Genomic DNA, 144,179 nt, shown 5'->3' with positions numbered 1-144,179 from the left:
GCAATCCAACACATCTCAAGAAGGCACCAAGTTGAAGGCCGACTTACACTGCTTGGCAGGGTCTTTTCCATCCCTACCTGGAAATCAGGAACCTTTTGCATATCAAGCATGTGCTCACTTACTGAGCTACAGAGATGGAAGCACAGGTAACGCAGTTGTGGCGTTACTGTGCTTGCTCACTTTTTGCAATGATGAATACTATAGCTGCAAAAACGTAGATGGCTTTTTCATGTTACAAATATTATTTCACCCAGTCCCTCACAACCCTTAGAGAGATAATGTCTACATCTGGGAGCCCTTCTTTATTTGTAAAGGTTTCTTATACAAGACAAGCCCTATTCAGGCATTCACCTGCTCATGTGTAGGACTGAGGTATGTAGAAGACATGGGCGCACATGCAAGCCCCATCCCCAGCATCCCTGGCTTCCAATTAGACATTTATGCATTGTGTGAAGGTATGAAGAACGCACTTTGGCCTAATCTACACCAAGCAGGATACTGCACTGTGGCCCTTCCTACACCATCATTTTTGGGAGGGATCATCCTGGGATCATCCCTGTGTGTCCAAATGATGCACAGGGGATCCCAAGATCAGGGAGGGATAATACCTCCATTTCCCTGGGATAACAAGTCTCAGTTAACCCGGTTTTACATGTGGAGCCGGGATGATCCTGAGGACCGCAGGCAGTGTGGGCGCACCTCCGAGCTTCTTCCCTCTTCCGCGTGAGTAGCGGGAGTCATCAGAGGGAAGGAGCCAGGATGGGAGGAGTCCAGGGCCCACAGGGGTGAGGCTTTTAAAAAAACCTTTTCATTTTCACTGGAGCACGAGTGCGCTCCAGCTCTGGCCCTTTAAAAAAAAATGGCAGCTGCAACGGGCACAATGCCAGTGATGTCGCATGGCCCGTTTAGACTGATGGCAACAATCCTGGAAGCAGGTAAATCCAGGATCGCCCCCTCTCCCTCCCTCTACACCTGTAGGTGTAGAAAAGGCCTGTGAAAGTAGTACGAAAGCAGTATATAAAAGGCAGGAGCCACACTACTGCTTTATAGCAATATTGAAGTGCACTGACAACTGCTGAGGTCCATTGACACATACCATATACCGCTTTCATGCTGCTTTCATAATGTAATATCCTGCTTGGTGTAGATTAGGCCATAGAGCGTCATCAGACGAGTGTTTTATCACACGCTGTTACTGGCCACTCATGGTTTTTTGCAGGTCCTTTTGACAATGCCATCCGCCTCGCACGCATCTCCCACCCCTTCTGCTCATTTTCCTGTCACCAAAAAAAGACCCAGAAAATCTGACATTTTTGGCTGTAGCAAAATGTCCTGCCATTTCCTGCTGTGTGCAGGAGAAGCAGCAGGATACAAACACCCACTGAATGGGCCACGTGGTTATTGTTTACTTCCTTTTTCTTCCCTGTGTAAAGAAAGGGAAGTATTATGAGACAGAAGCTGGGAGAAATGCGACGATAACGAAACACGACTTCCCCCCATCTGATGATGCGCTTAGGGTTCCGCAATTGGAAACCTTAATAAGGCTGAATACACTTACAAAACCCTCTTCAGAACTTCACGTACAATGCGTGCAGGTCTAACTGGGTACTGGGTATGTGGGCATGCTGGGGCCAGGGCTTAAGTGCACACCCACATCCCCCTACACACTTTAGCCCCACAAGCAAGCTCACAAATGCCTGAACAGGGCTCTAGAACTCTGATTTTATTGCATGAGCTGCCCTGACAACCTTTTGTTTTAGGATGGCATATAAATATGCTAAATAAAGAAATAAAGAAATGCAAATTTGCTATTAAAACAGTTTCCCGTAATGTGATTTTTTTTTAATGAATAAGCTGGGTTCTAGCTGTTGGGAAATGGGAGTTGTCAGTGACCACTGGTTAGCCTGTTATCGTATTGGCTGGCACTGATTTACAGAAGATAGAATGGAAAAATCATTAATATATTAAGTAGCTTAGCAACCATTTTTGGTGGAAAGATTTGTTGCCTGTGAATGACCTGAAATGAACATAAAACTTGACAACACTTGAGTCGCCCCGCAAGGATCAAGTTGCCAGAAATTTCCTATCTTCTGCTACAGTCTGTTGGCTGCATTCTTTGGGTGCACAATGAAAGAAACTTTCTGTTCTACCAGAAGACGATACTGCACGAGATTCTTTTTATGCCCAGAGAATTCTAAGGTGGTTTGAGGAGCCACATTGCCTGCAAAAGATTACATGAAAGCAACATAAACCACATGTTTACATCTTAGCATCCATGACGACGTAAAGTAACATTGGGTGGGATCCAGACTAAAGCTCTATTCAAACATTCCCCCCCACACACACAATTAATAATGACCGATTAACCATTCATATTTTTAAAATATTAAAATAATATTAACCGCTTCTCTGCGTGAAGCATTTCTTGTGTGCTCATCATTCCCTTGCTCATGGTTGTTTATGGATTCTTTAGATGACCTTTTGGCCCTCCAGTTTTGCTTCTGTTTTTAAAAGAGCATTTTCAGTGAGATTTTTTAACAGCAGCAAAAATCGCTATTACTCGTGAAAGCGAAAGAAAACCTAAGCTTTTTCCACTTGTACTTGCGCTGTTACATTATACAACAGTGCCACATCAAACAGGGCCTCCTCCTCGCTGGTGGTGCCTGTTCACCTGCCCTCTCTGAGCATGCAAGGAATGACAAGAGTGAGGCATCCTAGCAGCTTTCTTCACTTGCCTTTGCACTCTCCCTCTGACTGGTTGTATGGACTGAGGCCAGAGGGAGACGGTAAAGGAAGAGGCAGCAAGGACAGAAATGAAATTAAGAACCCACTCGAGGAAGGGGCCCACTGAGGGCATCTTGCCCAAGGGAACTCAAAACGGGGAGCCAGCACTGGCTGTGGGGACAGTGAGCAGTGGGGGGAGATATATTTGGTGTGGGGGGCCTGTTGGCATTGCTACACCCAGAGGACAGGGAGTGTGGCCATGTGCCCTCTTTTACAGAAGATAGTCTTTTACTTGAATATCGGCCAGAGCACTGTTCTCTATTTTGAGGCCTTTCAGCAGTGCTATACCCAAAGATCACAGAGGGTTTACAGAGGTTAGTCCTTTATTTGAAGGGCTGCCAGAGGATTGTTCTGTATTTCGAATGCATTCTCTACTTGAAGAGCTGCCCAATTCAAGTCCAGTTGAAAGATGAAGAACCATAAGAAGGAAGAAGCCAAGGCCTTGAATCGGACCATCAGCAACGCCTGGACAGCAGACTGTGCAAGCGCCCAGGTCGCTTGGTTCACAGTTTCCACACTATTTATTTAATTACAATATTTATATATTGCTCCATATCCAAACTAGGTTCTCGAGTGGAGAAGATAGGAATAAAACAATAAAAACATTAAAACAGAAAATTAAAATTGATCAATTTAAAAGGAAGTAAGGATTAAAAAAAAATGGTGGCTGGTCAGTTGAGGAATGCTTCCTGGAAAAGATCTGTTTTCAGGAGGCACTGGAAGCAGCACAGTGTTGGCACCTGCCTGACCTCCAGGGGCAGGGAGTTCCAAAAAGAAGGGGCCACCACACTAAAGACCCTTCGCCTAGTGGACTACAATCGGGCATAGTTCCATGTGGAACCACCAGGAACATGCCCTATAATGATCTCATTGACCAGGCAGGTTGGTAAGGGACAAGGTGCACTCTCAGGTATCCTGGTCCCAAGTTGTTTAGCCTTTGTACACTAGTACCAAAATCTTAAACCTGGCCTAGCCAATGCAGTTCTCTCAGCAAAGGAGTTACATGCTGAAAGTGGCAGCTCCTGACAACTATGATGTGACATGCTACATTTCTATTGAAATTACAATAATTATTCCTAAATTTCCATCTATACTTATTTATTAGCATATGCAAATGTGACATGCTCTCTTATTTGGTGACATATGTCCTCCGTTTTGGGTGATTCACAAATGGCCACCCTATATCTGGTGCATTCTTCTTCTTGGACTTGAGCTCCAAGGTGCTTTCTCTGACAGGACCGCTGGGCTATGTTGACGAAAGCAAGAGGCCACACTTGGCACTGAAGTACAGAAAGCAGATGCCTAACAGAATGCCCCACTGAACAACTACTTCAGTAGCTAAGATACCGCTGAAAACGAACTGAGCGGAGCTGCTGATAAACCTCCAGTCTACGCGCTACAGACACCTTGTCTTGAGAACTTCTGGAAATAATCAAGAAGACCGAAGTCTACTCTCATTCCTTTCTATCGAATCGGTGAGGTTTAGCATGGCTGACAGCCATCTACCAGAGGTCCTTACATAAAGTTTGTGTCTTGAATGGCCTAGACAGGTCTGTCCAGGCAGGTCAGACTGAGGGTTGTGACTGCAAGGCACAGTTTATCTAATTATTTGTTGATTTCATTTCAGTACCATCCAATGGCAGAAGCTCTCATGCATATGGATGAGAGAGGAATCCAACATGAAGCCATTCCGATCAAAGGGAGTTTTCCTTCGAGGAAAGGTCAGCTGTTTTTTGTTTTTTTTCCCGTTTTCATGTGAAGATTGAAAACAGGCTCCTTTGCAGACATGAATTCCTTCATGCACCTCATTTCTCAGGAATAGCTAATCTACACACACCATGAAAAGAGTCTTGTTGGATCGGCTCCATATATAGTCTAGCGTTCTGTTTCCACTGGTGGCCAGCCAGGCGCTCCTGGGATGCTTGTAAACAGGGCATAAAGAAAGACCACCCTTCCTGATGTACCTTCCCAGCATCTGGTACTCGGAGGTATGCTGCATGTGAACATGAACATTTAGTTATACGGTGGCTTCGTTTGAGTATACATTGAGGAAAGGCTGTAGGTCAGTGGCAGTGCGCCTGTTCACGATTCAGGTCTATCAGCCATGCCTCTCTCCACAATATTCCATTCCATTCTTCGCTCTATTCCCAGACTCATTTTCCAGTCCCCCTCCTGTCAGCATTTCAAGGCCATTGAGCTTGCACAGACCTCACTGGGCTGTGCTTTTTTGAATGTGTCCCTCTAGCCTTTGAGTTTATTCATAAAAAAATCTTTTTGCATGTCTGCAAACCTTGTGGTTCCATTAAGCCTGGTGCAATGTCCATCTTGTGCATGGGCGGTATGTTTTCTCTTCATAAGCCACAGAACTCACTGCCTGAACGTTGGAAACAGAGTGATATACTTAGGCTGCCAGCCTATGCGTATTTACCTGGAAGTAAGTCTCATTGAACTCAATGGGACATTTCTCAACAGGCATGCATAGTATCGTTCAGTCAGCAGCAGTGCAGTGGTCAATTCTGTACAGTCGCTTAGCATGATGGTCCCCATAGCCACGCCCTCAAGGGAAATCCAAAAATTCAGGCAGTAGTATTATTCCATACTAACACAAACTAGTAGTTTTCATCCTAATCTACACCAAGCAGGATATTGCACTATGAAAGCGGTATGAAAGCAGTATATGGTATGTGTCCATGGGCCCCAACAGTTGTCAGTGCACTTCAATACTGCTATAAAGCAGTAGTGTGGCTCCAGCCTTTTATATACACTTCCATAGTGCAAGATCCTGCTTGGGGTAGATTAGGCCTTCATCTCCATCCAAAGCATGTAAGACAATGGGTCTTACCTGCCCATTCAAGACCACAAACACCATTGCAACAGGGAACATTATATCATTGCTGGGGGAAATCCATTGCATCCCAGCTACTGTGTGGCTTGCTATTAAACTCAGAGGGAACAGGGGATCCTGAAGGAGGTGGCAGACGATGCCAGCATCCCTGTTATTGAAAAAGTGCTAGCGCTGCATCCCTGCGAACCCTGGTTCCACTACACCACTGGTTGTCAATGTTAATTTTGGTAAGGAGATATTGACCATGATCAATATCAAACCAGCTCTATACTATCATGATCACTATCTCTTACTGAAATGAAGACTTAGGCCTTAGCTAGATCTACCTGTTAGCCCGCGACGAAGGAGGGACGATCTCGCATTGTGTTTAACGTGAGATCCCTCCTGTGTTTACACGCGACGACCTCAGAAGGAGAGGTGTTGTGCCCACCATTTTTTTTATTAAAGGGCCAGCAAGAGGTAAGTAATTTTTAAAATTTAAATTACTTTCCCCACTCGCGAGGAATCATGCGGAGCCGGGTCAACCTACGGCACCTAGCCACACATTCTGCGGTTTCGGGCTCAGCCCGGGACCATGGAAAAACCAGGGCCAAAGAGGAGGGCGAGATCCCGGGGCAAGGGAGGGATGGTCCCTCCCTGATCCCGGGATCCCCTGTGCATCATGTGGATGCACAGAGACGATCCCGGGGATCACCTCGGAATAAAGCCCAGTCTAGCCTTACACTGTGATCCTAGGCACGTCTAGCAGTGCAACTGCTCTGCTTTGTTTACAGATGGGACCATTCCAAAGCATAATGCACATTTTGTTCCATCATGAGAGCGAGATGCAGTTACTCGTGCTTCCTGGTGTTTCCTACAGCATTATGAGCTTTGCATGATTAGTGTAAGAAATGTCATGTTCCCAACATATACACAGCAGGCGAAGGAGAATTGCTGGGTGCCTTGCAGAAAGACAGCCATGAGCGGACATAGCTCGATAGGAAATGGGGCGTCCTTGAAACAGTTCATTTATATCCATCCATGCAAAAGGGAAGGGAAGGTGCGAGCTGCCCATGTCAGGAATCACTTGCCCACAGATGACAACCCAGATAAGGATGGCAGTGGCTATAAAAACACTAAAAGAGTTTACACAGACAAAGCCCATGGCCCAGACAGGGCACAGCTATGAAGCTGTAGTGGATTAGATAGTGAGGAACCTTTTAATGGCATTTTAAAAAGTGCACTAGATTTGAGAGAGAGAGAGAGAGAGAGAGAACCAAAGATTACAGAGTCGTAAGATTGATTTGAATACATGTTAACGGGCCTCAAGGCAGGAAACTATAAACTAGCAAATGTAACATTGTTTGCAAAGAAACCTGGAAACTATTTAAAGTGGTTTGTCTCAAGGAAGAACACCTGGAGAGTAAGCAGTTTAATATATATAACTTGTGGATTTTTCTTTTCTTTTTTTTAAACTCGTGGGTAAGATTAGATTCAAATCCTGATCTTACACGTTTCACGAGATCTGCAAGGCAATATGCTACAGTGCCTGGCAGATAGCGCCGATTATACCTGGTGCAAATAGGGGCCGCTTGCATTTGCAAATCTGTTCAAAATCTGTTTTCGTTGCCATGGAAACTGAGGAAATGCTTATTTGCGAATCTACTTCCCACCTGTACACAGAGGATTCCACATCCAGTCTGAAATAATGAGGCCCACAGCTCCTCCGTATCTCCCGTGAATCCCAGGACATGGACCAGTAAATAAGCATGGAAGGAGCATGAATTCATGAGTAATTCGCCCTTCCGGAATGGTAGGTTTGGGAGTTATACTCCCCCCTCTGCCCTTAATAAATGCAAGGTTTGCATCATTTCACTCTGGACCATATCCTGATGGTTTTAATACCATTTTCGCAAAACAAGGATGTGGGTAAAGGGAGTGTGAATTTTGAGATAGGCCAGAGAGACCACCAGAGTTTGGGAGTCACAAAATGGCAGACAAAATTAACAAGCTAGCTAAGTTTGTAGATGAAATTCCCCATCAAACAGTGAGCCAGAATTTACAGAGGAAAAGCGCTTGGATTAGCAAGGTCACTGACATCATCTGAGAGCCAGCGTAGTGTAGTGGTTAAAGTGTCTGACTGGAAGTCACATGAACAGGGATTCTAGTTCCCATTCGGCCATGGAAGCTCACTGGGTGACTTTTGGGCAAGTCATCTTTCAGCCCAACCTGTCTCAAAGTGTTGTTGATGTGAAGATACAGTGGAGAAGAAGAGGATTATGTACACCACCTTGGGTTTTTGGGGTAGAAAAGGTAGGATGTAAATGCAATAAGTAAATAAATCTGCCACCCCCTCAGACTTCTCTGTTCTCTCTAAGCTTAGCTGCAATTTTATTTTATTTTATTTATTAAAATATTTATATCCCGCCCTATGTCACAAGGATCTCAGGGTGGTGTACGGATAAAATCATACATATAAAATAGAACAATAAATGTACAATTCCAAAACAAATTAAACCATTAATATGTTAAAACCAATATGAAATTTTAAAACAGTAAAATCCAATTAAAACAAGACAGGCGGGGGGATTTAGCCATCAAAGGCTTTGTTAAAAAGCCATGTTATTACTTGGCGCTGGAATAAAGTCAGCATTGGTGCCCATCGGGCCTCCAAGGGGAGGGCATTGCACAACTGGGGTGCCACAACAGAGAAAGCCCTCTCCCATGTCCCACCATAGCGTATGTCTCACATTGGTGGGGCACGGAAGAGGGATCCTCTGACAGATCTCAGGTCTCAGGCAGGCAGATATAGGGAGAGGCGCTCCCTCAAGTAGCTGGGTGGGGTGGGGTGGAGCTTTGGATTTTTCCAGCAACAATTTATTGTTGTGAGCTATCCCAGCTTTAATGCAAAGTGTTTGGTGGGTGGTTTGGAGGCTGCCTCTTTTGTTGCTGCAGGGTGACGTCAGGTGACGATTTAGGAGGCAGCGTGGACTTTCTGGCATCCATTCAGTTTGTTGGGCCTGCACCTCCCCCTCCCTGTCTTCTGGTGACTAGTGAGAGGTCATCTACTGCAGAGCAAGGACAGACAGTGGAAGAGCTGTTCTGGCCTCACTCCGGTAGGAAAAGTCCCAGACTTTTTCAATGTGCATCTTCGGGCATGTCTACACCAGGCAATATCCTGGGGATCATCCCTATGCATCCACATGACACACAGGGGATCCCGGGAGCAGGGAGGGATGATCTCTCCATTTCCTCGTGATATTGCCATACCCGTTTTTGGCTGTGTTTCCCGTGGTCCTGGGACGATCCCAAGGGCTGCAGGTGGTGTGGGCGCCCATCCCGGCTTCTCTCCTCCCCGGGGGTAGACTTGCCCTTTGACTCTTTGCCCCACGGTGGCAGCGAATCAGCGGCTCTCCCTGATATGGGTCAACACCGCTGCCTGCATTTTGGAGTCTCCTTGTAGGCCTGGTTAGAGGGACAGTTGCGATGAGTACCTGTAATTCAAAATGTACCACTCTACCACTGCTGTTAAAAGAGAATAGAGGAGGAAGGGCTTCCTGTTTCTCCTGTTCTTTCTTATCAATAAAAAAAGTCGGCTAAATAAGACGGTCTCTGAGCCTATCCAGTTCATTTACCAGTGGTGGGTAGGTAAGGCAATGGAGAGGCTGTAGGACCCTACAGATCCTAGCTTCTCCCATCCCTGCTCACCAGAAGGCGCCCTTTCCACCCTCCCCAAGGTCTTCTGAGGTTGCTGTTGAGACCTCAGAAGAGCATCCCCCAAGGTACGCTCCGCAGTGGCTGCAAGGAGGTGGGCGAGACGGAACGATCCCCTGTCAGATTCCCTCTGCTGAGGTCATAGGAGTGTCTATTTATTTATTTATTACATTCATATACCGCCCCATAGCCGAAGCTCTCTGGGCGGTTTACAAAAGTTAAAAACAGTAAACATTTAAAAGGGATACAAAATTTAAAACCATCAAAAACATAAGAACAACAGTATAAAAACAAACAAATAAATACATAAATAGGAGTGTCTACGGCAGCCTTTCTCAACCTGGGGCGCTCCAGATGTGTTGGACTACAACTCCCAGAATGCCCCAGCCAGCTGGCTGGGGCATTCTGGGAGATGCAGTCCAACACATCTGGAGCGCCCCAGGTTGAGGAAGGCTGGTCTACGGCCTCAAGGGGGGATTCAAGCGGGGGAATCCAACATACCCTGTAGTCCCTGGGACGTTCTCACAGGGACCATAGATTGCATTGTAGAAATTAACCAATAGGTCCAATCTTTCAGAATCCACTGAGGAAGTACCCTCTTCTTTGTTGTACATGTTTCGTGTGCAAATGGCAAACACCCAAGAGGGTGCTCTGCAAGGGGACGCTGGGGGGGGGAGGGGAGGGACGCAGAGTCTCAGTCGTGATGAGAACAAGCCATTTGGAGAATATTCATTAATTTAAGAAAGGCCCATCTACCCTGCCTAATTAATTAAAAACACTCAAAGCAGCTTGCTGAGATGATTCAAATCACATTTTCACCCCAGTTAGAGCACAACAAACTGCAGAAATGTTTTTTTAAAAAATGGAGCAGTAGTAAGTAAGTAGTAAGTAAGTAGTAAGTAGCAGTTAAAATTATAAAAGAAAAAGAAATGCTGCTGCCTTTATTGTTTTCGTTTTTTTACTGTAAGTAAGCCTACAGTCAAAACCATCTGATGTGGATCAAGAACATCTCTATTGATGCAGATGGAGGCTTCCCCCACCCCTGTCTTTTACTGGTAACAAGGCAGGTCTAGTACATTTTGCAGCCTGAGGCAACGCAAAAGATGGTGTCCACTCCATTTCACATACAGAAGTGAACTGGAATGGCAATTGAATTTTACTTCAACACTGGTGACCGGACAGTGTCCACCACCATACCTGAGGGGTGCAAGCTAGCTTTAAGAGTGCAGGATAGTCCATATGGCACACACACTTCTATCCTCCAACAGAGGGAAATGGCCAGGGGTTTGCCACTGCTGTCCCCTATCATCTGCCGCCTGAGGCAGTTGCCTCATTCTGCCTAATAGTAGGGCTGGCCCTAATTGTGGGGCGGGGATGGATTTCATCAGAGAAGCAACTGGGCAAGAAAGCCTTAAAATCTGGCTCCCTATACGTGGTTATATTATGGTCGCTTTAGATGAGCACTAAATATATCTGCTTCATGATTCCCTGGAGGGAGAAACACCGGTTGGGTTCATAATTGCAAAGAGATTAGTTTCCGTGGCCATGTAAAGCAATTGTTTTGCTGTTGCATGAGGTAGGAGTCAAATGAGGGAATGGGAGCCAAAGCAGTTCCTTTGTCTTTAATTTCTTCTGTCTTTCTGTAGCTTTCCTGCGAATTCCTTCTCATTCTCCACATTTCCTGCCTGTGCTCTTTGGTGTCTAGGTGGAGATACTATTTCATTCGGATTCTCCTCTCCTGCAGGCCTTTTCTCTCTCTTGAGCCCCAAGGCTCCTACCCTACTCAAATTCTTCTTATTAAGGCCCTTTCTTATCATGAGGCAGTTTGCGCTGTCTTCTTTTCCAACAGAAGCCACTACCCTGTTACTTTGGTATCAGCAGGTGGTGGCTGAATGCCAAAATGCAAAGGAGCAAGATGAAAGGGAGGTCATTCCCTGGCAGGACATTACCGATAACATTAAAGTCAGCCACTCTGTCTCTGAAGGATGTTGTGATGGAAGAGCAAAGAGTGCCTACAAATTCTGGATGCTTCTCGCCTTTCACCAGGCCAGCCACTGGAGGCCAGCCGCCAACAAAGAACGAACACACCATTTTCTTATGGAAATATATTACCCACGAGTATTGGAAACCCAGCTGCTAAAATACTTTCAGTAGTATTACTAAAACATCACTGTGCATTTCTAGTAGGGCACCTTTAATGGAGGTGGAGAAATAAAACAGAGATAATGTCCTTTTGACTGGCATTTATGACGCAAAAAGGTCACTGCTCTCTTCTTCTTCTTCTTCTTCTTCTTCTTCTTCTTCTTCTTCTTCTTCTTCTTCTTCTTCTTCAAATTCTTCTTCTTCCTCCTCTTCCTCTTCTTCTTAATTTTCTAACCAAGTCAATGGACCATTGATCTAGTAAAGCCAACTCTAAATAAAAAACTGAAGTTTAGCGTTGAGGCAGCTACAACAGAATGGGTTCTCTATCCGGTGCACTGTTAGGGGTTGGAGTCAGTTTGAAATAAGGTCTTGGCTTGGCTGCCCAGCCAGGCAAGAATGGCACAAGGGAAAGATGAGATATACGCTTCCCATATGCCACTCCTGCATTCCCTCCGGATACAATTCCTTGAAATAACACATGAGAGACCTTGGCAGGCTCTACACTACTGCTTTATAACAGTATTGAAGTGCACTGATAACTGGTAGGGCCCAGGACACATTCCATATACCATTTTCAAACCGCTTTCAATGTGTTCTATCCTGCTTGGTGTACGAGCCTCATTACACGGGGGGAAATCGCGATTGCTTACCATTGCTTCTCCGCCCGCGTGTTTGTCCCTCATTACTTCCTATTTTGAAAGAGGGAGTAAACAACCTGCATGTTGCCCATTCAGGGATCATTTTGATCGCGCTGCTTCTCTTGCACACAGCAGGAGATAGCAGCAACTTCCATCTTTAAAAATAAGTCAGACTTACTGGGGTCTTTTTTTGTTGTTGTTCACATGAAGAAAGCTAGAAAGGGTGGGAGGCACATGGGAGGCAGAAGACGTCATGAGAGGGACCTGCGAAAATCCATAAGTGCCCAATAACATCTGTGCAATAAGATGCTCGTCTAATGAGTTCTAGATCTGGCCCAAGGCACAAGTGTAGTAAACAGTTATGTAGTTGTAGTAAACAATTCTGAGGGCAGTTTTCAGAGTATTTATTTAAAAATGGATTTTGTCAGTAATTATGCTGATTCTTCCAGTGCATTTCTGGGTCAGTGCAAGGAATGCTCAACCCTGACAAGTAAGAGAAGTATCAACTCTTCAACATTCAGGAGAGAAACTAAAACCTACTTGTTCAATATGGCTTAATGGATTGTAAAAGTTCTCAGAGCCGGTTCAAGACATTTTGCTGCCCCTTCCCATTCCACACACAGAAGCTGGTGGTACTAGTAGTTGAATCTTACTTCGGAACTGGTAATGGGAATAGGGCTTGAAGAGGTCATGTGCCATATACAGATCTGTTCCTCAATAAAGGAACAGATGGAGTTTAGGAGGAACAGCCAGAAGGCTGCCACCACTGTCCCCTAGCATCTGCCGCCTGAGGCAATTACCTCACTTTGCCTAATGGTAGGGCCTGCCCTGATGGCTCGTACATTTTGTAATGTTATACTTTCACTGCTTCTGTTATTTTGGATTTGAATGTTATTGTTTAAAATCATCTTCTAATTTTGATGTTGAAGTTAAATGGATTGTAAAAGTTCTCAGACACGTTAACCATAGTTTCCAAGTTTGGTTTAATTATGAAGGGAGGCATTAAGGGGCTACATGTGCAGGCTAAAGGGACATGCATATCTCAGGAACTTCAAGGGCCCTGAAATGGGACAGTGTAGTGACCAGGGGGGGATAGCTTTGTTGCTTTAGTGCACAGTGAGTGTTCCAGTGCCAAGGAAGGATATTAGGGAGTACACATCCAATACCTGGATGCTGGGTGTCCTAATGTTGAGCAGTGGCAGCCAACAGGCAGCAAAAAAAAACAGGGCTAGGTTATTTTAAATTCTAAAAAAGAACACCTAAAAAGCAGTGAATTGGATCCAGACTGTCTTGCTAAGAGTAGACCACTGAAAACAATGGGGCTTAAATTAGTCGTGACTAAATGAAGTATAATTACATTTAGTGGGGGCGTTACTAGACGAGGCTGTAGCGCGCGTTACCTTCCACAGTCATGTCGACACTTCCAGATGACGTTCACCAGGATCCGTCGTTATCCTGCGGTGAAGCCTCTTTATCCCATCTTTTTAAAAGTGAGTTTAAGCGCAGCTTTTCCTGCCGGCCCGCGCTAATTTGGAGTTAGGTGTGGGAGGATGTGAGGTCACTGCGGTCCGCACTGGGCAGGAAAAGGCGTGCTAAGGGGAGTGGCCAGCGGCTTCGGTGCAGCCGCCTCCGCCATTTGCACCCAGTCTGCAGCTGGGGCAGCGGAGCTGAGCGGCTTTTTTTTATTATTCCCACAGTGACAGTTTGCGCAGGAACGGAGGACCAGAAAAGTGGCTGGTGTCCTGCTGGGTGTGTGTGAGGGATGGGTGAGGGATGTGCGCCTGTTTTTTCTATTGCAACCTCTGCGTGGGTCACTTTTCGGAAAGGCGGGCATCCAACAGTAATGGGAAGTTGGTGACTCCTCGTGGTGGGCAGCCACAGCGGCTGCATAATGGCAGTGCTGTACGCTGCGTGGAAGATGTAAAGGCCAGCGGGGACTGAGGGGGACGGTACAGGCATGAAGGGCTGTGTGTTTCCGGGTTGCTGCCATGCCTACGCCCAGATGTGGGTTGGCTCCGTGTGATGGGGGGAGGGCACAGAGGCGGTCATCGCCACCGACACTTCAGAGGCATGATGGGAGATGTAGGCACAGAGTGCCCATGCAGACGACTGACCTCGGGTCATATTACACCCGCCACGACCACCATCAGGAAGTGACCGCATCAATGCTGACCCTCAACACTGGCACTTGCTGGCCGCGCCCCCTGTGAGCCATCCACCAATGCCAACTGGCTCCCCTCCGCCCAGCCTGAGGGGGCTGGTATGCAGCAGCAGCAGCAGCAGCACTTCAGCTGGCACTGCCAGTGCCGCCGCTGCCGCGGCAGCGGCGGCAGCGCTGACGGCTGCGCAAGCGATCTACGCTGGTTGCGGTCTTTCGGACTTGCGCAAACTGTGTGGCGAGCGAAAAAAAAACCCACGGAAATCAGGCTGGTGTGGCTGCGCAGCCGTGGTCAAGGCGGCAGCAGCACAACCGGCGCAAACTTCCGCCACAAATCTAAAGAAGGTGTGGATCATGAGGCGTCACGGCTGAACGGGAAAATCCGCTTTCACCGCTCCTCAACGATGGAACACCCGGTAGGTCTAGCAACGCCCTGGGTCTACTTGCAGCATGACTAAGTCAGGATCTCACCCGATACACACAGTGACAGCGTGGCCATGAGCTTGCATTAGCAAAGAACACATTATGGAGTCTTTGTTGCATGCTGATATCAGACTCCCAAAACATCACTTTGAGAATCTTTTGCTCTCAATAGAAGAAATGGCATACAGCTAAGTTGACTGATATAGAGCCCTACCTTTCACTATTATTTCCTTTTGTCTCTATTCTTGGACAGTAAAATTAATCTCTCTGGGAAGGTTTTTTAAGAAAGATAAAGAAAAGGAACACTCTATTGGAAAGATCACCTTCAACTACAGACAGCTGATCCTTATCAACTCTTCTCTTGAGCTTTGTAGAAAACATTGCATTGTTCATCCATTCTCAATAGCATCGTGCAACATTAGATGGGCAATTCTTCTCCAAAAGAACCAGAAACAAGTAAAAAGTCTCCATAGCTATTCTCTCCTCCCTCCCCCAACCCACCACGGTCTTCTGCTGGGCTTCACTTTCATCACAAGTTCAAATTCCATATAGGAGCTACAAGAGAAAGAAAGTACTAAAGAACTATAAACTGTAGTTAACTTTTTAAGATTTTGGTGCCATCTATGGGTAAATGAAGAAAAGACGACATCCACCCTAAGTCCATTGTGCCTATAATTGGTGTGAAAGGGTAACATTCTTATTTTTATTTTTATTTTTATGTTAAAGCAAAATGTTTTGGTGCTATATGATCTACTGTTACACATGCATTTTATGCGTATTTTCCTGCTGACTATGAAACCGATGATCAGAGAAATAGTATCTAGATACAACGCACAGAATGGTGTCCAATGTTCTAAAAAATCTAGCCCAATTTAAGACAATTTACATATATAGTTCTTCAGAGTATCTCAGTGCGCTGAGCACACAGCAGGCCTCATTCATACAACCTGTGTTTCAGGTCCAGTACCATTTAAGATTATTCAGGTATCAAGCAGGTGGAGATCTTGCTCTCAACTCACTTCAGTGTTCTGTTGACATTGTGCTACTTGTGTCTGCATGTTCTAGACTTCACCTAATTTTAGATTTGTGCCTGGATATGCTGTTATGGACCTTTGAATAGATATTCCATCAAGGCCGGCCCTGGCAATCACCTCAGGCAGCAGATACTGGGGGGGGGGGCATTAGTGGCAGCCAACTGACTGTTCCTCCTGGTCTCCCTGACTGTTCCTCTCTCTATTGGATATGACCAGTCCTGGATCTCTTAAACTAGCCTGTTGCCTCGGGTGTGATGGAGGACACTATTCCATCACAGGTATTGAAATAAGATTCAGTTGTCAGTCCAGCTTTCCATATGTGGAATGGGAAGGGGGAGCCATCTTGTCCTTTGACTCAGGCGGCAGAATGTTTGAGGACAGCCCTATATAGCATTATATATCAGCAGTGCCATCCTTCATCCTATGAAACTGGGCCTTATTTTCACCCTTGAAATGCAGTCTATTTTTTATTTTATTTTTATTTTGCCCAAATCCTTGACACGAAGTTTCATTCAAGGAGCTGTGCAGGAGGTTCCAAAGACCTTTATTTCAGGCTCCAAAGATCTGGTAAGTCCCTGAGCTAGTCTACAAGGGCTAGGCTCAGGGAAGGCCCAAGACATCGGGACAAGCCAGCTGTGCCATTCTTGGTCTAGGCCGCAAGGAGCAAATTTAGGGAAGCTTCTTGACCAAGCTGAGCAAAAGACTCAGGCGGCCTCCTGGCATCACCCTTTCCCCCTATGACAGCTCCTTCCCCCCACCAACAGTGAAAAAGATGAATATGACTCCATAAATTCTAGCAGTGGGAGCAGCAGCAATATCATCAATACCATCAAGTGTGCATGTGACTTCTTGTATGTTAAAAACACAAATAAGATCAGCTCTTGCCAATCTCGCTGCTTGTATATGAAAGTGGTTATCTGTCATACAGTATCTCTTTAAACGCAGGAATTTCATCAACTGATACGTTTTGTTGGAAGCTGACTACCTAGTATGTTTCATTTTTTAACCAGGGATCCCGGTTGTGAACTAACACATTTATAGTTCTGTAAATGCTGTATGTATATACGCAGTATTTTACAAGTGAATGTGTGCTGCTGCTGCTACTTTTGGTTCTGTGCACTTTCTCCTCCTCTCTAGGGTGACCATATGAAAAGGAGGACAGGGCTCCTGTATCTTTAACAGTAATATAGAAAAGGGAATTGCAGCAGGTGTCACTTGAAGTGGGTGAAATTCCCTCTTCATCACAACAGTTAAAGCTACACTAGCTATAGTAGAGTGGCCAGATACAAAAGAGGGCAGGGCTTCTGCAGCTTTAACTGTGTTGATGAAGAAAGAATTTCACCCTCTTCAATTGACACCTGCTGAAATTCCCTTTTCTACATTACAGTTAAAGATACAGGAGCCATGTCCTCCTTTTCATATGGTCACCCTACTCCTCTCCCATTTAAAAACTTTTTTTCAATATGCAGACTTCAACACAACTAATCCATAAACTCAAATCATACCTTGTAGTAATATGAAATAACATTTCAGTGGGGACAGCAGCAGTTTATTTATTGTAAAGTAGTACGACTTCACAATTTAACATAAAATATATTTTGCAATTAGTTGTTATGTAGGGTGTCCATATGGAATGGAGGACAGGGCTCCTTTATCTTGAACAATTGTATAGAAAGGGGAATTTCAAAAAGTGTTATTTCTATGCATGCTGCACCTGCTGAAATTCTCTCTTCATCACAACAGTTCAAGCTGCAGGAGCCCTGCCATCTTTTGTATCTGGTCAAATAGTGAGTATGATTGAGTGAGATAGAAATTTAAATAAACGAAGAAATGAGCTGTAGCTGAGTGCCCTGGACATTCGTAAACCAAGTCTCTATCAAATTAACATTTCATTTTACAACACCCACCTGACTTTTGAAATGGAAACAGAGTGAGGCATAGAATTTCTTCAAAGCCTAGGCAATGAAGAAAAAGGAATCTCCATCATAAAACTACACTTTATTATAGTGCATGAAATCATTTAAAAAGAATCTTGGGATCCTAAAGCTACAATTGTTTTTATTACTATAAAAAATGGTGATGGAATTCATAATTTAAAACACAATCAATGGTGGGATTGGGTTGAGTTTTCTTCTTAAAGGCAAATATAAGTGATTTAAAATCCTACTCCAGTATGCAGGTCAACTGCTCCAGCAAACTAGCATGGCACCATATATGGGCAGTGAGCAGCGATAAGTTCCAGATGTGCACAAGGGTCTAAGTGGACCTTTCTTACTCCACCCTTTCACCAGCTGTCTTAGCACCACCATCTCAAGGCCAGAGGAGACCATCCATATAGCTCCCTTGGAAGGAGGCCTGCAGATAGAAGACGTAGCCCTCAGTGGGGCAAGGGTTCAAAACCCGCTGAAGGAGAAAACGAAGCTTTGGGGAAAAACACTGGCTTCTGATTTGATTTGATTTGATTTGATTTGTAACATGCTTTTCTATCAAGAAAATGGCACTCAAGGCAGCTTACTCAAAGCATTCAAGAGAGCTTCGGCTATTGGGTGGTATAAAAATGTAATAAATAAATAAATAAAATAAATAATACAATCATAAATAAAACTTGATTAAAAATAATAAAAACAATGCATTAAAATACAATACAAGCACAGCAATAACAATCAAAATAACACACAATCCAACAGACCCACTTATATACCAAAGGCCTTGCTTGAATAAAACGGTCTCTGCTGGCTAGTTACAAGGACAGCAGCGAGGAGAAAAACTGCCCTACCTCGAGAAGGAGCTCCACAGTCAGGGAGCAGCCACCAAGAAGGTCATCTTTCACATCTCCATCAAATTCAACTCTGAAGTCAGAGCTCTCAAAAGAAGGGCCTCTCCTGTAGGTCTTGAGACCTGGGCAGGCTTGTATGGGATAACACAGTCTTTTAGGTAGCCATATAGGGCTAGATAGAGCACATGCATTCTGTGTAGCCCTGATGCTTCTGTGCTACCTCCAGTACCAGAGGCAGTTGGCCTATGTACCCCACTTGCTGTGGAACATGGGCAGGAGGATGCTGTTGCACTCGTACCCTGCTTGTGGGTTCTTGGGGCGGATCTACACTAGTGCTTATTATGTTTTTTTCTACCACTGCAAACATTTTAATTTGTGTCATTTTTAAAGTCACGGAGCACACTCCAGTAATGTTGCATTACTAACCTTTTGCTTTCCTGGTATTCAATGATTAGAGCAGTAAACACTGTTTGTTTTATTGCTGTAGCTTGTACTTCCTCTTTGTGGCTGGTCTCTTTGCTCCGCCCACTTCCTGATCTCCTGGCTTCGCCTTCCACCCCACCCCTGTTGATTTTTTATGATTTTTAATGCAAATTGAACAAATGCTTACATCTGCATAAGTTTTAAAGATAAAGCGTTCAAAATTGGCACAGTGACAAGTCTTAATGAGGGCTTTCAGCAAACCAAATTTTAATCAGATTGGGTCATCCGTTGATTTGTTATGATTTCTTAAATTTCCCCCCTCATGCCCTTTGGAGCTTATAGTGCATTTGTTTTAGGCGCCAAAAGGAAGCATCCATGCCCCCAGGAAAGCAATTGGCTGACAACTGATGATTCAAAAGTCAGTGAGATGCAGCTATTACAATGTAAGGGGGCACATACGAACACTTGCAACGCTATTTAAACATCACAACGGAAGAAATACAACGAAAGAAGGGAGAAAAATACAACGACAATAAAACGTAAGAACCATTGCGTCATGTGACCCAATAAGTTATCACAACCCTTCCTTAACGTTTTAAACCATTAGTGTAGATCCCACCCTGGTCAACAGCTAGTTGGCCATGCATGTACAGAATGCGGGACTAGATGGACTCTTGGTCTGATCCAGCATGGCTCTTCTTATGTTCTTATGACCTTGAATGGTTTTAAATGACCCTGAATTACTCAGACAAATTAGACTAATAACAAACTTCAAAGGCATTTCCTCTAATATGTCAATCTTTTATGATCATGAGATAACTGAAGAAGGCATGGAGATCCCTCCCTAGCCTGCCTTTGCCTTTCATTCCACAGGAAGGGTCATGTGAATATGAATTTCCTTGTGCATAAAGATTGGATCTTTCCACTGAAATGAGCAGGAGACTTTCCTCTGCATAGGAAATCTGCCTGTATATCAGAAAGCCACACGGCACTCTGTAATAATTTTGCATAAGTAATGTGAAATATATCCACATATATGTGTGTGGCAAATGTCAGGATTTCATCCAATTGACCTTTCTTGATTTCAAATAGTCCTCTTCTTAAGCACTCTGCTGTGCATAGACTCTAGGATTTTCTTCTTTCCATCCTGTGGTTTATTGCATTCTTCATATTAGTTACACCTACTTTATTAGAACACAAAGATCTCAGAAAAAATATCTCATTGACTCCCAAAATAAATATGAAAAACTTTAAGAACTCAGAGGACAAAAAAGACCATTTAATTCTTCGTACTCTCAAATACCACCTATGAATCAAAATTAAAGCAGCGTTGTGATTTCATATTGTCCTCCCTGCTGTCTCCTCCTCCCTCCACCTCTGTTGCGATTCCTTACTTTTAAAGCTCTTTACAATAGCCTCTGGCCAAATTTGGCAGGATCATGTATTCATGATGAGGCCCTGGAATCCACAAAGAAAGCCAGGATTTATTCCATTCTGTATTAGATTTCAATCTCAAGACCATTATTTCCTTTTCTGGGGTCTTGTTTTGTACTTAGTTTTACTGCACAGGTTTTTGTTCCCATTGACTTTTCATTAAATGTTGGCTTCAAAATGTGTATATTAGATGTCGCCCTTTAAAAAAAAAAATTCCAGCAAAGCACAAGATTACACAGGAGGTATCTGTAATAGCACTACAAGAGATAGCAACGTTCCATTTCTTTTGTTACTATCATAAACTCTGCACTAAGGAAAGGTCTTTGAGTAGACTCGGTAGAGCGCAAGTCTGAACACAATCCACTGGGATGGGTTCCTATGTAAGCTCCGTAGAAACCAACAGGACTTTTGAAACCTTGAATTCAGAAATCTGCAACAGGGAAAACGTATTATCTTGTGTTTTATCACTCTTTCCTTTGAAAGTAGTGTGGGCAGACTTCAGGCTTGTAGGACCTACTTTATTATATACAGAACCATGAGATCCGCCAACCGGAACCTGGTGCAAAAGACATCCACATAGAATGAAAGACTTGACCCATGAATTTGTTTTGATGACTAGAACTGAACAGAGCTTGTAGTCCTTCCACACAATAAACCATGCCTGGGCAGGATCTAAACTACTGGTTTATAACAGTGGGCTCATCTACACCAAAGCAGGATATTCCACTATGAAGGGGTATGAAAGGCAGGAGCCACACTACTGCTTTATAGCGGTATTGAAGTGCACTGCAAGATCTACACTACTGCTTTATAGTGGTACTGAAGTGTATTGACAATTGTTGGGGGGGGGCATGACACATCTACACCAAGCAGGATGAAAGTGGTATATGCTATGTGTCATGGGCCCCAACAGTTGTTAGTGCACTTCAATACCGCTATAAAGCAATAGTGGCTCCTGCGCTTTCATACTGCTTTCATAGTGGAATATCCTGCTTGGTGTAGATGAGCTCAGTATTGAAGTGCACTGACAACTGTTGGGGCCCATGACACATTCCATACACCGTTTTCAAACCACTTTCAAAGTGTTATATCCTGCTTAGTGTAGATCTGGCCAAGGTTACTACTCAACATTCTTCATTTCTTCAGTTTAATTTAGGATTTCGACAAGTGGGCATCATTTTGTTGCTACTGTTGCTAAACAATTAGGAGTCAAAAATCCTTGTTGATCTAGTGTGAATCACCCAGAGGCCAACCAGTAGTTCTAGAAACACAGTCTGTAGTCTCCATTTAGGGCCAAAACAGACATAACTTGAAATCCGTATCTAGCAGCTGCATCTTTTTTATTTTTAACACTAGAGTTTGTGCAGGGAGGCCTTATCCCTTAGCCTTAGGGATAAGGGGGCTTTTAAGATCCAGATCAGGCCATTAAGTTAATTGTGAAAATTCCACAGCTTTATATTAAGTCAGAACTGCATCTCAGGTGAGACACTTGTGCTAGCAAATTCTCATATCCTTTCTCTTTCTAACACACACACACACACACACACACACACACACACACGGATGCTGCAAGAAACTACAGTAGAATCATAGAATCATAGAATAGCAGAGTTGGAAGGGGCCTACAAGGCCATCGAGTCCAACCCCCTGCTCAATGCAGTAAGCTTCTTTGACTTCAATTCTCTTTTAAAATTATTTTGTCTTGATCTTCCTATGTCATTTATCTCCAGCTGGAGCACAACTCCATCTTCAGGTCTCTGCACTCTGTGCTCAGATTCAAGTGGCAGGTGTTCTTTTTCTTGATGATGGCATTTTAATGGAGATGATGGCCCCCAATAGAATTGGTAATGATGTTTCCTTTTAAATGAAGACTCTTTGTTGTTGGCAAGTGCCACAAGATAAACGATCTCTCTACAGGGTTACCCTGAGCCTGCAACCCACCGCAAACCTTTGGGAGTGTTTGGCAAAACATTCAGCACAGCTGTTGTTTGTGGTCCGATCAAAGAGAGGTAAATAGACTTGCAACTGCGTCTAGCCACTTCAGGCTTCTTTTCTATCATCCTGGAGGACCACTTAATAAACTCAGTAATACCTGACAAATCAAGTATGGGCAGCATAGTGTAATTATGAAAGGAAATCTCCTGGGCAATCATTGTGTGAGCCATGTACATTGGTGGTACTGTGTAAAAAATATGAATGAACCAAATGTTCAGTTGCAAGAATTTTTCGGTGTGAAAGGGGATTTGGGGAAGAGGGAATGTTCCCTGGATGCCCTCCCTCCAATGCTTGCTTCTTTCATGCTCCTTAAATCAACTGTTGCATTGGCAGATTATTTCCCCCTTCATATTAGCCATAGAAGCATAAAATTGTGGAGTGGAAGGGACCACAAAGATCATCTAGTCCAACCCTCTGCAATGTGCAGGAAAACCAATTATACCAACTTTCTCTTCCTTGAAGAAGATGCCACAAACCTGAAGATGTTTGACTACATGATGGGCTCATCTACACCAAGCAGGATATTCCACTATGAAAGCGGTATATAAAAGGCAGGAGCCACACCAAGCAGGATATAGCGGTATGAAAGCGGTGTATGGTATGTGTCAATGGGCCCCAACAGTTGTCAGTGCACTTCAATACCACTATAAAGTAGTAGTGTGGCTCCTGCCTTTTATATACCGCTTTCATAGTGGAATAACCTGCTTGGTGTAGATGAGCCTGATGTTTCACTGAAGGGAAATGAAGATAAAGCAGAATAAGGGAATTGCCATTACTCTGAAATAGCTTTGTTTGTCCTCTGTGGCATTATCACACAGGAAAATCGGATTGGCTATGTGCAGGGCCGGCACTACCATTAGGCCAACTAGGCAGCCACCTAAGGCGCAGTCCTCAGAGGGGCACAGTACTGCCCTTGAAGGGTCACAGTTTTATACAAATTAGCTGTTTTAAGAAAAGAAAAAAAGGAAAATATAATAGGGAAATATAATAGTTAAGAAACTCTTCTTGAACATCTGAATCGAAGTTGGCAATTTGAGGTGTGTGTGTGTGCAAGTAGCTTGCCCTGCCTAGGGCACAAAATAGTCTGGCATCGGCCCTGGCTATGTGATGATGGCATCCCTCTTTCCAGGAAATGCCTCCAATGCATCTGGCAATCAGAGCTGTGAAGTAGTTTTTTGTGGGACTGCCAAAACTAGAGGGAATGGGATTGCTCCCCAAATAATACTGAGGAGAGGCTGCTTTTGCGGGGGAGGGTATTGATTCTATGGAAGGGCACCTCTCTAAGGGAGGAGAGTGCAGCTGCCTAAATAAGTTGGGGTGGGGCAAACATTCTTGTCCCTTGTAAGCTGCTTTGATGATCAACAAAAAGGTGGGCAGAGCACTTTGCACTATTCAGCCACGCATCCTATCATCAACATTATTGTTTCCTAAAATTTGATCATAACTGCCTAGGGAATTTTAACTACCACTGAATACAAATCTGCAAGAAACTTTTTTGTTTTCTAAAGGGAGGCTAATTTTACTTCTAAACCCGAAACACGTTTTAAAATTCTTCAAAGAAACAAAGCAAGTTTACTGCACACCCATAGCACTGCTGAAGAGGAGCTCCAGAGGACTTTTGTCAGTGCTCCTGCTGGGATGTGTCCCTTGACAGCTCTCCAAGAAGTTTTACTGCCTGAAACAAAGGAGAAGATGGTGCCCCCTCCCCATCCCAGGTACAGAAGCTGGCTGGGCTGGCAGTGGGATTTTACTTCAACACTCGTGATGGAATGGTGTCTTCCACACCTGAGGCAGCAGGCTAGTTTAGGGGATCCAGGACAGGTTGTAAGGCATACACAGTTCTGTCCTCCAGCAGAAGGCAACAGCTGGGGAGTTCAAGAGGAACAGCTAGAAAACTGCTACTGCTGCTGCCTCCCTGTATCTGCTGCCTAAAGGTAGGGCTGGCACTGCTTGTAGGCATCTGGTTGGGCATGTTTTAGATGGGCCTATTTGATTGAGCAGGACTCTTCTTATGTTTTATCACAGGGTATATGGGCTAATTCAGGCCCAAAGTCCGAGTCGAGATTACAAAGCCCTTGTTTGATTGATTGATCAAGTGTGATTGACATGTGGATAAAGTCTTCTTGAAGCAAATTGACTTGTTAGGTGCACCCTGTGATGTGCTGGAGTGAAAACAATGTATTCAGCATTTGTGGCCTTGCTAAAATGAGCCTATAGAGGCCGTTTTGACCAGCTTCAACAGGAAGTAGGGCAAATGAATTGAGAATTCCACTTCTCATTTCAACAGGGCCCCAACCCCAAACAGGCAATTGGTAACTGCTCAAGCACAATCCAGACAATCTTTCATCAAATAGACCCATGGAGATCCTTGCACATATAGATAGAAGCACATGTGCAACTTTGTGTGAAGGTTTACAGATCTATGTATAGACCAAAAAGTTAGCTCTGTTTCTGATTGTGAAAGAGTGCTGTATGAAAGTTTTAAAAATCTAGCTACTGCTTTGGGACCATGTTGTGAAGTCAAAGATAGCCAAAAAGGCAAATCTGTAAAACGTATTATTCCTGGTCCCTAAAGGAGAACTACAGATCTGTCCCACTCCCAATATGGAAGTGTTTGAGCCAAGCATGGCTTAAGCGGAACATGCAGAATTCCCTTTTGTAATCAACTATTTAGAATTGCTCATGAATGTAGGATTGGGAAATATAAAAAGCAGAACAATTGAGCAATATCCCATTCTATAAATAGAATACCAATGTTTACTCCAGAAGTACAAGCCAAAGCTGCAGAAATAAATCTCAAAGCTCTAAATGCTGACTAGTTTTTCTGCAGAGAAGTTGCCCATCAGCAATTAGCTCCAGAGCACCAGACTGAGAAAGTACATAGGTCACTATGAGCTTCATCCCATGTACCTGTTTCCCTCGAATTATCCCTACAGCGCTAAACTGTCGCCGTTTTGTTGTTCTTGCTACCAGGCGGCAAGATTGCATACCAGGAAATGGGTTTAAGGGGGGAAATGTAAAAAAATAATTAAAAATCAATGGATGACCCAATCTGATTCAAATTTGGTATGCTTAAAGCTCTCCTTAATATCTATTACTGTGCCAATTTTGATGTCTTTAACTTTAAAGCTTATGCAGATGTAAACATTTGTTTAATTTTTCTTCAAATCCTGCTCCTGCACTCCAGTGGCCACTCGGATGATACGCTCGAAAATTAGTATCAAAATATGGCAAGTCTTTTGTTTTTATAGCACAATTAAAGCAGAATGCATGGGAGTACTTCACAATAAAAACAGATTATAAACTGGAAAACTTCGGAGTCCTTTGCATGCAATTTGCAGTGATTGCACAGTATAACGCTGGTGTGATAAAGTCCTTAGATCACAATCCTATGCATGTTTACTTGGAACTGAGTCCCACTGTGTTCAATGGGGCTTACTCTCAGGTAAGTGGGCATAGGATTGCAGCCTAAGGCCATAGCTAGACCTAAGGTTTATCCCTGGATTATCCAGGGGTCAAACCTGTTCATCTAGGTGACACACAGGGGATCCAGTGCTCAGGCAGGGGTGAACCCTGGATGATCCCAGGATAAACCTTAGGTCTAGCTGTGGCCTAAGTCAATCTTCTCCAGTGACAGGTATTGTATTTCCAAATTACAGTTATCATTTCTAAATTTGTACTTATACTTATAGATTTGCATATGCAAATGTTATGCAAATTGGTGGCCTCTTTTCTCCTCTTTGGCGATGTATCTCCTCTTTTTTTGGTAGCACATAAACGGCCACCCTGTTTTGTGTGTTTTCCTGTTCCTTGGAGAGATTCTTCCTGGATCAGCACTAAAGCCTTTCCTTGATGAAAACAAATACACATATGGACCAGCTGAAGCAAAAGCCAAGTGGAAAGGCCACATGAAAGAAAGTCTAGTAAAGCTTTCTAAACTTAATTATTTCTTTTTAATTACCAAATAATCTCATTTCTCCTTCAACTAGAAAACCTTGCAGGGCAAATCTTCAAGCTTTGGGACTTTGACAGACACACATACAAATATACAAGATTCATGTAAATATTTCACCAGAAGTAATGGTTTACATCAGGAATAGTTTGTCTGAGATGATACATTTCTACAAAGAGTTGAATTCCAACAGAAGTTAACCTACAGTTAGGGATGTCCGGATATTGTGAAATCTGTCCCGTGTGTTTTGTGGATTGTGCAGTATTATTTGTTTCAGCGTCTGTTCACAGACAGATTCAATTTTTTTCTCCGGTTATGGGAAAAATACGTAAATAACTCTGGAAGAAAGTTTTCAACAATCATTTATGTCAGTACGTAACATTTAGTGAATTTTCCTCCGTTCCATCCAACTTTTACCCATGTATATTTCCCAGCATGGCATATGTCTCAGGAGAAAATTGCGTATTTTCCTCTGAATGAATTTGTGCAAATTTCAGGAACTATATAGAAGTCTGCCAACTCTGTGATGCTTGGTCCACAGCGGATTCCACGACTTGGATTCTTAGACATCTGAACTCATTTTAGTCCATCTCGAATTTCTCCAGTGTCCTTAATACAGTGGAGTCCTTTGCTTGCCTACTTGGAAATAAATCACTTTGTGTTCAATGGGACTTACTCCCAAGTATGTCTGTATAGAATTGCAGCCTTGAGTTATGCTCATAGAAGGAAAGTTTCCTAGCCACCTGTGTTCCCCAGAAAGCCTCCTGAACAGTGTGTGATGGAGCACAGGGAGGCTGTTGGGGAAGGAGGGAATTGCCCAAAATTTGCTTCTTCTTTTTTTGTTAAAATAACTTTAGGAAGTTGCTGGAAGGCAGGCCACCTTTGTGCAACCCCTCCGCCACAAGCAAGAAAGCAGTCTGGATCCCACCTGTGCAACAGCAGTACAGGCGATTTTCAGGGCCACCTCATCCAGGATGCCTCACTCTGAGGAAGGACCCCTCAGAGAGAGGCAGAGTTGGGCAAGGCAGCCTTTCTCAAGAGCCACACCAATCGCTCTTCCCTTCATAGCAGGGAAGCAGCTGGCGGGGTTACCTAATGAGCCCTCCGACCTGATAGGTCACTATGAGGAATCAGAACAAGGCGCTGAATGGGCAGTGTTCCAGAGAACAGCCACCTTGGCTTTGTGGAGCCCCAGGCATCGCTCTGCTGCTCTGGAGAATCATGCCAGTGACTCTCTTGCTGTGGCATTTGCTGCAGCAGAAGAACAGGCAGTGTGGCTCTCTCGAGTGACCACCCCCCTAGACTGAATCATAGGGTAGTGTCATTGTATGTGGCCCTCCCAGCAATGAGGGGGCATACAATCTGCCACCCTTCTGGAATTGCTAGCAGAGGATTCACCCCACCTCAAGTCAGGGCCAGCCCTGATCATCATCATAAACATCAACATCATTATTGTCATGCACCACTTATATTGTGCTTTAAAGCAACCTCTTGCATTCTGGTGCACCTCGGATGTGTTGTACTAAAATTCCCATCATCCCCTATCACAATGGGAGTTGTAGTCCAACCGATCTGGAGGTCACCAAGTTGAGGAAGTTTGCTTTAGAGTATTCAAATGCTTCACATAATTATTGAAGTCATCCTTACAACAATCCTGAAGACCTGGCCTTCATAAGAGGATAACAAATTTATTTAAGAGGAAACCACATTGTGATGACTTTATTATCCCTGACAAAACAAATAACCTAAGTGCATAGTTTTAGAGGGCCATATACATGCACAAACTCTACTTGGAGTCGTAACATCTCATCTTTAAAATTTGAATTTTGTTCAGCCATAAAAATGTTCCCTTATTCATGACTTAACAGGACAAAATTGATTCCTTATGGCTGTCCAGAGCTCAAATGTGGTCTTCTCTTGTCTCTGCTGTGTCTTCATTAGTACATAATATCTGGGACCAAAAAGGGGTTGCTGGATTATTTTGACCTTCTCTTTTCATTTGTAAATTTTAATATGTATGATTTGTCACCCAGACATTCACCCTACTAACAACTCCTGTGATGCATCAGTTTCAAAGTGTAGTGCCTTTACTTTTGGGAGGGAAGAAAAGAGACATCATCGGATCATTCAAAAAATGTACAGGAGAAAGGAGGGGGAGGAGATGCTTGCAAGTCAGCCAAAACAAACACATCTCTGGTTTCTTCTGCTCTATTAAGTCCCTGAAAATATCAAATATTTTTTAACATTTCTGACTTGTCAGGAGTAAAAATGTCATATGTATTAACCAGTAGTAGCAATAAATAAATAAAAACTTCTGGTATAAACACTATTGCATTATTTCATTTGAAATCTGTTGGAAGTACACCATCACCATCTACTGCTTGGTCGGCTGAACTGCTAGCAAAGGCTAGACAGCTAATTTAGATTGCCGTGCAGGTCAGTCGATGTTCTCAACAGTTTGAATGATCAAAGACTGCAGTAACTAAGGGTCCCCCCCCCCTGTTTTTTGTGAGGAGGCTTGATTGGTATTCTTTCTAGTCATTCTGCTAGTGCACCAACAGAAACGTCCTCGATGTAAATTCATGACAGTTGCAACTGCCATCATTTCTTCAAGTTCCAGCATGTCCTAGAACCTAGTAGAGCTGAATATGAAGGGGTTCCATGAGTAGACCATCTATCAGATATATTGGGAGACCATGGTTGGATCCAGATTTATGCTGGGTCAACTGTGCTGATGGAAATGGACATCTCAGCCCGCTCCTTCTCACAGCAGCCAGTCCAGACCCCTGAAAATGCTACATAGAAAGTCAGGAAACCATGCTGAATGGGATGAGCTGTGGGATGGGAGTGGATCCAAAAAAATCAGATGGCGGCAAATGCGACTGTGAACTCCTCCGTGTCCACTCCCCCACCCTACCCCATCCATTTGTGACAGAGTAGTCTTCTCCTGTACTCCTCCCGCAATCCTTGCCCTGCCTTCCACCCCCACCAGCCCCAATGGGCACTAGCTGCCATTGAAGCTATATCATACCAGGTCAGACTATTCATCCATCTCACCACCTTCCCCAACCTGTTGCCTTCCAGAAGTTTTGGACTTCAGCTCTTATCAGCACCAGCTAGCATGGTTAGGAATTCTATTGTATGGCAGTATGTTGCATATTTTTTGTTGAAATAAATAAAGCATTAAAACCTAAGGGGGGGGAGGAATTGTGGGAGTTCTCATCCAAAACATCTGGAGGGCACCAGGTTGGGGAAGGCTGCTCTATGGTGATTGATAGCAGCTCCCCGAGGTGCCCAACAGAGATTTTTCTCATCACCTGATACCTGATTCTTTTTTTAAACTGGTGATACTGGGGATTGAAAGTGGGATCTTCTGCATTCAAAGCAGGAGCTATGGTCATCTGTAGGTGGCTTGGTTTTCCAAGATGGAAGAATATTATTAAGCATTTTCTCAGCAACATTGAAGACTGAAGAGGAAATTGAATAGCTGCATTAGAATTCAAAATCTTTACTCCAAAATTTCTAATGCTGGAAGATCTGTTTAAAAATGGCACACATGTGTAACATTCAAACTCCTCATTCCAAAATAACCCCACTAAACTAAAACTCAATTCTGTGTATGCCTACTTAATAGTAAGTCCTATTGATTTCAATGGTGCTTACTCCCAGGTAAACTTTAGGCCTCAATCCTATACTCATTCACCCAGGAGTTAACTCTATTGAGAACAATTGGAATTAGCTCTGAGTAGACACACAGAAGATTGCAGTATTAACCTTGATATCAAGACAGATTAATATCAGTTAACCTTTCATTTAAAGAGGCCATTTAAAATATTTTGAGAAACCATCAGTCATTTGCACCCTGTATCAAAAACTGGCATACAAAGGACACATTTGTCATTGTTGTTCCTGTTGTTTAAAAACTTTTAAAAGGGGGTTTGCATATAAAGTTGTTAGCAAGAAATATTATTCCAAGAGGGTGAAAATACTAACTCCAGTATTCGAGGCAGTAAGCCTGTATGCACCAGTTGCTGGGGAACATATGTGGGAGGGTGCTGTTGCACCATGTTCTGCTTGTTTATCCCTGGCCGATGGCTGGTTGGCCAATGTGTGAACAGAGTGCTGGACTAGATGGACCCTTGGTCTGATCCAGCAGGGCTCTTCTTATGTTCTTAAAATACAAAACGGGGTGGAAAACAAAAAGATCACAGTTTGAGGATGTAGTTCTCCCATCACCTGCCTCTGAGAATGACTCACTTGCAGCTTCTCCTGAACCTCTGCCATGAAGAAGCATGAAACTGCAGAAACACACACTGGCCCTTTAATAATTGCAGTCAGCATCCAGTAGGGGGTGGAGCCATGAAAAAACTAGGCTATGGCAGCCTTCTTAAGTTGTCCCAGATTTTTGCTGAGACAACAGCTTCTTATGGAAGAATACTCCAACCAGCACTTTCTGCAGTGCACTGTCCAAGGTCCTGAGGTGATTTCTGCCTTGCCTAACATGACCTGGTACAAGGAGTGAATATCATGTTGCAGTTCCCCTGGGCTTTGTGCCTAGCCAGGGCTCACAATGGGTTGGATCAAGACATGGCAGCCCCTCTACTCCCCCCCCCCAATGATACACAGGGTGTAGGCTGGAATGCAGGGGCATTCCAGGAAACCGGGCTGAGAAAATTGGGCTCATAGAATGTGTCCAATTTCCAGGGATCCCCCTTTTCTCCTTAGCTCCCCGCACCACAGCTTAACCTGTTCAGCAGGGGGCCCTGACCCTCTGTGTATCATTTTCAGGTGGGCTGGAGGGGCTCTTATGGGTTCGAAGGGTTAGCAAAATGTGCTCCCACTAGCCCAATTGCATGCGTCTAAATTTGGATCCAGCTCAGTACAAACTGAGAAAGAAAATTTAAAACATCCCTAAAGGAGCATATTAAATGGGTAGCTACATGTCATTAAAAAAATGACATCGTCCATGAGCACATTCCACTTAATTCAAAATTGGTAAGATTTTATTAGACCTTTGGGCAGACGTATCTGAAATGTGACTTTCGCCATTATGACTTTTCCAGCAAAACAGTTGATCGCATTTAATCTGGGGTGTGGATGGATGATTTTTTTCTTGTATGTTGGATTATTTTAAAATAACTATTCCAAAGGTTGAAGGTAATATCATGTGACCACCACATATGGTAAAGAGTGTCAAAAGGGTCATGTCTCCCTCAGCATTTAGGGAACATGGGAGTGAATGTACCTCTAATCATCGAGGGTGTGAGGTACCATTGGTATACAACTTCTTGCAGAAACAATACAAGAAACAATACAACTTCTTGCAGAAACAAGGATTTAGCATTCTAGTCCATACTGCCAGTCCCTTTTGAGGTGAGATTGACATTCCCTGGTCCTTCAATATTTCCACAAGTAATTTTAATTAAAAAGCTTAAAATGGAAAAAAAAACAAGCTTTGTGAACTATGCAGATTGAAATGGATTGGGCTAAAAAAAAAATCAATGAGTGCTTAACATACTTCAGAGTTTGTATTGGGTTTAGTGATATGTTGCTCTTGTGCATCTGAAGCCATCAGAGATTAATGTAGAAAGCTGTTCTCCGGAAAAGGCTTGGTTTATTAGGGAGTTGGTCTCTGAATCTGTATAATTCCTTGCTTTCTCAGGCTGCCAACTGGTTTTCCATCCTAGAAATGTGGGTGCTCTAGAAAGTAAATTAAAGAGAGATACAGAAAGGGCTAATTTTCTGGGGGCCCATTCTAGATATTTTCAAAGCCGCCTAAGGGATATTGTGAAACCATTGTCTATATTGCATAACAACAAAAGAATGGAAGGAATACCTCTCAAGGAAAGGAGCTTATATACAAAAGATACCAGGGCTCCTGCAGCTTTAACTGTTGTGACAAAGAGGGAGTTTCACCAGATGCATACAAATGACACCTTCTGAAATTCCCTTTTCAATACAACTGTTAAAGATACAGGAGCCCTGTCCTCCTTTTCATATGGTCACCCGAGGTGAAGTAACTGCCTGAGCTGGTAGGCTTCATAGTAGGTTTATCAGCTAAGAATTCCTAAACCACCATTTGTATGTCTATTTTGTATCTTTTGTATTGGTAGAAGTTCTATCCATAGTTTAAACTTTATATAATCCTAAAGTGTGTGTCATTTTAAACATCAAAACGGTGGGACAGTTTGGAAGAGAAAATGGAACTTACAAAGGACACATTTTTTAAGTTATTATGGAAACATATTTTTATCCCAGCTTTTGCCCATCTACCTTATGGTGGCTTAGATAGAATTATTCTACTTCCTCTCATAAAAAACATATAAGACTAAGAGATTGTGAGTGGTTTACAGTCACTCAGTAAATGTTGCACCTGAGCATCTACGTTCTCACCATCAAAATGTCCCCTACCCCTATTAGTTTTTCCCCCTCCCTCCCCTGTCTGTTATGGTGATTTTAGATTGTAAGCCATATGGCAGATTGTCTTGTTTTGTTTTATTCTGTACAGCGCCATGAAAATTGATGGCGCTTTATAAATAAATAATAATAATAATAATAATCAATCAATCAATCAATTTGTTGTCCAGAAGTCATAACAGAAATAAAACTGTCAAGAACACATCTGAAGCACTACAGTATCCAAATGTATTCATATTTTAGGGGGGGGAAACTTATAAAATAATACCATACTGCGAAGTTCTCCATCATCATTATAATATTGCATACATACCCAAGAAAGACTAATGTTATTTTGCTGCCAACAGAGTTCATAAAATTGCAGTGGTTATACTGATTACAATTGGCAAGTTCATGCCCGGTTTCTGTAGAATGCATCAAGTGGGAGGAGCAATGTATTGTTTGACCATATGGCCTAACAGTAAACAGCAGAAAAGGTTTTTTTTTAAAAAAAAAAAAAAAATGGGTTAAATCAACCGTAAAAAAACAATCATGTTGATCCTTGGCCAAATAAGTTCGTCTGAGTTTTTGGGTGTCTCAAGATTAGGCTTTTAGGATGCATCCTCTGTATCTTTAAGCAAAAAAGAAGCCCTACAGATCCCAGCATAGTTGTAGGGCTTTTTCCTGTCTAAACATGCATGGGATTATGCCCTTTATTGCACCATTACCCTGTCTCATTCACATAATTTTACAGAGGGTCCAAATGCTGTTGCCATCTCCCATAGTCAAAAGGCCACCCGTGTCTTCAAACACATTATTGATCCTGTTCAGACAACATGCTAAGCCATGGTGGCTTAGCATTTTGAGCTCAACATTATGGTTTAGCATGTCATGATGTGAACCATTCTTAACTATGGTGGCTACAAAACTGCTGTTTAAACACGCTCACTAACCATTTGCTGCAAAAGAATTAGCAGCCTAACCACAGCTTAGTGTGTCGTCTGAACAGGCCCTTTCTTTTTACTACAGAAAATCCGCTAAGGAATAGCCATGCCATGCCTTCTCACTGCTAGCAGCTGTCTTTCCGGAAGCACCCTTACTTCTACAGGAGTAAAAAAGGGCTGCCTTCTCAAACAGACCAAAACCACAGCCCACTTTTCCAATATTTATAAGACACATAATTGTAAATTCAGTTGCTAAATATGGTTCCTTGAGGAACTGTTCTGGATTTCAAATTATAATTACAAATAATTTATCCAGGCAAACATTAAGCCAAATCTACAGCATGCTTGCTAAACAATTGGTTTTAGATGGAAAAAAAGTTAGCCCACCTTCAGTTAAAGATTGGTGACTCAGGGTGTGGGATATGGCCACTATGGTTAAACCTGGAGGCTGCCGAGTAGCCAATGTAAGGCAGCTGCAGTGTGGAGGAAATTTGTGCCTCCACTCTCCAGCTGCCCTGCATTTCTGCTAGATGGGTGATTTTGCCTGTCTAGCGGAGGCCTTGGGGATGGGAGGGAAGAAGGCTGGAGTTAGCTCGTAGCCCCACATCCCCAGTCTCGTCCCCTCCCTGCCCCTGGGAATGCTTCCTTTTCCCCATCTCCATGCTCCATTGTGTAAGCACACAGAGGTGTGTTTACAAAATGGAGTTCTCCACACCCCAGCTATGAGGGGGAGGGGAAGGAGAGCATGGTATCCTGACTCTAGCTCAGAGCCCTGTCTTCCAGGTCAGAACCAAGAAACTGAACAATCCTATGTCCCCCACAGACTAGGGGACATAGGAATGCTTCCTAACATGATAAAAGCTAGAGAAGGAAGATGAATAGGGGTTCAATTTATAGAAAAGTGGATTATTATTATTATTATTATTATTATTATCTATTGGAATAAAAAGCTCAGGAATCATTTAAACCCTTTTCTTCACTGGGGATGATTTAATGTCAGTATTGGTATAAAAACTGGTTGTATTTAAATTCTTAAGGCCACTTTTATTTTATGACCATCTTTGAAATTCAAATGTGATCATTGTGAGCCGTATTTGGTATTATTACATAGCATATATTATGATATCACTATGTATTATGTAAATAGCAAAATAGTAATTATTTTAAAAAAGTGCTGCCTTCTCAATCAACCTATCCATGTTTGGTGATACTTTAAAAAAAATAAAATTCTTTAAAAAAAAACGTTTTTAGATATTCAGTAAAAGTGAAAATGACAAGGAACCCATGAGGGGGAAATTACTCATCACTTTATGCAGCCAGTGTGACCAAAGACATTGTATTTGCGGCATTTGTATTATTTACTTTAATGTTCTATTTATAAAGCTGAGTTCCATGCTGAGCTTTATAAATAGAACATTTAAATAAATAACGATGTATGTCCCCTACAACACCTGTGCCAGAAATAAAATGACTTTGATCATCCAGGATGTTTCTGTAATGACCATTCAAAACAGCTGAAGGGATTTGATGGAACCATAAATGATTAAAGGGCCCTCCTTTACTGAGACTGTTCAAAGGTCGGACAAGTAGCTTTCATAGTCATGGTAATCATGCTGTATCAAGTGAAGAGCAGATTTTCTACTGGCCAGGGCTGAGGGGGAAATAGCAAGGCAAAGGGGTAGAGGGTTAGGGTTAGAGTAATAGGAAGGAAAGGGGTTGCAGGGAGAGAAATAGTGAGGTTAAAGATGGGCGAAATCCTGGGGTGATCCCCGGGATCATCCCTGTGTGTCCACATGATGCACAGGATCCCAGGATCAGGGAGGGATGATCCATCCGGGATCTCACCCTCCCCTTTAGGCCTGATTTTTCCACAGCCTCGGACTGATCCTGAGACCACAGAACATGTGGCTGGGCATCACGGTTTGTCCTGGCTCCTCGCGGTTCCTCGTGAGGAGCTGGGACCCACGCACAGAGCTCTGCGCCCATCGGGGGTGGGGTGGGGGAGCGGGAATATTTTTTTTTTAAAAAAAACTTACCTTTTGCACACGAGCGCTGCTGCCTCTTTTAAAAGAAACAAAATGGCGGGCGCAACGCCTTTCCCTCTGAGCTTGTCGCGCTGCATGTGAACAGAGGGGGAGATCTCACAATAAAAATATCATGGGATCTTCACCCTTCCATCCCGCTAGACTGCTAGTTGAGGCCTAGGGGCTCATCTACACCAAGCAGTGTATTCCACTATGAAAGTGGTATGAAAGCAGTACATAAAAGGCAGGCGCTACGCTACTGCTTTATAGCAGTTTTGAAGTGCACTGACAACTGTTGGAGCCAATAACACATCTACACCAATCAGGATACAGCACTATGAAAGTGGTATGAAAGCAGTCTATGGTATGTGTCCATGGGCCCCAACAGTTGCCAGTGCACTTCAGTACCGCTATAAAGCAGTAGTGTGGCTTCTGCCTTTTATATACTGCTTTCATGGTGCTATATCCTGCTTGGTGTTGATGAGTCTCAGAAGTGCAGAAGAGAGAGAGAGAGTAAAGGGGAAAGGTCTATGTGGACGAAAGAAGATTGGGTGGAGAAGGGAAGAAGGCTGAAAGAGGGTCAGGATAGCTCATTTCCTGGCTTTTCTAGTCTCCTCCCCTACCTGCTCACTGGCACACCCTGCTTTCTCCCTCCGCAAGGCTGCTTTTCTGTCCTCGGAGGGCAGCCGACAGTTATTTCTGCACCAGCGCTGAAGGGGCAGGGGAGGCAGATCTCCGACTCTCGCTTCCGACCTCAGAGGGGGAGTCGCCACTATCCTACCGCCCGCCCCCCAAACGATGTCTAAGGGCCATAGGATCACTCCATTAGACTCTCACTAGAATGGGGGGCACTTTCAGTAATATAGCAGACCTATTTTAACAATGCTTTGTCAACTCCTGACCTTCGCCTTCATCCCATTTTGACCAGTTTGTTGCTAAAGCGACCTGAGAATACTCTAGGTGCTAAAGATGTTAGTTTCAGGCATTGGGTTTCCTAGCACCTGCTGTCTATTCAGCATTGTACCCACCACCTCGCTGGAGCTCAAACACTGGGCAGCCTTCCCAGGCACCTGCTTTTCCATCAACACATACAAAGAAAAGTTGAAGCAGTTTCACTCCAATTAGTACTTAGCTTGTTTCAATAACTTGGGCCACAATAACAGTCATTTTAAAGCTGGGCTTGAAATGAAGATCTTTCACTCTCTGCTTTTTTAACCATTATTTTGGGAGACCAATGGCATTCTTCAACACTTTCACAAAAACAGCCAGACATGACACATTTGCAGCCAAAGAATGCAAGAACATTTAAATGTGCTAACAAGGATCAGTAGTTAAGCTGGCTCTTACTGTGTATTATTAACAGACCCACTCATTTGTAATTTTGGTGTCAAGATCACATTGAACAGCTTTATTCTCCTATGATGCAATGCAACTGGCATTTTCTGTTAGGTCATCTCGTTTTTCTCCTTGCAAATGCAAAACTCCCTCCCACCTCATTCCTTACTGTTTTTGTCCCTGCAAGGAGGAAAAAGAAAAGAAATATCTGGTGCCATCCAGATGTTTGGGACTACAGTCCTAGCAGCTCTGACTATTGACCATGCAGCTGAAGCTGATTGGAACTGAAGTCTAAAACATCTGTAAGGTACCAGGCTAGAGCGGGAAATGAAGGCCATATTAGGATTGGCTGTTTAAACAGTGAGAGTTGAGGCTTCTTGATTGACATTTTTGCTGTATGACAAGAGTCAGAGTATTCATTTATGAATGAGTAGAAAGGGTCACATGGTGCCTGTCCTTACTACGGATTTATGAATATTACCCTGACGAGCAAAGAAAGGAAAATGGTCACAAAATCAATTAATCACTGTGGCAAGTTATCCTGCATCTCTCCACATTCGTAGTGGCTGCTGGTTGACCCATAGACTCACAACATGGAGCCCATAAAGTAAACCATTTAACCACAAATTCTACTACATGTTGGCAGATGATGGGTAAAATTCTGTTTCCAAGCAGGATGTTAGACAACCAAGCTCAATCCAAAGCACATAGGCCATCTCTATGGGCTCGTGGTGGTAGCAACCTATGTGGTGAGTAGTTCTAAATGTTTTGTTGCCAGAGGGAAAACTTTTGATTGCATCCCTCATGGTGAATATAAAATCCATGTAAAGTCTGGCTTGCAATAGCAGTGATCTACATAGTATTTATTTATTTATTACATTTATATACCACCCCACAGCCGTAGCTCTCTGGGCGGTTCACAAAAGTTAAAACAGTAAATATTAAAAAGTATACAAAATTTAAAAACCATCAGAAACATAAAAACAACAGTATAAAAACAATACTATCCATTTAAAAACAACAGTTCTGGGGTCTGTTAGAAAACAAACTTAGCGTTTTAAATGCTGTTAAATGCCTGGGAGAAGAGAAAAGTCTTGACCTGGTGCCTGAAAGATAACAGTGTTGGTGCCAGGCGAGCCTCATCTAGTTAGAAATGTTTACTGAAATAATTTTCACACCCTATTGACTACCCCCAGCTGCTTACAACAAATAATTTAAAGGACGTAGCAATATAAAAGCAATAACAATTAAATATCTGGAGTTGTAGCCACGTTAGTATTTATTTTATTTTATTTATTTATTTAATTTATATACCGCCCCATAGCCAAAGCTCTCTGGGCAGTTTACAAGAGTTAAAAACAGTGAACATTAAAAAAAAGTATACAAAATTTAAAACCATCAAAAACATTAAAACAACAGTATCCATTTAAAAACAACAGCAAAAACAGCCCAAAGTCTTGCGGCACCTTAGAGACTGACATAAGTTCTGGGATAAGTTTTCATGGATACTGTCCATTTTATCAAACCCATGAGATCCTACTCTATTTCCTGTGGTTTGAATAGGGCAAAGGGTTTCTCTTTAAAATAAATAAATAAATCACAGTATATGTTAATCGGCTCACCATTGCAATGATGTCTGTGTTATTACTCAACAACATTTTGCGAATGGCAACTGTTAAGGTAATTATTATCACTGTTTGTACTTTGTACCTTTCAATTCCCTCTGACAACACAGTGTACATCCCCACCCCACCCGTGTATATGAATCTGACAATTTTAGGTTAACATTTCATGCATCCAATGAAGTAGATAGTGTCCATGCAAGCTTATGCCAGAATAAGGGCACAATTCTATGCATGTTTAGACAGAAAAAAGTCCTACAAGTCCCAGCATTCCCCAGGTAGCCATGGCAGCTGAGGAATGCTGGGAGTTTAAGGACCTTTTTATGTCTAGACATGCATAGGATTGTGCCCTACATTTGTTAGCTTTTAAGGTGCTGCAAGACTTTTGGTTGTTTTTAATAAAATATAGGGACGTATAAAATTATATGTAGTAGCTTCAAAATTTAAATGCCGCCAGAAGTAATCACAAAAAGATGTTTAATTGGCAACTAAAATGATGATAATGTGTCTGCCTGATAAACATTGTCTGGGAAGGTTATTTTCAGAAGCTGGGTGCCACCATAGAGAAGGTTTCCTTATACATGTTGCCCTTGGGCAAGCTTATTCATTCTCATGGCCTCCAATATCATCTGTACACCGATGATACACAACTATATCTGTCATCTCCGGAACTTTCTCCTGATGTTCACAATCGTATCTCGGCATGTCTTTCAGATATCTCAGCTTGGCTGCTTCATCGTCATTTGAAACTCAATATGGCAAAGACTGAATTGCTCGTTTTTCCTCCTAAACCTTCTCCTCATCTCTCATTCTCTCTTACTGTCAATGATGTTACGCTTACTCCGGTCAAGGAAGCTCGTAGCCTTGGCTTTATATTTGACTCCTCGCTCTCCTTTATTCCTCATATTGAGGCAGTAGCTAAATCTTGTCGATTTTTCCTGTATAATATTGCCAGGATTCGATCATTTTTGTCTGTCTCTTCCGCCAAGACGCTTGTTCATGCACTGGTTATTTCACGGTTGGACTACTGCAACCTTCTTCTCTCTGGCCTTCCTTCTTCTCACATCAGTCCGTTGGTTTCTGTTCACCACTCCGCCGCAAAGATCATCTTCTTGGCTCGCCGCTCTGACCATGTTACTCCGCTTCTGAAATCTCTTCATTGGCTTCCAATTCACTTCAGAATCCAATATAAACTTCTCCTGTTAACCTTCAAAGCTTTTCACGGTCTAGCTCCTTCCTATCTCTCCTCTCTCATCTCACACTATTGCCCCGCTCGTGCTCTTCGCTCCTCTGATGCCATGTTTCTCGCCTGCCCAAGAGCCTCTACTTCCCTTGCTCGGCTCCGTCCATTTTCTTCTGCTGCCCCTTACACCTGGAACGCTCTTCCAGAACATTTGTGAACATTTGTTCAGTCGCAGCTTTTAAAGCTCAACTAAAAACTTTTCTTTTTCCTAAAGCTTTTAAAACTTGATGTTGTGCAGACTTTATACTGTTAGTTTTACCCTACCCTGTGCCTGCTTACCCTACCCTGTGCCTGTTTGCATTCTCTTCCCCTCCTTATTGTTTTACTAGGATTTTATTAGATTGTAAGCCTATGCGGCAGGGTCTTGCTATTTACTGTTTTACTCTGTACAGCACCATGTACATTGATGGTGCTATATAAATAATAATAATAATAATAATAATAATAATAATAATAATAATAGCCATCCACCTCCCCTTTGGGCATTCAGTACATGGGGGCTCTCTATACGGAGGAAAGCCCAGCATTGGCTGTGGATCGAAACCCTGCGATGCTGTGTTTTGAAAATGTCAGGGATTTCCCCCAACTATTTCAGAGGGAGCAATGTCAACATGGCACTTCTGCTGTGTAACATCATATCTGGGGTGGTGGAGCCTGGTAGAAGGCGACCAGTGATTGGTTATCTTCCACCAGGAAGAGGGCAGGGGCGGCTCCACAGCCTGGATGGCCGCCCAGAAACCCTGCGCCCCTCCTCAGGGTTGGGATTACCCGATGCCACCCTGGGACAGGGAAAACACGGGGTTGAAGAGGGAGGTGGCACCAATCCAGCGCCAGGGAGCCAGTTTAAGATTTTAATATATGGACAGAACAGGCAGTCCTATGAGAACAGGCAGTTCTTCAGTTATAGCAGAGGTGGGGAATCACTTATCAGAGGCTGCAACTAGGGAAATTGCTAGCTCTGGGCCTATGAGGCCCTGGCTCTGAATCTATTTCCCACGGCCCCCTCAGCGTAATTGCCATGCAGGGGGTTGCAACTGGAGAGGGGAGGGTTGTCTCCTGTTCCCCACATAGTTGAACAGGTTCAAGCCATACCCTGCTATGGCAGTTAAGCTGAGAAAAGATATCTATCTTTCCATTGTTGGTGCCAATGGGAGGCTGTTCTCTGCACAGCAGGCAGAGAAATTTGCAGGGAGATCACCGTTGGGGAGGGAAGAGTTAACCCTCCCTTCCCTGGGCCCCTCCTCAAAATCCCCCCTTCGCATGGCTGTGAGCCTCTATGCTACCTAAGCAGTGAACCTATCTACACCAGTTGCTGGGGGATATGGACGGGTGGGAACTGTTGCTTGTGTGGGTTTCCTCATCGACAGCTCGTTTGCCACTGTGTGGACAGAATGCTAACCTGGATCTACCCCTGGATCCAGCAAGCCCCTTCTTGTGTTCTTACGGCCATTTGAGCTTAAGAGACGGGGCGGGCGGGCTTCCATTCATGTCAATGGTAAGATTCCCACCCCGAGTCTTTTCGCTGCCTAGCAACGCCCCCGGCTGTGGCACCTCCCCGGGGCAAGTGTAAACCAAGCGTGCTCCGGTTCTCAATCGGCGTCGTGGCGACGAGGCTCGAGCCAGCCAGCAGGTGGAGCTGCGACCCCTGGCCGCCCGGGTCTGAGCTGAGTAGGGAGGGAGGGAGAGCCAGGGAGAAGGAGGCAGGAAGGGGTTAAGCAGCTGCTGATGGTGGAGGAGCCTCAGCTTGGCCGCCTCTTTAGGGAGACCCACCCGCTGCTCGCTTCCCCTCGCAGCCCACCCAGCCGCAGCGGCGGTGGGAGGAAGCCACGTCCCGCTCGCTGCCGTCGGGCTAGCGATGCAGCAGCCACCGGAGAGGGCCAGGCGGGCGTCGGCGGGCAACGTGGAGGGAGCTGCGGAGCGAACCAGCGCCTGATGCGGCTTTCCCCCTCCTCCCCCTCCTCCTCCTCCTCCTCCTGGGCAGCGGCTCCGGCGATTCCCTCCCTCCCTTCTTCCTCCTCCTCCTCCTCCTCCTGCTCGCTTCCCGGCGGCGTCGGCCGCTGTTGCCGCGGCGGGGGAAAATGAGCAGGTCTGCGGCGGCGGCGGCGCTTCTGCTCTGCCTGCTGGGCTGCAACGTGTGGAAAGCGGTGACCAAAACCTTAGGAGCGCCTGATGCGGCTCAAGGTCGGTGCGGAGGGGAGCGAACGACGGATCGATCGGGGGGCGGTGAGGCGGCGGCGGTGGGGGGGGGAGAGGAACCGGGCGCGCTTTTGTGCCGCTGCGACGACGGCCTCCGCCGCCGCCTCTTGGGCAGGGTCTCCAGGGAAGGGGGTGCATTGTGCTGGGCCCGGGGAGGGGATCGTGAACCGCACGCGCGCGCAAAACCGGGCGCTGGAGGTCGCTTCTTTCCCGGAGAGGGGGCGGCACCGCGGCGGCGGCTGTTGCACCATCGCCGCCAAAGGAAGCTGCGAGCGCTCCGTGGCAGCGGCGTTGGGGGCACTCAGCCTGGAGGCTTTTGTTGCTGGGCTCTGGGCTTTGTGCTTCCAAACACGACCTTTCCCTTGCTTGCCTCCCTTTCTCTCTCCCCCATCACCCGCTCGCCCCCAGTCCGCTTCCCTTCTCTGTTCGCAGGCGTTTTCTGCACAAGGTCCCTCCCCTCCCCTCCCCGCACTAGCGCCGCGATGCCACGGTGATGGGCGCTGCGTGTCCGTGTGTCCCCTCTAGCTATTTCCTCTTTGAGCATTTTTCGGTTCATGTTGACCAGCGTATGTATGTATGCGTGTAGGGAATGGTATCCGTTCAACCGTGGGCTTCCTGACGGTGCACCCATTTAGGAAGAAAGGAAGTGGTGTGTCCTTTCTGTTCTATGGTCGTGGAATATATGGATACCTACTAGGTGCTGTGTGCCCAGCATAAGGGACCATTGCCTTAAAATAAAGGATGTCTGGGGGGCCCAAAAGGGGGGGGGAGAGGTGGGTGGGGGAGAAGGGCCATCTGGCAAACCTTCACCGCCCCATCTCTTGATGAACTGTTCTCCACTGCTGCTTACATTGTGCTCGCTCCTGTGGGAGCCCCCTTCATGGTGCCCCCTAGTTCCTTTCTGTGTGCTCTACCAGGTGCTCTTGCATTGTGCTTGCCACTGATCCGGGGGTGGGGGGTGGGCTTGTTGCTTTCACGTTGTGCATCCGCCTTTCCTGTCCCTTTTCTTTGGGCCTTGCTGATCATTTATGGACGCTGCTTGCCAGTGACACGTGCTGAAAACACCCCCTGGAAAGTTTCTTTTCTTCCCCCCACCTCCGGCTCCGTTGGATTCTTCTGTTTGGGGGCAGGGGACAGCCTTCAGACCTGCTCCTCCTGTACTCTTTCATAGTGCCTTTTATGTGGTGCCATAAAAATATAACAGCAACGTGTCGCCTGCTAATAATGCCTTGGGCTCGTCTGTTTTGGAATCTGCTGTATGTGACTCTGATGTCTTGCTACACTATTATTATTATTATTCCTCCAGAGTTTGGCATCCTTCTAGATCTGTTGGACTACAGCTCCCATCATCCTTGACCAGCATGGGTGCAGTAATCCAGCACATCTGGAGGGGGTCAAGCTGGAGAAGGCTGCTGTATGGTAAAGCTCACTTGCCATACCAAAAGCCTTAAGAGAGAGTGTGCCGAAATGAAACATGTATGTATGTAAGATTAACATTTCGGTTTATTTCTAGTTGATGAAAGCCGATTTTACCCAAGTAAAAACAGCTCTGCCATATTTGTCGGGTGTTCTTTCATCAGCAAATTGCACCTGTGTGCTGTAAATAGGATGCTCCCATGGCAATACTAGAGGTGGGAGGGATACTCCATCACCATGTAGTCGCACGGTTCCTTGTTGCATTGCTATCCTTTATTGTTGCAGTAATGCTCTCTTTCTTCCCAAGCCCTTTTCTACCTGTCTCAGAAAGAGACCCCCCCTCACAAACATCTGGTCCTCTGGGGCTTACAGTTATGTTAACATGCAGCAAACTAGACTTTCTGATGGTAAATAATGGTCTTGCTGCAGGATACAGCATCTGCAAAATAGTGGTACTGAAATCAGTGTCTTTGAAAAAGAGGGCATTTATTCTTGTAAAACCTTCATTAAGCCAAGCTAATCATATTCCTCCTGTAATAAGGATGGGAAAGTAAGTATACCAATCCTGTCCTCCACTTTTTTTCCTTTTCTTTTTGGTGGTGGGGAGGATGCATTTAATGGCCAGTGACCTTTAAATGACACCATTTTGTACACAATAAAAGGCAAGTGACAATTGTGCCTCTTACTACTACTGTTTCATTGTCTTTGAGTCATGATAACTATATTACCTCCAGTATTGAAGGCAGTATGCCTCTTAATGCCAGTTGCTGGGGAGAGACTGCTAGTGCAGTCATGTAATGCTTGTGGGCTTCCCGTGGGCATCTGGTTGGCCACTGTGGGAGCAGGATGCTGAACTGGATAGGCCACTTTTTCCTAACCTGGTGCCCTCCAAATGTTTTGGGCTTCAACTCACATCAGCCCCCAGCCAGCATGGCTAACGGTCAGGAATGCTGGGGATTGTAGTCTAAATCAGTGGTTCCCAAACTTTTTCAGGTCACCGCCCCCTTGGTTCCACAAACTCATGCCCAGTGCTCCCTACCCTACCCTATAAAAATCATTATTCAGAATAGCCGTTTCCAACAACCCACTAAGGAAGATAATAATAAAATTCAAAACATTTAACAATTAATTGAATATTTATTCAAAATCCGAAGCACCCGCCGCAGGCTTGCCGAGGGAGGGAGGGAAAAGAGAGGGAACGCTTCTGTTTTACAGCCAGCATGGCGGGGCATACCAAGCAGGGTATGTCTTTTCATTAGCGTTTTGGTGCTTTGGAAAATTTCAATTCACCGTTAAAAGGATTCTTCTTAAACGGTATTAATACATGTGTGGATTCTTCCCCTAGATGGCTTGGGATCAAACTACCTTCTCCCATAAAAATGTCCCTGGGTGTTAAGACCTTCTGGAGAGGCGCTTCTTGGAAAAGACCACCTCGAGCGTCCCCCTGCCACCCCTTTGCCTCTTAGCACCTTCCTGCTGCCCCCTTGCCTCTTAACACCCCCCTGTGCAATCCCACCGCCCCCAAGGGGTCAGTACTGCCCACTTTGGGACCCACTGGTCTAAATCATCAAGAGGGCACCAGGTTGGGTAAGGCTGAGATAGGCTTTTGGTCTGATCCAGCAAGGCTCTTCTTATGTTCTTAATAAACCAGGGATGGGCCACAGCTCAGTGTGGTGGGGCACCTGCTTTGCATGCAGAAGATCCTGGGTTTGATCCCTGGCTTCCCCAAGTAGGGTGAGGAAGAGATCCTGCCAAAACTTTGGAGAGCTGTTGCCAGTCAGTTTCAACAATATTGGGCTAGATGGACCAGTGGTCTGACATCAGTATAAAGCAGTGTCCTAGATTCCATTTTCTCTATTCTTTGCTAAAGACTTTAAAAAACCCTCATCCCTGAAAGTGTAAGCTTTAATCCTGTGGGCTGCATCATATTTTGATATGATTTTGCTTTGATTTCTTAAACTTTTAATTGCTGTTCTTGCTGTTTTGCTTTCTTGGAAGTCTGAAGAACTGGGGTGGAGTGGGGCAGTAAGGATTTCTGTTACATTTGAAACAACTGATCCATGAATTGAAACTAATTGCTAATGCATCAAATTAAAAATGTGGATAGTTAATTGGAGCTGCCCCTTGTGAGTGGGTATTCATCACCCTTATTTCACAAAATGGCAACATTCCAGCATACAGAGTGACACATACTTAAGTTCTATTGATTTCAGTAGGACATTAGTGTGCATAAATGGCCTGAATTGTGGCCATCAAGTTTTTAAAGGTACAATCCTATGCATGTTTAGGCAGACAAACATCCTACAATTCCGGGCACACCCCAATAGGACATTTGTCTGCCTGAACATGCATAGGATTGCATTCCAAATGGTTTCCCAAAACAGTAAATTTATATTGTATTAATGAATATAGACCTTACTTGTATTAGGCCTTAGCTAGACCTAAGGTTTATCCCGTGATCGTCCCGAGGTCGTCGCTGCCTGCTCCTGGGATCCCCTGTGTTTCATTTACATGAACAGGGATGACCCCAGGATGATCCTGGGATAAACCTTAGGTATAGCTAAGGCCTCTGTATGGTTAAAAGTGGAGCTCAGCTTTTTGAACAGGTACTAACTGGTTAATTGATACTATGTTCATATTTTTGCAGTTAAACTCTGTAGTACAGCATGGTATTAAAGCAGAGCTGTAATGCTATCTGTGTATGTGGGAGTAAATCACATTGAAATACTTGCTTTCAAATACATTTGCTTAGGATCAGTTTATCAGACTAATGGTAACATGGAAACTATAAGCTTAATAGAATTCTTTATGTATTAGCTAAATGCCTACACAATTCCTATTACATTAGCTAGAGAGTTGCTATGTTCATTTTACAGTCTCTGTATCTTCTCAAACCCCTTTTTGATTGCTAGGAAAAGATGACTTAAAGACGACTGACTTAACCCAATATCTAGAACAAGGAATACTGAATGTAGCAGCTATAGAATGGCTTGATTTGTAAATCAAGGGAGAGGTTTAAAGATAGTGTCAGCTATTATTATATAGCTACTATACTGAGGACTCACTTTATCTCTTTGAAAAGTTGACCTCTTTTCTGCTTGCAGCTATGTCATCCTTGAGTGAGCAGAGAACATTGATTTGTGGTGAATAGAGTGGTCAAGTTCTGTCATCAGTAGTTCAGAATCCAGGGCTTACTGCTGTATGGTTAACCAAGGAACCAAACCCAATGAATTATTTTCTTAGGGTTTTTTCCCCCTTCTGATATAGATGGAGTCATAAACTAAGCAAGCTCTATAAGGAGGTTGACTTAGGCCATAGATAGACGTAAGGTTTATCCAGTGGTCAAACCTATTCGTATAGGTGACACACAGGGGATCCAGTGCTTAGACAGGGGCGAACCCTGGATGATCCCAGGATAAACCTTAGGTCTAGCTGTGGCCTAAGTGTCGATGTTGGCCAAATACAAGCTGTAGCCTTGGGCTAATGAGCTATCAGTTTGATGTTGTAGACTAGCTCCTACTCATATGTACCTGTATCCAAGAAACCAACTTCCATCTCTTAGACATGTTGGTATCCCTGTTAAGTTAACTTTCAGGGGGTGAAGGCAAACACGGGCACATCTTAGGGGATTGCGCTTCTTTTTCTAGAGATGTTTTAAGCTCAGCAGTGGAACACATTCAGAAGGTTGTCAATTTAATCTCTGGCAACAACCAACAGGATCGGGTAGCAGATGGTGAGAGACCCCAGCCTGAGTTTCTAGAAAGCCACTGCCAGTCAGACCACCAGCCTTCCCAGCCTGATACCCTCCAGATGTTTTGGGCTACAAATTCTAGCATATCGAATAATTTGCCTGCTGGCTGGAGCTCATGGGAGTTGTAGTCCTGCCTAGAAACCCTTGCTGATCTTCTACAAATCATCCAGACTCTATCTTCCACCCTCCCCTGGGTTAGATGGACCAAGAGTCTGACTCAGTATAAGGCAGCTTCATATGTTCAAAAAGTATATGATAAATCTTAAATTATTTTCTTTTTATCTAATTGGCTGGTTCTCTGGACCCATAATAACCAATTTATCAGGAAAGCAAAATACAGAAAACACTGTCTTTCCAACAAAACAATATTCTGGTTGCTTGTAGAATAAACTCTGAAATGGAATTATTAGCAAAATAATAAATAAAACTGGCTAGGAATAGTCCTCATTAGTAAAGTGTGAAAGTCGATGACATTTCAGTGGATTCTCTTTTCCTGTAACACAACTGAGCATAATTCCAGTGCTAGTCAAAAAGGGTAATAAAATGAATATATGTCTTGGGGACAAGGAAAAAGAAAGAAGAGGTCAGTCCTTTGATTTCAAGTGCCAGCACTTCTGTCTCTCATTTATTTGGCTTCAAATTTAAATTTTGTAATTAGGAAATATCCCCTGATAAGACCTCCCAAGGCCAGGACCCTTAGAATGGGAAATTAGGGGCTAATTCTCACTGAAGTAATAAACCCGTATCTGGGTTGTATTACTTCAGACTACAAATTGGGCTCACGTGACCAAACCCTCTCCATACAAAAATATTCCTTCGACAGAAAAATCTAGATGTTGGGGAGAAGGCTGGGCAGAAAGTACCCAGATGAATTTTAAACCAAGAATTTTAAGATGTCTTGATTGTTTTTTGATATTGTATTGGTTTTATATGCTCTTTTAAATAATTTTATGTATTTGATTTATATTGTATTGTTGTATTAATGTTGTTCCCCACCTTGATCCAAAGGGAGAGGTGGGTAAGAAATTATTATTATTATTAAGGTAGATCAGGATGTACTGGTAAATTGCTGGGTGATTTGCAGTAGATAAGCAAGGATTTTTGACTCTCAATTATTTAAAACACCAATAACAAAAAAACCACCCCAAATTAGAGTTCTGAAATGAAGTGAGCTTGGGGTAACCAGGAATGGACTTTTGTGTGAAAGGTCTGAGAGTTCAGTTCAGTTCTGGTATTGAACACTAATTCCTAGTTTCAAAATGTGCTCTTTGGCACCCTGTTCTTTCATTTTAAGGATCAAACTAAATATTACGTTAATTGCGTAGCACCTAGCTGAGGATAAACTTTTCATTAAGAAAAAATCTACAGTAAGTGCATGTAGCCCTGATTCAGATCAGGACCACTGTGCTCTGGGAGGGGAGGATTAAACTTTCCCCTATCATTTTCTCTCCCCAATCCAACCTCCCCCTTTGCACACACATGCAAACCCCTGAAAAAGCCTCCAATAGAGACTTCCCCCTCTTTTTTAACACTCATGTGGAGGTTGAATTTCAGGGGGGAAATGGTGGTGGGAGATTTAACCCTCCTCTCCTGGTGTGTGGTGGTTCCAGTCTGAATCAGGACCGCATGCACTTAGTCTAGAACTAAAAAAAAAAAAAGATTATCCTCAACTACATGCTGCACTATTTACATAGCATATAGCTTGACCTTTAATGTATATCTCAAGTCTGCCCACTCCTGGACTAGACTATGTGGAGGGATTTGCAGGGGAAGGATGGAGAGCATGCACTCAGATGAGCTCCCAACTGCATTCTAAAATGGTACAGCCCAGAATTAGTGAGAAGTTCCTTAACCCCTTAAAAGAGGTTGTTGTTTTTCTCAAAACAGTAGCCCCACATATCATGTGCGAATCTGGTTTTGAAATAGAGGGTATTTTCAAAAGAGGTTTGTGATATAGCAGGCTGGTGTCAGCTGCAAAAAAAAAAATGTTTTGAAAAATGTTATTGGGCTAGTCTAAGCTCCTTGCATGGACATAAATACTTTGCATATACCATGTAAGTAGTATATTTGTATCTTTATATGGCTGCACTGTTGCCTTCTGGACAATGTTATTTATTAACAATTATGTTATTTTTAAAAGAAACTTTGCGTTAAGATTCATGGTCCCTAGAGAGACTGGTAATGTGACCTCATAAATGGAGAACAAGCAAAGTTATTAGTGTTGAACTACACATCTGCTATGCATAAGATAAATATAATGAAACGTCTATGTGAGTGATAGGAGAGATCTATATTTTAAGGTATTCTGATATTTTACAATTCATAGAAGCCCCAGTGGGTAAGGAAAAGGGTGTGCTGGTGGAAGTGGGCTGCACACTGTAGTAAGTAAAAGCAGCAGAGGGATAAAACCAAATACTGTTGACAACGTGTATTAAAAATACTAGAAGACAGTATATGTTACTATGATAAGAAACAGTTTTGAGTGTTTGTAGGTTTTGTAGCAGCATTGCTTCGTACAGTGTTTACTTACAGGACTAATGCAACTGTTTCGGAACTGTGACAGGATTTGTTTAATTTGTACGGGGATTCTCCCTCCCCCCACCGCCTGCAGTGTAACTCAATTTAATGTCAGTCCTTATGGGATCATTCTGAAATAATAGTTGATCTAAACTGAAATGCCTTGAACCCACTTGATGATAATCCCAGAAAATTTCGCATTGCTGCAGTAAAGCCCAGCATGCTTTTTTTAGCAGACACAGTTGATGCTTCTTTCATTTTAATTTTAGGGCAATGCGGCTCTCTTTATTCAGATCGAAATATTTGATGATTTGACCTCTATACATCATGTGCCATCCTACTTCCTGATGGGTTTGGGTTATCACAGGATATTAAACCAATAAAAGCTTCCTAGGATACATTGGGCAAAGTTCAACATGCTGATTACAGAGCCCTATATGGCTTTGAGCCAACATTTCTTAGAAGCCGCCTCATCCACTGGGTCCTGCCATGATCAGCAAAATAGCACCTTATGCTATCTGAATGGCAAATTAGAACAAAAAGCTCAGGAAAGTGTCCTTGGTGGTTCTTCCCCCGTTCCTGACATGCCTTTTCTTGAAGTTTGTTAAAAAGCCTATTCAACTTAAAGAAGTGCACCATAAACCTCTTTGCTTGGGCATGTGCATAGTGGTTGATGATATAAGGATCATTTTCTTTTCGATTTTAAAATGAGTGTGTTTTAATGGTTTCATCATCATCATCATCATCATCATCATCGTCGTCATCATTTTTTAATCCTTCGCTTCCCAGAGCCTCTGTGGATGCATGTTGGTTATTAGTCAGGGCAGGAAAACCCCTACACATGCTGTCCTTCTTCAGAAGAGATTGTAGTGTTCTATATAGAGTTATCTCATTCCATCCTAGCAATAACTTTGTGAGGGAGGAAGAGACATTGACCCAGAGTCATGAGTGCCAGGAGCCACGGTGGCTTTTGTCATGGCAACCGTGGCAGCTTTCATAATGGCTGCTGGAAACTGCAGCCGCTCTTGTCATGGGGGCCCGCAGGTGCCATAACCTCGACATGGCAGCTAGCTACAGCCAGGAAATGGCTGCCCAGGACTGTGCTTGGCAAAAGGGGTGTTGGGATGTGGAATGGACCAGTTGGAGGACTGCAGAGATCAGCAGAGAGATATGTGGTTAGGATATGCTTACACAATCCACGCAACAGGTCCTGGTTCCATGGTCATGTGGCAGCAGCACTAGGTGTGGTTAGTGATAACCACATTGAGACATGCTTAACATAACTACAACCCCCAAAGTGTCATCTGAACAGGGTCATTGACTACCCAAAGGTTGCCCAATGTGTTTCATGGCTGGAGGGGAGATTTGAATCTCAACCTTCCAGTCCAAATCCATCACTCTTCAGCCTTCTCCAACATTGTGCCCTCCAGATGTTTTGGACTACAACTCCCAGCATTTCTTACCATTGCCCACGCTGGCTGTATTTGATGAGTGCTAAAGTCCAAAACGTCTGGCGGGAACCAGGGAAAGACTGCTCAGTCTGCTGCACCAAACTGGTTCAGATATTATAAATATTTGTATGAATAATACTTGGAATCTAGTGATTGTTTTGAGATTATTTGCTTAGATCAAAAGTACGCAACCTTCTTTTCTGTTGAGGGCCACATTCCCATGGGGTAAACTCTCTGGAACTACATGCTGGACTTGAAACCGGTAGTGGTCGGGACCACCCCTTTTTCCTCTCTCTTTCTTCCACATCTCTCTCTCTCTCTCTCTCTCTCTCTCTCTCTCTCTCTTTCTTTCTTTCTTTCTTTCTTTCTCTTTCTCTCTGCATCTCCCTGCCCACCCAGGGACTCCTGGGTAGAGATACCACTCTTGCCTGAAGATTGCTTGCAGATGGCTTTTGATATTAGGCTGAGGGCTGCAGATTGCCACCCCTTGCTTCTTGTCTGCCAACAAGTAAATGGTTAACAGCACAATCCTATGCATGTCTACTCAGAAGTAAGTCTCACTGTGTTCAATGGGATTTACTTCTTGGAAAATAAGTATAAGTGCAATTTGCTGTTGAAAGAACATCCAGAGAATATGGTAGTGCTGGATAGGATTGCAGTGTAGCTGTATAAATTGGCTAGAGCTGCAATCCTATACCAATTTATCTAGGAATGAACTCCATTAAACCCAGTGGGACTTAGTTTTGAGAAGACATGTATAGGATTGCATTGTTAATAAGAACCTAAGAAAAGCCCTGCTGGATCAGACCAAGTGTCCCGTCTAGTCCAGCATTCTGTTCACACAGTGAACCAGCTGACTGTGGGAAACACACAATTGGGACATGAGTGCAACAGTACCCTCCTGCCCATGTTCCCCAGCACAGTTGCTGGGATAGGATGTGCATGAGATGACACGGGCACTGATGAAGGGTTACATATGTATTGTGTACAGGTGTGGGTTTTTTTACCTTTTGTATTGTAAATGTTACCAATTAGCAAGTTAATATCCTTCCTCATTCAAATAACTTTACATGGAGACTTCACCCTTAGGGATATTCATCGCTGGGAAATCAGATTCTTTTTTTGCTTGATGGAGTTCCACAGCATGTACGACTTGCTCTGCATCTGTGAGCTGAGCTGCAGATTGTTCCCCAAACTCCAGGAACTTTTTCACACATTTCTTTGGGCCAGGGGTTGGTGGAAGAGATTCTGCCATTGCATACATTTCTGAGCAATTTGTGCAAGTTATAGCTCAGATGTGTGTAAAATCCACAAATCTGGCAGTAATTTGGGCAAATGGCTCAGAAATTTGCGCAAATTGCAGACCCCCACCCTCCCCATCCATGCACAAAATTCCCCGAAAATCCACAAATTGGCCCGACTTTCAGCATGATGATTCGTGTGCCACCACGGGAACCAAAATGAAGTCTTGCGAGCAAAACCCAGCAAACTCCACCCCCACCCCAAAATGGAATTCTCCGACATGCCTAACTAAAATGTATTGTATCATTGTATTTAATTAGGATTTAATTCAGACTGGGCTTTTCTCTCTCAAGGTGTTAAATTAGCATAGCAAAGCTAGGAAGATTGTGTTAACTCTAATTACGATTGTTGTGAATGGTTACTGTGCTTATCATGTATGCATGTGAGCTTTATACAGAAATGTCACAGTTTGTACTTCTCTTGAATTTCATGGCCTTCTGGCCTTACTTAAAATTTGTGAGTTTTTTTGCTCCCATGTGTAAATATAGTATTTCCCAGCATTTAATGCATTGATGACGTGGGCCTCTAGATCGTTAAATAATCCTGCAATAAATCTGTTCGCCTTTAATGTTCCACAGACTTTTTCTTTTGTTACTTTCATTATAGTATAGATGTTTGCCCTGTCCTGGTTGCATCCTCCCTAAAGGATCGGGTCCGTAGTTTGGGGGTGCTCTTCGATCCAGAACTGTCACTTGAGGCACAGGTGAACTCAGTGGCAAAGAGCACCTTTTATCAGCTCAGGCTGATATACCAACTGCGCCCTTATCTGGACAGAGATAGCCTAGCTACAGTTATCCATGCTCTGATAACCTCTCGTTTGGATTACTGCAATGCGTTATACGTGGGGCTGCCTTTGAAAACGGTCCGGAAACTTCAACTGGTACAAAACAGGGCAGCCCGTTTACTAACAGGGACTGGCCGGCGAGATCACATTACGCCAGTCCTTTTACAACTTCATTGGCTGCCAGTCCAGGTCCGGGCCCGATTCAAAGTGCTGGTATTGACATTTAAAGCCCTAAACGGCTTGGGGCCAGGTTATCTGAAGGAACGCCTCCTCCTATATGTACCTGCCCGGACCATAGGATCATCCACAGGGGCCCTTCTCCGTGAGCCCCTGCCAAAGGAAGTGAGGCAGGTGGCTACTAGGAGGAGGGCTTTCTCCGCTGTGGCACCCCGGTTGTGGAACGAGCTCCCCAGAGAGGTCCGCTTGGCGCCTACACTGTACTCCTTTCATCGCCAGCTGAAGACCTTTTTATTCTCTCAGTATTTTAACACTTAATTTAAACTCAAATTTAAATTATACTGTTTTAACTCTGTATTTTAACCTTATATCAATTGTGCTGTGTGGTTTTATCCTGGTTGTGCTTTTTATATTGTATTTTGTATTTGTATTTTTAACTTGTTGGTTGTTTTATGATGGTTTTAATTTTTGTAAACCGCCCAGAGAGCTTCGGCTATTGGGCGGTATAAAAATGTAATAAATAAATAAATAAAATTAAAATGTAATAAATAATAAATATAGTAAGGTATGAAAAAAGGTTTATTTTCTTTAGACTCCTTAGATACTTCGAGTCAAACCAAGACCAGTAATATTGACTGGGCTGATACAACAGGAGTTAACTGCTCCTGTGGCTGTCAGTGCAGTATCCAGTATTGGCCCCAGTCACAAAACCCTTAATAGGCCCCTCCCTCAGTGAGTTTACTTTCTCACCACCATTGCCATCAGCCACTAGTGCTCCTCCAGTTCCTCATCATTGCTACCCCTTGAGTGCTTGACAGGCAGAGAGCCAGTGAGCAAATAGGTAGTGACATCTCCTGCTCCTCCTTCCGATTGGAATCCACCAGGGGAAGAGCCTTCAGCGTGATGGCTCCCCTCCTGTGGAATTCCCTGCCTCTGGAGGTCAGGCAGGCGCCAACCTTGTACTCCTTTCGGCGCCTCCTGAAAACATCTTTATTCCAAGAAGCCTTTCTTTAACATGCAGCCTTGGATGTCTGTGTTTTTGTTTTTTGCTTCTTTTTAAATTTTGTTTTAACTGTTTTATTCTGTTTTTATTTTCATTTTACCTTGTACACCGCTTCGAAATTTTTTCATTGAGGAGCGGTATATAAATATTCTAAATAATAATAATAATAATTATTATTGCCTGGGCCAGAGTGAGAAGCAGGTGAACAAGCAGGTTGCCACAGTGAAGAGGAGCAACAACTCCATTGGGCCCCTGTTGGGGTGTGAACCCTCAGCAGGTACCCAACTATGCCTACCCTTGATGTTGGTCCTGGCTGTAGCCTAATTCCATCTTCATGGATGTGACTTTAAGTTGTGTTCAGTAACTGATGCTGACTCTGGACTGTAGACATGGTTGATAGTGATTCAAAGGCCCTTTCTGCACCTAAGGATTATCCCAGGAAAATAGAGGGATCGTCCCTGCCTGCTCCCAGGTTCCCCTGTGTGTCATTTGGATGCACAGGGATGATCCCTGGGCGATCCCTGGAAAAAAGGCAGGTGTAGAAACGGCCAAAGAGTCTCTCTCTTAAAAATACCACTTTCCCGCTCTCCGTTTAACAGTAGCCTGGGTCATAGAAACTTAGCACGCAAAGCTTCTCTTAGCTTGGATAAAATTAGTGGGGGGAAATGCCTGCTAAATTTGTGTGTGTCAAGCTGCTGTTAAAGACATGATTAGAGCAGAGCTAGTAAAAAGGTATGCTAATATAATGCTTCATCTGGGTTATAAGCCTTAGCCAACAGGCAGGGTGCATTTCCCTTTAAGTTCATCCTCGAAACCCACCTTTTTTGCGCATCCTTCTTCCTTTAGTCTCCATTCCCAACTGTAACCAAGTTTTAAGCATGCTTCCTCCCATATCCTTCTCTTTCCTTCATTGTCAGTTTTATATTGTAAGCTACTTGGGGGCAGGGATCTATTTTTAGCTTCGAACTTGTGCAGGGTGGTGTACACACTGCTGGTGCTGTTTATAATAATAATGTTGTTTTTAATATAAAGCATGTAACCGGACAGAAGGTTAATTAATAATTTCTGAGAGCAATGGTCTCTCAAAACCAGCTTTCCCCAACCTGTTGCCCTCCTGATGTTTTGGACTTCAACTCCCATCACCCCCAGCTAGTATGGCCAGTGGTCAGGAATCCTGGGAGCAGTAGGCAAAACCATGTGGAGGGTACCAGGTTCCGGATGGCTGCTTTGGAGCTTGGTTCATATGGCCCATTTTGTCACTAGTATAGCACAAGCATCAATCTGAGGATGATTTTGAGATGTAGGTTGCAATTCTGCAGTATTTACTTTTGGGTGCCACTGATGTCAATAGGATTTACCTATGGATAACTAGCAGTTGCATCCCCCACCCCCGTGCTGATAAACGTTGTAAAATAAGATTTCTTTTTCACCCATTAATCCTTACCTTGGTGGAAGAAAATCTCAAAGCTCAGAGATTTTGGAGGTGTCCTTTAATGCTTCTTGCAAATCCTCTTTCCTCTTTCCCCTCTCAGTAACTAGGCTTTTTATGTTTTCTAATAGCTTAATATTCTGAAGTCTGTTCCAATTAGGGCTTAACAAGTGGCTTGGAGCTGTGAGCAAGCTTGGAATTTGGTCTACCGAAAAATTCCTTCTTAAAAGTCACACTCAGGCCTAATCTATATTGCCCCATGAAAGTGGTATATAAAAGGCAGGAGCCATACTAATGCTTTATAGCAGTATAGAAGTGCACTGACAACTGTTGGGGACCACTGTCACATACCATATACCGCTTTCATAGTGCTGCATCCTGCTTGGTGTAGATTAGGCCTCAGTTTAGTGTAAGCATATTTCAAGTTGGCTTTTTATCCTTTATTCCTAACAATGGTATTTACACAATGCAGCCACTGAGAAAGACGGCATATTTGCTCACCTAGAGTGACAGCCCAGACTGAGAAAGACATGCACATCTCTTGAATTTCTGTCTATTATAGCCATACTCCAAGGCTCATCTGATGCAAATGTGCTATGTCTGAACAGAACTGATCTTTATTGTTTAACTTTTATGTGTGTGGCCGTTCAAATTTTGTTGTCGCTCAAGAAGTTGGCCACCTTTTCAGTGTCTCTGAAGAAAAAGGTCACAGCTTCGCAGGGCTAGAAATATCCCAGGGGTTCTTGTTGCCCTAATACCTAGGAATGTGATGCTAGCAACTGTAGTACTTTCTGTTCAGCGCACTGATGGAAGGGTGGCTAAAGTGCTGGTTGTGGCTCTGAAACTTTGGGCCCGGTGTAAGGAATTTTGAAACATATTTTCTACACCGTTTTGAACAATGCCAGCCTAGCTCTGTTAAAGGCATGCATTCTGAAGTCACAGAAGTACGGCCTATAAGCGGAGAAGTTATCTCTACGACTCCAAAGAATCTGGTTCACTCCCAAGCTGCAAAACATAGTGCAGTGGAGGTGACTGTTGATCACACTTCACAGCTGATATCCTCAACATCATCAGAATGACACAAGATTTTAAGGCTAAGACATGTTTTTGGCCAGGTCAGCATGCCACCTGTTTTCAACATTTGGCAAAGCAGGAGATGACAGCTGTTGAGCAAGTCTGCCATTTGTGCCAACCCATATGTAAACAGCTTAAAAGAATAATTGCAACTTTTCTTAATGTTTGGCTGCATTTTCCTTCCAATCTCGACTTCATAGCCTGCAGCACACAAGGAATTGTTATGTGTCGATCAATCGTCTAAGGGGAGATTTGTCTTTTTTTATATATATAGACAAGTTTTCATGGGGCACTGTGCTTATAGGCCCACTCCACCCACCCCAATTCTCTTAATTGTGGCTTCACAGACACATCCTAAGGAGCCTGCATGAAAATTTAAACTACTCTACAGCATTCACCGTGTCTGATTCAAAGCCGCTTAAGACATAGCTGTGAACAGTGTGCTTCCAAAATAGAAACTCGTCCATTGTACAGTGTGGCTGAAGGCCAGATAATTTTTTTAAACAAATGTGACTTTGAAGATGGAACAATCTTCCCCCTGAATTCTGAGATAACACACTAGTGCAGTGAGAATGAAAAAAAGATGTCACTGTTTTGTTAGTCCGTGGTGTACCCAAAGTCATTCTAGTGCCCCAAGACACTTCAGTGCACATGGCCAAAAATCCAAACGCAGCCTCCCCCCACTTCATAAAACGATAACACCAATTTATGCATTTTTAATTTATTTATACATATATCAAACAAATTCAAATAGGTTAAATTCAACAAGTCAAAAATCAATATTACAATGAAATGATACAATCACATTTAACAAACATATCTCTAATGCAGAAACAGGAGCAAATCATAACTGACCATTTGCTGAGCTTCAACGGGGACTCAGATCTGATGCCTGATGCAATCTTGCTTCATTCGGCCTAACGGTACGGCCGGCCACGCCATTCACTGCTGTATTGCATTCCAAATTGCGGGTTCGAGGCTGCCCCAACTTCTGCCGTGTCAGTGTGGAGGTTATCTCTTACGGCCTTTCCCAGCACAGCCCTGTTAGCTGCTTTCAGCCTCTCTCGCTAACATGCAAGGCACGGAGTGTGCCTTCAGTTTTCCAGCACTGAACTCCTTTGCTGCTGATCTTCTGTGTTCATTGTGCAGCGCTTGTGATACTATCAATCATTTTGCTGCTTGAGCACCTCTAGGATTTAGCGTGTTGTCTCTAGCACATCATCCTATTTCATCCTGCTTTCCCTTAATTTTTATAATCAGTACTCTGGCCGTGTATTTATTGTCTTTCCTCTTTTTCCTGCGGAGTGCCTTTAGGCTCTGTCCTTGGCTCTCTTTTCCACATATTTTCTCCCTCTGGGAAATGTAATTGCTGTGTTCAGGCTTATGCCTCATTTCCTGAAGGTTTCTGGCCAGCTCTACATATTCTTCTAGCTCCAGATTCTGTGCGCGCCTCTTTGACCTCTCTCAACTCTGTAGCTTCTTATTCTGCCTGTTCCAAAGAATGAAGTCGGCTTTTATCTTGGATCTCTGCCTCTTCTGTTCATGGGGAGCGTTCCGGTGACTTAGGGCCTTTTGAAGAGTGGGGAGGACAATGCAAAATTGCAGCTCTTACTGCAGCAACGGTCGAGAACAAAAGAACTGTGGGCACTGAACCATGCTCCTCTCCCCCATATTTAGAGTAGGTGCAGAGGCCCCAGTCTGGATCTTAAAAGGCCTCCTATCCCCTGAGTATATTCTAAAATAAAAATGAAAAAAATGCATAGCTGCTAGACCAGGGGTGGGCAACTCCAGGTGTTTTTGGCCTAAAATTCTCATGATCCCTCATCATTGGCTGTGCTGGCTAAGGGCCTTGCTAGACCTACCAGATAATCCGGTGGGGAGTAGGAGCGATGGCGCGCTACAGCTAGCGCGCACCGTCGCCCTTTTCTAGATGTCAACACACGACGGGGAAAGTTTGAACCACAAATTTCCTGATTTAAAGTGGACTGCCCAATCCTCTCAGGGGTATATCGTATTTTGTTTAACAGTCTTTAACAGTCTTATGGGGCAAAGTTAGCATTGATCTCTGCCCAGCCTGGGCAACTGCCTTTACCCCAGGCTTTAGGTAACTCTGGGACAGAGGTTTCCTTTTTTTATCCCTCCCAACTAGTTCCAGGCTCCTGGTTGGCTTCCGGCCTGCTAAGCACAGAGGATTACTAAGGAAAAATTCGGCTTGTTTTCAAGCTGAATTTGCCATTAGCCTCCAGTGCAGTTTGCTGCCTTTTTTTTTTGTTTGTTTGTTTTGTGGCAAACTGCAGATTTTTTATTTTTTTGTTGCCATTGCAGGACAGCCCATGCGGAGGTCCGGTATGTGTGTGAAATTGCCCCCTGGGCTGTCCACAGTTGCCCACCCCTGTCTAACCACTATACCACACTGGCTCTCAAGTTCATGCTGGCTTGAAATCAGTGTGGCCCTGACCTTTGAAGACCTCTCCTAGCACTGTGCGTGGCAGGGCTACAGAAGACGGAATTCTTTCTTTCCCTTAAGAGGAGAAATCCTTAAAGACTTGGGTAACAGAAGGGAATGTGGAGCAGACGTGGAGAACAAAAGATAGGAAATAAGTCACCATTTTCACAATGATTACGGTTCAGTAGTAAGTGGTCCTGTTATCTTCACCATTATTCTGTTTAATGTTCACTGCAGAACCTGGAATAGTAGCTAGTACTTTCCAAAATATCCAATAATTAGTCTTGAAGCAGACTGCAAAGACTTGCACTCAAGTCAGTGAACGGTCTTCTGTTAGTTTGGACACTTACATCCTGCCTTTCTGTGACAAACTCAAACTCAGAGTGGGTTACAACAACAACAACAACAATAATAATAATACTCAGAAGAAAATTAGAAGCAAATTAACAATAAAACAAACAGCTGGGAAACATAACCATATCAACAACAGCAGGCTGTAATGTCTTCTAGCCATTTCTTCTGTTTTTAAGCTAGTTCTTCTAAAACAGGTGTAGGCAACTTAGGGTAGTCTGGGCCAAATTTCCCCACTATGGAAGGTTAGAATGGACAAGTGTAGCTTGGTTTGAAGTAAAATTTGTCCATTCTAATTCTATAGTGTTTTGCTGTTACATTTTGGAAGCAAAACATGACTTGTTCTCCCTTTTTAAAAAAGAAAATAATGGAGGGAGATAGGTGGGCAGGCCACATGCGGCCTCCACCCGTTCTAAAAGCATGTGCCATAACTAGTTCATGTTTGTACTGGCCTCATATCAAAACATTCAGCTGAGGCTAGGCTTTATTAATGGAATTCAGGTGGCCAACCTAAGTTCATTGTCAAAGTTGTGCATCCATTCAGGTGGCACTAACATCTTCTCAGGTGACAGGTATAAAATTAATCTAATGAAACACTGTAATTCATTTAGTCACATCTGCCTGGCCTACTTAATGTTTTTCTAGCAGTCTTAGATGCAATTGAGCAGCACCAAACCTTCCACAATGCGACGTGCAAGGGCCATTACGTTGGCCAGAAATGCTGAACTGGCTTTCGTTTGAACTAATTCAAATTTTAAAATGTATGTATTAATAACTAAATCTTTACTAAATGTTCTGTACAGATTTCTAAAACTTATTAAATAGTGTGGGGGAGGAAGAATAAGGAAAAATGCAAGTGACGGATGTGAAGGCAAAAACAAAACAAAACCATTCCCTATCACCATTTGTCAGACCTTGGCCAAGCTAAGGATTGAATTCCAGTGCAGGCAGCCCAAGGACCATAGGGACAGGGACTTGGTCTAAGACAGGTTAGGTTCCAGATCAATCAGGCAAGGTGAGGTGGCCCATGTAGATACTTACTCAGGGCTCATCTACACCAAGCAGGATATTCCACCATGAAAGTGGTATATAAAAGGCAGGAGCCACACTACTGCTTTATAGCAGTATATAATGTACCATCCAAACTATTTGTTTCCAGTGTAACAAGTGGCGGTTTTGTTTTTACCATTTAAGTAAAATAGTTAATATTGGTCATTTTTCCCCATGGTTTGTTTGACACTCTCTGCTGTCCATAAATTGAACTATTTTTTTTTTAAAAGCCTAAGCAACAAACCAGATGTTAGACATAATAACGTGCAGGCTTTCATTTTATCAAGCTTATAGTGTCATGCAAGTTGACGTGGTATGCTTATACTAGCAGTTTTGCAATTACAATTCCATATGGATTTTTGCGTTATATTTGGAAGCGCAGTCAGATTCATCTGTGAAACAGGCCAGCCAGTTTTAGCCCATGGATAAATATTCACAATATCATTGGAATTTTTTTGGGGGGATATAAATGAACAAGGTTACAATTTTAAGCTTAAGAGGTTTAAACAAACAAACAAAGAACACAGACTCTTAAATTTATAACCAAAAGAATTGTCTTAAGTCAGGGGTGGGAAAGTCCAGATGTTGGACTCCCAACTCCCATCAGCCCCAGCCAAATAGTTAAAGTTGATGGGAGTCCAACAACATCTGGAGGACCATGGGTTATCTGCCCTTGTGCGAAGTTATTGTAATGCTCTTATTACATGGTTTGCATGGCTTCATGCAGAACAATGAATTTTATTGGAGTTGTTACTTTTAGACCTTAGCTAGACCTAAGGTTTATCCCGGGATTGTCCCAGGGTCATCCCTGTTCATGTAAATGACACACAGGACATCCCAGGAATAGGCAGGGATGATCCCGGGATAAACTTTAGGTCTAGCTAAGGCCATAGTAGCACTGGTATAGTAGTACTTATACGTACACTGAATTCATTTTCTCTTATAAATACTAAAGATTGAAATGTTAATGATTTAGTACAGACTGGTTGCACTGCTACATCTGTGGGTTTTTTAGTAGTGATCCCAACACCAATGAAATGAAATAATTCAGAATGTGTGATTACGTACCTCACCCATTGTAAATGGCAGACTAGTATGTCAAGGAGAAAAGGCTGAATCTGTACCCTTCCACTTTATATACTAGCAATCCTTGTTCAGGGATTTTTTTGTTTATACAAGGGGGATCATTCAAACATGCAATTCTTCAAGTGTTTCTCATTCAGTCAAGAAAGGTCTATGCCACATCTTATTTCTGCATCTTTGGCTTCCAGAAGTACAGCTGATCTGGCAATTTATCCCTTTGCTATGATGTGTTGTTTAACGGAACATAAAATACGAACACGAATCATAATCATGTTCAGTTCCACAAATAACGCAAGTTCATTTTAAAACCATGTTAGAATAATGGCAACAGTTAAAATTGTTGCAAAATCTAGAGTGACCATATGAAAAAGAGGACAGGGCTCCTGTTAACAGTTGTATTGAAAAGGAAATTACAGCAGGTGTCATTTGTATATATGGAGAACCTGGTGAAATTCCCTCTTCATCACCACAGTTAAAGCTGCAGGTGCCCTGCCCTCTTTTAAATCTGGTCACTCTAGTATAGCTCCTGCAGCTTTAACTGTGGTGATGAAGACAGAATTTCACCAGGTTCTCCATATATACAAATGACACCTGCTGAAATTCCCTTTTCTGTGCAACTGTTAAAGATACAGGAGCCCTGTCCTCCGTTTCATATGGTCACCCTATGGCAAAATCAATCATGTACATAATTCTAACCAGGCCAAGTAGACAGAATTGTAGAAGGAGAAAATAGTTGGGATGATGCAACCTTTGGGCAAAACCTGAAAGGTTTGTTGACACTTTGCCATTGAGAAACCGTACTACTTTTTTTTTTTTTAGAATTCATGTCAACGAGGCAATTGAATCATGCAAGTTGACACAGTGTACTTACCCTAGCGGCAAAGAGTGCTAGAAGGCACATTTGAATAGATCTACATCATTTCCTTGTTTGGATGTGCCAGTCAAGACACTGGCTGAATTCTGTCACACCCCATCTGTCAGGTGGACCATACCCACCCTCTGGCTCTCTCCAGAACTAAACTTGTGTGACTAAATCTAGCACATCTACAGAAATCAATAAATGAATCCATTTTCTGCCGCATCTACAGTTTGGAAGTGCAATATATATTCTGCCATTTAGAAATCATACTGGCTATTCACTTAAAACATTTTCTATATAATATTATTTCTACTATTAAGAATTTGATTTCTTCTTGCTATTTGTTGTTTATATCTAAGAAGCAGAATCCAGCCCCTTGGCTCTCACTCAATTTAGAGCTCAGCTGCCAAGTTAGAATGTAAATCTAGGTTAGAAAATGTGTATATCCATTTACACATTTATTGTAATTGAATAACCTTGAATAGATCAAAGATTGCATCTTGTATTGGTATAGAATGCTTATGTGGTTTGCATGAGCAAGAGCAATTGGACAGCATGCACCAGCACACCTTGCGTTCACAACAACCCAGGTTTTTGTTTTTGTTTTTTGTGACATGCAAACCAGGCCATTGTTTAGAAATACTGCTACACCATGGTTTGTTTAGCTTAACTCATCTGAAACCATGGATTGAAGTTGGTTTGTGAATCTTGGCTTGTGTGAGCTGTGCTTGTGTTATGTACAAACTTAGGGCGTTGCTAGACCTACCTTAAAATCCGGGTGTATGGAGCAGCCAGCCGACACTAGAAGTAGCGCTGGCTGTCGCTCTTATCCACACGTCGATGCGACTGGGTAAAGGAAAGCCCCGTCACATTGGCCATTTTCTTCAATCTTTTAAAGGGGCCATGTGCGCAGGAGTGCACCAACGAGAAAGGTAGGGTTTGTTTTTTTAAAAAAAGGCTTCCCCACCCCCCTGCCCCCGATTTGCCCCCCCCGGCCACAAAGCCCCCTGCCTGCCCACGATCTCCGATTCCCCCCATCCCCTGCCCGCGGCCTCCGATTCCCCCCATCCCCCGCCCGCGATCTCCGATTCCCCCCATCCCCCGCCCACAATCTCCGATTCCCCCCATCCCCCCTGGCTCTGGTCCCCTCCCCATCTCCCCACCCTGCCCAGATGGCCGCAGCGCTCCTGTGGAGCTCTGCTGTCTGTCCGCCACTTTTCCCGGCTACTCATGAGTAAATGCGGTAGCCGGGAAAAGCGGCGGAACAAGCTACATGCCCGCGGTCTCGGTGCTGGTTAGCCCAGGGCCAGGGCGGTTTGAGCCCTGCCTGGGCCCGGGATTCCCTGTGCGACATCTGGACGTACAGGGACGACCCTGGGCCTCGCACTGGGCTAAACCCTGGTCTAGCAACGGCCCTAGTATCCTGGCTTAATCCTCATTTGTTGCATTGCTCTACTCCTCACTGCCGGACTGGCTACAAAGACATGAGGAAAGAGCTCTTTGAAAATTAAACTTGCTCACACAGCTCTAAGACGCATTGGCGTTTTCACAAGCCCATTCCTCTCTGTCCACCTCTCCACTGAACAGTTTTCCAAGAATTGTTTTAACAGTCTATGGGTGCTTATACTCCTATCCAGCAATGGATATATGTTAAAAGTACACCTTTAGTCTTAGCAAGATGTACTATAGTTGAATTGATTCAGATGCACAATTTTGTCTGAAAGCCTTCCTAAACTGCTGCTGCCACCAAACCACTCACCTCCTGCTAAATTCTGTTCTGCAACAACCCAGCCACTCTCCCTTTTATATCCTAAGGACCCAAGTTATTGCTAGCACCCATTCTTCTGCTTGGTCACCAGTAAAGTTTTAGTACTGAAGAAAAATATGTGTATTTTTTAAAAAAAAACAATTTAGTGATGTAGTAATGCATTGTCAGTCTTTAGGCACTCACAGACATTCAAACCATGGTCAAAACAAACTATGGCTTAGCACAGGGATGGGGGAACTGTGGCCCCCTAGATGTTGTTGGGCATCACCTCCCATCAGCTGCAGGCAGCATGGTGAATGGGCAGGTTTTTTTAAGATGTTAGACTACAATATCTGGAATGCCACAGGTTAGCTTATCGTTATATCTGAATGCAGCCTTTCAGAAAGTCACACAGCAACACACTAAAGGAGGTCACTGTTACTCCAGTTGTCTTCCAGCTGAGTTCAAGATATATTGATTTACTCAAGGCCACATAATAGCTCAGCTCAGGGGATCCTCCAAACTATTATTTGGAAGATCATGAATGAGTTGCAGCATCCTTGAGGTCACACATTCCCTCCTTGTCTTCCTCTTGCTTTCATGTCTAAGCTTCAACTGTTACTTTGCAGCAAACCATAGTTTGCAATCAAACAAGATACCATGCCTACATGTGATATATGGATATGTGTGCATCTCATTAGCTCTGTGGGCCTGTTCAGAAGACATCTTAAACCCTGCTGGCTAAGTCTTTTGGTTAATCAGCAGGGTTTAAGGTGTCCTGTGCAATGCGTTTTGCTAAACCCTGCTCACTCACTAACCACAGTCAGACCGTCTGCAGCAGGGTTAGTGACTCTAACCGTGGCTTAAAGTGTTGTGTGCAGCAGCTTGGCTTGTGGCTAGTGCTAACCTTAGAGGACCACAGTTTTGCCAACCACAGAGCCTGAAGTGTCATCTGAACAGGCCCAGTTTCTGATGATAGACATGTTTACCTGGGATTGTCAGAGATAACAGTCTGGAGGCACCAGAAGTTCATCACAAATGTCTCCTAAAATGTTTGTGGTTCCCCTGCAATGTTTGCATATGCCTTAGACAAGCAAATATAGCCTCTTCTACAAAAGACACTAGTATTAGATTTCTTTTCTTACTAAAAGTTTTGCATCCCCTAATCCTAATTGTATTCTTATTTAATATATCATGAACTATAGATGTGTAGGTGTTCTATTTCTAGAACTTGGTGAAATGTGATGCATATGCTTGCATTCATCTGCAACCCATGAAGGGTAACTGGGCAGGGGATGTGGGCACACACAAAGGCCCTGTCCCTAATGTCACTGCATACCTGGCCAATCTTAAAAGGTCTTTGTACATTTAGCATGAAGATCTGAAAGGGATTTATATGTGTGTTCAGTTGAACGTGCTTACAACCTACCCTTGATAGGGAACTCTGCTGTATCTGGGTTCCTGATTGCAATGAACTTTGTACTTGCATTCAGCTGAATGTATGAAATTCTCTAAGCGGAGCAGGGATGTTGCATGTGTGCCCACGCCCCCTCCACAGTGTAACCCTAGGGCTATGTGGTCATCCATTTGGGCTATTAATGGTGGTCATTCGCTGAGTCATTATTAGTTACCAGTGGAAAATCTGGGGACCACATTTCATCAAGTCCACATTCTGATAAATATAAATCCAGTGTGTTGTGCCATGATGGTCCCATTTTCACAAAATGCCATGTTTGTTTCCTTTAATATTTATTTGAGAAGTTGAGGATTCGAATCTGTCAAATGCTCCATTATAAACAAACAGTGGCTGTGTGAATTTGCTGACAGCCACAATTGCCAAGTGACAGTTGTTGAACTGTTGGGTGATGTTTTGTGATACTTAAATATTGTGTTTTGTGCTGATGTAGGTGTTTATATGCTCTCTGCACATGAGCAAACTGCTGGAAATTGATGTTGTGCTTGACAATCTTGATCTGTTCATTGTGGAGGCACCACCACAGTCTGCAAAGACCTTTGGGTCCTTCTTTAGGATCAGGGGGCAGGTGGGGAGAGGGGGAAAGAGAAAAAGAAGGCTCCCAGCATAGTTTGACCACTATGTCACAGAACATTCTGGTGTAAAACTTTGGCCCTTGGAGTAGAATAAGGGCCTGTGGGTTGAGAAAGGGTACAGAAGGACAAGGAGACTTAATTTAGAATAAAGCAATTAGGAAAACCTTGGTTCTAATCTGTATATAGGGCAATTATTGTGGCTATGTACAGTTCATTCAACAGCTGTTAACAAATAGCTTTCCTGGGGTGCGGAGGGGGGAAATCCTTTTAAAGAAAAAAAATGCCTTTAAGTTAAAAAAAAAAGGATCAGAGAGAGAGAAAGGAAAGGACATCACTGAGATGTAACTAGGGTGACTATGTGGAAAGGTGGACAGTAACAGTTGTATTGAAAAGAGAATTTCAGCAGGTGTCTTTTGTATCTGGTCACTCTACAAAAGAGGGCAAGGCTCCTGCAGCTTTAACTGTTGTGATGAAGAGGGAATTTCACCAGGTGCTGCGTGCATCCAAATGACACCTGCTGAAATTCCCTTTTCTATACAGCTGTTAAAGATAAAGGAGCCGTGTCCTCCTTTTCATATGGTCACCCTAGATATAACATACATAGTGGTCTGATTCCTTCTCATCAAACTTCTGCAATGCTCTCTGGGAGAATTACGAAGACGTTATGCATCTAACACGGGTGGGTAACTTCTTTCAGGCTGAGGTCTGAATTCTATTTCAAAGTTGCCCTCAGGACCAGCATTCCAGTGGTGGGCGGGGCCGGAAATGAAGGGGCGGGGCCAAAGATTAAAAAAAAAATACCAGTGTATTTTAGCATAAGGCTCCTACTGCCAGTAGGGTGGGAACGCTAAATCTATATGGCAGGAGGGGGGAGCGCAGGTTATCCGGCAACCATCCTGCTTGTCAAGCTGTCCCCCTGCCCAACACCCTGTGTTCCCAGGCTTACCCTGCACTGAACGCCCCCAAACTGAAGCCACCACTGCCCGAGAGCAGAAACAACTTGGTGGCATCGGAGCTAATAGAAAAGTCGCAGTAAAAAGACACCATGACAAAGGGCAGTTTTGAAGGTAAAACCCCAATGTGGCTGCAAGTTGGAGGCTGCGACATATAAACAAGGCAGTGCCACTGCACAGCCACTATGGGGTGTATAGGGCACATAGACAAGCCCTGGGTTTCTGTTTCTAAAATATAAATGTCCAGGGCTCCACAAATCTTGGCAGGCCTTGGTAGTCACAATAGATTTTTGTCCTTCAGGTCCATGCCTGTACTTTGTTCCTGACCTTGTATTGTTGTTGTTTTTCAATCGCCCCTCCCTTTTCCAAGCGCTGGAAAGTGGAGAGACAATCTCTCTCCTGCTTGTGCCTCCCACCATTCACTCAGCAGGGATGGGGCAAGGGAAGTGTCAATTTAGAATAAAGCATGGCTATGTTAATGCTAATGCTATCTCTTCCTTCTTGGCAGGAGGTTGAAGTGCCCAGCAAGCGCAAAGGCAAGCTGGCATGCATCACCTTTCCTTGGCCATCTCAGAGCCACAGAAGGGAGGCAGAGATGGAAACTCATTTGGGCTCTATCTTCTAGTTCTGGAAAGGGGGCATGGATCATCCTCTCCTCCAAAACTCCAGGGATGGATAGGGTCTGGATCTCGTTATGCTTGCCTGATGCTGGCTGGCCACTCACCATGGCGAGTGTGGTGAGCAATATTGTGAAGGCTCTGCACCTGGGAATATTTCCCTTAATCCAGAAGCTTCCCTCCATGTAAATAGCCAAAATGAATGTTATCGCCATGAAGATGCTGGCCTTTGTGTACAATTTAAAAACGGCAACGGCAACTTAGGCCACAGCTAGACCTAAGGTTTATCCTGGGATCATCCAGGGTTCGCCCCTGCCTGAGCGCTGGATCCCCTGTGTGTCACCTAGATGAACAGGTTTGACCCCTGGATGATCCAGGGATAAACCTTAGGTCTAGCTATGGCCTTAGAATGTCATTGCTGTTTTAAGCTGCATTTGTACAATGCATGTAATAAGAAAAAGATTAGACAGCAAGATTAAACAGGAGGTATGTCAACGGTGGAAAATGTAATATTTTGGAAGTTGGCCCACTATTATCCTTTGTTTCGTAAGTTACAATCAACTGTGATCTTACAACTCTAGTTTCTGTTCTTAGACAGACCCCAGTGACAATTACTTTTAGTATAGGCCTTCCTTTGTGTGAAGAGAATCTCTGAGCAAATCAGCCTTTTGTTAAATAGATGATTTTAGGTTCTCTTATGGATGCTGGGAGTTGTGGTTGAGAACATGGATGCTGCGAATTGTAGTCCACCAGGATGGGGAAGGTGGAATTATGGCTTGGAAGGCAAATACATTGCTCTGAAGACTTGTGTGAGAAACTTTATTAAAATGCCATAGAAGAGATTGTCAAATTGTCAGTTTTCTACTTACTTGAAAACTAGTTTAACCACGAGCTGTTTGTGAGCATCTGTGTGTGTTTATGCATGAGCATGTGTGTGTGGGTTTATTTGTGTATCTATTGATCTGCCTTATTTCTCTATGGAGAGGGAGAGGCACTGAACTTTGTAACTCGCTCTTCGGGCTGCTTTAATGCTTCCATTACTGCATTCTTAAAGGCTTAAATAATATATGAAGAAGCACAGATACACAGGCGGATATATTATTCTTTAAGAACTTAACAAAGTAAAATGAAAAGGAGCTGGGAACTTTTGCTTATTGACAAATCACTTGCTTTGGAGGCTGGACGTCCAGGCACATAGGCTGTTCCGTGCAATGTTAATGTGTATTTGAAATGTATGTTTTATGAAACGTACTTATGAAAAGTACATATTAGCACTGCTTATTTGTGTATGTCAGTGTAGCATTCCATTTTGTGGATTGAACAGAGGGATCATCATATATAATTGAAAATCATTGCTCATTTTGGCCTTTTCTTCTTGTTCTTTTCAGGGCAGTTGAGCCAGGAATTGATCATAGTCAGAACTATCACTGCCCCTTAAATCAGAAATAATTACACAGGGGAGAAAGAATCAACTTGTAGGCTTGAAAACTGCTTCACGTTGTTTTTATTTTGCTTTTGTTTTCTTTCTTTCTTTCTTTCTTTGACATCTGTAAAACGAGCTTGGCTGAATTCAGAGAAACCACAAGGGAATTCTTTTCCCTATTCATTGTGCCCTTTCATTTTGCTTAGCAAATAAAGCACTTTTGGACTCGACTCTGGGAGTTTTACAGTATAAGAATGACCTCATTTTGCCTCCACAGGAACAGATTTGGTCTTCAGAGATCTAAAACTGAGCACCCAAGTCTGTTCAAACATGGGTGTCATTGTGTGAATGAAAGCTAGTGTTAGGCCGTATTGTTAGGGAGAGGTCAGGCTAGCTGGTACAAAACAAACCCTGTGTGTATTTGCACTGTAGCTTTTCCAGTTTCAAAACATCAGTAAACAAAGGTGACATTTCATTCTCAATGGAAGCATCGGTTGGGCTTCCCCAAAAACACGTCCCACATTGGTCTTTCTTCTATTTGTTACATTAACATTTCCAGTATTATTCCTTGGAGAACGGTCCATCATTGAGCTTAAATTTTCAGTTGGGAATATTCTATATTTGATTAGCAAAAATACCATTTATCGGAAATATTCAAAAATATTAGTTTCAAACTAAAGATGTCTTTTTAGCACAGCCTTCCCCACCTGGTGCCCACTAGACATGTTTGGACTGCAACTCCCATAATTCCCAGCCAGCGTGGCCCAATGGAGAGAGAATGGTGTCCATGATGACCAAAAATTATGACTGGCTTCTATGCAAAACCAGAATTTGTCAGTCACTGTATAGTGATGACTCTGTAATCCACACACACCCTTTAAGTACCATTTTACCATTGTTTGTGATGTTGTAAACATTTCAGTGATAACCTGGCTTTTTGACATTGAATAAGTAGTAATAATATTTTCTCAGGAAGAAGCCATTCAATTGATGCATTAAAGATGCTAATTTGTATGCCTGTTTAAGGGCCCACCAATTGTAAATACCTTTTCTGCCGTCCTTGAAGTAATTTGAGATGATTGAGTACTCTCTATTAAGGAGCAAATGGATTTATTGATCAGATTGCAAATGCTGACATTCTTTTCTTGAACGTTTTGGTTAGGAATATGGTTATAGAAGACAGTTTCTCCAGTCATTGAGAATTTGGCTTGCAGTGTGCATTTATAACTCTATATCCACAAAGCTCATTTTATTTTGTTCTTGCAGTTATGGAAAGAGATTGAAGAAAGTGGTTGGAGGCATTTAAGTTGGAAAAAAAGACAACTGGATGGGTGGAGAATATTATAAAGATTTATAGAACTACACATGGCGTGCAGAGAGAAATTGCCTCTCAAAACTCTTGAACTTCTGGTCATCCAATGAAACTAAATGTCAGTGGATTCATATTTAATTTTTAGAATTCATTGCCACAGGATGTTGCAATGGCCAGAGACACAGTTGGCTTTAAAATGGGATTTGTCTTGTTAATGGATGGAGTTTCTTCAATGGCTGCTAGCCATATTTTGCAAGAGTGCGAGTGTTTGCACATAATGGTAAGCCAGAATTGCTGGGTTATCCTGGTTTATTCTGAAAGACCAGTGCACTGGAATGCAGCCTATTCATTCCCAATTCATTCTTCCCTTTTTAAAAATCATTTTTCCTGGCTTAAAAAACAGCCTAGTTTAGGAGAAACAAATGAGGAGCTAGGGTTTGGATGTCACCTGAAGCTTCCCACTTCTGAATGGTTTTATCCACTTGCAAGGAGTGACGTGGCCATGAGTGAGCAGAGTGCACTGGCATACTGCTCATTCACAGTAAATCAAGATAAGCCAACAATTTAGTTTATTGTTATGTATGGTCAGTGAGTGATCCCTTTTCCTACAAGCATGCTTCTGATGCTGGGAGACAGAGAAGAGGGATGGTTATCTCCACGATATCCAGCTGGTGAGCTTCCTCAGATTGCTGGGGTTAGATCAGATTCAGCCTGTCAGTGTCTTCCCCAGGCACCACCTCCTCTCCTGGCAGGAAAATGCTCTTATCTCCAATCTCTTATCTCCAATCAGCAGCTGATCAGAGATAAGAGCTTTTGCCTGGAGGGGAGAGGGCATGGTGCTTCTGGAGGCTGCTGCTGAGTGATTCAGCCTTACTTGCTTCTGACGCTTGTCCTGCAGAGGCTTGCACAGCTTCCTTGTGAGTAGGTATGCAGAATCTTGCCCTGCTTACTTGTCAGTAGATATGCTCATATTTCTGTGTAGAAATGCAGAGGCTTGTTATTTGATTGATATTTGAAAGTTCTGCTTAGTTATACGGTCAGACTTACTTCTGAGTGGATATGCAGAAACCTTGTCCTACTTACTTTTGAGTAGGCTTAAAATTGGTAACAATCACCTTTTGGCCACATCAATAGATGAAATGTGGCCTCCAAGAACTTTCTCAGATTAGCGTTTGGCCCTTGGTCTGAAAAGGTTACCTGCCTTTGGTTTAGATGGGCTTTAGTAAAGGTGTACATGTATGGTGTTTTCCCCTCTACTGAAACACAGCGCACACACAGCAATTTCATGTATGCAGCCCTTTTATCTGTCCTTCGTCACACAGCATATAGTTAATAAATTTTCGAATTCGCTACCACAGAACATAGTGATGCCACCAATTTGGATGGCTTTAAAAGGGTGTTCAGCAAATTCTTGGAGGAGAAAGCTATGAATGGCTACTAGTCCTGATGGCTATTTGCTGACCTCCAGTATCAGAGGCAGTATGCCTATGTACATTAGTTGCTGGGGAACGTGGGCAGAAGGGTGCACTCATGTCCTACTTGCGGTTTTCCTGTGGGCAGCTGGTTGGTCACTGTCTGAACAGAATGCTGTACGAGATGGGTTCTTGGTCTTCTCCAGCATGGAGAAAGGGGAAAACATGTTTCAGTATGTGGAAGAAACTGTAGTTGTTGCCTTGAGCAATACTTGAGACATTTATTGTTTATCAAGTATGACAAATAGCTAGTAAACAAATATTTCATTATGATTCAGCTGAAATATTTCTACTTCCATTAATATTTGGGGGCTCGTTTGAACAAGTGACACTAAATTTCAGTGAACCCAGTGGTCACTAATATTATTTTAAAATCTGTTGATTTCCCACCCACACCTGTTTTGAGAACAGTCAGGTGTCTGCTTTGGAGAGGAAATTGTTACACGTCTCTTAATTACGGTCTGTGCCAAGACATGAATTTCCAACAAATGGTTAGCATGTCCCTTTGGTCTAAAAAATATTCTTTTGGTTACCATTGTTGTTCATTGTGTAGTCTGTAGCCAAGGTGGATGCATTCATTTGAAGAATGATTGGAAGGAGAGTGAGGACTTGAGTGACATCGAAAACTGGATGGAGACATAAATGATGGCTATTATAAATGACTGGAGGTTATGCTAGAGGAGTTTTATTATAGTAACGCTGAAGAGGCTTTCTGTACCAGTCCTGTAATTTAATGTCTCTATTAATTAACTGGAAGGGGGCTGTGTAGCAGTTTAATTAAAATTTTCAAATTACATTGAATACGAAGACATAAACATCACAAGTGCAAAAATAACATAAAGGCCTAGGTATGTTAGGCAAATGTGTAGGAAAACAAGGTGAGATTCAATACATGAATAAATGAAGTGGATTAGTTTCATACTAAGCTTTGCAGAGCCATATTAGCGCAGCTTGTGGTGGGACTTGTTTTTTTAAAGGCCTGTGTTCCTCCCATGCAAATTCGGTCATGTATAAGTCAAGAGGATCTTTATAGCAACAATAGAATTTGTTCAAAAGTAATGTACTTTGCATTACCTGCTCTGTATACCTTGATTCTTCATGGTCAAAACAGGAGTGGCTCTCCCAGGCACAGAGAAAAACAGCTGGTACTGAGTTGCAACAATGCTGGGGAACCTATGGCCTTCCAGATGTTGATGGACTATTACTCCCATCATCTTTCACCACTGGCTAGGCTGGCTGGGGTTGATGGGAATTGGAGAACATCTATAGGGGCATAGGTTCACCAGCCTTGGATTAAATAGAGCTCATGTGCTCAGGAGATTTATGGTTAACTCACTGGGAAAGGGAATCAGTGTGTTAATTAATTCTCCAAGATGCTCCCTGTACTTTATGGCTATTTGGTTCCATTTTCTGTTTCTGTTCCTACAAAATGCAGGGATTACACATAGTAATCATAAGACCCCTGCTGAATCAGACCAAAGGCCTATCTACTGCAGCATTCTGTTCATACAGGGGCCAACAAGCAGGACATGAGTGCAACAGCACCCTGTTGTCCATATTCCCAGCAACTGGTTTGTACATGGGCCTTCTCGGTGGCTGCTCCAGGGCTCTGGAACTCCCTTCCCAGGGAAGCTAGACTGGCTCCCTCCTTGGTGTGCTTCCAAAGGCAGGCAAAAACTTATTTTGTTCCTGCAGACCTTTGGGGAATACTCTGGACCTCTGTTTATGCGGTATTTATGTGTTGTTGGGTTTTTTTAAAAAAATGTTATTTGTATTTTGTAAATGTTTTAATATTGCAGCATGTTTAATTATATTTTTAACTTTTGTATATTTCTATTTCTGTTTCAACTGTATATGTTTCAATTTGTAAAGCTGCCTTGAGTCCCAGTATTGGGGAAAAGGCGGGATAGAAATTTAATAATAATAATAGTAATAATAATAATTAATACTGTAGGCAACATAAAGCCATCATGTCTACTAGCCATGGATAGCCTTATATGGCCTTTGATTGTTAACATTCTGAACCCCTTTGGGGTTGCAGGATTTGCGTAGATAGGAAGTTGCTTTTGAATAATGTTAGACAAGAATATATTTCAAAGGGAGGGAGCATTGCTCAATGATGGAGCAAATGCTATGCATGCAGAAGGTACCAGGTTCAATTTCTAGTTTCTCTATTTAAAAAGGATCAGGTAACAAGTGAAGGAAAAGACCTCTGCCCAAAGCCCTGAGTACCAGCTCCCTGTCAGAGCAGACACTCACCCACCCCCTCTGGCCTCTGCTGTCTGTTGCCAAATGCCTGGCTCTGATGGAGTCCTTCTTCAAAGTCAGGCATTGTGTAGAGTGAAGAGGTGTCCTAGGAGATCGCCTGCACTGTGGGCCATCTCCCAGGACACCTCCCTTCCAGAGCAGCTGCCTGTTCTCTGTTAGCTCAGGCTGAAGAAAGGATGGGCAGCTGCTCCTGGGACACCTCTCCAGTCTCTGCAATGCCTGGCTCTGAGGAAGGATCCCCCTCAGAGCTAGGCATTTGGGCCTAGCTGGCTCTCTGAAGGGCTGCACTGTCCGCTTGCCCCAGCCGACGTGATTCTCCGGGGTTCTTAGGGGTTGGCAAGGATGGGTCCTTATGATTCCATGGGCTGCTGACCCCCAACGTTGGGCCTTGTCTTGGCAAGCAAGGGAAGGAGGCTGCATTATAACAACTGAATTAAGATGGCAGAAAAACCTGGAGTGGCTTTTCTGGGAGAGAATCTGTTCTTTATTTCTGAGTGGCATCTGCAAGGGTCTCTCCCTCCCTTCCCTTTCTAGTTGGTAGGTCCTGGGTCCGGCTGCCTCATTTCTCTGCTGCTGCTCAGTATTGTGTTTTAGTTTCTCTTCCTCTCTGCATGCAGAGGTGCTTTGTTGCCTGTGTAAAAAAATAGGTCTAATAGTCAAAACTGGTGTCGATGGAGAGTTTAGGACTTCATATTTTAACCATAAAACCTTAATGTTAAACTATGAGATTGTGCATTTCATTGCAGAAGTAGCTTCAGCGTTTATAGCCACTTGTGCAGCGCGTCACTCAAGGGAGCATGAGAAGTAGGATAGGTTAGACGAGGAAGTGGCATCAACCAACCTTACGTCATTGTTATGTCACTATTTCTCTTCCTCAATAAAGAAGGATATTTGGAAATCAGGATCCCACGTGGAAAGCCTTAAGGCGAACATCGCGTTGAGTATGTGTTACCCAAACACATTCTGGGCTATACTGAAAGCTCATGCCTCGATCCCCCGTGCGCCAGTGTTTTTCTGGCAGTGAAGGAACATAGCTGCTTGCCAAATAACTATTTCAAGTTGCTGCTCTGGGACATTTTCATTGACAGCTGCCCCATCCCCACTGTTTTTGGGAAACATGTTTTAAACAGGGGAAAATCTGAGTTTGCCAAACAGATGGAGCAAAGAGGATTTATCGAATCAAGTGTAGACTTTTCCTTAACTCTTAAACAATCAGATTAAGAATGCAGAAAGGATTGTAGGTTTTGGATTTCCATGTCTTTTGAATGTGCCGTTCCCCAAATGATAACCCGTAGCTGCCTTGTTTTCTTTACACGCAAGAACAAATTTAGCAATAGCAAAGGAGAGTTATACTTGCACAACCTATATTTGACCAGAGCTTAGTGGTTTTGGTTTGCTGTCTAACTTGTAAAAACAAGTAGGGTATAATTACCCAAGGAGCTCAAGGAGAAGGAATGTAAACGTTAGGAGCATGTGTAGTTTGTGTGACCGCTAAATGCGACCTACATCTGTGGAGGTTTCCTCTCTCACAGATCTACAAGATTGCTAGCTATTTGCAGTCCATGTGTTCTTTTAAAAACAACAACAGCACAGCTCTGGACTTGAGATAGATTTTTGCAGGTGCTCAGTTTCCTTCCACAATGCTGCAGGTAGGGTTGACACACTGGGCAATTGACCACTCAGTATTACCTGTGTTTGCACATAATGCAAAGCCAGGGTTTAGTGCAATGTGGAAGACCCTGTGTGAGCTACGCTTTGGGCTTGTGCGCAGGGTTGATAAAACAAAACAAAAAAAACCAATGTTTTTTAAAAAAATAATCAGATTTTTTTAAAAAAATTATTTCAATCAGATTTTGAAATTTTCTTAAAACAATTAGTAAAAAAAAGAGCCTATGTCAAAGATATCAGCATGAATACTAATTGTACAACTTCTAATTATGTTTATAAATATGTTAACAGCAGTTTACAATTTAAAAGCTTGTTAGGTGGTGGTGATTATGGCACATCATGGCAAAAATATCATTACAGCTGAAGCTAGTTCATCTCCTGAATGACTTTGCAAGTTCATTCTGCTTTAGTACTAAAATGACCAAATTATCTTGCCATGTTTTGATGAACATTAATCTGAAAACAATTCAGAAAATTGCTTAGTGTGTACCTGCTTTCTAATGAAAACTACATCTCCGAATATGTATTAAGGTTATTTTAAACAATAATGTACTGCTAAAAAATGATGATTAAATAGAATCTTCCTCACTAGAGATTTAGATTATGATTTAAATCATTAAAATTGAGTTCTTCAGAGAAGCGATTTAAATCATGATTTAAATCAATTTGATTTAAATCAGATCAACCCTGCTTGTGTTCTCTCCTCTCCACAAGACCAGGAGGAGGATTTATGTTTATGTTTTTATTGCTTTTAACATTTTAACTCTTCCTCTGTATTTTATTCTGTAAGCCTCCTTGGGAAGGCTTCTGCCATGAAAGGCAGCCAAGAAATATTTTAAATAATAAATAAATAAATTTGAATAGGATTCAATTTCTCCAATTCCTGGCTTGTCATTGCCTATGAACCAGGCATTGTGGTTTAAAACAACTGCTAAACAAGTTGACTCCAACCCTTGGATTGTTCTGCTGGATTGTTCAATAAATAAATTATGGCTTCAAGATCAAGGTGAAAGGAAGGAAGCTTCTTCATCCCCTTTTAGGCATTGTGGAGGCAAAGGCCAAATCTACACCAAGCAAGATATAGCACTATGAAAGTGGTATATAAGAGGCAGGAGCCACACCAAGCAGGATAAAGTACAGCATTATGAAGGCAGTGTGAAAGCAATATATGGTATGTGTCAATGGGCCCCAACAGTTGTCAGTGCACTTCAATATCGCTATAAAGCAGTAGTGTGGCTCTTATAGTGTGGCTTTCATACTGCTTTCGTAGTGCAATATCCTCCTTGGTGTAGATCTGGCCCAAGTCTGGGGAGTCCCATTACAGGACTATGATGGAGCCCAAGTGTCAGAGCTAGGGTTTCGCTTGTGGAATTCACATTTGCCACAGGTAGACATAGATCAGATAGGCCAGAGGCAGGAGATGTGGTTGGAGAGACAGGCTGGAGTCACAAACCACCCTGGGCAGATGGAGACCTAAATGGCCAGATGCAGAGGTAATGACAGAGGTAGTGACAGAAGTAATGACAGAGAAGGCAAGCTAGTTGTTCAGACTGCTGGATTATCCTTGAGAGAAAGCTTTTATAGTGCCTCTCTATTGATTTGCTAGATAAGCTGACCATTTCATTCTGTGGAGTCAACTGACCATCCTGCATCTTAGTGGCTATCCTTGACTTGCAGATCCTATTCTGTAAAGGATTGGGTGCAGGCGGTCAGACGCTGGAGGCTGTCAATTGACGGTTTGGGGAGCATCTACCAGGCGCCTCCCTAGTGGAGTTTAGGGAGACCCATGATAGCCCAAGCAGTGTCCTCAAGCAGCTCCTCTACTCAAGCCAGGAACTTCCTGCCCTGAGTCTAGGGAAACTCACTACAGCCCCTTCCAGGTAGCCAGACCTATTCAAACCTCTTTTTATCACGAGAGTGAACTGGAGCATGTCATTGTAATGCTGATCTCTTGATTATCGTGTCCCCTTCCTCTTACTTCAAGCTAGACAATTTTCTATCTCCTTTTACTTCTTTCATTGGAAATCTGTGTAGCTGTATTCACCAGTTGTTTGGAATCTTCTGTCTTCTTCCAAATATGGAAGATCTGTTTTGTTCACATGGCTCTTATTTCTGTTTATAATGTGTAATTTAAGGAGCTGTGCTTCTGAACAGTCTTTTGTAAGTAACCATAATGTTCACCCTCCCTTTATTATTGTCTTGCTCTTCTTTTTCGTGCATGCCACATTATTCTTTGCTACACTGGTTCTTCTAAATGGATCATCAAGTCAAAGGGAAAATAAATGCTAACGGCTCGTGGCCGATCTAGTTTTAAGATCTAAGAGCTTAGGTTTCTTGGTGTGTGTGTGTTTTTTAAAAAAACCTGAAAGCTCATTTTGCTACTTGCTTTACAGCTTGTAAAATGCAAAGCACAAGTCTCTTCTTAATTAGCATGTTTCTTCTTCTATATATGCAGCACTTCAATTCATTAGGAATTTCTGAAGCATTTTGTGTGCGCAAACAAAAAAAATCAATGTATTCATCTTATGATATATCCTTCCCCAACCTGGTATCCTCCAGATGTGGCCATGGCCATGCTGGCTGGGTACGTTGTGAGCTGCAGCCCAACACATCTGGAGGTTACCAGGTTGGAGAAAGCTGTTGTAATATTACGAACTGGCAAATTTCAAATATGGGGACAAGGGACACCAGAGAAGGATGCAAACAATCATCTACATGGTATTGGAGAACAGGACTTCAGTGTAGGTTGTGGTGATAAGAATTAAATAGATCTATGGAGGGTAGATCTATCGGTGGCGTTTAGCCACCATGGCTATATGAAGACTCCATTTTCAGAGGCAATGTGCCTCTTAATGCCAGTTGCAGGGAGAAGAAGGTTGCCTTCATACCCACATCTTGCTTGCGGGCTTCCTGGATACATCTCATTGGCTGCAGTGGGAAGCATGCCACTGGACTTGATGGACCTTTTCTTTTGATTTAGCGGAGCTCTTTATACATTTAGAAATCAAGGGGAAGATGGACATAATATTAACAGACAGCTCATGGCGCATTCCTCAGCCCAGGATGAGCCTCGCTTTAGAAATGAAATGACAAGCAGACATACCACCTAATTGGATCTGGCTCAGCCCCTCAATCTTGTTCCTCTGCCTATATCTCCAGTTGGCTGTACACCTCTCATTCTATATCTGGGGTGGGAAATTTGCAGCCCTCCAGATGTTTTTGCATACAACTCCCATCAGCCCAAGTCAGCATAGCCAGTGGTGAGGGAAGATGGGAGTTGTAGTCCAGAACATCTGGAGGGCACCAGGGTGGGTATGGCTGATAAATACATAACCAACTATCAATTACTGAGGCCTACAGTTACCTTTGGGTCTTGAACTGCACAGGTAGAGACAGGCCTTTAAAAACTAACCTATATTTATATTCAATGTAACTATTAGTCTTCTTTCATGTTGTTTTTTAGGGACTTGCTTTAAACTATTTATTCCTCTGAATGTTTGTTTTGCTTCTCTCTCCCACCCCACCTCCCATTTTCCATTCCCAGTTAAATAAATCCTGGTTCTTGTTTTAGAACCTTTTCCAGGGAACTGGAGGCACCACATGCTAGTTTGGTCTCAGCATTTTCTCCCTCACCCATCTCACTACTGTATGAACCCAGATCCCCTGATTTCCACCACTCCACAGCATTGTTTGTAGGGAAAGTGGGGTTACACATGTTTTCTTTATGAATTAAAAACCATTTCAGAAACACTCAAGGGAGAGGAGAGGGTGCTTGGTCATCATGGAGGCAGTCAGTCAGCATTGTGCAATGACTCTGCTGGTCTAAAAAAAGTGACAAGTGTCTTTATTTATTTATTTATTTACAATATTTATATACTGCTCCCCATTCAAAATTTCGGAGCAGTGTACAAGATAAAATAAAAACAGAATAAAAACACATTAAAGTAGATTTTGAAAAAAGCACTCTTCGCATCTCCAAAATAGTTCACTTGGGACAACGTCACCATGCTAAGAGGCATGTGAAGTCCTATTCTGCTTCAGACATTTCACTGGAAGTGCAACTAGTCCAAAGTGTGAGGCACTCATAGCCCTTTGTTGGCTGATCTCATAATGTCTTGACACTGCTGTCTCTTTGAAACTTTGGGTTCTTGGCTCTTCTGGACTAATGAGTTTGTTACAAAGCTAACCATTACCCTAGAAGTATAGGATTTTTAAGTAAACCTAATTGAGATTTAGTGAGAGGCCCAGGGTTGTAGAATAGGAATGGGTGAGGATCGAGGAAGCGGGACTAAGCTGGGATGGGTGCCCACACACCTCCTACAGTCTCAGGACGATCCCGAGACCGCGGGAAGAATTGGTTTTTCCCAGGGATAATTTATCCCTGGGAAAACCTCTGTTCATCCTCGCTTGCCCCAGGAGTGTGCATCATTTGGGACTCGGCCGTGACCAGCCCGGATTTTCAGGCTGGTGTAGAAATGGCCTAGGTTAGTGTTTGGAGCGGCACAAGTGTGCAAAGATTGTGAATGTAGTAGAAGGCAAGTTCCATTGGCTTTATGCATTTTTATTGCATAGGCTGTGGATGGTTGGTTTTTTAATAATATGCCGTTGCCATGGTGGTATTATTGCAGAACGGAGCATGTGTAGGAGGCTGAGAAATCTGCACAGCAAGTACTTGTTCTTGGAGTGAATTTTGGATCATGACTGATGTTGTAAATAACATGCTGTGTTTTAGCAAGGGGTCTTGGTTGCATAAGGCCTCCTTAAAGATTCAGGAACTTCAAATAGAAATGCACATTTAGCACCTGAAGGTATCTATAGATAGTACTAGCTTCTAGAACAACTTCCCTCAACCTGGTAGCTTCTGGATGCATAGAACTAAAAAAAACCCTTCATCCAGCCAGTATGTCCAATGGCCATGTTGTTTGGGGATGATGGGACTTCCATGTCAACACACTTGGAGGGCCTCGGGTTGAAGAAGTCTGTTCTAGAATAAGATCAAACCAACTTATCAAAATCTGCTGTAATACTATAATGTCAGCATTTTGTATATTAGAAATTAATATTTAGTACTTTGTTACTATGGTTACAATCCAGAAGTATGTATGCAGAACTTCTACAGGTTCACTGGATTTTTGTGCCTGGCAGTTATTTTGCCAAACTAACGTTTGTTAAACTTTTTGTTTTAAAAGCTTGTTTTAAAAAAGCACTTTGGGAATTTGATGAAGGAGCTGCTAGAAAAGATACTGTTAAATATATATATTTGCAACCCATTCAGTGTGAAAGGTGTAATTGTGGATCTCTTTGGACGGTAGCCTATATGATGTGAATGTGTATAAGATAAGGTGACATCCTCCAGCCCATAGAGGGGAACTGGGGGCAATCTGGCCCCCAGACCCAAAAAGTTCCCTGCCCCATAACTATGGATTTTCCTGGGGTGAGTAGCTATGGGGCTGTCAGGATAAGCTCCCGCACTTTAGAATTTACCACTACACTCTGGCAAAGGCCCTACTCCTGTAGAGTTTGCACATTCACTTCAAGAGTAGGAGTAGATATTTCCTCCTTGCTCCATTTTGTTTTCCTTTTTTGTTGTTGCAAACACGAAACGCTAAAGCTTCCAAGGGGCGCTAATCGCGGTGCTGCTTTTCTTTCAGAAGTGACTCTGAAGGTCCACGTAAGTGATGCCAGCACACACCAGCCCGTCACCGAAGCCTTTATTGAGATTTTTACCAACCAGATCCCCATTGCTTCTGGGACCTCAGGAGCCGATGGCACTGCCTTCATCAAGTTTCAGTATAAGCTGGGCAGTCACTTGATCGTTACTGCAACTAAGCATGCTTACGTGCCAAATTCTGCACCATGGAAACCTATAAGATTGCCTGGTAAGAGATCTTTATTTTTGTTCTGAGGTAAGATTTTACTTTTAAAGGGAGGGGGGGGATACTGAACTGTATGTGGTATTTAAAAACAAGCAAACAACATAACACTTCTGGTTATGGTGGTTTTAACATGAGCAGAATATGGATGCCCTGTGAGAATAATGCTTCTCCCCATACATAGGCCTTAATTCAAGCCTGTTTTCACCAGCTTTTTCTCAGCACCAGTATTTTGTCATAGACCAGTGGTCCTCAACTGGTCCAGACCTGAGACCCACCTTGGACTCCCAACCGGCAACATGGGACCCACTTTCACAATTTCCCCCATGCCTATCAGTTAAAGACCACTGGTGGTGGTGGTGGGCATCTACTTTTGACTGCTTACCTATGGTGGAGTGGAACTCAGAATTACCATGGAAGTTATTTTTAAATCTCCGTTGCTGTGCACCATCAAAGGTGCATATTTTGTCAGCTGAGTAAAAGAAAAGACAAGGCAAGTTCTACTTCTCCCACATTTGCATTTGTGTGTGATGCTTGATTGCTTTATAAACATGGTGGATACTACGCTGTATTCATTAGCGTATGCCAGCAGTGATTCCTTTTTGCAGAAATACCAGCGTGATGATGCTTGAGATATGAAAGGAGCTCTAGTGGAGATCCTACTGAGGTTGGGGAAGGCTGATAGACAGTATACCATAAGACATTAAAGCATAAGACATTACAGTATAGTACAGCACAATCCTATACGTATCTACTCACAGGTTATTAACTTACTTATTAAGACATTTGTATCCCGCCCAATTAAAACTGTGTACAGGCTTGGTGAATTTAACCATCAATGGCTTTGTTAAAAAGCTATGTCTTAACTTGGCGCTGAAATGAAACCAGTTCCAGCGCTAGTCGGGCCTCCAAGGGGAGGACGTTCCACAGCCGGGCTGCCACAACAGAGAAAGCCCTCTGCCATGTCCCACCATAGTGTATGTCTCACGTTGGTGGGACTCGGAGGAGGGCTCCTCCAACAGATCTCACGTCTCGGGCAGGCATATATAAGGAGAGGTGCTCCCTCAACTATCGAGGTCCCAAGCCATTTAGGGCTTTAAACGTCATTACCAACACCTTGAATTCCGACCAGAAGCATATAGGCAGCCAGTGCAATTCCTTTAAGACCGGTGTTATATGGTCTCTGTAAGATATACCAGTCAGCAGTCTAGCTGCTGCATTTTGGACTAGCTGTAACTTCCGAGTTGTCATCAAGGGCAGCCCCATGTAGAGTGCAGTGCAGTAAACTAATTGGGAAGTTACCAGTGCGTGCACTACTGTGGCTAGGTTATCCCTGTCCAAGAAAGGCCGTAGCTGGCGGTTCAGCCGAAGCTGACCCCAAGTACTCCGGTTAGTCTCATTGAGTTCAGTGTGGTTTACACTAAGGTAAGTGGGTACAGAACTGTAGCCTTATAGCCAAACAATGAATAAGTTGTAGACCATATGGAGCAGCCATAAAGGCGGTGCCTTTGAATATGTAAAATGTGCCGTTTTCTCAGCAGTGCTTAACCGTAGCCAAGGTTATAAGTCAAAGGGTGGGACTTCTAAGGTGCAGTGACCTGACACCTCTCTTGTTAAAGCACTGTCCTGGTTTGTAGGAATGGAAAGTAAGGCTTCGCAAAACTCTCACCCTGTATTCCAAGCATGGGGACCCCAGTCTGAGGGCCAGATTTGATATTAGAAAAGCTCTTTGGGGCTTTATTCCAGCTGTGATTTTACAGGATTAAATCAAATTTAATTTGAGGAAACCATTTAAAAACTAGGCAAATGGAAAAGAAGGGATAGAACATTAATGTTGTTCCTCACCTTTAGATGTAAACTCAAAATAGTTGTATAGATCTGCAAGCAATGAGTTGGATCCAAACTTAGCCATTCTTAGAGCAGACCTACTGAAATCAGTGGGGCTTAAGTTCCACTGATCTCAATGGGTCTATTCTAAATAGGACTATGTATAATTCCAACCCAGTGATAACATCAGATTTTAGTGTGCAACAAAAAAAGTATTTTGTGTGTGTGTTAAAAAGACCACTCTATTTTTGTGTTAAAAAGACCACTCCAAGGATGACTAATCTGGCATGCTCGAAAACAAAAGCCATGTGTTAACTAGAGCAGCGGTTTTCAAACTGATACATAGCTGTGGCCGCAGACCACGTATGGTGCACAATTCTATCCCTATACAAGTCAGGAGTGGTGAACTGTTGCCTTTGTAGCCATGTCCAAAGATCCTGTTGGCCCCATGTCACTACTGTGGCTCTATATGAAACAGAACTAGACAATATTGTTTCATCCACTTATATTAAAAAGTTTAGTAAAGGGAGTGAGAAGCACTCAAGGGTGCCATTAGGGCATGAAAGGGGGAAATCCCCCCCATCTTTAAATTTCAGCCCATATTTCTTTTATATAGAAATCTTTAGCGTACATGTTTTGCTTTTAATATTGATTTTTGAGGAAACAACCAGATTTGCAGAGGTTTTGACAAGTCATTGAAATCTGAAGCGGGGTTGTTGCATATCCAAGTATTTTCAAGAGAGAACGCACTCGAAATAAGTGCGTGTTTCTGAAAGGAGCGCTTGTTTGAGCATTCTCCGTTGAGTTCATTAGGCATTTTGCCATCACTCTCAATGAGAAGGAGCCATTATTTGGTCCCCTTATTTGCACTTAGTTCTTCTGCTAAATGGCCAAATGATAGAATAAAAATAAAAGAAGCACGGAGGGTGCAAATTCATGTTGTTTTAAGATTAATAATGAATTAATCCAAGCCACAAATTTTAAAATGCTTTTGACATTTTAAACGTATCAATGTTCAAATAGTCTTACTTTAGAGTCCCCACAACCCACCCACCCCAGGCTTTTTTTGGTTCAAATACTGCCAACTGGACACATGTTTTGAATGGGGGTAAAACTAGGGATTCCTAGCCAAGAACTATGGTCTGTTGGAGAAAAAGCTGATGGTAAAAGTTATTCCACTTGAAAGCATGCAGGGCCTGATACAAGAGTAAATGAGCTTGAGGAGTTCTGATGACAGAGCAGAAAACAGGGAGGTCTGTGAGCCAAACAAAAGCTTTGTTTGCCTGTGTTGTGCTCTCAGTGAAGGAAGTTTCCAAAACCTAATTCATACAATTACCAGGGCCTTATACTGTAAACAGTTACTACGAAGTTATGGTAGGGTGACCATATGCGAAGGAGGACAGGGCTTCTGTATCTTTAACAGTTGTATAGAAAAGGAAATTTCAGCAGGTATCATTTGTATGCATGCAGCACCCGGTGAAATTCCCTCTTCATCGCAACAGTAAAGCTGCAGGAGCCCTGCCCTCTTGACCAGATACTAACAGTTAAAGCATTAACTGTTAGTCCCATTGAGTTCAATGTGACTTACACCCAGGTAAGTGGGTATAGAATTGTAGCCTTATAGCCAAGCAATAAATAAATATAGCCAAGCAATAAATAAACTATGCAATTTATGTAAGTATGTAGTCAACATGTTGTGTTACTTTTCTTTATTGTTTGTTGAAGTTATTTTAGTAAGGGAACTTTCATTAAGATTATTTTGAATTTTTTAACAAACACTGATTTTTTTATAGACTAACAATGCTATCCAACATGTCCACGTAGAAGTAAGTCACATTGAGGTCAATGTGATTTACTCTACAGTAACTTTATATATATATATATATAGGATTGCAGCCTTATTCCATGTATCATGCTGTTATTTGTGAAACATCTTTATATGAACAGCTGCAAATGTGATTTTTAATTATTGTGCTTTTTAGAAATAACTGAAAACCTGACAAAATGGCGTCAAATTATTATTATGAAGAAAACCACAGGAACATTTTTAGGTTATCTGTGTTGTTTGTTTCAGTGATTGATGGGAAAGGCAGTGGGACATTGTGTTCATCTCTCAAGCTCTTAGAATTGAATTGGTTTTCATCCTTACAAATAAAATTATGTGCAAAAAAAAAAAAAAAAGGAGAAAAGAATTATTCTAATTCTATCCTTCCATGCTACCTACTCTATAATTTATTCTGCTTGTAGTACATTGTGCCTGATATGCACTTTTAGCATGAGACTTTATATGAGGAAGGAAATTATTATGTTGGAACAGCTGTAATTTGAGAAGATTCTGATTTATATGGTGAATTTATTAATGCTTAGCAGAGCATTCTAGAAATTCAAATGTGTTATAGCTATAGTAAGAAAAAAAATCTATATACGTGTATTGTTTAAATCGGAGGTAAGCAACCAGGTACCCTCCCAATGTTTTGGATAACATCATTCTTGACTAGTAGCCATTATGGCTGGGGTTTATAGGAACTGTAGTCTAAAACATTAGGAAGAGGCCAGGCTATCTACCCCTGATTTAAATTAATACTGATGAGGTATCCGTGACTATTTTAAATACTAGTAGTGATTTCCCTCCTTTGTTGACTAAGGCCTTAGCTAGACCTAAGGTTTATCCTGGGATCGTCCCTGCGTGCTCCCAGGATATCCTGTGTCTCATTTACATGAAAAGGGATGACCCCAGGACGATCCCGGGATAAACCTGAGGTCTAACTTAGGCCATAGTTTGGCATTTTTGAGGGAGAAGAACCTCTGATTTTTTTTAATAGAAGATTTAATAGACAATCTTCTTGCAGATTGGTATTCAGTGGTATTAACGCCCAGTTCCTTCATTTTTGCTGGAGAAAAACCATTAAAGAATTTCTAGAAAATCCAAACTTTTCTTTTAGATTTGTATTTACTGTATTTGAAACATGTGACTGTGTTGCAAACTTTGAGGTCATTTTTCCTAGTTCTTAGAAAAGTGTTGCTGTATTCATTCAATCTGAGCTTCAGTGCTGATAATTTATGACATACTTTGGCATATTTTCTCGGTTACATAGATCTAGTTTGAGCATAGGTACATAGGATGGGGAAGTGAGAGGACATCTGTCCCACCTCTATAGCAACTGGATGCTCATGCATGAGTGTAGTATCTGAATAGGGCATATTCATGTAAAATTGAACATGCATAGATCCAGATTGCATGGATAGTTCCCAGACTTTATCTGTAATATTGGCTGCACTTTTCAGGCCTCTATGTATTGAATGTTATGCATGCGTGTCATTTTTCAGACTTAGACCCATGTGTGGACAAGAGAGATCTATCATGAATTCTTGGTTGATATTGACTGAACCTGGCCACTGGGAATTATTTCAAAATGTGGTAGACACTTTTCCAAATTCAGACAACGGCACGCTTTATTTACAGAAAACACTTCAGCTGAGGTTTTCTTTCTTTTGCATGTGCTGCAGAACAAAACCCTGCCACTGTAATCATTTCTAGCAGGAAAAATCTTGGCTAGGCAACTCTGCCCATTCCAAAGAAAATCTGGTCCGAATCAAATTGGGTCACAGTTCTCTCTTGTACTTTAGCTGGTTTTGCCCAGTTAGGACGAGTTTAAATGACTTGGGTAAGTGGGGAAAACAGGTTGAAAGGAGTCACACTTGGCCTCCCCCATCCCCTTCAAAGTAAGAGATTAGTGGAGATCTTCCTTGATGAGATGAATCCCACTTCTGACATTATGTAGAAGAGGAGAAAGCAAAAGTGTGGATTGCTTATGATTCTGCTCTCTGAACTATTGAGTGTGATGCAAACTGGTCAATGGAGACAGGAAAATGTTTGCTACATAGCTATTTAGACCACTGTTGTCCAGATGCTTGCATATACAATGTAAAATATAAACACCTGAAGCCCTGAGTTTTCTGTTTTTGAGTCAGTGAGACTGTATTGCCTAGTGTGTCAAGAAAAAAAGTTCACATGTGGTGTTCCTAGAGTTGGAAGACCTAAAGACGGTAGTGCACGCGCTGGTAACTTTGAGGCTCGACTTCTGCAATGCGCTCTACATAGCTTTGTGCCTAGTCCGGAAACTTCAACTAGTGCAAAATATGGCAATCAGGTTGGTCACCGGTACATCTAGGGGTGACCATGTTACACCAGCTTTAAAATCACTCCACTGGCTGCCAATTAGTTTCCGGGCGAAGTATAAAGTGTTGGTTATTACCTTTAAAGCCCTATATGGTTTGGGTCCAAGTTAACCTGCGGGATCGCCTTCTCCTGTACAATCCGCCCCGCATACTCAGGTCCTCTGGGAAGAATTTACTCCAGTCAACAAAAACAAGGCTGACAACCATTACCCAGAGGACCTTTTCTTCTGCCGCTCCCAGATTGTGGAATGGCCTGCCGGGAGAGGTTCATCAACTTAAGAGTCTTCCGGTATTTAAGAAAGCCATAAAGACTGATCTCTTCCAGCAGGCCTACCCAGTTGAATTTTAAGATGCCTTTTAATAATGTGCTGCTTTTTAATAATGTATTAGTTTTATATGTTTTAATTCATTATATGTATTTTATGGTGGTTTGCATTTGTGTTGTACCCCACCTTGATCCAGAGGGAGAGGCGGGTAATAAATAGATATTATTATTATTATTATTATTATTATTATTATTATTATTATTTGTTGTCAGATGTTCATCATTCTTCTTCTCCCCGTAATCCAGGACCCCTCATGCTTGCCATTTTAAGTTGATCCTCAAGTTGTACGCATTTAGGCCCAGTCCGCTTCACATAAAAGTTATTGAAATCAAAGCAATGTGATATAGTTGATATATACAGTCATGTGACAAATGTGTGCATTCTCTTCAAAGAGTCAGTGTGGGTGCAGTGCTTAGAGTGTTGGATTGAGACTCTGGAGGTCCAGACCTGCTCTGGAGGTCCAGACTCTGGAGGTCCAGACCTGCTCAGCCATGGAGCCCCTTGGGTGACTTTGACTCTCAGCCTACCCTATTTCACAGGTCTGTTGTGAGGAGAAAATTGAGAAGAAGAAGACCATGTGGGCCACCTTGGATTCCTTACAAGAGGGGAAAAGGCAGGCTATAAATGTAATAATAATAAATAAATAAATAAATAAATAAATAAATAAAAAAAGATGTTCGTTAGTAAACATTGAAGGATTTGGGGTGGGCAGCGAGGGAGGTAGTTTTTCTTCTTCAGGAGTCGCATATCTCCCACTTAACCAACTTTCCTTCTACAGTGTTTTCTTCTCTGAGCCTGGGCCTTCTTCCTGAACGTTCAGCTACTCTAATGGTGTATGAAGATGTTGTACAGATAGTCTCAGGATTTCAAGGTATGTAGATGTTTAGATGTGAAGGGATCATCTTTTTTTACATTGTCATGACAGTTTTAACATATCTTACAGCTAAAGCATTATGTGGAACTGAGCTTTCAGAAAACAATTTAAATCATCTACATTTGATGGGGACATTAAAGTTACTGCTGCAATTAACAGTCTCCCACATTCAAACTCAGTGCTTTGGCCACTGCACCACTTGCTCAGATTAATTGCAAATTATGCTTCAATACTTAGCGTTTGTTATTTGTTCATAAATTATTTTCCATTAAGACTAACTAGTGTTGTGCAATGCAGATGCTAGAAAGCAGTGTAAGCTGATGGCTTGTATTTCAGTGGGACAGTGAATCTGCTCTGGGTTTCAGTCAGAACTCTAAAGGAGCTGTCCAGAGTGCTAAACCCCAAAAATGGGTTCAGCACCTTAGATGGCTCCTTGAGAGTTCTGATTGGTTCTGATTGAACTCCAGTGTAGATTCAGTGCCCCATGGAAATAGGAGCCACCAGCCTCCACAGAAAGGTTAAAACAATGTTAGGCTGCATAAGCAGAAGCATAGGGTTGGATCCTGAGTTCTCTTCCAACGAACAGAAGAGTTCCTTCCATCTGTGGAATGGATTCCAATGTCCATTGAAGAGAAAGCGGGATGTAGGGGAGGCAATTTCCCCTCTTCTCTGTACCTTCCTGCACCACTCTCCACACTGATCCAGAGTTTCCCCAAATTTCTGTTCCAGAGGGTATAATGGGGTTGTAGGGGGGGAGGAGCAATAGGAAAAAAGTATCTCCCCCATCTTCTACCAGCAGGAGTGTCTCATGAGCAGAAGGACACTCCTGCTAATGGAGCTTTAGTTAGGATCCAAACTGTAGTTTCCAGATCATGACAAGTTATATTTTTAGCTAGACAGCATCTGGAGTACTTTGTCCTGTTCTGGATGCTACATTTTTAGAAGGCCATTGACAAATTAGATCACGTCCACAGGAGGACAACCAGGATAGAGAGGGGTCTGGAAATCAAATTCTGGTACTAAGACAAGGCTGGCCCAAGACATTTTGCTAGCTGAGGCAAGAATAAAACGGTGCCTCCTCCCATCCCATGTCCAAAAACTGGACTAGCAAATGAAACTTACTTCAATACTGGGATGAGGCAGCTTCTTCCACTGCATCTCAAGGCAGCAGTCTTGCTTAGGGGGCGCAACACAAGCCACATTGCCCACAGCTCTCTTCCAACACTTTCCTGCAGCCTCCCAGCATCTCCTACTGAAGCAACTGCCTCATTTTTCCTAATGGTAGGGCCGGCCCTGAACTATTACATAATATTATCGGAAGGGTATATGAAATTTGGAGGTCTATAGAGGGAGGTGGGGTGACGTGGAGGGAAGTAAACCACACTGCGTAGCTTAGTAGTCTGGTTGTGTGAGCGATCACAATAGCTTATTTTCAAAATAAGCTACTTTGAGTAGTCTATAAACTACCATGGCTTAAAGTGACATGTAAACCCACCCAGAGTCTAGGGACACCATAAAACAGCCTTCCCCAACCTGGTGCTGCCCAGATATTTTGGACTTAAATTCTCATCAGCCCCAGACCATGGCAATAGTCAGGAATCCTGGGAGTTGCAGTCCAAGTTGCAGCTCTCCAGTCCCTTTTCTTCTTGAGTTGGGCCTTCACATGAGTAATGTGTGTGTGTATACGCTGAAAGTTCTTAACTGTGGCACCAAAAGGCCATGAAATGCAAGAGGTGCAGTCTATGACAACTCAGGCCTTTGATAGACCTAAGGATTATCCCAAGCAAATGGAGAGGTCGTGGCTGCCTGCTCCCGGGATCCCCTGTGTGTCATTTGAATACACAGGGATGATCCCGGGACAGTCCCCGGATATAGGCCTGGTCTAGCCATGGCCTCAGTAACCCTACTCAAGTCTTCAATTCCCACCATGTAATGATTTCCGGAGGAGTCGCCATGTTAAGTCCATAGCAGAAACAACAACAAAGAGCCTTGTGGCACCTTAAAGAGTAACCCAGGCAGGATCTACACTACTGTTTTATAACGGTTGGGGCCAAGGACACACTCCAGATACAGTTTTCAAAACATTTTCCAAGTGTCATATCCTGCTTGGTGTAGATCTGGCCCAGTTTATTCTGGCATGAGTTTGCGTGGACACTCTCCACTGGTGCTTTTACTGTAGGTATACCATTGTGAGTTCTTCGTAGGATGGGTAGGATACAAGAAATATAAATAAATTGCATGAGATTTTAGTTGATTGTTTCATTGATTAAATCTGTTTAGGAATAAACCTGTCCAGAAGGGGGGGAAAAGCAGACTTCATTTATTTTGGGGGTGATGCATGCACGTCGGTGTTGCCGTAAATACTTAAAACAGCAATTGTTGACTGCAGAAATTGCAGTTTTGTGATGGTACTGGGAGTTCTGCCTTAGAGAGGTTGCTCAATTCCTTGGGGGAACAAAACAATGAGAAGCTAAATCCGTTTATGTTTGTAGTGCTGATTTAGCCTGCAGCCAATGCCTACACCTTACAGTAATGCATCCTGTATTAAAGGAGCCAAAACTGTACTCCTTTTCCACAACACAACTTGCCGATCAGCGGTGATGGTGGTAATAAATTGGCTTGAGACAATCCAATTTGTCTCCTTTTTTTTAATGACTGCTTTTGTTGTTGTTGCTGATACTCATCCATATGCAAAGCAGCACGTAAAGAGATTTCTGATTGTTTAAGCAAAGCTGCCCCTGAGGTACAGCAGGTATCGCTGCCTGTAGTAAAATAGAGGCGAGATATGCAAACTCCTGGGTTGCTCATAGTTAAATATACTTGGTTTGGAAAATTGCTGCTTTCAATTTGGGACTGGAAACAGCTAAAAAGGGATTCCTTCCTGTTTAACAAATGTGTTGGTTTAGCTGCTATCAACTGTTTGTGCTAGCATTTTGTTTCAGAAGACTGCGATAATTATTTCAATATGTTGTTGTCGTTTGTTTTAAAATTGAAAGTGTTAGCTTGATTCAGATTTTCAAGCTGACATTTGCAGGAATGTTTTATAGCTTGACCATAAAAGCAACCCTGCAGCAAATTGTCATTCATTTTTGAGGTTAGGTACTGCTATCTTTTAAGCTAGCATGACTTAATGTTGCAGGCAAATTGGTTGGAACCAAATATTTTTCTCTAAAGTACGTGTAAAAATGGAAAGAACATATTGTTCAGATGACACTTTGTACATTGTTGTTATGCTAACCATGGTTAATGTGGTTCTCACTAACCATAGTTAATGTGGTTCTCACTAACCATGGTTAATGTGGTTCTCACTAACCATGGTTAATGTGGTTCTCACTAGCCATGGTTAATGTGGTTCTCACTAGCCATGGTTAATGTGGTTCTCACTAACCATGGTTAATGTGGTTCTCACTAACCATGGTGAATGTGGTTCTCACCACACCTAGTGCTGCTGCCACAGAACCATGAAACTGCACCGTACTGCATGGTTTGCCTAAACACACCCTAACTACATAACTTTCTGTTGATCCCATTCTGCATCCCATGCAGAATGGGCCCTTGCGGCACAGATGGCCCTGGGCAGCCATTTCCTGGCTTTTGCTGGTGGCCGTGTTGAGGCTATAGTGCCCATAGGCACGCGCTACAAGACCTGCCATGGCTCTTGGCAGCCATTACAAGAGCTGTGTGCTTTGTCCCCACCTCATGATACATCCATCCTGGTGGCCCCAGTGACCACACAAGACATGCTAAGCCTTCATGGCTGGCTCAAAATGCTTAACCATCATGACTTAGTGTGTCGTCTGAACAGGCTCATTCTTTCCTAATGTTCAATCTCCTATATCATCGGTTAAGAGATTTTTAGAACTGGGATATCTGTGGAAGACCTCTGCAGAAATACTGCTACCAGCTACAAATTATAAACAACCCTGCAGTTAAAAGTTGCTGCCACACCAGGCCACATCTTACTCATGTGAAAACATGGCGCTTCCTTTACCCACTCCTTCTCATATGTGGTGAAGATACATTTGTCTGTGTACCCTTTGGAGTCCTGGGGTCATTTTGTTTTAGGCCCATATTCTGATCTTCTCCTGGCAGGTAAAGACATTTTATTTAAATCGGACTTTGACCTGTAAGGTGATTTGTTATGGCCATGGCAAATAGTTTGTTCAAATGATCGTTGTTTTTAATTTATTATATTGATCTGTTTCACCAGCCTAATTGTTGTTGTTTTTTACTTTGTGTTTGGTTGCTATTTTATTGGTTTCATATTTTATTGCTGTTAGCTAGCTTAAGCAATATTTGGTGAAGAGGCGAAATATGCATTTAATAGTTAATGAAGGAAGGATTTTTGAATTCCATGAGTGTCTGCTTTCCTTGTGAACATATTTTATGCTGTGCTAGGCCAGTTCAAACACTAATCTGGACAATGGTTTCATTAATGTTCTGGAGGAATGAGCATGGCTCCTACCCACAAGCATGGCACATGTAGGGCTATATGTACATCAGTCAGGTTTATGCAACCTTTCCCCATTTTTGAGGGGGAAGAGTAATTTGAACTGGGCTTAATGTGCATCACTCATGTCACATAATTAATGTCCCTGGAAAAAAACTATGATGGAGCAGGCACCCACCTTTACACCACATGAAAAGGGTCTTTTACCAGATATATATGAACCAGTTCATAGATACACAGTTGGGTGTGAGATTCTAATTTTGAGTGGAACTTAGTTATAATTCCAACGTAAGTGACTGAAAGGTGGTAGAAACAGAGCTAGTCTTTTGAGTAGTTGTTAAATTATTATTCCTTATCAGATACTATTTCAAAGTGGTATAACTTAGTTGACATGTGGTTAGACAACCTCAAAACTATTTATTGAATGGACAGCCCCAGGCAGTATAAACTGGACATCCTAGAATCAAACTCCCATCATTTGAAATACGGAGTTAATATTGAGTCTTGATTGGAATGCTTCTTTTAAAAGCATGCTCCATCTTTTGAAAAAAGGAGCTCTTGGGAATACAGTAACAGCTGTTTTAAATCTTCATTTGCATCTTATGCAAAAGCTTGCAGATGGGGCCTTGCTGCGTTTGTTGCAAAGCTTTGTTAATGGTATGAATTTGTGGAGAAGTGCTTTTGGCTTCATAAGCAGACGCCTAATGGGACCTAAAATGATAAATACTACATGAAGCGATCCTTGATCCTGCCAAGACTCAAAACCCAACCAATACCATTCAGTGGCTTTGAACAAAAGTTCAGCGTTGGTTGAGAGTTCAATAAAAGTCTCAATCATTAGAGCAGCCTTCCCGAACCGGGTGCCTTGCAGATGTGATGCACTTCAACTCCCATCACATCCAGCCAGCATGTCCAGTGAAATTGAACACATCTAGAGGGTCCCATGTTGGGGAAGGCTGCATTAGAGGGTGTCTGACCCTAGAGGGGCTTTCATAATGGGGCCTTTGTATAAGATATGGTGCTTGATTGCTTGAACTCCACACAGTCAGCTGGCTCTCGCTTTTGGAGCATGAAGATTTGGGGTAGTAGCTGTTCTGTTGGACCCTGACCCGATGAGAACTCTTGCACACTAGCAAGAGCCCAATGACACCATAGGGTTCAGGCAGTAGTCTTGAGTTTGTGCAATGGGATTACCATCTGGATCAATGGCAATTTGGGCAGGTAACTCGTGGCTTTCTGGAGTTGCTTTCCTCCTTGACTGAGGAAGGCAGTAGGGCTTTGATGCCTATGGCTGACTCAATGACAAGAACCTTTGAGAAGCTTGGGGCAGATCATATTGTGTTCCTGGCAGGATCTACACTACTGCTTTAAAACAATTTATAACAGTAGTGACAACTGTTGGGGCTCATGACACACTGCATATAGAGTTTTCAAAGCGTTTTCAAAGTGTCATATCCTGCTTGGTGAAGATCTGGCCAATATGGACACGATCCTTCCCAGGAACTGCCTCCAAACTGAGGGATGCCCCAGGCAGGGACTCCCATTAGTTGACATTCCCTTCAGAGGCTGAGCCCCACGATGGGATTAGAGAGTTCTAGGCAAGGGTTAGGCAGCGTGCTGCACACGGAAGGCTTGGGTGACCTGGCAGCAGCTTCTTGCAGCGGTATGATAAATGCAAGGGAAGGCCCAGGCCCAGAGAGGAAGCAAGTGGAGGGCAGGAGTTGCATCGCCCTGGCCCATCACTTCTATATGTACAACTATCTGCATAATGTGTCCAATTTACACTTAGTTGACCATATAATGTCAAAATAAAAGCCAACCTTATTTTAACTTTTGGAAGAGCAATGCTGATCTGTCATTTACAGCGATGGATTAAATAAAAACAATGTGAGTTTGAATAATATTGATAGTGAATGGGGCCAAGGTTTACAGTGAACAAGATTTGGGGGAGCAGGTGACCTGATAGTATTTTGTTACTTGGACGAATAGTGGTGGTTTGCATAAGACAAAGTAGCCTGTGAGTGCGCACTTCATAGCTGAGTTGGCCATTAGACTCAATTTAACTTATTGCTTTCTTCATTGCCTTACTGTTGGGTTCTTGGCTTTCACTGGAATCTTTTCATTAAGCAAACATGGCCTTCTCCCGCAAAATTCAGCAGCATAATCCAGTAGGGGGCAATGGGAAATGAGCTGTCCTCCTGACAATGGCTTTATAAAAGAAGCATCATCACTTGTTACCAAAGTAATAATTGCATTTATAAAAACTTCCTCCATGTTGATTTGCTTGGGTGTTTGTTTGCTTATTGCTAGGTGCACGGATTCAGCCCAAAGTTCATTTTCAAAGAAGAGCCCTGAAGCTGCCAGAGAATACCAGCTATAGCGACCTCACGGCATTTCTGACTTCAGCTAGTTCACCTTGGGAGGTGGATAGTTTTCCTTATTTGCAAGGATATGATGGCAATGGAACCGGTAAATGTTTAATCTTGTGATTCTTAAAAGTATGTTTTAAGTTTTGTGGGACACATTTTGCCTGAGTTTTATTGAAATGCCATTTCTGTATACCGAAAGATCTTTTATTAGCTCTTTTCTCCAATTGAGAAAGAATATCCCTTTCCATAGTTAAAAGTCCTGGTGGGGAAAGCTTACACTAAGAGAAAAGTTGAAAAATAAGCAATACTTATTTTTTGGCACTCTTTCCGGAGCTAAAGTCACTTTGTTGCTTTAGGATAGCTTTCCCCAACCTGTGGCTTCCAGATGTTTTAGACTTTAGCTCAGTTGGCTCCAGGCAGCAGGATCAATGATCAGAAATACTGGGCATCCAAAACAATGGTACCAGGATGGGGAAGGCTATTTTAGGAACATAAATTAGGGTGACCATATGAAAGGGAGGACAGGGCTCCTGTATCTTTAACAGTTGTGTTGAAAAGGGAATTTCAGCAGGTGTCATTTGTAAAGCTACAGGAACCCCGCCCTCTTTTAAATCTGTTCACTCCAGTATAGCTCCTGCACCTTTAACTGTTGTGATGAAGAGGGAATTTCTCCATATATACAAATGACACCTGCTGAAATTCCCTTTTCTATGCAACTGTTAAAGATACAGGAGCCCTGTACTCCTTTTCATATGGTCACACTACATAAATTATATTATGTATAACTTGGTTTGCTCATAAAATTATCATTAAAATTAAAAACTTTAAAAAGTAAGTTCAGTTAGTAAATTTGTAATCATTGTCTGAATATACCATACTTGTACATTTAATATACCAAACATGAGAAAATTATGAGCAAAACAATTTATGCATAATACATTGTAGGTTGCTGTTTTATGTGTGACCAGAGAACTTCAGCAGATAGCCCCTGAAACATCAGAATCATCCTTTAAACCAGGAAAAAGTTAGAAGAAATGGAGGCAGAGGAAGACTGGTTTACAGCATCTGTTCCTATTTGTAAGGAAGTTTAGGTACATCCCCAAACCTGTTCCTGTATGTGGGGCATAGTTTAGGGAAATCTGGTCTGAAGGAAAAGCTCTTTAGATTTTATTTAGCTGGGAAAGACTCTCTCACCTATTAAGAATGGTAAACAGCCATATTTAAATAACTTTTAAGCAGTTTCAACCGTTTATTTAAAAAGTGATATTTTATTCACTTTTGTAAATAATTTCCATTCATGAACATCTTATTTTTTGTTAGTTTTGGAAGGTTGTCTCTAGTTGTGGTGTCAGTCCCATGCCTGCATCATAGGAACCAGGCTATTGAGTTTCTTTTAGGTACAGAGGATTTATTGTAGTGTCAGCAATTAAAAGGCTTTTATAGCTGAGGCAGCAACTCCTAGTGGTGAGATCTAATTAAGAACAGCTATTTATAACAGTTGGTAGCAAAATAGTTAGGGAAAGGGTTGTCGCTCAGTGACAGAGCACATGCTCTCTATGCCAAAGGTACCAGGTTCAATTCCTGTCATCTCCATATAGGGCTGGGAAAATCTCCCGTCTGAAACCCTGAAGAGCCATTGCCAGTCAGTGCAGATAATACCAAGTTAGATGGACCAATGGTCTTACTTGGTATAAGGCAGCTTCTCATGTTCCTAGTTGCATATTACTGCTGACTTGTGTCTGGTTGTAACCTCTTATGCTGTTTGGGAGTGGTAGAAAAGGAAACAATGAAGGTGATATATTGATGTGTCCTTGAGTTCCCTTGATTTCACTAGGGGCTGGATTGAATGCTTGGGTAGACCCAATGAGGTTGCATTTAATGTTAGTCTAACTTAAGTCCCATTCATTTCAATGGGTCTGCTCTAAGTAGAACTAACACTGGACACAACCAACTATGGCCAGCTACTCTGTGGTTGGGTCCAAAGCTCCCCATGCAGAATACTGTGTCTGCAAATGGCTTTTTCAGGTGGGACTTCCCACTGCAAGTTGTGTACCCCCTGAAAAGCCATTCTTGAAGTTTGGGGGACCTTCCCACCAGGATACAGCATGGTGTGAAGGAACACAGCTGAAATTAACAACCCATTCCTGTGTGCATGGAAGCATGTTCTGTTCACATATGGGATTATTTGGCAAATATCCATATGTACTCATTCAACTGATTCAAAATGTGGTGTTGGAGGAGAGTTTTGTGGATACCGTGGACTGCAAAAAAGATAAGTGGGTTCTAGAACAAATTAAGCCAGAACTCTCACTAGAAGCAAAAATGTTGAAATTGAGGCTATCCTACTTTGGACATATAATGAGAAGAAATGACTCATTAGAAAGGTCAATAATGCTGGGAAAAACAGAAGGTAGAAGGAAAAGAGGAAGACCAAACAAGAGATAGATTGACTCCATAAAGGAAGATACGGACATGAAATTACAAGATCTGAATAGGTTGGTTATCATCAACAGATGCGAATGGAAGTCCCTGATTCATAGGAGTGCCATAAGTCAAACTTTAAGGTACATAACTAGCTACCTATCCACATATACCGAAAATATTACCTCTACAGGATGACAGAAGAAGCAATCAGCTCTTATTGTTACCATTTGCTTACTATTTTCTTTACCGCCAACAAGCTCTTGATGTCTGGGACAGACACTCAGGAGGTAATAGAAAAACACAACGTGAGATTACCCAACTGAGAGATGAATGACCAAACCTTTAGGCATTTTGCAACAAGGAAGTTAAAACTTGCATTGATTAATAATTTGAACTGGACTGAGTTGCGTCTGACAGTAAATGGTTGTCATACTTTGAATTTCCGAAATGCTGTCCAGGTCATGTTGCTTTTTGATAACAAAATATATTTCTTAATCATTGCAGTAGATGTTCGTGTTAATTTACTCTGAATGTTATGCTTTTATGCATTTTCACAATGTTGTTCATTTGCTTACAGGAAATAACACTAGGTATGATCTTACTCCTGTCACTGCAGTTAGTGTTCACTTACTGAGAAGCGATGGGACTCCAGTTCCAGTGAATGGGCCCATCTATGTAACAGTGCCTCTGCCGACAACCAGCAACTTGAAGCACAATTCTCATGTGCCCGCTTGGAGGTTTGACCAAAAATTTGGTAAGCAGCCTTTTGTTATTGCTCCCCCAAGTTTGTACGTCAGCAGTTTATTCAAAACCTCTGATTAGACCCCAGCCGGGGCGTGATGAGAGGCAATTCTTCATGGTGGTTCAGGAATGATTCACACTGACTGTTTGAGCATGAGAATTCTTCCTTACTGCTCTTACTTTTCAGTTTGGTGTAGGTTTCAGAAGGGTGCAAGGTGGGTGAGCGTTCAAAAGATGAACACAAAAAGAGAGGCTAGGTTCAGGATGTTATAAACGAATTTATTGGAGAAATGCCCAATGTCTTTCAGCCTCTTGCTTTTTATTAGGCCTGTAACAATACATATATAAAACATGAATGAGTCAGACAACCCAGAGGTGTTTTTTCTTTTAAAAAAAATCAATTCGAAAATCACATTGCAAGCACCACCTGTGCCTATTTGTAAACAATTGCACAATTTCAGTACAACACATAACTGGTTCATAGGCCTGTACATATATTTAAATAGTAGAGCCAGTGTGATGTAGAAGAGAGCCAGTGTGGCGTAGTGGCTAGAGTGTTGGACTGGGAGTTGGGAGATATGGGTTCTAGTCCCCCCTTGGCCATGGAAGCTCACTGGGTGACTTTGGGCCAGTCACAGACTCTCAGCCCAACCTACCTCACAGGGTTGTTGTGAGGGAAAATGGAGAAGAGGAGGAGGATTATGTATGCCAACTTGGGTTCCTTGGAGGAAAAAAGGCAGGATGTGAATGTATTAAATAAATAAATAATAAAACACTTAAAATGTTACACACTCGTAACAATGTCAGCAGAAATTATTTACAACAGATTATCTTGTGCTGTAAACACTGGCAACTAGATGGGATGTGCTGGAGGCCTACTGGAAAAGCAGGGTTGGTCATTTCTGTTTTATAAAGCCAAATTGGACGCTAACTTGGCCAGTGCCTTTATTCGGGGCCTAGGCTTTCTAGTATTTAGTGTATACCTTAAAATAGGGAGTGTTAAACATCTTTCAGCCCAAGGGTCAAATTCTATTTCTGAGAAGCTGGAGGGGGGCGTGCAGGGCACATTCTAGTGCTGGGCGGAGCCAAAATACCAACATCCTTTAGCTTTTAAAGCTCTTACCAAAAGTGCCTAAGCCTTAAGAGAAGCATTTCAGTTTTTTAGAATGGGGGAAAACTGCACAAAAGCCACGAAACGGCCAAGCCATTGGTGGTTAGGGAAAGGGATATAGGGCCAGGGAAGGGGGCGGGGCCCTCTGGCTTGAAGTCCTGCATTACTGCCTTAAAATACCCGACAGAGAGACAGCCTTAAGGATGTTTTTTTTCCCTCATATATTTTTTATTTATCTTGAATTTTATAACACATACAATAATCACACTACTTCAACTCAATATACCACAATAAAGAAATTATAAATCTTATTAAAATAATATAATAATATCTCGTGCACCCCACCCCCCGGGACTCTTATTCTCCTTTCCGACGGTTTACACCCTTTCCCTTTTCCTAGTACAAATTTAACAAACGGTCTCCAAATCTCATCAAAATCATTTCACTTCAACACTCCTCTCTTAACTTTAATACTACTCACATTAATAGCTATATCCCAGACTTCTTTATACCATTCTTCTATTTGATAATCCCTTTGTTCCTTCAATTCCTGGCAATTATTAATCTAGGATGTTTTATTATACTTATGTATCTTTCTTTTCCAACTGAAAAATTCAAGGCAGCTAACAATTAATAAATAACAGCACAAGTAGGTCAATACAGGCCAAAGTTAGTGTCTCTCCCTCACTCGCATGTGCAGTGGTTGACTGCTTCTTCACTCTGAGACCGGGTTCGGACAATCATGAGGGGAAAGAGGTTCTTTCTCCACCCTTGTGTGTGCCGGTCACACTATTTATTTATTTATTTTATTTATTTTATTTATTTATTTATTACATTTTTATACCGCCCAACAGCCGAAGCTCTCTGGACAGTTCACAAAAATTAAAATCATGCAAAGCATAAAAACAACCAACAATTTAAAAACATGAATACAAAATACAATATAAAAAGCACAGGATTAAAACCACACTGCAAAAATTGATATAGGTTAAAATATAGAATTAAAACAGCAGAGTTTAAACTTAAGTTTAATTAATTGTTGAAATGCTGAGAAAATAAAAAGGTCTTCAGCTGGTGATGAAAGGCGTGCAAGCGAACCTCTCTGGGGAGCTCATTCCACAGCCGGGATGCCACAGCACTACTGCAATTTGTTTAATTACTACTGCGATTTGCATAATTACCCAGGGTGTGGCGTGGCAGGAGTGGCTTCTTACCCACCTTACAACCCACAACTTGCAGTAGGGTTTGTGGGATGAGTGGGAAGCCACCCCCCACCACGCTGCATGCTGGGTTCAGATGACACGGCAACCCACGCTGCATTGTGCAAATTGTGTAAATCGTGATCGTGCGACTGGCAGGAGCAGGGAAAGAACCCACAATGGGTTCTTTTACCCACCCACCCTGCAATTGTCCGAACGCAGCCATAGTGTGAGCAATGTGGGTTGGAGGTGGGCCAGTTAGGTCAATAGAAAGGTCCTCTCTCTCTTTCGCTGTCCCTCTGCCAAGCTGTAAATTGGCAGAACCTTGAAGGAGCCCCAAAGAGAAGGGACAAATAGCAATTGGGTCAGGTGGACTGATGAGAAGGACTTTGCTTTTTCCTCCTCTTCTTCTGATGTAAGGCTGCAAATGTATACACACCTACTTGGGAATAGATCCTATCAATAGAACTTACTTCTGAGTAGACATGCATAAAATTGTGCTGTAACTGTTGAAGATTTGTGATGTAACTTTAGGGCATAGAGTTGACACTTCCATATGCTAACATCAGTGGAAAATACTATAAATAAATTCTGGAATACAGACCGTAATGTTTTGGAATTCCAATATAATTGTTGTTTGCCTTTGGGATTTAGGTCATCTTTTAAATCAGTACATGGACTCCATTAATTCAAACCCCATTTACTTCCATTTTCATTTATGATTCAAGAAATGTTGTTTTGAGGGGAAATTGAGGAAAATTGACTCAGACTTTCCATTTCCTGCAAGAAGCAGGCCTACCTCTCTTACCCTTCCTGTATCCTGTTTTAAAGCTGTAGGATGGCACATGCATTTGCAAATGATTGCAAGGAAAGGAACTTTCTGACTTAGATAATTAAATCACAGTGGTCAGGCACTTAAATCTTCATCTCTCTCTCTCTCTCTCTCTCTCTCTCTTCTGGTTTTCTACTTTATATACTGCTCCTTGCTAAGTACTAAAACACTTTAAATGGTATTCAGATGGTAAGTTGAATGAAGGGAAGTTGTCTTGTAGCTAAACCTCTGTTTCAGTACATACAGACTGAACACTTTTTGGCAAATTCAAAAAGAGAGAGAGCACCTACTCCCTTACCAGCCTGCCTGGTCACTGAGGTCATCTGAGGGTATGTTCCTGGTGGTTCCATATGGACCTATGGTCCAATTGAAGTCCAACAGGAAAAGAGCCTTCAGTGTGGTGGCCTCCTTCCCATGGAATTCCCTGCTTTCGGAGGTCAAGTGGGCACCAATGTTGTATTGCTTTCAGCACCTCCTGAAAACATTCCAGGAAGCTTTCCCTAATGACCAGCCATGGTTTTATCTGAACCTTGTTCTTTTAAAAATGTAATTTTAATGGTGATTTTATTCTGTATTTATTCTTTTATTCTATTTGTTCACCGCTCCGAAATCTTCGGATAGGAAGCAGTATATAAATATTTGTAAGTGAATAAATAAATAAAATATTGGCATTTATTTGGGACCTCCATGTCCCGTAGCACGGGGACATTTTATTTTATCTTTATAAATCTATTACAGAAGAAAAAAGAAAAACAATTAAGGAAATCTTTTTAATCTGCTTAAATACCAATTTTTGATAATAAAGATGAGAAGCATCTTTGCTATGAACTTACATAAAATAATTATATTTTAAGAATTGGGACATATAATTTAGTCATTAGCCATTTAAAATATTTATATTCTTAAGAAAATGTTATAAACATATCTTTAGTTTACAAACATAACAGGTACACATACACATATAAACAAACTCTGCTTAAATTATCAGTAGTTATAAAAGGGGGAAGGGATTGCCTCTTACTTACAACATCCTGTTAAGTGTTCCAGAAGCATCTTCTAATTTATTGATACTAGATCTTCCTACTCTTAAGAACATAAGCAGAGCTCTGCTGGATCAGACCAAGGGTCCATCTAGTCCAGCGCTCTGTTCACACAAGACATGATGCAACAGCACCCTCCCACCCATGTTCCCCAGCAACTGGTGCACACAGGCTTATTGCCTCAAATACTGGAGATAGCACACAACCATCAGGGCTAGTAGCCATTGATAGCCTTTGCCTCCAGGACTTTTACATATATGGACCAAGTAATTTTATTCAATTTTGTGAGTTTGATGTACCACTCCCTTAAATGTAGGAGCTCCTTTCTTTTCCAGTATGTTGCATAGAATATTCAAACTTTGAAAGAGAAATATAGACACGTTTTAAATTTGTTTGGATTGCGTATTGGATCTCTTGCATTTTTCTTCATCTTTTAGCCTCTCTGTGCAAGACTGTTTCTCCTCCACTGTATATAAACCTACCAGTTATGCAAGCCTATACAAGTTCGTGCCCTATTAAAAGTGTGAGTCTTTCAGGTACTACAGGTCTCTTGTCATTTTTGAATTTCACATCTACAGTATGTACATTTTGCAGGGGCCTTCTCTGTGCCAATAAGCCCCACTGTGTATAGAACTACAGCCTGAATATATAATGTTGAAAAGGGCATTATGAACCAAGCTCACCTACCTCGTGATTTTACTAGGAAAGGTACAACTTCCTTTGACTTGAGTTTAGGTACTTTGCTTTCCCATTTACTTCATCCCTTCCTCTTCGCTTCAAACTGTGATCTGACTGTTGTGACGATTTTCCATGCCTAGAGATCATCCTTTTGGTTTGAAAGTCAGGGTTTCCCCCTCCCAAAAGACTGAAGTTATATGAGTGCATAAAGGCAAAAACACAAAATTAGTTCCTAATAAAATAGCAGTAAAATAGATAGATTATTCTTTTAAAGTTTTATCTACTCGTCACATATTTTCCATAAGCTGTAGAACTGAATCTAGAAAGTATGGAAAGTTTATTGTAAGGAAAAATCTTTCTAGTGCATATGCAGCTATTTCCGGGCTAGACATGGGCTTCAGTCTATCCTTTGGGATTTTCCAGAGCTTCTGGAAACTGGAAAGAAACTCCATTCAATATCTAAAGGTTCCTTCCTAAATGTTCTTTGTATCTTTGTCCTTTGTGGCACCCCAGCTGTGGAATGAGCTCCCTAAAGAGGTTCGCCTTTCTTATTTTCTCTGCATTTTAACAGCCTAGCAACTTAATTTTGACTTTGCTGTTTTAAATTTGTATTTTAAATCTGTATGAATTTCTGCATTGCTGCTCGATTTTATCCTGGTTGTGGTTTTTATATTGTATTTTATATTATGCTTTTATACTGTTTGTTTTATATTTTGAAAGGATTTTATGGTTTTAATTTTTGTAAACCGCCCAGAGAGCTTCAGCTATTGGGTGGTATAAAAATACATTAAGTAAATAAATAAAGGAATTGTTATTTGCTTACTAAGCCCTTAGCTAGAATTAAAAAAAAAGAACAACTTAGGGCATGTCTACACCATGCCTTATCCCGGGGATTGCCCCAGGATCATCCCTGTGCATCAACATGAAGCACAGGGGATCCTGGGGGCAGGGAGGGAAGATCCCTCCCTTTCCCCGGGATAACCAGGACGGCTTTTAGCCTGATTTTTCCCAGTCTTGGGATCGTCTGGAGATTGCAGGAGGTGTGGGCGGCCATCCCAGTTTCGTCCCGGCTCCTCGCGAGTAAATGCAGGGAACCCGGCACGGAGCTTTTCAGGTGCTCCGTGCCCATCGGGGGTGGGGAGGGGAGTGCAAGTGGGCCTTCTTTTTTTCTCCCTCTTTTTCCACTGGAGTGTGAGTGCACTCCAGCTCTTCTTGTTTGTAAAAAAAAAAAATGGCCGCCACAACAGGCATGATGCCCGGGATGTCGCACGGCCCATGTGGACTGAGGGGGAGGATCTCGCAATCAGTATATCATGAGATCCTCCTCCTCTCCTCCCTGGTGTAGACACGCCCCCACTCAAAATTGGGAGGCAATGTGTCCCCATAAGCCAAATTCAGTGCATGTTGGTGCATCCCTGTGACCAACGTGGCGCATGTCGCAGGGGCTGCCATGTGTGGAAACGTCCGTGCATTGAGGAAGAGCCATCGAAATCAGGGGGTCGTTCACCCAAATGCCTTTAGGAATGGTATGTTAATAAGGTGGCAAAAAAACAAACAGACCACCGCCGTGCCAATTTGTTTTACTTCACCGCTATATCTCTGCCATCTTGCTCCAAGCAAGAATGATGCACTGCAAACAAAACTTATTGCCTTGGATACAAAGCATAGCAAATTAAAGCAGTGGTACCTTTTCAATAATTAATAAAATTAAACAGCCTAATGATGCCCTGGGGATGTATCTAAGTTTATTCCTGAAATGGAGATACATTCAGCCTCCTATTCTACAGTAATTGCCTATGCTAAAGATGGCAGAGAAATGCATTAGTGGGATGTACAGTGGTGCCTCTGAACAAAACCCTAAAATCTCCATCCATCCATTACCCTGTGATGTTGATGTATAGGTGGAGACAGCAGATAGTCTGCCAGATTTCCCACAACTCAGGGCAATTCGCAAGCTGACAGTACACTTCAAATTATTTCTGATTTTGACAAAAGTTCATCGTGGGCCTTTTGCTGTTCTCCCTTTCCTCTTCCTGCCCAAACAGCTTTGTCAGTGTTTGCTCTGGGTTATAGGCAAACAGCTGAAACAATGGGTTATTCCTGGATGGCTCTTTGTGCCTCACCCTCAATACATTTTATGCCAATGCAGAATAGAATGGTATTTATTATGTCCTCGGGGGCATTATTTGGGAGCCTTTTCATAGCATTCCTATTCCGCTACAGTGGATTATCTCAAAACTTTTGTCAGCATGTGGAGTATATATCTATTATTTTTTCCTTTCCAAAAGTGTGTGGCTTGGCATCCATAAGCTATAGGAACAAGGAAGCTGCCTTATCACAGGTCATAGTATTTGTCTATTTATCTAGCTCAGTATTGCCTATATTGACTGGCAGCTGCTCTCCAGGGTCAAAGGTAAAGGTCTTTACATCACCTGCTACCCAATCCCTGTCATGTTTCCCAAAATCGCCCTCCTTATTGGGAGACAACAAAGAGGTCTGCCACGTAATCCACAGAGTTTTATCCAGGCAATAAGCATCTCTTCCCACCTGAAGAGAGTCTAACCGATAGGAACTTTCCTCTAGACAAAAACTATGCAAATTAAGCAAGACAATTGTCCTTTCAAGAAAAACAGAAAGCCTTTTCCCAGAACGCTTTAACTTCAAGGAGACTGGTTCTGAAGAAGCCTTTGGCGAGAAGCTTTCTCTCACCTTCCTTTAGCTCCACTCGTTTGAGTCTGCAGCGTAGTCTAGCCCTGAAGTGTCCTCCTCCTCTGAAGGACACTGATTTCCCACAGACTGTGTTGTTAACGTTTTTAGAGATAAGGTCTGGCAAAGGTTCGTTCCCAGCTGGTGAAGAGCCCATGAGAATCATTTCCCCCACTCCCCGTGTAGGCTGGTACGTTTCTGGCACTGTCTCTTCTGCTTCAGAATCTGATTCTGATTGATCGCCTGAAACCCCTTCCCCCAGCCTAAGGGGAAAAGGCCTAGTCACGACAATCCCCTTTTAACTGGAGACACCAGGGATTGAAGCTGGGACATTCTAGGTGCAAAGCATGTGCTTGACAATTGAGCTATGGTAGGGCCAGCCCAAGACACTTTGCTGCCTGAAGCAAAGGACAAGATGGCACGGCCCCTCTCCCCATTCTGCCTACAGAAGCCAACTGGACTGGCAGTTGAATCTTTCTTCAACACTAGTGATTTGTCAGCATCCTTCACTACACCTGAAGGCATCAGGCTAGCTTAGTGGGAGCGGGGCAGGCTGCTGGGAATACACCACTCTTCCATCCAGCAGTGGGAATGGCCAGGGGGCTGCCATCGCTGCCCCCTCCATAGAATCTGCCACCTGAGGAGACCATCTCACTTTGCCTAATGCTAGGGCCAGCCCTGAGCTATAGTCATTCCCTACGTAATTTGTTGTTCTGGCATCACATGAGTAAACTTATATGCTTGAGGGATTAATCATTCATGGTTTGTCCTTTGGGCATTGGTTAGGCTAGGTGACCTTCTAAGCTTTGTCCAACCCTGATTCTACAAGGAGGGGATAGTTTGGTGCTGTCTGCATGGGTGGGAGGGTGCTGTTGCAATAGTCTCCTGCTTGTGGGCAGCTGGTTGGCCACTGTGTGAACGGAATACTGGGCTAGATGGTCTTTTGATCTGATCCAGCGGGGCTCTTCTTATGTTTTTATTATTTATTTACTTATTTATTTATTACATATGTACACTGCCCAGCCAAGGCTTTCTGGGCAGTTTAAAATTAAAACCAATAATATACAAAAATCAAGATTTAAAATTTTGAACTTTTAAAAACGTCATATAAAACCAGAATAAGTTACAGTCCAGGGAAAGATATGTCTAAAAAGATATGTTTTCAGGAGGCAGTTGGAGGATGTTACATTTTCCACCCCCTGAACCGCATGAGAGAGGATTTTCCAAGGGGTGGGTGCCGCTACAGAGAAGGCCCACCGTCGAGGTTCTTCATGATGAAGTTCTGTTCATCTTGGAATGACGAGCAGGGCCTTCTCTGGCGATCGTAAATGTCGTCTGGATGTATATAAGGGAAGGCCGTCTGCTAGGTATCCTGGTCCCAAGATGTTTGGGGCTTTATAGGATAGTAACATAACCTTGTATGTGGCTTGGTAGCTAACAGGCCACCAGTGCAGTTCTTTTAACACTGGTTTTATGTGGGCAGAGCTAGGTGTCCCAGTGAGCACCCTAGCTGCTGCATTCTGCACAAGCTGCAGCTGCTGAACCACACACATGGGTAGCCCCACATAGAGCATGTTAGAGTAGTCTAATTGTGAGGTTACCAGTGCATGAATGACCTTGGCTAGGCAATCCCTATCCAGGAATGGGCGTAGCTGGTGTACCAGCTGAAGTAGCTAATGGGTGCTCTGGGCCACCGAGGCCATCTGGGTCTCCAGTGACAAAGATGGATCGAAGAGCACCCCCAAATTATAGACCTTGCTCCTTCAAGGGGAGTGCAACCCCATTCGGAGCAGGCAAACACCCCAATTCCTGAGATGTTTTGGCTCAGAAATGGTCAAAAAGGAGCTCTGATCTGCCCGGACAAGAGCTTGCACTTCCTTAGGTGCAGGGAGGCCCTCATTCCATTTTCAGAACTACTGAGTTAATCTTCAGCACTGCAAGGTTCGGAACATCGGGATCTGCCTTTTACCGAGTGTGACCATTGGTCCATTTAGTCTGGCAGTGGTTCGGCAGGGTTCAGGCAGGAGTTTTTCCTGCTTTACCTGGAGATGCCGGGGATTGAACCTTAGACCTTCAGCATGCAAAGCAGATGCTCTTCCACGGAGCACGGGACCAACCCTTCCCAGATACTATTTCAGATCCTGCTCACTTGAAGTCAAGTAGGAAGCAGCTTTTTCAGATAGGGTTCCTGTTACAGGAACGGGTTATTTTCCCCCAGTGAGATAATCTTAGCTTTGCATGATATGGAAATACCCTTTAAAAAATGGATAGAGATTGCAGTCTTTCAGAATAGGTAGCACTGGTGCAATAGGAAAGGACACTTGTCCATTTTGCTGTTTCGTTTCCGGTTTAATTGAAGTGCAGCTTCTTGCGTTCCGTTTTAGCTTACATCCTCCTTTCCCAGAACCCTTAACATACATCCTGGATGCAACCTTGTTGTTGTGTTTTGGCTTGCTATATTCCATGCAGAGAGGTCATTATGACCCCTCAGAGTAAATCCAAACTGACTGCATGTTAATTCGAAGCGATTATGATATGTAAGGCAGAAGAGTGTCCTGGGGGTGGGGGTGGGGGGTTATTTTTAGCTTCACAGAGCCAAGGTGCTGCTTATGTCCTTAGTGTAGAGAGGCAGGCTAATAATAATAATAATAATAATAATAATAATAATAATAATAATAATAATAATACAATTATTTCTTACCCGCCTCTCCATTTTGATTGCAGCGGGGAGCAACAGTAAGTATAAAATACATGCAATACTGATTAAAAACATAGTATTTGATGCACTGCATTGGCACTAAGAGTTTGAAATTGCATCTCGAGAAAGGGCTGAAATGATGTTTGACATTCTGAGTCAACACGTGCAGTTGGCAATTCAATATTAGATGTATGTAACTTATAAATGTCAGGCATTACGTTTCTCTCCCCAAGTATTCTTGCAGGGAAAGATCATTTATTTATTTATTTATTTATTGCATTTCTATATTGTCCAATAGCCGAAGCTCTCTGGGCGGTTCACAAAAATTAAGACCATTCAAAGTATAAAACTAAACAGTATAAAACCATAATATAAAATACAATATAAAAGCACAACCAGGATGAAATCGGCAGTAGTGCAGAAATACAAATTTAAAACAGCAAAGTTAAAATTAATTTATAGACTGTTAAAATACTGAGAGAATAAAAAGATCAGGGTGAGCCTCAACCTTGCACTCTTCTTGCAGGAAGAGGAAGTGTGCAATGCAATGAGAGCAGAAGGAAGGAACATTGTGGATCGCCCAGAGAGTTTTGGCTGTTGGGCAGTATAAATGTATAATAAATAATATTTAAAAAAAAAACATGCAGGCTTGAGTGCCACTGGATTTATGGTAGACCAGGATATCAGTTTGATAAACAAATAGTAAACAAATTATATTGCTGGATGCAAAGCTTGCCAAAACTAGCGTAAGGTGTACTGCAAGTAGGGCTGGATTTAAACTTCTTGTGGCCCTAAGCTATAACATGAGTGAAGAGGCCCTTCAACAAATAATAATAAAAAAATTAAATGCAAAATACGGGCTGTACAATTAAACGGAATTTGATAGTCCTGTAATATAGGTATTAAAAATGCAGGTTATATGTGTTGCACATTCTTTATTTAGGAGTTTGTCAAACACGTAACACTATTCCCCTTCTGAAGATGTCTTATTTATTTATTTATTGCATTTGTATATCGCCCAATAGCCGAAGCTCTCTTCATTTTTTATGACGTTTATAGTTTCCCAGTGGCAATGTTGTAAACATTTTTGTTTTTTTTTCTTTCTTTCTAACGCGAGACCCCTTGTAATATGAGGCCCTAAGCTGTAGCTTGTTTAGCTTGTATGTAAATGTGGCCCTGACCACAAGGAAGTTGAACTTCTTTCAACTCAGGGTCTGGATTCCATTTTGTAGAAGCAGTCAGGGGATTGAAGTGGTGGGTGGAGCTAAGGCAAATGGGGTGGCGCCCAAAATGCTGGCATACTTTAATTTAAAGCTCTTGCTGTCAGTAACTCAGCCTTAGGTGAGGTGTTTCAGCCTTTTAGGATGGGGATGCGGTGGGGGGGACTGCACAGCAGCTGAGAAAACCATCAAAGTTCAGTGGTTGGGGGAAAAGAGTAGGGCCAAGGGGAACTAGGCAGACCAACTTTGGATCTCAACCCAGGGGTTCAGCACCCCTGAAGTACATGCAGCGGGAAGTCTTGCCAGTCATGACTTCCAGTTGAATAAGTGTAACTCATAATGAACTTTATAAAGAGACTTGAATAAATCACCCCTCTCCCTTTGCCCTGAAGCAGTTGCCATTATGGTGAAGCAGATGATAGTTCGTTTATTCAGAGAGTACAAAAAGTAACTTGCACTGCTTGTGATGAATACATTTATCCCACTTTTACCTTTGGTGAGGAGGTATGGACAGATTTTTTTTTGGGCGGGGGGTATTGTCTCAAAAGCCTGGCAAAACATGTTTGGCCAGAGCTATAAAGTAGGACAAAAGAAATATGTATGGACACCATGGAGAAATGATGCCTCTTCCGAAACACTTTCAGTTGTCCATCTCCAGCCTAAGGATCATCTCACATGCATGTATACCCAGTGGTGAATGTTAGGGGTGTGCACAGACCCCCCACTCCGCTTCACTTTCAGATCCGCCATTTTTGGATCGGGCCGCTCCGCCCCGCCCCCACTCCGCCTGTGCCCATTCCGCTCCGCTCGGAGCTCCGGATCCGAAAGCCCGGTAAGGGACCAAGGGAGAGGGGGCCCTTACCTGCCTCCGTCCGCGGTCCGTCACCGTCTTCAATTGAGCCCGCGGTTCCACCAGGAAGTCTGGGCCGCGGCCCAGACTTCCTGGTGGAACCGCGGGCTCAGTTGAAGACACTGACGGACTGCGGACGGAGGCAGGTAAGGGAGAGGAGGGCGGGGGGGGGGTTACCGGGCCCTGCCGCTGTCGCCGCATGGGCGACAGCGACAGCAGCAGGGCCCGATAAACCCCACTTACCTTTCCGGCGGAGCTCCGGATCGAGGCGAGGGATCCGCCTTCACCTCGATCCGCTCCGCCGGCCTCCCAATCCTCTTCGCCTCCGCCTTAAGGGCAGGCGAAGCCCCCCGCTCCGCTCCTGCTTCTCCGGTCCGATTAGAAGCGGAGCACATCCCTAGTGAATGTGTGCAAGATTAAGGTATTCAATTTTCAGACAAATATATCAGAAAGTATACAAATGAAAAGCAGGGCAGTGGCAAAGGGACATGGCAGGGATTTGCAGCATGCAAAATATACCCCAAGAAATAATGTTCATTTCTGAGAGCCAGGATTGAGTCATCCATTATAGCCAAACAGTTTAATATTATGCCAAGCAAAACATAATGACATCGGATTGGTCATTATGTAATTACTGTTTTTCAAGCTACAGAGAGGAAGTTCAGCCTCTGCAAAGTTCATAGTTCATGCTGTTTATTTTTATTTTGGGGGATACTGCTGATAACTTGCTTTGGACATTCTTTTCTGACTAAAGGAAATATCATTGTTTAATGTTTCATTTTGAAGTAAAGCAGCTCCTACCCTGTCCAAGGAGTACACAATTTAACTGCTTCCGAAGAGTTATATATTCCCTTGTTGCTATAGAAATGGTAGCTACCCAAAAAATAGTTTATAGATCATAGGCAGCAGCTACATAATACAATCAACGCAAATATAATTGCATGGTAGCTGACATGCTGTCGTGTCGAGAGGAAAAGGACTGCTTTTGGGATGAAGGCTTTATTGCATCACGTCTAGGTTTATTGCATCACATTTAGCAGTAGTTAAAAGCAAAGGATACACACATTTCTGTTTACTGCAATGCAGATGTAAAAACAGATTATGGGTAGCGCTTACAGCTGAGGCCTCGTTTGCACCCAGAACTAACCATAGCTTAGCAGCACTAGAACAATGGGTTACGCCCAGGTTCACTTGTCATGCTCACAACCTCTGACTGGGCCAATAGGAGGTTGTTTACAGAAACTGGAAGTGGCTTGCAGAAGCGTAGCTCCCTGTAAATTGTGGGTTAAATAACCCATGATTTGCTGACATGATGTGTGAACTGGATTGCTGTGAGCTTTGGCCTCTTGCATTCCCCCTTTACTCTGGCACAGCCACAAGGAGGAGCTTTGAAGATTCCCTACTAGAATAACCACAGCTTGTCACATTGTCCAAACCCAAGCATTGTTAATGGTAACTGTGGTTTGTTGAAACAAGCCACATCAAACCATAGTTTAAAGATGATTTGTTTCAAGTATGTGTAGTTAATCATGGTTTAGGTTCTGATAACGTTCTCAGTTGTGAGGACTCTGAAACAGAAGTTGAAGCTTCTGATCTCCTTGTGGTCCCAGGGTTACTGTGGTTCATTCTCATGACATGAAACCAAGGGTAGGAAACCTGGTGTCCTCCAGGTGGTTTGGACTACAACTCCCATTACCCCAACCAACTTGGGAAAGTCTGATCTATGGGTATAAACATAGGAAGCTGACTTTCAACAAGTCAGACTTTTTGTCTATCTAGTCCAGCAGTATTGTATACTCTGGCAGCACCTCTCCTTGATTTCAGCCAGAGGTCTTCTGCATCACCTGATCTCTTTTACTGGAGATGCTGAAGATTGAATCTGGGACCTTCTGCATTCAAAGCATTGCTCTACCCCTGAGCTATATGATGGAATGGTTCCCTACCCATGCTTTGACTTCTGAGTCAGCCATGCTCTACTACAGGGGTAGGGAATGTGGGGCCCTCTTGATGTTAGTGGATTGCAACTCCCATCAGCCCTACTCAGTGCAGCCAGTAGTGAAGGATGATGAGCATTGCAGTCCAAGAACATCTGGAGAACCAGACATTACCCATCCCTGTTCTACCAGTAAGTAGTGTTTCTTTTATAGCAGCCTTCCATGCTGGCTGGGGATGATGGGAATTGTAGTCTAACACATCTGGAGGCCACCAGGTTGGAGAAGGTTGTTCTATAGGTTTAGCTTCTCATCAAAAACAATGTGAATTATGAGGTTAGGTATGGGACTGTGACATGGTGTTTAAATGTTCACTGTAAAGAATTATATCTAAAAAAAACCACCTTTGCTTTTATATTTTCTGTTTTTATTACAAAAGAAAACAGTATGTTTTATGCAAACCATCGAACAGTCATTTGCTATATAAGATATGATGTCTCTTGAGTTCTTTTTTTAAAAAATAAAAGGACGTTAGGGAGCAAAAACAAAGGAAACTACCTGTGTGTGTAATTTGCCCCCTCCTACTTCAGATGTAATTAGAATTGCTAAGAAGGGAGAAGAGATGTGTTCCTTAGTTCAGTATTAGACAGGTAATTTACACATACAACAGAAAAGTAGACTGAAAGTGACAGCAGGAACAAAGGAGGGAAAAATCCAAAGTTCAACTTGGATTTTAGTAATAAATCAAGCGATTATCCTTTGGGGAGGATTTCCCCCTGTCCCTGCCACCCTGACAAAAATTATACACATGCAATCTGTTTCCTTTCCTTATCAGCATCCAAAAATAAGCAAAATGGTTTATTTATTTATTTATTTTGCCAAACCTTGATGTTTCTTCTATAAAACAGTAGCAGGATGAAAGTAAAACTGTCTAGCTGGCCAGAGGCTGTGCAACAACAACAGAAAAATACTCAAAAGAATGAGGGAGAGTAAGGAAGGTATGATCTCAGGCCATATATGCTTATTTCTTGGGTTGCCTGGTAACTTCAAAACAATGGCTATAACCCCTGTGTATTGGGAGGGTGGAGGGAGCCTCTAGGATCAAACTTTTGGTGCCATAGTAATTGTCTAGAATGCACCTCTGAAGTGTTTTATGTTCTTGACTGATAGCTTTCTGCTTTAAAATAAACACACACACACACTATTTTGAAGCAAGCTTTCTCATGCTTGATTGATGGTAAGGCGTTCTTCTGTCCAATCCGGTGATCACTTCTAACGAAAAGGCAAATTTCCTCACATTGGAGAAGAAGATCTTCATATTGAACTGTTTTTTAAAAAAGATCTAATTAAAGGTAAAAGAAAAGTCAACCCTCGCATGAACTCTGCACAAGGAAAACTGGCGCTGAAGTTCAGAGTAATGTTTGGAAGCACAGCTCACTTTTCATTCCTCCAAAGTTGTTGGTCTTCATGGGATATGGTGTGCCGACTCTCTAGAAGCTACCAAGGCAACTAGAAAGGGGTGCATGGTATAGTCCTCTCATGACTGTACCACCTTAGAATGCAAAAGTGTCAAAATCCCTTTGCTTAGGCATGTAGCAACTTCGACATGTTAGCTCTCCACATCCTGGATATTTTTGAGGTGGTACATTCACACACTTCATCTGTCTTCTCCCACTGGATGTTTAAATTGCCTCTAGAACACTGGACATTGGGAGTGGGTGAGGGTGGGGGTGAACCAGAGACCTATAGTCTAACATTCTATTTGCACAGTAGCCAATCAGATGTCTCTGTGAAACCCACCATCAGGACGTGAGCACCTTTCCCATCCATGTTCCCTCAGTAACTACACCGAATATAGCACATAGTAGAGCTGTTAAATCCTTTTCATTCCAGTGCTGGGTGGGGCTGATGTCAAAAAGGATGAGGCCAAAATACCAAAAATACCAGCATATGTTAGCTTAATTGGTAACAGTTCATGTAGAAAATGTAACTGCGAAATGTTTCTTTTACAACAAACCCTATTATGTAAATGGTAGCATAGAATTAAGGGCCAAATGCAATAGAAGTTTAGGAAGAAAAACATCCTACCACTCCCAGCATGCTCCAGGCAACCATGCTAGCTGGGGCATGCTAGGAGTGGTAGGACTTTTTTCTGTCTAAACTTCCATTGGATTGTGCCTTAACTTTATGATCATATGAAACTGTTTTACACTGAGTCAGGCCTTTGATCCTGCCAATGCAGTCCTGTTTACACTGACTTGGCAGTGGCTCCCAAGGTCTTAGGGTCTTTCCTAGTCCTGATAGCCAAGTTCCTTTTTAAATCCAATATCGGGAACTGAAGTTGGGACCATCTTCATGCAAGGTGTGCTCTGCTATTGAGCTATGGCAGCTTTCCCCAATCTGATGCCCCTCCAGATGAGGTGGACTGCAACTTCCACCATTCCCAGCTGGCTGGGGATAATAGAAATTGTAGCCAACCTCATCTGGAGGGGCATCAGATTGGGGGAGGCCTCTCTCCTAAACCACAGTGAGTGAGATGTGAACATACACATGCGGTACTCATTGGATTTCTAGTCCATTCCCTTCCTCATTCACCCACTTCCTTGCATGGCACACTTCTAAAGGCAGAAGTATGGGGAGGTGGGATAATGCACAGTCCTAAGGGCAGAAAATGAAGGCAATGGCCATAACTTACCGATTGCACCACAGCAGCTGGTTAAAACTAAATGCGTTGGGCAGGTTTTTTTAGGGGGAATAGTGGGATTTCAGTGTTGAACACTGCAAGCTAAAATTGTTCATTCTCATCAGTGCCTGGAATAAAGTTTTATGAAATAGAAAAGAAGGCACTGCAGTTTAATAATTTATCACGTTATTAAATATTGAGCTTATTGAAAAGCATGACATCATGTTAAAATAAGAGCCTGGCATTTACTGTGAACATGGCCCAAGCCACCAGAATAAATAAATTCAGTATTTGGAAGTGCTGGATTTTGGCCGGATTGTGGCCTTTATACATTTGCATGTGGGTGGTGGCACCTGTGTGTGTTAGGGGCTCTTGAACGAGGCCAAGTCAATGCTTGTGGAACAAACCGCTGGTAGCATGGATTTCTTCTCCTGCCCCCCTGCAGCCCCTACACATGCCCCAGATCTGCCCCAAAGGGGTGCAATGGGGAGGACAGCATGGGGATGTCCTGTTGCATGGGAACATCTGCTCATGCAGCAGGAATCGGAAACACAATCCATTGTGCAGTTTATGAGTATCGCTTTACCTGGAGATCTGCTGGTGGTTTATAAGAAGTACTGGGCTAAATGGACCATTGAGTAGTTTGCAGGCCACCTGGGTTGCTAACCACAGTGTAACAGCTAGCCACATGGGCACAAGTATATAGGTGTTTCCTTGCCAGTATGGGATCAACCCAACGAACAGAGTAGCTATGTCAGTTATGGGACAAGTAAATGAGGTCCCAGTATAATGCAATGTCAGTAAGTCCATCTATCTTCGCACTGCATTCTAGCATATTTTTTGCTCTTTTTCTCCATCCTGGTTCTTAAAGGTAGACCTAGCCCACCAATTTCTCCGTAGCCCAGTAAGAATAACATTTCCTCCTAGAGACAAATAGAGAAATACCTTGGCTGGATGCTACCTGCTGACTCTGTTTCCCCCGCCCCCTCAAACAGTGACATCACTTTTAAAAAATGTATCCTAATACTGATAGCGTATGTTTGGAGTAGAATCAGAAAGCATTATCTCATCTGAGTTCTTCTGGAGCCAAATAAGCATTGATCTTGGCCTATGAAAGCCAGCTGCAGTTGCTCCATGGAAAATTCTATAAAAAGCCAAAAGTTCCGTTGTCTATTTCGGATATTGACTGACTAGTTTTGAAGCCAACATTATGGTGCTAAATGACGGAGCAGTGTGTTGGTTCAAACAAAACTGTCAGGTGGAGATTTATAGAGTCTTAAAATGTAAATAAATAAATAGGCCTTCCTTTATGGTATATGTATATGTTATTGTTTTTTAAAAAACAAAAACCTTTGGACCCATTTACTGGCACATTTTAAGATAAACATAGTGGCGATAAAAGAATCCATCCTAGGTTTTGGCAGGAGGAGGACAGGAACTCTATAGATTTAATTGGGATGACTGATTATGGGGCCTGTGGGGAAAAAATGGCTTGCCAGCTAATGCAGTTTCCTGCTTGATACATCCAGCAGAGTAGCTATATAAGATAATGACAGTTCTGTGATGGTGTACCAAGAAATCTAGTGTCTGCTGTAGAAGAATACTTTGGTGGAAACTGTCAACAGAAGCAGCCCAGGACATTTTGATGTCTGAATAGTGTCCCAACACTAAAAAATAAAATAAAAAATGGCCTGAATACAGATTTAGCCATACATAGAGAAAGCCCATTGAAATCAATGGGACGAGTTACTTATGACTGTGTCCTGTTGATTTCAATGGGTCTACTTTATAAGTCAGCAAGGATCCAACCCAACATTGTTATATTGTTTTTGCTAGTATTTGAAGAGGTTATTTGGATATATTTGCATCAACCTTCAAGGCACAGCAAATTATCATTTTTCTTGAACTATTAAAATTGTCATTTATGAACTAAACAACTGACAATCGTATTGGGCAATTGTTGTTTGGCCACCTCAGGTGGCAAATTCTCTTCGGGACACAATCCAAGACACTGGTTTTAACCTTTGAAGTCCTACATTGCTCCAGCCAAACTTCTTTCAAGGCTATCTTCTTCCAAGTTGTTCAGTAACAATCCTGAGGTTGTTCTCCACCACAGGTGCACAGACGGCTTGTAGGATCTATTTTGGTGTTCTACTAGAACTCTGAAGTCCACCAACTGGAACAAGGACCTAATCTACACCAAACAGGATATTATTATTATTTATTTATTTATTTATTTATTTATTTATATAGCACCATCAATGTACATGGTGCTGTACAGAGTAAAACAGTAAATAGCAAGACCCTGCCGCATAGGCTTACATTCTAATAAAATCATAATAAAACAATAAGGAGGGGAAGAGAAAGCAGACAGGCACAGGGTAGGGTAAACAGGCACTGGGTAGGGTAAAACTAACAGTATAAAGTCAGAACAAAATCAAGTTTTAAAAGCTTTAGGAAAAAAAGTTTTTAGCTGAGCTTTAAAAACTGCGATTGAACTTGTAGTTCGCAAATGTTCTGGAAGAGCGTTCCAGGCGTAAGGGGCAGCAGAAGAAAATGGACGAAGCCGGGCAAGGGAAGTAGAGACCCTTGGGCAGGCGAGAAACATGGCATCAGAGGAGCGAAGAGCACGAGCGGGACAATAGTGTGAGATGAGAGAGGAGAGATAGGAAGGAGCTAGATAGTGAAAAGCTTTGTAGGTCAACAGGAGAAGTTTATATTGGATTCTGAAGTGAATTGGAAGCCAATGAAGAGATTTCAGAAGTGGAGTAACATGGTCAGAGCGGCAAGCCAAGAAGATGATCTTTGCGGCGGAGTGGTGAACAGAAACCAACGGACTGATGTGAGAAGAAGGAAGGCCAGTGAGAAGAAAGTTGCAGTAGTCCAACCGAGAAATAACCAATGCATGAACAAGAGTCTTGGCAGAAGAGACAGACAAAAATGATCGAATCCTGGCAATATTATACAGGAAAAAAAATATTGCACTATGAAAGCAGTATATAAAAGGCAGGAGCCACACTACTGCTTTAAAGCAGTACTGAAGTGCACTGACAACTGTTGGGGCCCACTGACACATACCATATACCGCTTTCATAGTGCTGTACCCTGCTTGGTGTGGCTCCTGCCTTTTATATACCGCTATCATACTTCTTTCATAGTGCAAGATCCTGCTTAGATTAGGCCCAGGAGTAAAATAGTGGCTCGGGCAGGCAGGCATACGCTAGGAACTAAGGAACAGGATGTCACTGAGCACATGCTCAGCCCTGGAATTTATGATCAGCACCAGAACCAAGCTCATAAGTCCTTTCACACAACAATCCATTCCAGGTTTTCCTCTGAGCATTCTTTTCCAGCAACCTAATTTAGTTGCATAGCAGGGAAGATACTGGGGAGAGGGGTCACCTCCCCCCCAGCCCCGGCATGTTTTGCCAAGCCCTGGGCTGGAGTGTTAGAGCGTATCTTCCATGAGCTTTTTTGATGACTACATTATGCAGTGGGGGGGGGGGTTATATTGAAAAATAGCGAGGAGGTGCTCTTAAAGAGGCATTGCAAGGATTTTGTTTATGTTAGTAAAGCATAACATGAGTCGGTGGCTGGATGCAAGTTTTCCCCTGCAGAATATCTGTTGCAAGGGCTCCTGCCATAAACTCAGATTTTGCCAGTGTTCTAAAAATATTATTTCCTCTGGTTGTCCAAACAAATTTATCAGCTTTTGTGCATTGCTTTTGTATTTCCAAGTAACTCAACTATTTACCTGCGGTAGAATGGCAACACAGGGCATGATTCGAATATTAAGTGGGTCACTAGAATATGTAATTTTCGAGAATCTTAAAATGAACAGGAGTTAACCCACTGACTCAAACAGAATGACGTGTATAATAAATACAGTATAACTTGAATTCTTCTGGTCTCGAGGTGTGTGTTCCTTTTTTCTTCTTTTCATTGTTAACTGTGGTGCCCACTGGTGGTGGGAAAGCAAAACTACAAGTGTTGATCATTAATAAAGTCTAACTCAGCTTTGCCATTCTTACAATTTTGTTTGTGTATCTGAAAATCACCCATATTGATTTATACCCTAATGGTCATATAGAATTTAAAATTAAATCAATGATTTTCCCTCCTTAAATTTAGTAAATACTATGTTAATGGTATAAAGTATGCAGAAGTATTATTTATATATAAATTTGAGGAACATTTATATTGCAATCCTGTAGCAACGTAGCTGGAAATAAGTACCATTGGCCATTTTATCACTTAATTCTGAGTAGAAATGCATAGGATTGCTCTGTTAATGGTTTATGACCTTAAGAACTGTCGTCATGCGGGGCTGCTCTTTTCCTCCAGGAGGTAGGAGGAAGCCTACATCTGAGTTTGGACGATCACGGGGAGGGGGGGAAGAAGCCATCATGGCTTCTCCCACTGCCCATGCTGCATGCGCCCCTGTTGTTTAATGTGAACTGGGTGGGTACAAAGCCACCACCACTCGCGCCACTTTCACAGAACATGCCAACCCATGCTGCAGCATTGGTAATTATGTAAGTGGGGGCAGGGGAAGAGGCCATGATGGCTGCTTTCCCCCCTGCGATTCTCCAAAACACCTCCCAGGCTTTGAATAAAAAGGTCCCATTTTCAATCCCCAGCATGTCCAGGATGGGCTAGAAAACGACCTGTCTGAAATCCTAAAAAGGCAACGCGAGCCAGTGTATGCAGTGCCTACTACTAGATGAACCAATGTGTTCTGACTCCGTATAAGTCACCTTCCTGCATAGCATGTACAGCTCCCATCATACATTCTGATCAATGCAATGTCAGTATTCACCAGTGCTGTACTACAACTCAAAAGAGTATATTCTGACTTTTCAGAGATGTTGTTCAGATCCTGTCATTGCATGTGGATGTGTTCCAGGGAGATGAAGCATCAGAAGAAGAGTGTGGGGATTGTCCCTTAAACAGGGACACTCAAAAGGCTTTGGCTAGCTGCCAGAGCCCTTCTAGGAGCCAAGCTAGACAGGATGCTGAATGCATCACTTGGAGTCACATCTATTTCTTCTTTTTTTAAAATAACAAGACATGCAGAGGTGGTTTTCATCAGGACCGCAACACACGGAGAGGAGAAGTTTAACTCGTTCTTCCTCGGCCACCCCCCTGGTGAAAATCCACGGAGGCCTCCCTCCCAGGGCTGATGGCAGCTGAGAGGAGGGGGGGCCTTTATTGGGACAGTGGTAGAGGAGGAAGTAGTTAAACATTCCCACCCCATGCCTGTTTTTATTTTTTCAACATAATTGATGTATTTAGTGTCATATATAGTTTGATCCTTACAGCACAATTCCACAAGTCTTTACTCAGGAGTAAGCCATTGCAGTTTATGGCACAACTGTATGCATGCATAGACAAAAAAGGGCCTACAATTCCCAGCATGAACGGATACATAGGATTGGAGCAGTGGTTTCTCCCTCTCAAGCAGAAAACAAGGCCAGCTTGTCCTTTTTAGAACAAGGTTGCTACTAATAAGTATGTGTGTCTGTCAATATATGTAGTCGCACAAAATTGTTAACCTTTTTTATGCCTTACTTGTATTATACCGTACTACTAAATACATTCTGAACTTGTTTTACAGGGACGTGGTTGAAAAGCAGTTTAGGCATCATAGAACAAGAAGGACATGAGATGACGTGGACATATATTGCCCCACAGCTGGGGTACTGGGTTGCTGCCATGTCACCCACAAATCCAGGTGAAACAGATGTCTCTTTTATTGTTCCAGAAATAACTGCAAAACATACCAACTAAAATTCCCTGTTGCCCTCGTGCAGGGGTAAGCAATCATTTTGGTCCTATGGGCACAACTGGCAATTTGAGAAAGTGTCCTGGGCACCTCCACAAAATGGTCACACTACAGATGAAAACATTGGCCTGCAGCCACCTGTAATCTCCATTTCCTGGGTTCGCACAACACGCTAACCCACATTTGGTGTTTGAGTGTGGGTTTTTGTTGAACCGTGCGTGGTTTGTTGAACTCTGGGTTAGTGTGTTGTCTGAACCCAGGACATTTTCTGCCTTGTTAACCCTGCAGTCTGGCTTATTTTTCTCAAACAAGCCACCTTGAGAACTCATAGTTTATTGTTGGGTTGTTCAGGTGGTTAACAAGCTACACTGCATGGTTAGGAAGCCACCCTGTGAAAAATGTCCTGGGTTCAGACAACATGCTAATCCGCAGTTCAACAACCAACCCATGGCTCAAAATAACCCACATTCAACCACTGAGTGTGGATTAGTGTGTTGTGTGAAGGGCCCAGGGACCCAGAGAAATTCATGGGGGGAAATCAGAGCAGCGAGAGACCCTCACTTTGCTTTGAAGCTATTCTAGCTGCCAGTAAGAAACTTTATTGTTTAAAAAGCAAAGTAGGAGGGGTAGGCAACTTGATGGACATAAAAAGAAAGGCATCTTAGTGGATGGCAGCTTGCACAACAAATGTTTCTCTTCTCCTCCTCCCCCTCTATCCCCCAGTACCTACCTCACACACCTCTCCAGTGTGTCAGGAAGACTGCTGCACATTGTGAGCTATATCTTTTGGGGCTGCAACGGGAGCAGGGGATTGCCTGTAATCGGGTGGAGGAGTCTTGCCATGCTTACGCAGGGCTCCCCATTTCGGCAGTCCCTTCCTCCCACTGCAGCCACGTCAGGTAAAACATTCAGTAGGTCCCCTTTACCCACTGGAGAGGCTTTTCAAGGCCCCTGGGAACTGCATGGTGAGATAGAGAAGGGAAAGATCCGTCAAACAAGCTTGCCACCTGCTCACGCGGAATTGGACATCACCTACGATTTAAAGGTTTATGTATTTCACAATAACACATCCTGATCAGCATCAGTGAATTCTGAAAACGGAGTTTAAACATTGTCAGGATCTGTGGAGTTTGGTTTAAAGAACAGGAATTAATTTTGCTTTGAATGAACTTGCACTGTCGTCATTCGTCTCACCTAATGCATGCATGGAGGCAGGAGCAGGGGGTGGGGCAGTTAGAAAGCTTCCCTGTAGCTACAGGGAAATTGTCGGATTATGTCATTGCAGCAGAATGTGGTGTATGATGGACTTCAGAAAAAAACACTCCTAGCCCATGAATTTGGCTGTGCTGGATTTTCCTGCCTTGGAGATGCTGGCTGAGGTCTCCCTGCTCCTGCAGAGTGACTGTCTCCCTAGCTGCAGGAATAGTCATTGCAGGAATGATTCCCCTATCACCATGACAGCAGTGGGTCACCGGCATTGATGTACTGTCAGATTTAGGCCTGGTTCATGTAGGCAGCAGAATGGGGTGGGGATGAGGTAGTCAAAACCTGAGCTGGTAAATGGGTTGTATATCGCAGCAGAGTGTAGGCGGCGGGTCACTTTTTTGAATGCTCCCCTGTGTGAAAAACACCTAGAACAGGAAGCCGGTTTGGCTAGTACCTTTCTCTCTGATGTGCTGATGTTTGACATACTGGGATGTTGTTGTTTTTACCTGCGGAAGCATTCAAACGTATCCTCCCCCTACTATCTGGATTAGTGCTACTCTTTCTATCACCACATTCAGCTGCACGCATGTGTATATCAGCTGTTCTTTGACACCTGCAAGATCTGAATTGGATCACTTTAAAATGTTCAAACATTTTTGTCTTCTAGGTCCCATTGTAACCCAGGACATAACTACTTACCACACAGTGTTTCTTTTGGCAATTCTAGGAGGAATGGCTCTTATATTTCTTGTACTGCTGGGCCTCCTTTTGTACTATTGCAGGTAAAATGTCTCGTTTTTATATTTCATTTTGAAATTACAGTGGGTTGCTTTTTTTTTAAGCCCACCTGTGAGTGGAAGGAAAATAGCCCCAGGCACTTTTCCACAAACACCTAAGTGCTCTAATAGATGCCATAATAGTCAAGCAGAAGATTATTTTTGGATTTTGTTTCACTGTTTTGTGCAATGCTCCAGCACAGGGGTGTCAAACCTCAGGTTCATGGGTCAAATTGAGCTCTCCAGGGTTCCACAGATAACACTGCCTCCCTCCTCTTTCCCCAGGTCACTGATCTTTTGGTGGTTCCCCAGCTTTTCAACATCCCTCCCCCCATCCCAAAAAGGTTGAAATGCCTCCCATAAGGCTTAGTTACTGGCAATAAGAACTTTTAAGTTAAAAATATGTTAGTATTGTGGCCCTGATCCTTTGGCCCTGACCCCACCCACAACTGTAATCTGACCCCCAAGAGCTGATCTAAAATTGAATTCAGCCCTCAGTCTGAAGGAGATTTTACACCCCAACTCAGTGTGTAAAGTGAGTGGAGGACTTTTTCCATATGCAGAATAGTACCTTTGGATCTCTCCCATTATGTCTAAACAAACTTATTGAATGTCATGTGTTAAAGAAAGTCTCACTTGTCTTTAATGTATGAAGTATTGTAAATAAATAAAAAAATAAACAAACCTAGTTGATTTATTCTAGAGGATCCTTTTGGACCTGGGCATTCAGAAATTACATTTAAAATAAAGTAGATCTTAATATTTAGTAAGGCTATGAAACCAGAAAACAAAGAAGCAAGAGAAGAGTGCAGCTCATGTTAGACTTGCATGTGCTTTTGCTGCTGCCTGCATTGTGATGAAAATCTGGTTGTAAAATAGACGTTCCCAATAATCACACATGATATGGTAAAAACTTGAAGAGTAGTAAAACTTCACTCAGTCCAGTAGTCTGTGAGTGATCAATTTACAAGGATCTTTCTTGTAACATGAATATTAATCCATGGCCAATTACCAAAGATTAGTTGCAGTTTTGTTGTTTTGTTTTTAGTTCTCTTCAAAAATTCCCTTTTGGGTAAAGCTACATAGTTAAGCTGTCCTTAATTCATGCTGAATGGATATCTATTCATTTTAATTGTGATACATAGAATTAGAAGCCTGATTTTCTTCTTTCTTTCTTTTTCCTTGATTTAGTGAGTTTTAGTACTTATGTCTGCAATAGAAATGTTAACTGTAACTAACAGCAAACTCAGCTGGTTGAGTAATGACAGACTGAAGCCAAAATAGGCCCCTGAGAAACATATTCATGTGCTAAACTAAGTCTATGGGAACCCAGTCTTGAAAATAGAGAGATGGCCTCTTATGTGGGTTGATAATGGAATTTATACCTTAGATCAGTTAATAGGATTGGACAATGAGTTTTTACTATTTTCAGTATTGTGGATTAGATAGCATTTACCGTCTAGTGCTAGTTGGCAGTATACTCAGCTACAGCATTTGTTGGAGTCTGTACACAGGCTATCAGCAATGAGCGCTTCAGTGCTTCCTACACTTTTGGAGGAATTAATTGGTTATTTACAGGAAGTGAAGCCTACAATAGCTGTTTATAAAAGTTCTTTGGAACGTGAACCGCCCAGAGAGCTTTGGCTATTGGGCGGTATAAAAATGCAATAAATAAATAAATGTAGTAAAGTAGGTGTTCAGAATGTCAGAGAGGAATGGAATAAGGAATTGGAATGCTCTGTATGGTCTAATCAATAGAAAGTTGCCCCAGCTCCCATATGTACAATTTCTGTAGGTTTAAAGTTGAGGGTGTTTCAACCAAAAATGATCTTGGACACAACAGAGGCTTGTTAAGAAGAAGCTGGCTGGTTCTGCCAGATGCTGGTGATGCAATGAGGGCAATGCCTCATTGAGTATAGGATGTGGACGTGTCGTGTAGTGGCTTCCTGTTGGTTGGAAGTCATTGCTCGTATAAATGTTGTTCTTGAAAAATCTGTGATAATAGTGGATGTTCATGCGCTTTAAAAATTACATCTCTGAGATGTGGGGATTAACAGAAGGACAGCAAAAGTGGGTACTGAGAGCCCTTACAGTTGCAAAGAGACATACTTCAAGCTTGGAAGGATAAACACATCATTCAGTGGACTGAAGATCTTACTGCTCTTGCTACATTTGAACGTATCTCCTACAACCATCAATCTCATATGGATGCCTCTTTAGATATATGGACTGCTTACATTGATATATACACCACTTAGAGAGATTTTTAAAATATGGTCAGGAGTATATAACTCAAATAAATAAATAAATAAATTTGAAATGGAAGTGTTAAATCCTTTCCCCCTTATTTTATTTTTATATTTAGGGTGACAGAAATTATTGTTGTTCCTGGTCCGTCCCCCACCTTTTGGTGCTTTTTGTTTGTTATTGATGTATTTGCATATGTATGTATGTATGTATGTTAAATGTAACTAATAGCAAACTCAGTGGTTGAGTACCAGAACATTTGAACCCATACAGTCCCCTGAGAAACAAGAGGGAGGTAGCCACATGCTTGGGTCAACCCCGAGGGATGCTTAAGTAAAGAACTTTTGGTGGGAGGCAGAGACAACAAAAAAAGAATACCCAAAATATTCCAGTGAGAACTGAGCCACAGAATGTTGAGTTGGAAAAAGAAAACTAGGGGTGGGAGTCCATTGGCACCTTACAGCTTCTAGCAAGGATAGGCAATCTTTTGGGACCATGAGCACATTTGGCAATTTGAGAAGCTGTCCTGGGCACCACCACAATATGGCTGCCATGGGAGGCATGACAAAGAAGAAGTAACATGTCCAAAAGACTGAGTACAAGGCAGAGGTGGGGTCGGAACTCCAACACACTAAACTCCTTTAAACCCACAGTTTTGAGCACCAGCAGAAACCTATTTCACAGAAATTTTAGCTGCCGGTAAGAAAATGTGTCAACTTTTTTTAAAAAAAACTGGGTGGGGTTGGGCACCTTGACAGGTGCCAAGAAAAGTATCTGGGGACACATTGGTTCCCGTGGGCATGGCGTTCTTTACCCCTAGCTTATAGGATCTAGAAGAGGGCATATTGGCTGAAACCCTGAATAGGAGCACTACTGTTATGGGGTGACAGAAAGCTCTGGTGTGGGCTGGTCCATGAAGTCACAAAGAGTCGGAAGCGACTGATCGAATAAACAACAGTACTCTTAGAACATTTTGTTGCAGGTTCCACTTCATGTTAATTATTTTTCGCTCTCTTTTTTTCATGATAGGAGGAAGTGTTTGAAGCCACGTCATAAAAAACTACAGCTGCCCTCGACACTTAGTGGCACTAAGAAGGATCAGTCGACCTCTATGTCCCACCTCAACTTAATATTTTCACGCCGTGAGTCAGAATTTCCGGGTGGGCTGTCCTCTGCTAGCAACAGACACACAGAATCCTCAGGTCACAAAGAGCTGATGGGGGCTGTCCACATGGAGAAGGAGTGTTCGGGTGGAGAAGCAGACATGCATACTCCCATGCTCAAACATACATACAGCACCTCGCAGGAATTTAGTTCCCGAGAAGAGTTGCTTTCCCATAAGGAGAAGGACCACAGCCGGATGTCTCTAGAAAACATGGCATCCAGTGACACTTTGCGAAAAGACTACCTTAAATCAGTGGACACTTTTCCGATAAACCCCAGAAAATCTATGGAAACGTCGGAAGGATATGACTCCCCTGACAAGGAAGATCATAGGAGGAGTTACAATGCAATGCTGACTCGACCTTTGTTTGAAAAGCAAGAGCAAGCATCCATGAACCACATTTCTACAGGAAGTAAATATAATATTCAGGAACAACTGTACCCCATCCCTTCCGCACCTGAAACAGAACTGCTAGACTGCAGACCCTCTGAATGTATGATGTCTCGCTCTGTTGACCATCTTGAAAGGCCCACCTCTTTCCCTCGGCCAGGTCAGCTGGTCTGCTGCAATTCTGTTGATCAGGTTAATGACAGTGTTTACAGAAAAGTATTGCCTACTTTAGTCATTCCAGGTCATTACATGAAGCTTCCTGGGGAACATCCTTACATTAGCCAGCCTTTGGTTGTTCCCACCGATCAACAAATTGATATCGAAAGACTCCAGGCGGAGCTGTCGGGCCCTCATTCGCAGCTTTTCCCACATTCCCAGCAACAGATGCAGCCTCAGCAGTTGGCTGCTCAAGCAATATCTCAACAACATTTGCAAGAAGCTGGTGGTAGTGAATGGCGCCCACAGAATGTTTCTATGTCTGAATCGGTCTCCATTCCAGCATCGCTCAATGACGCCTCTTTGGCACAAATGAATAGTGAGGTGCAGCTTCTCACAGAGAAAGCTCTAATGGAGTTAGGTGGAGGCAAGCCTTTACCTCATCCCCGGGCGTGGTTTGTTTCTCTAGATGGGCGTTCAAACGCTCATGTCAGACATTCATACATCGATCTTCAAAGAGCCGGGAGGAATGGAAGCAACGACGCCAGCTTGGATTCTGGCGTTGACATGAACGAGCCAAAATCTGCCCGAAAGGGAAGGGGAGATCATTTGTCTCTGCAACAAACCCATCAGCAAGTGCAGGGGCATCTGCAGAAAGAGCAGAAAGTTCCAGACAGCACGGCTTACACCCAGCTTGTATATTTGGAGGATATGGACCAAAGTGGCAGTGAATGCGGAACTGCAGTTTGCAGCCCAGAAGACAGTGCTCTAAGATGTCTATTGGACGGAGGGAGCAGAAGAACGGCTAGCCAGTTGCCCAGCCTGCAGGAAGAAACGATAAAAAGAACTGTAGAAAGTTCACCAGAGCCTTTAACAAGTCCAGAACATGGAACAACTATCCACAATGAAGTTGAAGAGGAAGACGAGGACGACGAGGACGACGACGACGATGACCAAGGCGAGGATAAAAAAAGTCCTTGGCAAAAGCGAGAGGAAAGACCACTCATGGCTTTCAATCTAAAGTGAGCTACAATAGATTTCTTTTTCCCCCCAATGGAATATAAAATTGCCAAATATTTTTTTCGGTGGATGTTCCCAGTTGTCTGTAGAGGGGGGGAAAAGAAGTTGAAAAGGACCCTCGGGAGGACAACAGGGAAAGTACACTCAAGGAATTAATGTGCAAATTCAAAGAGTTAACTCTGAAAAATCTATATGATTTCCCACGAGAGAGCTTAAAAGAGTGTGACTATGATTCCATTTACTTGACATCGGCCATCAAGGGCGTTCGGACATATTGGCATGTGGTATGGCAGATTATGACCTCAGATTTCCCTGAAAAGGGATCTACAGTATGTGAAATATTGTTATGTTTGCTTAATCCAATTGTATCATGATGATGCTACTGAAAGGGTATCTTTAATTAGAATTTGACACTTGACATCTCCAGATATGCATTATCTCAAAGGAAGGCTATGCATTGCTGCTTTTTAAGTAATCTTTGTTTAAACTATGCTTTTCTTACTTATTTACAAGGTAGTTGTAAAACATTGTATGTCTTGTAGTCTGCTCAGCAATTGAGTTTTATCTACATGAAGCCCTAGTGGCATTTCTTAGAATTTGAAGAGCCTTTTTACGAAACCAAACTGAATTTTAAGTCAGCTGCAATTCCTCCAGTTCCAGTCCCCACTCCCAAGTGCCTTTTTTACAGGAACAACGAACAACCCCTTCTTTTGCTAGCGCCTTGAATATTCAGATTTTTAAAACATTTCTGACGCTGTACCTTTTCTTGAAACTGCATGCCATCAAGTGTCTGTGCTGAATGACTCCCCATTTCACTTCAGTGTATTCTCTAGTTACGGTGTGTACTGTGGATTCTGTTTAGCAAAGATAGACTAGAGGACATCTTTGAACAGCCCGAAAGTAGCCAAGAAGATAGTCTCACTGACTGTATATATGGTGTATATAGGCTCAAGGAAAACATGGACTGTGGACCAAGCAAGTGGACTGAATGTGTTTTAGAAATGTCGGGCAAAGTTGTTATGTACTATCCAAAAGTGCCAGATACACTTCTGTGCTTTCTCTCTATTAAAGCTGCTTGGTTATCCAAAAATTATAATTGAAAAATAAACTTTTTAAAAATTGAGGATTTTTTTTAATACCTCTTTGGAGTCACAGCATTGTTATTTAGTAGAGAAAACATTTACACTGTGCAAAGTGAGAATGAAGATTGCTTTGCCTGAATCCTATTAATTTTCATAAAATCGCAGTTGGACTGTCCTCAATAGTAGTTCATCTAGTCCCCTTGGATTCCTCCACGTAGGTATCCCTGACGCTTGCTTTTCTTACCAAACATTTCATACACAGGAAATGTATGCTCCCAACGCAGATCTCATTGTGATCAAATGTCCCTCAGGGTAGATTTACAGGTTATTTCAGTAAATGCATGTTTTCACACTTGCCAAAGCAAAGTAAATGCAAGGAGGGTGTCCAGCTCAGGAAAAATGAGCTAAAAATAGCAGGGTTGAGGTTTTTGGTGGTGGTGGGTTGCAGGGAGTGGAAAGGCTATCCCCCACTCCACCCTCCAATTCATCTCTGCAAATAGTGGAAGCTGGTGGCTTCAATGTCAGTGGGGCGGTGAATCTGCTTCAGATTTCAGTCAGAACTCTAAAGGAGCTATCCAAAGGTCTGATTCAAAAATAATACACTTTCTGTTTACAAGTAACAACAAGACTGTCACATTGGCGTTGGCCAACTTCACTCTTGCAGCTCAAATGTAGAGCAAAATTTCTGACCTTGTATGTATGATTTGTTTTGGTATAAAGCTTTACTACTACTACTACTACTACTACTACTACTACTACTTACCTTTAGAGTTCTGACTGAATCGTGGTGCAGATTCTCCTCCCTACTAACATTGGAGCCACCAGCCTGTCAGCAAATGTGCCACACTACACCTTACTGTTATGAAGTAAACATAGGAGTGGGAACTCCATCTTTACCTTGTAATGTATTTTGACTTCACATAGGCCATGGCTAGACCAGGCCTATATCCCGGGATTGTCCCGGGATCATACCTGTACATCCAAATGACACACAGGGGAGCAGGCAGGGACGACCCCTCCATTTGCCTGGAATAATCCTTAGGTCTAGCTAAGGCCATAATTTATTGAACTCAATATGCTTTTTTTTTTTTCCTAGCGCTGTGCCAAAAGTTCCACTAGGGGATTTTGGGGCACATTCTTGGGGACTTCAGGGTGGGCTGAAAGGAGTAAGGATAAGTAGCCACAATCTTTGTGGTGTAAGACATTCCCTATAACTTGGGGGCCAGGAGACTTAGGTTTAATTGTGGATGACACAGTTTCCTTCCTCCCTCTCTGTTTTTAAAAGCCTTTTCTTTTTGCAGTTCTGGCAAGTGGCAGCATCATCATAGCGTGCTCTCCCCTCTCTCCCTTGCTTCTATGGAAGCAGCATCCCCCACCCCACCCCGCTCAAAATGCCACTAGAAAGACGCTATGTCTTGGTGTACAAGGGACCATAGCTCAGTCGTAGAGCAGATCCAAGGTTTGATTCCCAGCATTTCCACCCACTGCAGATCAGTGACCCAGTTCGCACCCTCACAGCAGCTTAAACAAGCCATTGCTTGATGTGTCTGAACCCAGGCCACACTGCACCTGTTTGTTTGATGGGGAAACATCCTTCAAATAACCCATGGCCTGTTCTTGGGTTATTTGAGTGTTGCTTCCTCCTCAAACAAGCCATGCCGCCCAGGTTTGGACATGACAAGCCACACCCAGGCCTGTCATTGGACAAATGGCAAGCGCTGATCCTACGAACCAGGCCAGTGATTGAGTTCACTCTTCACAGAAAGCCATCGTGAGTGAATTATCTTTGAGGCCACTGCATATTCACTAGGTGGTGGTTGCCATGATTAGTCGTGTTATGTGAACTTGGGCAGCAGGGATTGTGCGAGGGTTAAACAACCCTCTCACAACCCCTGGTCTGTTCTAGGGTTATGCAAGGGTTGTTTAACCCTCTCACAGCCCCTGCTGCCTGGGATCGCATGACACGACAAGCCATTATAACTGCAACCAGGGCTTGCATATTCAAAAGAGCAGCTGGCATGCACCACAGTGCCTCCGAGGGTTAATTAACCCATGGTGGCTTGTCATGATATGTGAACTGGCTCAGTGTCAACCACACTGGCCTAGATGGACCAACGGTGTGACTCTGTATAAGGCAGCTTCCTATGTTCCTCCCATACATCCCTTGCAGAGAGGAAATGGTCCCAGAGCAGCCTAGGAGCACTGGCTGCCATTTGCAATAGGAAACAAAGAGAAGGGTGTGTGGAAAAGGAGGTCTCTGCACCCCACCCCCAACATTAAAAGTTAACTCCCCCACCAAATTTGTTTTACAGACTTCTCACACACCTCCCCAAAATTGCCTTCTCACTTTCAGAAAGAGGATGGTGCTGCTAAGCTAAGATGGCACACTTGGTCCAATGTGATTATTTTATTTATTTATTTTTGCTGGACCTCTGCTTGATTTTGTGTAAGCGTTGGAAAGTAAGGAATCCAATGATGTTTCTAATAACTGAAACATGAAGAAAGTAATCATGCTGTGATAACCTAGTATAAATGGGAGTTGTAGTCCAACCCATCTGGAAGGCACCAGGGCCGAATCTACACTACTGCTTTAAAGCGCTTTAAAGCAATAGTGTAGATCCGGCCCAGGTAGGGGAAAGCTGACCTAGTAGCCATTATAATGGAAAGTGTCTGTAGTCAGGCTCTTAGGAAATAAAGAAGACACAATTCTACTCAAAGTGGCTAGGTTCACACAATGCGGTAACCCACACTCAGCGACTGAGTGTGGATTGTTGTTGAATCATGGGTTATTCGTTGAACTGTGGATTAGAAAGCAGTGTGGCTTATTTTTCTTGAACAAGCCACCTTGAGAACCCATGATTTGTTGTTGGGTTTTTCAGGGTGAACAATCCACCCTGCATGGTTAACAAGCCACCCTGCAGAAAATATCCTGAGTTCAGACAACACACTGACCCACAGTTCAACAACAAACCACACTCAACCTCTGAGTCTTGGTTAGTGTGTTGTGTGAACACCAAGTGCTTAAGAATGCCAGCAAGGCAGAACAACAAATGTGTGAGGCCATATAAATCCTGTATGTTTTTCTGAGGGCAATTTCAATACTTATATAAAACATTCAAGGCAATTCAAATTCACCTGACACAGGTGTTCAGATGTTCTTGAAATTAGCAGTAGCTCATCGAAATACACCGGCCTCTGATTTAAATGGTTTCCTAAATTGGAACTAAGGTGAGCATTTTGTTAGAAACAGAATAATTCTTGTAACGGCATTTACTTTTGTATATTTTGTTGTTCTAAAATGTCGACAAAGATTAAGAAAGCTGTTGTGCCTACAGTAATTTCCTAAGACTTTTTGCAATGATTGTACTAAATAATACATATTTAATTTTTCTGTTATGTTTCCAGAACATGGGTTTACTGCACTAGGGATCCATAATGGATGGTTTGCAGTACTTGAACTATTTCATATATGTCAATCCTGTAAAGAGAAAATTTAGAGATGTTACTATGGCCACTGCATGTAATACAGTAGAGATTGGGTGTGTGTTTTTTCATAGTGATACTACGGCCTGCTTCAGATGTGACATAAAACCTTGGATGATGATGACGAAGAAGATTTTATTACATTTCTATACCACCCCATACTTGAAGCTCTGAGTGGTTTACAAAAGATTAACCAGAGTTAAGAACCCACACCATAGTGTGTACTACCAGATGTATAACAGGCAAATCATGGTTTAGATCTGCTTGTCTGCTTTAGTTTCCCATCTGCTCAACATTTGGCTTCGTAAGTTGTGCAGCAGCCTCTTGAAGCAGAGCCTCAGCCAGCATGGACCATGGTCAGGGATAATGGGAGTTGTAGTCTACAACATCTGGAGGTCCACAGGTTTCCCATCCCTAATGTATAGGTGTGTTTTAAATAGCATTTTGGGCCTCGGGGGATGTGGGTGTTGTGTCCTTGCTCTGGTGCAAGGGTGAAGCCAACCAGCATCGTTGTCATAATCTATTACCCTAGTGTAAAGCCCATATCGCCATGGGTGCTAGTAGTCGGAGGGTGAAGCATACTGTTTCTTGACTTCCTCTATGTCACTCTTCCAGAAGCTGTGTGGAGGTTACTTTCCTTCAACGCAAACAAGGATTTCGGCCCCTCACTTCCTCACGCCTGTCACCATTGAACGACATTTGCTTCTTCCCCTCAGGCCTCAAGCCACTTTTCTTAGGGCTGCTTCTTTTGCTCCTCCACCGCCGCCTCGGAGCGTTTGCTGCCACCACCCCTGCCACCAATATAGCCACTCCAAGAGAGAGCCTGAGTCACAAAGCCCAAGGCCCTCCCTGCCACTGTGTTTTTCTCCGTGTGCCTGCACAGTTTGGAGCTACAGTTCCCTAACTTTCTCAGACTCCTGGCCAGGGGCAGAACATACAATTGGCAATTAAAACAAAAATAAGCAAAATCGGTCTGGTAGATCTCAAGTAATAAGCCTCACGCTACCATATTCTCATATAGGATTTCTATACTACCTAATAGCAGTCTCTGGGCAATTAACAAAAGATATAGTAATGTCTAATTGTGCTTGCTGTGTTATATGTGACAGAGCCCACTTTGAGGATGTGCCACAATTATCAAGTTATTCTGTACAGGACAATTGTGGTTTTGAGTCTTTAAACATTTCCACACACGACACAACACAAGAAACATTTTAATGTGAGATATAACTGCCTGCACGTGGAAATGCACTTTCTGTGAGTCACTTCAATGTTGGGTCAGTCAGATCTCAAATCTCTACTTGCATGCATTTCAAAGAGAAAAATACGAATGTGCACTCCATACCCCAGTTGTGGCTCATGACTCCCCACCCACCCCGGTATCGTACTGGAGTCCAAAAAAAAAACACCTCTTATAAGACGCCTTACAATATTGGTTCTTCAGCGTTCAAGGCCAGACTGAGTCAGCGGCCTCAGGCAGCAGATGCAGGGTCAGGTAACATAAGGGGCAGCAGTCTCAGCTGTTCCCAGTCCTCTGGCCAGTCCCCTCAGATGGAGGACAAAGATGTGTGCGCTACACAGCTTGCACCTGCTCTCAGGTATAGTGGAAGACACTGTCCCATCACCACCGTTGAAGTGAGATTCAACAGCCAGTCCAGTCTGTATATGGAACAGGAGAGAGTACCATCTTGTCCTTTGCCTCAGTTAGCAAAATATCTTGGCTGGGCCCTGGCATTTATAAATCGCCACCAGCAAACGTCGTACAATTGAACATCATAATAACCCCCACCTATCTCTTTTTTCATAGTATAGAATGGTGATGAGATGGCTTTTAATAAACATAATATGCAAGTTTGTGTTATTAAGATATTAATTATTCCAGAGAACATCAGGGGATGTCAATAAAATATTCCAGTCCCTACTGGACACTACTGATCAAGTGACATGCTGCTCATTTTCTATGTTCTTGGTGGAATAACTCAGTTTTGCAAACCATCATGCATTAATGCTTGGAAATGTTATTTTCTAAAAGTGTGTGGGTCAAAATATCTCATTTTTGTCCCCCCCCCCCCCCCGGCTCAAGTCTGAAACACTGTATGTAATAATCGACATAAAAGTCTGCAGAGGAAATGTTGGTTCCTGCCACCTGGTGGTGAACTGAAATAATAGATGATAGGAATGAATATTTTGCACACGGACAATGATATCACCTTTTCCCTCTCTGGCAGGGAGGGAAAGATATTAAAGGTGCAATCCTATGTGTGCTTAGACAGGAAAAAGTCCTACAGCACATCTGGCTGGGGAATGCTGGGACTTGTAGGCCTTTTTCTATCTAAACATGCATAGAATTGCATCTTAAGTGGAGATCTATTCAGAACAGGATGTGATAAGCCAATCCACTAGTGAAACCTCTAACTTTCTAATGTTTTTTGTTTTGTTTTTTTAATTTCCAAGTTTTAGTCATGGAGAATAAGACTGTCAATGGCCATTAGTCGTCATAGCGATGTATTATCTCCAGAATAAGAAACAGTATACCTTTAAATACGAATTGCTCGAGATCACAAGTGGAAGTTTGCTATTGTATTCTTCTCCTACAAACGGGCTTCCCATAGGCAGCTATTTGGTCTGTTTTCTTTGTTTGTAATGTTTAGATACTCCCCTTCATCAACAACAATTAAAAGTACATCCACGTTGAAAGATACCACACCAAAAACATTAACAAACTCCGCAGATGCCAACGATATTTTAATGCCTAAAGGGAACCAACATTGGCTCTCTCCTGGGGGAAGGGGTTTCACAGCCAAAAACGATGAACCACTTCGTTGACATCAGTCTCACCTCAAATAGAGGAGATACTCTGAAGCCTCAGCTAGACGAGGGGATGCGATCTCATGATTTTAGTCGCGAGATCGTCGCCCTCGTCTACACGTGGTGTGCGACATCACGGCCGCCATTTTTTTCTTTTAAAGAACACGGAGCACTCGTGCGCAGGTGTTTTTTTTTAAAAAAGAAATTTCCCCGCTCACCCCACCCCACCCCCGATGGGCACAGAGCTCCTGGCTCCGCACAGTTACTCGCGAGGAGCCGTGACAAACCATGACCCCCGGCCACACATTCCGCAGTCTCATGATCAGCCCAGGACCGCGGAAAAACTGGGCTAGAAGGGTAGGGCAAAATCCTGGGGAAATGGAGGGATCATCCCTCCCTGCTCCTGGGATTCCCTGCTCCTGGGATCTGGACGCACAGGGAAGATCCTGGGCCGATCCCCAGGATAAGCCCTCATCTAGCTATGGCCTGAGAAAGGCATAGAGCAGCCATGGGGAGGTTGTTGGACTCCAGATGTTGTTGGGACTACAACTCTCATAATCTGACCATTGACCAGGCTGGCTGGGGCTGATGGAAGTTGGAGACCAACAACATCTGAATGGCCACAGGTTCCGCTCCCAGGGCAGGCCCTACTATTAGGCAGTGTAAGGCTGTTGCCTCAGGCAGCAGATGCTGGGAGGTAGCAGCAAGGTGCTCAAGGCGAGAACTGTGCGCCTTTCAGTCTACTCTGGACCCCCTAAGTTAACCTGCTGCCTTTAGGTTCAGTGGAGCACCTTGCCCCCATCATTAGTCTGGAAGACGGATTCATCTGCCAGTTAGCTTTTGTGCATGGAATGGGAGGGGTCACCATCTTGTCCTTTGCCTCAGGCAGCAAAATGTCTTGGGCCAGCCCTGTCTACATCTGTGTCTTAACGCATAGGCAGGTTGATATGGGAGTAGCTGCTCCTGCCATGTCTTCATACAGTGCCTGTCACCTTTTCCAGTATAAGAAAGAAAACAGCACAGAAGACGGAAGCCATTTCGAGATGTTGATCCCGCTTTCCCAAAATCCCCAGTCATTTTGTCTTCTCTCTTTTTATGTATAATCCCTAGTAATAATTTTAGAAGCGGATAGCAAGAGAACGCATTACAAATGCGAAGGCATGGAAGAAATAACAAATGATCACTTGCACAATCTCACCCATTTCCCCACTGTGTTATATCCAATCACATGAGCTATGGTACGGAACGTATCAGTCAACCCAATACACCTATGAAAGTGGCATTTGGGTTTTGGCTTGTTTGTTTTTTTGATGATAGTTTGTTTTTTGGAGGGGAGGCAGGGTTAAAGATAGGAACATTTTGTCCTACCATGCTTTGTTTAAGTGCTATGACATTGTTGATCATTCTCTTGCAGAACCAGCCCTGCCATGAAGCAGAGTGAAGCATCTGCTTGAAGTGGCAACTCACAAAGAGCAGTGGATTGGGGCCCATTGAGTCGCCACCCTCCCGTTCCAACCAGCACCGTTACATTGTGCTTGCAGCCCTCAGGCCTGGTGCTATGCTACTAGGTCTCCAAATGAGTCCTTTGCTGCTGGTGTTTTCACTGCCTCCTCCCTGCACTGCTCACATGTCCGTCCACCCACTGCCTGTGCTGCCTTCCACATAGACGAGGGGTGGGCAGAAAGTAGATCTCCGGATGATTTGAACTTCCAACTCCCAGCATTCCTGACCATCGGCCATGCTAGCAGAGGCTTCTGGGAGTTGAAGTACAAAACATCTGGAGAGCTACCTTCTGGCCACGCCTGCTATAGACATCCCCTGCCAGTGTGAGATGAGAGAGAGGCATACTGGGTGGTATGCTTCTCCTCTCATCACCCAGGAGCTGCTGCCATGTGGGAGTACTGCTCTTGATGATCCAGACTACAGCATCCTCAAAGAAAGGCTTTCTCTTCTCCCACAACATGCTGGTGACTCTGAAAGGGGAAGAAAAAAAGTCACACACAATTGCAACAACCTGGCCATTCCTGAGTAAGGAGGTTTCAGCAGCACTTTTCTGCACTCTGCTTTAGGTTTGCAATATCACAAGCATCCCAACTGCTGCCTGGAAGCAACCAGAGTATTCCAATGGCTGTTCTCTGCCATTTGTTGTGGACTGTTAGGAAACCAAGTATGAACATTTGTTGATTGATTGATTGAGCAATTCCATGGTCCCTGCAAGAGCATCCCAGGGACCGTAAGATATTTTGAAGTTCTTCCCCTGAGGCCATAGACACCACTACGACCTCGGGAGGGGAACTCTGAAGATGGATTGTTTTCCCCCACCACTTGCAGCCACTGTGGAAAGCACTGTGGCCGCTCCCTCACCCGTGGTCAGAACTCCAATCTCAGAAGAGGGTGAAAATGAGGAGGAAGGGGGCGGGGCAGAGAAGTGCCAAGGATCCTCAACATCCTGAAGCCTCTCAGGCCCCGCCCCCTGTCCCTAGAAGTCCACTAGAGGCACTCCATAGCACATCTAGGGCTTTTCCTGTAGGGAGAAAAGCAACAGAAAGAAAGCGGCAAAGATTGACTCCGTCGGTCCTTCTGGTCTGCCGGTCCTCTGCCAGCAGGGAGTTGGATATTCAGAACACTCCGGCATCGGAGAGCTCCTTTGGAAAGCATAGGGTTGCTCTGCCCATAACTCCGAAATACTGTGCAAATTTGAACTCCGCTTCTCCAGTCTTGTAGTGGCACTCCACTTCCCCAGAGAGCCATTGCGGTGTTCCACAGTTGTCTTTTTGACCTAGATGCTGGCACCAGGAGCATTGTTTCCAATTAACTGGGCCGGCAGCCTTTGGATAGTAACTCTTGGCAATAACCCTGTTATCCACCAAGGACCAGGTTACTGCTCCATAAACGGTGGCACCTGCTCCGTTGCGCATCCTTTCTGTTCATTTCTGGCGGTTTTATTACTTCAAACACAGGCCATTAACAAGACTAATGTAATTACAGTGCGCAAATGGGGCACTTCTCACAAATAAAACAGTTACCCAAATAAAAGCAATGATCCTAATTTAAGAAATCCAATTTGGGAGAGAGGAATCAGGCGCAATATTTACAGTCACCAAGAGGAATATCTAAAGCAAAAGTTGCCATAAGAAAAAATCCAAAATCCATTATTAGTGTAAAGGGCTCCAAAAAATGTGCAAGCTTTTGAGATGTCCGGATCTCTTCTTCAAGCAAGATGTTACAAAAAGCAGGTGTGGGTGTGTTGATTGTGGGGAATAGGATGGAGGGAAGGATGACTCGATATTGAACTCTGTATGGTCTGAGGTTTAAGATAAACACTGGGAGAAAGGGGTTGCAGACATGTGATACTTTCAGGTTGCACTCCAGGATTTGTCTTCTCTAAGAGAAAGGGCTCTCTGGGTGTGGGAAGCCCCTCTGGTCAATTTTTTTGGGCAGTTACACACCACAGCTCAGCCCATTCTGCAGGGTCTGACTTTTTCTGCGTCTTATTTTCAAGGGGCTGGAGCACAAATCTGGATCAAATCCCTGGACTGCTGGGAAGAAAAGGCCAACAGGAGACACCACCTTTCTCCAAGAGATACCCAAACTCTCCCTGCTTAACTTCAAACTTTAATGAAGTCTGTTTTAATATCTCTGATTGCTACTAAATATCCAGTAATTAAAACACTGAGTTCAAAAACCAGGCGGGTTACTTTTAGTACTAACATTCAAAGCCCGAACCGATTTGGGGCCAGGTTATTTGAAGGAACGCCTCCTCCCATATGTACCTGCCCAGACATTAAGATCATCCACAGGGGCCCTTCTCCGTGAGCCCCTCCCAAAGGAAGTGAGGCAGGTGGCTACTAGGAGGAGGGCTTTCTCTGCTGTGGCACCCCGGCTGTGGAATGAGCTCCCCAGAGAGGTTCGCTTGGCGCCTTCACTGTACTCCTTCCATCGCCAGCTGAAGACCTTTTTATTTTCTCAGTATTTTAACACCTAATTTAACTTAAATTTAAACTTAGCTGTTTTAATTCCATATTTTAACCTATATCAATTTTTGCTGTGTGGTTTTATCCTGGTTGTGTTTTTTATATTGTATTTTGTATTTGTGTTTTTAGATTGTTGGTTGTTTTTATGCTCTTTATGGTTTTAATTTTTGTGAACCGCCCAGAGAGCTTTGGCTATTGGGCGGTATAAAAATGTAATAAATAAATAAATAAAATAATAAATAGTATCATATGACCAAAAAAAGAGAGAAATTAGCCCACTGATGATAGAGAGACCAACCCACTAAAATAAAAAGAATTAATATTGTGAGCTTGCTACAGAGCAGCTGAGGCTTCAGAATTTATAGCTATTGACTGTCCATCGTCCTCCAAAGAGGATCTCTGGGACTACTGGCCGAAGAATGCAGACTTTCAAGCATTACAGCGCATCATCCTGAACAGAATTCGAAAAATAATTCTGTTATTTTTGTTTGCTTCTGTGGTTGAAGCATCTTCCAAAAACATACTTTTTGATTGCCTTAAATTAAAATATTTCAAAGTACACAGAGGGATGGAGGGAGCAACCCTATGGCCCCTAGACAGCATCTGAGGGCCATAGGATAGTTTAGTTTTCTGGATCTGAGGTGGGAGACAGTGCTCTGACCTCAGAGGGAGGAATCAGAGATGGCACCAACTCATTCAGGAGACCAGCTGACACCAAGTGATTCAGGACTGTGGAAACCCAAGCGGACTGCAAAGAGCTCCAAAGGGATTTCTCCAAAATGGGTGAATGGGCAGTAAAAAGGCAACTGTAAAGTGTAAAGTGAAGTATACTGGGGCAAGATTTTTTTTTAATAATCGTAACTTCACAAATATGCTGCTAAGGTCTGGACTGGCTTTGAATGAGTTGTGGTGGAGAGCGTAAAATATTGATCCCGTGTGTGACAGAGGTGAAAATTCTATTCTAGGGCTTAACAGGAAAGAAATAGCAATCAAACTACCAGTATAAAAAACTGCTTTTACAAATCCATGGAGTGTCCATACAGATCTGGTTCCCCCATCTCCAAAAAGGTAGTGACCTGGTTCGCACAACACAGTGTGGGTTGTTGTAGTTTATTTAACCCACGATATGTATTGTTGAATTCTGCGTTGTTGTGTTCTGTGAACACAGCCACGCTAACAAACTCCAAACAACCCAGAAAGAGAACCCATGGTTTGTTGTTGGGTTTCTTTAAACCATGGGTTGTCGTTACATTTGAACCCAGAGCTGTAGGTTGTTCATGGATTGTATCACCTGGCTACAGAGATGGCAAACAAGAGTGGTCAAAAAGCCAGCTGCCAATCTAGTTAGCTTCTGTACGTGGAAGTGGGGGACATCTTGTGGTTAGCCTCAAGTAGCAAAATACCTCGAGCCAGTCCTGAGCAGAAGATTAATAACCCCCGAGAAACAACATCATTATCCTTGCTGTAAAAAAAAAAAAGAGTGGCTGAGCTCCATTTCTGCTCCACTGTAGCGCTAGCGTGGAGCCGTGAGAGCCAAATCCACCAGCTATCCAAGAGTTTAAGCTAAGCATCCAACTGCAGTCCAAAACGTCAACTCTATGACAGGCCAGAGGGAGGAACTGTATGGCATGTTGCATAGGGTGACCATATGATGAGGGGGACAGGGCTCCTGTATCTTTAACAGTTGCATAGAAAGGGGATTTCAGTAGGTGTCATTTGTATGCATGAAACACCTGGTGAAATTCTCTCTTCATCACCACAGTTAAAGCTGCTGGAACCCTGCCCTATTGACCAGATACAAAAGAGGACAGGGCTCCTGTAGTTTTAACTGTTGTGATGAAGAGGGGATTTCACCAGGTGCTGCCTGCATACAAATGACTCCTGCTGAAATTCCCTTTTCTATGTAACTGTTAAAGATACAAGAGCCCTGTCCTCCTTTTCATATGGTCACCCTAATGTTGCAGGTAGGACAACTGGGGAGTGACAATGTTTAAAGCATGCCTCTCAGCCAGCACAACTTGGAGGATGGTCATAAGCAGGCAAAATGCAGGCCAGTTGCAAGAGAACAGGTTTCATAGCATATCCAGGTCGATGAGGGGAACCTTGGCCTTTTAAAATGGGAATGATCAGGGTTAGGCTTTTAAATCCTCTTTAAAAACAGCAACAACAGAACTTGGCTTTTGCTTATGGGATGTATTCTGCATAACTGAGAAGCACTTGATCAAAGTGTCAGATTGCATTTTATTTTAAAGTGTCAGTCCTGCATTTAAGTTATTAAAAAAAGGACAAAAAATATTTAGTAATCATTCTAGATGAATTAATCCTCAGTAGGTGCTGTTGGGTATGTGGTTTATTATCCAATTCTGGATGAAGGGCAGGAGTGATTTCTTTAGGAGAATTCTTCTTCCTATTACTACTACTACTACTACTACTATTAGGGTATCAATTGTTTTTTTAAAAAATCATTCGACCAAGCATCTGTTAGGGCACAATCCTATCTATGCCTGTTTAGACAGGGGGAAAAGTCTATAATTCTCAACATTCCCCAGTCAGGCATGCAGTTCCTCTTCCTGGAATGCTGGGTGTTGTAGGACTTTTTTCTGTCTAAACATGAATAGCATTGCACCTTTAGTCGATTGAGCTCTTAATTAATTTATCAAACCTGAATAAATTAGCATAAAATAATCACTCTTAACTCATTATATTGGCATAAGCTTGCATTAGAATATATATTCTAAGAATGCAATATTATGAAGATAGTTGGCAGCCTCCGAACTCAGAGAGAGCCGAGTATCCAATGCAGGGGGGCTGGAGTGCGGGGGCGATCTTCGCCTTCTCCAGACACTCTGCATTTCTGCTCGATGGGCGATTTCACCCATCTAGCCATGGGGCTTCTCAGGGGGAGGGAAGGAGGCTGTGGCGGTCATAGAAAACAACATATGGCTCATGTCCCAGTTTCCTCCCCTTCCGGCTTCCAGGAACGCCTCCTTCCCCCCCCCCCCCCGTCTCCATGCTCCGTTTCGGAGGATGGAGACATAGCCAGAACTGCACTGGCTACCTAGGAAAGGGGGTAGGGAGCATGGTTTCTAGAGCATGGACCTCGGGCTGGGGGAGCATAAGGTGTCTCCCTAAAGAAGAAAAAAGCAATCTGTTTTAGATGATGCAAGTATCATCTTAGAAAAGGCTTTCCTCACATTCTCAAGCATTCTCATGCTTATTTTGCTAGTCAAAAAATGGAGGAAAGGAAAATAATAAAACTAGTTGCTGGGAAACATGGGTGGGAGGGTGCTGTTGCACCATGTCCTGCTTTGTTGGTCCCTGGCCGATGGCTGGTTGGTCACTGGGTGAACAGAGCTGGACTAGATGGACCCTTGGTCTGATCCAGCATGGCACTTCTTATGTTCTTAACCTGCTTAATCTTCTCAATCAAGGATTCCTTTTTAATCACTCGAAATGTTGGTGATCGATTAATCTTACTATGTGATCAATTAATCGATCACATAATCAATCGTACACCTGTACTCAGTAATAAGCCCCATTGACTTGAATGGGACTTACTCCCAGGAAAGTAGTTATTTTTATTTATTTTTTACATTTATTCGTTTTATCCTAACAACACCCCTGCGTGAGATAGACTAGGCTGACAGTCAGGCCCCAGATCCACACCACGTGTCATATCCATTCGATCCCATCACGGGAACGCTCCGCCCCTCTTCCGCATTTCTACCTTGTACCACACACAACCACATCCGTAGTTTTATTCCATATTACCCATGTCTTTGGGGTGATATGAAATAAAATAGCAAGAAATAACGCT

At 43.0% G+C, this 144,179-nt stretch overlaps 1 protein-coding gene across 2 annotated transcripts; it reads left to right on the top strand.

The window, feature by feature from the left end:
• The first annotated feature begins 41,892 nt into the window (after nucleotides 1-41,892).
• On the top strand, nucleotides 41,893-130,133 carry FAM171A1 (family with sequence similarity 171 member A1). Of its 2 annotated transcripts, none has more exons than XM_063127328.1 (8): nucleotides 41,893-42,042; nucleotides 81,911-82,138; nucleotides 89,243-89,335; nucleotides 96,099-96,257; nucleotides 99,198-99,335; nucleotides 121,888-122,004; nucleotides 123,929-124,043; nucleotides 127,314-130,133. In XM_063127328.1, the coding sequence occupies exons 1-8, from the start codon at nucleotides 41,940-41,942 to the stop codon at nucleotides 129,019-129,021; spliced, it is 2,661 nt and encodes an 886-aa protein (XP_062983398.1). In that variant the 5' UTR covers nucleotides 41,893-41,939; the 3' UTR covers nucleotides 129,022-130,133. The 2 variants fall into 2 exon arrangements, with proteins under 2 accessions (XP_062983398.1, XP_062983390.1); XM_063127320.1 differs by having other exon boundaries at nucleotides 99,159-99,335.
• The last annotated feature ends 14,046 nt before the right edge of the window (nucleotides 130,134-144,179 follow it).

Source organism: Elgaria multicarinata, chromosome 1, assembly GCF_023053635.1.
Source record: "Elgaria multicarinata webbii isolate HBS135686 ecotype San Diego chromosome 1, rElgMul1.1.pri, whole genome shotgun sequence".
Classification (NCBI taxonomy): Eukaryota; Metazoa; Chordata; class Lepidosauria; order Squamata; family Anguidae; genus Elgaria; species Elgaria multicarinata.
The sequence above is the reverse complement of the archived record's forward strand: the minus strand, read 5'-3'. Positions and strand labels throughout refer to the sequence as shown.

Bases quoted from the DNA above. Each gene is read 5' to 3' on its own strand.
- FAM171A1 (XM_063127320.1), top strand. From the start codon at position 41,940: ATGAGCAGGTCTGCGGCGGCGGCGGCGCTTCTGCTCTGCCTGCTGGGC. The intron at 42,043-81,910 runs GTCGGTGCGGAG...CTTTTCTTTCAG, and splicing joins AGCGCCTGATGCGGCTCAAG to AAGTGACTCTGAAGGTCCAC. The intron at 89,336-96,098 runs GTATGTAGATGT...GCTTATTGCTAG, and splicing joins GATAGTCTCAGGATTTCAAG to GTGCACGGATTCAGCCCAAA.